This window comes from Adiantum capillus-veneris, chromosome 27 (genome assembly GCF_014529385.1).
Source record: "Adiantum capillus-veneris isolate H3 chromosome 27, ASM1452938v2, whole genome shotgun sequence".
Classification (NCBI taxonomy): domain Eukaryota; kingdom Viridiplantae; phylum Streptophyta; class Polypodiopsida; order Polypodiales; family Pteridaceae; genus Adiantum; species Adiantum capillus-veneris.
In genome coordinates, this window is record NC_140957.1 from 132,892,973 (window position 1) to 133,037,151 (window position 144,179).

Here is a 144,179-nt window from a genome sequence, read left to right on the forward strand (position 1 = left end):
GAGTGCAATGTGGTAGAGCCACTAGCTCAAATATAGCATACATAGTGGAATTTATAACCAAAAGACAAAAAATATCATCATTTGCAAGAAAGAATATGGGAGCTATGATGGAGAAAGGCTTTTCATCCTCTGAATTGCAATTGGGAGGCTCTGCAATTTATTAAGTTGGATGCTTGATTTATTTGGGGATGCTACTGCTCTGCTGCAAGAACAAGGCCTTAGTGCCAAGTATATAGCACCATTATGGAAGGGGGGACCCAAAAACTCCTCAAATGGACATGAGGGTGAAAGCTTTAGCGTTTGATGCTTTGGAGTGAGGCCTTGATGACGTGGGAGCGAACACTTCTAGAGCTGAAATTGCGGATTTGAAATCTTTTTAAGGTCCGGATGGACATGAGTCTTTGCGCATTGTGGGCGTCAGTTGGCGGTGAGCAAGTGTCAATTGCGTCGGGGCCGCGGCCTTGCAAGGTGTCCGGTGTGGTGGCGGACTAAGGTTGGTTGAAATGGGACCAAATGGACCTTTGCCTTTAATAGGGACACGATCCCACAACCAAACATCCTTTTTTTAGTAGCATTGAGGAGCCCTTTTGTTAGCTTCAAAAGCACACACATTTGAGGGAGCACGTGCACCCGCATACGCACATATTTCAACAAAGACAACGAGTAGAAATCATGGAGAAATCAAGCACAAAAAATGAAGATTAATCAAAACACTCTTATGCTTGGCATAAATGTAGCATGGGTACATCTGTTTGAGAGCTCTTGATGGAGGCTTTACATGCACATATGCTAGATAGGTAATTTTTCAAGCATCAAATGTAATCAAACAAATCCAATGAAGGAAAAAAATCACACACAACCTAATGCTCAATTTAATTATCGCTGATCATTGGCAAGTGTAGTGGCTGTATACACATGCCGAAAGACCAACGCTAGAGACAATTTGAATTGAGTAGCGATCGCCCTTTAAAGAGTTATGAATCAACTTAGTTGGGGGGGGGGGGGGGGGGGGGGGGGAGAGAGAGAGAGAGAGAGAGAGAGAGAGAGCATTATGTTCATCATAAGGATCTAACCAATGTAATTAGAACATACTAATTGTGTGTTAGCTCTGATACAACAAATAAGAGCTATGGTGGATAAACCATTGTGGCATTTATTATTGTGTAGAAACAATAGCAATAAAGAATAGGTAGACTAAATAAAATGTATACAGTAGAATGGAAACTTGCTTAATAGATTAGCAAAAACGAGAGAGAGAAACTACAAGCTTTGCATAGTGGCTTTATAGGCTCAAGATGAAAGGCAGAAATAAAAGTGAGAAGGATATGCAACCCATATGATAGACGACAAGTAGCATGTGGGCTACAACAAGTAGCATGTGCACATCATCAGTAGCATATGTTAAGAGTGTTCTATGTAGGAGGGTGTATCCATGTACAGAGGTGCATGCATGTATGCGATTGGTCACGTTGTAAGATAAAGACTTACCCAAAAATTTGTGTTGGGCAACAATACTCCCTTCAAGGTTCACTATTTCTTTCTCACACGAGGATACCATACTTTTGTTCAATCATCTCATTTTGCTTGCTGAGTGTTTGCAACATAGCGTACTCTCTCAAGCTCTCGCCACTAATTATGGCTACAAACATAGAGCAAAGCATGTGGGTAATGCACTCAAAATGGAAAAATGCCAATAGAATGCAATATTTCATGTCTACACAATGTGCACAAGCCATTGCATTGGATGACGTGTCCAATGGGTCTTTAAAAAAACCCTACCAAAAGCGACATCAAAAGAATCTAAATAGGCTCTTCTCGTGCTCTCCTGCAAAGGATTTTTTGATGCTCCCTACTAGAGGCTTTTCTAGCGCTTTCTTCTTGTAAGGGCTTTGTTTAACCCCAATTGACCAATAAGAGTACCTCTCCTACAATTCCTTGTCCACTAGAAAGCATAGATGATGCAATTGAAGGGACGTGCTCTTTCACGTCATCCACCTGCATGAGCATAGGTCATAACATTTAGGGAAGCCTCGACTTATTATCAATTTTTCAAAAATTTGCATTTGTTTGGAATATATTGCAGTGAACTGATTGAAATACCTCATGCTAGGCAAGTAGCTTACCAAGAACCTCTTGTGCTTTTCCAAGGACATTAATGTTCATCATGCTTCGAGTGTTCCACATCATTAAGGTAAACTGGGTGGCCCTTGTACTTCCTTTGTTCACCCAAGAAGGCTGGAGTGAAAATGCACGTAAAAAGGGAGTCGATTTTTGCAGCTAATGCTGCCATGAATAAGTTACAGCTCCATGTAGCCAAGTTGGTCATGTACCTACCTTATTTAAGATGGTCTCAAGGTGGTAACACATTGTCATTGCTTCAAGAACCATCTTGAGATATTGTTTCAACACCTATTCCCACTTTATTTTGGATCAAGAAACCCTAGATGCTTTTACCAATTCCCTACGCGAGCTCCACACCAAACTTTTACGCAAACTCCTTCATTCTCCTCTACCTCTATTTCAAATAACATAGTAATCTACAAAAGATTTCAGTTCTATATAGCAAAAGGTTTGATGTGACATACAACAGGGTCTTAAAGAGTCATAATTCATACGGTTGCACTCAAGCTAGAAGAGTTGAGCTGTTTTAAGTTTTGTTGATCATGTTAGAACATAAGACTGAAAATTTGATAACGTCAAGCTAGTGGAATGGTGTAGAGTCCCACTCCTACACAATGCACAAATGAGATGGATGTACAAAGCTCAGCCAACTTGTGAAGCAACACCATACGGTTTTATAGCTACAACTTCTTTCTGAATAACCCATAGAAAACTCCATTCCATAACATATTGTTCTTCATGTGTTCATGTGTATGCATATAGGATGGAGTCCCTCCAATCCATGACAGCTTTTTCCGTGTGTTTGTTTTCACATCGCAACAAAACGGACATTAAAAATGTACACATGTATGCACTTATCTCTAACCCCAACTTGGACACCTGCCACATCCAAGCAGTGGCTCGGTTGCAAGAGACTAAAAGAGAAGGTCCTATAACGTACTTGAAACTCTGTTGCACTCAACGATCTACAAAAATGATTGCTCAAAGCAAGGCCACAAACTCCCCAGCATCCTATAGCAACACTAAGCTGCTTTCACCTTCTTTGAAGGTGGCCGGCGAAACACAGCAATAAGATCATCAACACTCTGCACATCCACCCAGAAAAAAGGTACAATTGAGTCAGAAGGGAGGAGAAAAACAAAAAGAAAGTGTGTGAAGCTTGGTTAGCATTTTACCTTGGTTGTGACCACTAGCACGACAAAAAGAATGAACAAATATGCCAATACGGCCACCAGTACAACCAAATCCAGAGCAACACTAGCAACCTGCCACATTGTGTTAAGTAGCATGAAAACCACCACCAAAAAAAAATTCTGCACAAAAAATGAACGCATATCTCAATCAGCTAAGTCACAAGGTCTAGCTGTTGGGGTAAGCCCAACTTGTAAGCTATTAGTGGTGCCTAATTGTAAAGCTTGCATAAATTGGCTAGACCCAAGGTCCCTAATACTAGAGGTTTTGGGGTCTAGATGGATAGACCAATCTGTGGAAAACTTACAGTTAAGCGTGCATGTATTCTCAAGCGCGCATGTGCAAAAACAGTACTACGATGAGTGACCTCTCAATACCATATCACTAACTTCTCTGACAAAGGATCCTCACCACTTATCATTTAGAACAAACCTAGGACTTGCATCGGCCTCCACTTTCTGCTCAGTAAGATGTTGGGGAAAGAAAGGAACTTTTGAATGTGCATTCCACCTGGGACCCCTCTTGACTAAAAGAAGCCCCGCTTCAACCTTATAAAGCTCCTATAATCTCAGCAAGAAACCTAACCCACCTCCTGATCAGCAACTTGTACTACATCTGCAAATCTCTCTTCTTCGTTCAAAGTGAGAGACGTTGTTGATGTGTGCTTTATGAGTCAGAGGACTACATCCTACTAAAGTTCTCTCCTAACTGACAACCTGTACTACATCTGCAAACCCCTCCCAATCAGCAACCTGTACTTCATTCAAAGTGAGAAAGGTTGTTGATGTGTGCTTTATGAGTCAGGACTACAGCCTACTAAAGTTCTCTCCTAATCGGCAAACTGTACTACAACTGCAAACCCCTCCCAATCAGCAACCTGTACTTCTTCATTCAAAGTGAGAAAGGTTGTTGATGTGTGCTTTACAAGTCAGAGGACTACAGCCTACTAAAGTTCCTCTCCATAGAAACACCAAAAATCAGACCACGGACGCAAGACAGCTGGTGTTCACATTTAGAAGTAAACGGACTTTAGTGTGCACATTTCAAGAGATACCTGATAGATACTAAGCTCTGCCTTCGGAACATCATAAAACACAAAGGTGCTGTCCCAAATCTCATTTTGAACACTAACTTCACTGGCATGATCAGCTAATTCCTGTCAAATTACAAGCATAAAGAAATTGGTAATTCTAACAGATCCACTTGGTTCAAGACAAAGCACTACCAGTTCTAAAGCAACAACACTTGCTTAGTTGTTGTATATAATTTGAAGCATGATCTGAGTATCTATGTTATGCCAACCTGTGGAGGGCTGAGGTGGGGAGGGAACAGCTTATACCAAATTTGACACTTAAAAACACCTTTCCATCCTGGATAGATCTAGCCACATAGTTTGGGAGGTCACTTTAAATATCTTAATCTTCATGCTTTGTGGCATGCCTTTCAGGCTTTTTCCTGTCCCAAAGTCAAAATTGCCACATCACCCATAGACCTAGCCCAGATTCACATATCAAGGAAAGTGCAAGTCAAGCTGGTTAGACAAGTAGGGTTCGAGCAACGGGGAAAAGAGAGAGAGAGAGAGAGAGAGAGAGAGAGAGAGAGAGAGAGAGAGAGAGAGAGAGAGAGAGAGAGAGAGAGAGAGAGAGAAATGAAATGAAATGAAATGTTATATTAACGTCTTCAAAAGGCCATAGTGACCTATGAGACCAAAAAGGTACAAGGTGGTGGATCTGATACAAAGTCAGAGAAACAAAATAACAACAGTACAAAACAAAGATATCTACTATGGGATCCTAGGCTGGTCGATGTGAACTAAGCAAAAGCAAAAAAGGGGCGGCTTGTTGGGATAGCTGAATCACAGGAGATCTAGCATTGGTCGTTGGCGGATCTCATCAATCTCCTCCATGGTTAGTAGTCTGACCGGGCGTCGTGCATGCCTGGCCAGAGTGCTCCAAATCTTCTGGCGTAGCCTCCGTCAATGTTGTGTGGTCCTCCGCAGTCGTGGGCGCCTGGATTTCCTCAGTTCAGTCGCTCGGTCGATCAATGTGCCTCTGGTTTGAGACGAGGGGGATCTCTACTATGGGAGTGGCTCTTGCGACTGTCCCATGTCTGCTCTGAAGAAGTCTGTGATCTGTCTTTGAGACTGGCTAGCCTCGCCACTCATCAGGCGGGGCAGAGAGAGAGAGAGAGAGAGAGAGAGAGATGAAAAGTTATATTAACGTCTTCGAAAGGCCAAAATGACCTATGAGACCAAAAAGTTACAATTGGTGAATCTGATATCATGTCTGAGTATGGAAAGTACAAAGAACTAACACTAGAAACATTAAGAAATGAATCTGAAGCTGATTCGGAATTGAGATTTGGGGGGGGGGGGGGGGGGGGGGGGGGGGGGGGGGGGTTGGGTTCAAATGAAATCTCTCATAGGTCGCTGTCGAATCTCATCAACATCCTCCATGGTCAGTACTCTGGTTGGGCGTCTTGCATGTCGAGCTACAGGGCTGCAGAGGGAGAGCACAAGGGGGGCGGGGCAGCGGGGAACGCTAGGGTGCGGGGTAGCAAGGGAGAGGGGGGAGGGCACAAGGGGGTAGCAGGGGAGGGCGCAATTGGGGGGGGGGGGGGGGGGGGGGGGGGGGGGGGGGGGGGAACAGGGGAGGTGAGCGCGAGGGTGCAGGGCAGCAGGGGAGGGCGCAAGGGGGTAGCAAGGGAGAGCGCGAGGAGAGGGTTTTCTTTATTTCATTGCCAACCTGTCAAAGTTACAACAGTCGGAGAGCAGACACTCTCCCTCTGAGCCTTCCATAAAGTCGCAAAACTAAGGACTTATGGCTTATAAGCGTTGGTCCAAAAGGCCAAGAAGAGACTTAAAAAGAAAAAAAATTTATGTTTGTTAAGTGCTAATAGACCAAAAACATCTAATATCTTAAAGCAATGCCCAAAAGCACCTAAAAATCACCTATTTTTATAACTGTGACCCAAAAAGAAGCTCTGCACCGAAACGCCACATCAGCCTCCTAATCAGTACAACACCACATCATCAAATTATACGGTCCACATTTTACAGAGTGCTGCTTTGACTTTGGTGCAGCAATTGGCTCCAGTCGGTTCCGGCTCTACTCTTCTTCTTCCGGTTGCCTCAGGCAAGCCACATCAGCAAGTTGTCATATCATCAACAACTCTTCGGCAGGGAAGCTCATGATCACAAAGGACCTTTTAAACAAATTGGGACAGTTGCCGAAAATCAAGAGGCGTACATGGGAATATTGCAAGACACAACTGTTATAGTTCAGGCATCTCTCTAGATTCGTCCAGTCGGTCCCAATTTCTAGCAAGGACAAGTGTTAGGGAGTGAGGGCTGTTTTGTGGCTGTGCCCAGCCAGTGTGAGGTAGGTTTCTCATGTCAGGTTGTGTCCAACCATGTTTAGCCTTGGGTTTTGGCTTGGTTCCCAGGTCTTCTGTCATCCTGCAGGCTAGTCACAACAGAGCACATTCCTAGCGTTTGTTTTTCAGATCAGCCCCAGCGTTTTTGTTGAGCAACAGTTGCAGTGTGTGGAGACGATCTCCACAGTGCAGTTGTCATAAGCCTTGTGATCATGCAGTGGCAGGGTTTCTCATCCGAGATCCAAATCCAGATCCAGATCTAGATCTAGCCAAGAGGACTATGCCCTCAGAGCATGTTGGAGATGATACCGATGTGGAGACCGTGCCACTAGTCTAGTGTGCAAGAGTAGTTGGCGATGTCAGTAGCGATCGTAGTTGTGTGTACCTCACGCCTATCCATAGGGCATTTCAAATCTATGCCGGACCACCCTTGGTCACTTGTATGAGCAGTTTGTTATCAGCATGGACAGCCTTTCCCAGCTCTCTCTCTCTCTCTCTCTCTCTCTCTCTCTCTCTCTCTCTCTCTCTCTCTCTCTCTCTCTCGCGACATGACGGTGCGAGACTGATGGGACCACACTCAAAGTGGCTGCCTGGAACTATAATGGATCTATACGTCTTGATGTGGGTGCTTTTGAGGATAGCTTTACTGGAAGAGACATCATCTTTTACTCTAAGACACACCAAGCCCCTGGGCAATTCATGCCTCACATCAGTGGATACAGGTGGGAAACAGCTTATAAACAGGAGACACGCTCAGAGCACAGAGGACGGGGCTCGGGGGGGAGTGGCAGTGTTATTTAGAGAGGATCTGCAGCCATTGATACATCTAGCCCGTAGGGATAAGCAGGCTAGGTACATGTGGGTGAGATTGAAAGCAGAGACAGGCAGATATCTCTACATTGCTATTTGCTACTTTCCCCCGAGTACATCAGTCTATGCATCACCCAGAGGACAGTCCCCTTTTTCTATTTTGGATGATGACATATGGGAGTTCTCTAGAGATAGTGACATTATCATTCTAGGGGACTTCAATGCTAGGATTGCCCATCACCAGACAGTGTTTTATGATACTTCGGAGGAGATGCTGAGAGAGCTAGATGTGGTAGAGACGGGCCTGTCCAGACTATCACACGATGTGGAATATACTGAGTATGGGCGACACCTGATAGACATGGGCACCGCACATGGATTGGCCATCTTGAATGGCCTACAGAGATTTCCTGCTGTGGGAGGTTTTACATGCTTTCCACACAGACATGGAGCCAGCACAGTGGACTATGTCATGGCACAGCCGAATCTCATCTCTAGTGTCCAGGATCTCACAGTTGGGCCCAGACCGGTCGGGGTGGCAATGGATCATGCTCTTGTGTCGATGACCATCTCCTTCCAGTTCAGTGTAGCACACAAGCCACGGGTAGCAGCCCCTACTCGCTACACCTTCACACGGGAGACGGATTCTGTATACATAGACGGGATCTACAGACGCCTATGCACTGAGGACCCGAGGCAACCTCTGGAGGAGCTAACTACTATACTGACACGGACATTACATGATGCAGCAGCAGAGGCATACCCACACACCCAGCCTGAGCAGAGACGCCGATCAGGGAGCATGCCTCAGAACAGCTGGTACGATGAGGAGTGCCGCCATACTAGAGCTAGACTTCAGAGGGAGGTTCTTTTGGGGGACGTCACTCACAGACAGTCACAGATTGACTTCCGACGCCTGGTGCGGCGGAAGAAGAGGGCTTTTTTGGCTCAACTCGAGCAGGATCTATACCAGCTATTCTTGAGTCAGGACTCGCGTGAGGCGTGGCGGCTCTTTCATGAGCAGTCCCCCCCCCCCTGCTATTTCCTCCACAGAGACCTAGGGTCAGTACGCATCATCTTTATACACAGTACCTCGACAGCCGCCCCTTCCCAACCCCCCCGATCCATGCCCACACACATGTGCTTTTTTCACCGCTGAGATTGTGAAGAAAGCCATTGACAGGATGAGGACTGGGAGAGCATATGATCATGATGACTTAGTCGCTGAGCATTTCATGCATGCCAAAGACCTACTAGCAGTTATGTTTAATTGTGCCATGTGTGAGGGCCTACCGGCGGACACTTGGAGCCTATCTACGATTGTACCTATCTTCAAGTCAGGAGACCCCATGGAGCCTGGGAATTATCGCACTATCATGATTGGACACACACTGGCACGGTTGTATGCATCCATTCTTGAGCAACAGTAGAGTAGATGGGCAGAGAGGGAAGGAATGCGTGCAGCTGGGCAGGCAGGGTTCAGGAGAGGCTTCTCTACTCTTGACCATATCTCGACACTCAGGGCCATCATCGAGGAGGGCAGATCTCATGGGAGACGGATCTATTGTAGCTTTGTGGACTTCCGCAAAGCTTTTGACACAGTACCCAGAGCTAGATTGATGCGCAGATTACAGGAAATGGGAGTACCACAGAGCTCATTTGGGGGATCATGGCATTGTACAGATCAGTAGTAGGGCATGTACGCACCCCTGAGGGACTTTCTACACCGGTTCACTCCACTATTGGGGTGAAGCAGGGCTGCCCGCTCTCTCCTACTCTTTTCGGTATGTATGTGGATGAGGTTTCTGACTACATTAAGAGTGATGGTATAGAGGTGCACAGTTGGCAGGGACATGGATTCCACTTTTGTTATATGCTGATGATATAGTGTTGATCTCCGAATCTCCAGAGGGAATGCAATGTCAATTGGATGCTTTGCATAGGTTTGCCCACGAGAGTGGTTTGTCTGTCAACCTTGGTAAAACCAAGGTTATGGTGTTTAATACCACCCCACAGTGGATCAGGAGGTCAGCACCTACATTCACATACGGCCAGGAGACTGTGGAGTACATAGACGCTTACACTTACCTTGGAGTGGTTTTTAGCCGACTTGCATTCTCACTCAGAAGAGCAGCAGAGACCAGACTGACTAGAGCCCACGCAGCATTGGGATTGGAGAAGATGTGTTCGCAGGTTCAGTTTCAAGAACCCCGGATGAAGCTCTGGCTCTTTGACACTTTGGTGGCTTCAGGATTGCTCTATGGAGCTGAGATATGGGGACCTTCATTGGATCACCACGGGTGATGGGAGGCCGGGTCGCACAGATGGATGGGGGAACATGGAGAAACCTCTCGTCTCTATGATCTCGCGGCTCATTAGAGCCAAGGCATCAGTACCACTGGCCATTATCCGAGCAGAGCTAGCGGCCCCCCACTAGTGGTTGAGGCGCTCACCAGATCACATGGGAACTTCCTAGAGACAGATATGCTCGCATTGCACTTGAGTCCTCTCAACAGTTAGCCATGCAAGGAGATACAACATGCTGGTTTGGGGAGATGGCATTATGGTTTCAGGCGCATGGGTTCAGCATAGACAGACTGCCACCATTCCAGTACTCATTGGATGCACCATCTCTCACTCTTATGTAGTCAGAGATCACCAAGCTCATCCGCCAAGACTTGACCCAGCTAGACACCAGGAGGACATGGATACAGCCAGTACAGGAATTGGGCACGAAGATGGCTTTCTACAGAGACCATCTTCTCCAGCTTACGGAGGATGGTTCTGTGACGAGACCCAGATACATGGACACCCACTTGTCTCATGGGATACGATGTGCTATTGGCCAGTTACGCACATCTTCTCACCAGCTGCGGATTGAGACTGGGAGATACAACGGAGTACCAGCAGAGGCCAAGACATGCCCCTTGTGTGACATGGAGCCTGAGACAGAGTTGCATTATACATGCCGCTGCCCCGTCTACTACGAGATACGAGGCCGCTTCCATTGCTTGTTCAGAGAGGGTTTTGGACCACTCTCAAGAGTCATGGGACACGAGGATCAGAGATGCCTGGGTTTGTTCTTGCTCGAGCTGCGCAGACACAGAGATAGCCTGATGAGTGGCAAGGTTAGCCAGTCTCAAAGACTGATCACAGACTTCTTCAGAGCAGACATGGGACAGCCGCAAGAGCCACTCCCACAGCAGAGCTCCCCCTCGTCTCACACCAGAGGCACACTGATCGACCGAGCGACTCAACTGGGGAAATCCAGGCACCCACGACTGCGGAGGACTACATAGCATCGACGGAGGCTACGTCAGAAGATTCGGAGCACTCTGGCCAGGCATGCACGACGCCCGGTCAGACTACTAACCATGGAGGAGATTGATGAGATCCGCCAACGACCGATGCTAGATCTCTTGTGATTCAGCTATCCCAGCAAGCCGCCCATTTCTGCTTAGTTCACATCGACCAATCTAGGATCCCATATTATATATCTTTATTTTGTACTGTTGTTATTTTGTTACTCTGACTTTGTATCAGATCCACCACCTTGTAACTTTCTGGTCTCATAGGTCACTTCGGCCTTTTGAAGACGTTAATATAACATTTCATTTCATTTCATTTCTCTCTCTCTCAAATGTCTTGTCTCTTTCTACCTCAGTCATCTCTCTTCTCCACAGGTGTGCCTTGTTCATGTGTGTGGCATTGCAGGTGTTCTAGATCGGAGTCGAGGTGTCCACCCAATCACAAGCCAGTTCTTGTATTCATTGCATCTTCCGTTGCCACCTTTGACAAAAAGCTGTGCAGGGAGGGAGTTTCGGAGCATCATCCATACCATGAAATATGTTGTCTGACTTCCTTCTTTGGTGTTTCTTCATAAGAACTGCACCTCACATTATTTTTGACCTAGCTTGTATTTTGTCGTGAAAGGCTAGCATGGACGACCATGACTCAAAGTCCCTCCTCACTTGGTTGACCCATACATAGAGCATAGACAGCATTTTCTGTTCATACTCTTTGACTAACTGCCACTTTCCCACAATCTCCTCCTCTAACTCTCAACCCCCTTCATGACTATCACTCTCCTTTTCTCTGCACTACTCACCACCATCCCTCTCCTCTACCACAATCTTTCCCGCTATACACTCACAAAACCAGGAAATGGGCAGCATAAACGAGAGAAAGAGACCAATGACACGAGCACCCGAGCAGCACATCGCCGCAGAACACGTCTATAAGTGTACAAGTGGCTAACCCATAACCAAGGGCCATGCATGCTATGAATATAGAGCAGAGGATCTGAGGCCATAGTCACAGGGGAAAGGGGGACTCCAACCCAGGGTTGGGGATAGAGTTGACTGGGGGAAAAGGGGGGATGGATCATGACAAGATGGCCCCTCAAACAGTGGGGTTTCCAGGAGGATGTCCTTTTGTGATGGCAGACTGTCTGGGACGGACAGTGGTATTTTGAAAAAGTGACCATTTTGGACTGTTAGTGACCATTTTTGGGGCGCCCTTTATTGATGGTGAGAGCCACATTGCTTGAAGTTCCCTCTCCTACTGTCTATGCAAGCTCCCTCTCTAGTCTCTTTATGTGGCATATGTATAGTTTGAACAATTTTTTAAAAAAGTGTTCTTTTTTACCGTTTTTTGCACTGACCTCGTTTCCTATCCTGCTCCCCATTCCATATTACTATGTCCAACACAACTCCTAGGCGGCAGCTGCTCCCAAATTATCCGCATATGGTTTATAATGTACTGTTGAAGGCAACAAATGATTGGGAAGGTGGATTGAATTCTTTGAGCGAGTCTGTCCCAACAAAGACCTCATGATTGCTCTCAAACAGTATAGGCAATATGCTTACATTCTTCCATTCTTGGTAAATGCTTTTAGAATGGACGTCCCTTGATAGGTTGCTTTTCTCTTGGAAGGTTCACCTTCTCATTCCCTTTACTAGAATCAGTAAATTTTAGTCTTTTGTAAATTAAAGATCATGTTAATGCGAACCACATACTACTGACATTATGGACAGATAACCATGCAACCAAAGTAAGAATGTGATCTGTGCTCTCAACAAAGCACAAAATAGCTGTACCGCCTGATCTGGACTAAAAGGACTTTGAAACTGTACCACCTGAACTCTACCGTTGTACCACCTCATCTGTGACGACCTGATGAGTCGATAACTTTGAGCTGGTAAAAGGACTAGCAAACCAGCACGCTGACCAAAATGACAGTTGAAAAAACTTTTGAAACACACCAATTTGGAAAGCCGAACAAACCAAAGACGGCAGATTTAACAACCTTTTTCAGAGCTTCCATTAAAGGATCAGTTCTGCTGAGAAATGCTGCAACTCTGGGAGTTCGCGACAGTAAGTCTAACCAATGGCTAATGTAAGACTCACTGACTTCCAAACTACTTCCATGGGCAAACACCTCAACTGGACTCCCTTGATGACCATAGATGTAGCTCTGTACCCAGAAACACAAACTAAATCAAGTCATTAAATTTTCATGCTCCAAATTTAAAAAAACATCGGCTCAGGACTCACAGCAAGGCTTTCTGCTACAAGTTTAACAACTTGACTGATAGCTGAAGAGTCAACTTTTTCTCTGTCATTGTCAATCAAGAAACGTTACCACGTGAGCTTGACACCTCAAAAGTAGAATTACAAAAAATTAATTCAAAGAAATATCCAAGCCTGCCTCTTATCAGCTAAACCTCCTGCATGCTCTAATAAGTCTGGTGCATTCTCAATCTTAGAAAGTGTTGCTGCTGTTATCCTATGTCGAGAAAACTGCTCATGTTCCCATGCTACCTAGAAGTTGTTCAAAAATAATCATCATGCTCGGGGAGCTGTGAAGATTTGATACTTGATTTTACAACAAAGGAAAGTACATGGTTTAAAACAACTAGACAGCTTACCCTAGAATTTGATATGTTAATCTTCTTATGTTTAAGTGTCACTTCTAGCCCTAATTGATTGGCCACTCGCTCAAAGCCCTGAATAAGATGTCAACTCTTGGTAAGAACAAAAGATTACCAACATGTAGCAAACTTTATCCAGTAAAACATTCAATTCTCATAAACAGACATCGTGGATTTGTTTGATATAAGCACTATCTGGAGGTTTCGAGACATGTAGCCAAAGCTTGTTCGACTTTGATCCAATGCCGTTCAAGCAAATCGCGTAGTCTATGCTTTCGCGAAGTCGCTGATCAAAGCTCTTTAGCCACTGTGTTTTATTTAGGATCCCAAAAAAAAAGTGTTAAATGCCTGAGGTTTCAAGAGCATAAACGATTACATTGATTTTGACAGGGAACCATAAGACCTACCTTTGCTGTACCATTATAATTGAAGGGGCCTCCTGATGTTAGACCAAAGAGAAGATTGTACTTCCCTTGTGTCTTCGGATTAGCATACAACCGAGAAAATAGCCTTATAAGTTCTAGTAGTGCCACAGCACCACTCCCATTGCTATCACTCCCTTCTGACAATGCCTGCAATCAAGAAACAAAAATTTTAGACCATGAATCGAGCAGACAGAAAAACGTCTACTTAATAAGCTTACCGGTGCTACTCCAAAGGTATCATAAGAGGCCACAACTGCAATAGTGGGGAGTTGAGATATGTCACCATCCCCACGCAACCCAGGAAGCCAGGCCTTCAGAAAAAACAAGGAAGCTGTGGCTAGAAATACTTTAATGTGCTTCATAATATTTTTGGTGACAAAACTTCAATTTTAGAAATAAAAAAAGGGATTTCCAAGATAAATTGTAGTCATAATAGCTTTTTCATTCTAAATTTTACACCTGCAAATTTGTCAAACTGCTGGTCGTCAGCTTCTTGGGCTCCGCAACTGGAACCACGAGCTTATAGCTGCACAATGATGAGGTAACTATTGAGACATCTCACATAGAGGGCCACCAGCTTGATCAGACTAAACTTGAACGTACACGTGGAAAGATTGAGAAACTACCCTCCAGTGATTGCTGTAGCGTGCCTCCCTGCAGCATCATTCTCTTCCACCTCTTGTAAAAGAGACATCAATTTCTCATTCTCAAAGGCAAAATAGACAGGATACTGCAAAACAATTAAATTTGATATATTTAGAGAATGTGGCAAGAATGGCAAGAGAGGAGATTCCTTTCAAGAACACTCCATCCTAGCTTTCAGAGACGAAAGCAAAAAGTTGCTACAGCATAGTGCTTGATACAACAAGAAAATCTAGCAACTGCGCTTTTGTAAAGAAATTAATAACCATGAAAAGAAAAAGAAAGCAGATGAGTGTTGGCCAGACATTCAGTAACCCACTTATGAAGGCACAAACACCTGAGCACATGCCAAACTGATAATAATTACACATGCTGCCAGTTTCCAGCTCAATATAACAAAAAAACAGAGAGAGAGACATGTCAAATCTTCACATCTTCACCCAAGGAGCCAACTTCCTGGAAGACAGAAAATTTAAATTTCAGTTTCTTTTGCTCTTACAGGTAAGCTACTGTGTATAAGCGAGCGCTCAAGCTCTGAAATTTCTTCAAATACATCTGCATCTGCATCTTCGGAATCAGCTGCATCATCTGCACTACATTGAGTTGTGAACTTGGAAGGAAGCAGCAGCAAGAGACCACCTATAACTTGTTTGCTTCGTAGCAAATCTGTACAAAACCACCAACTTCAGACATCTGGATTCTCACCAAAGTATCAACTATGTGGACAAACTATCTTGCACCTTACCAGAAAAAACAAAGGACACACAGATGGGGGGGGGGAGAGAGAAATGAAATGAAATGTTATATTAACGTCTTCAAAAGGCCGTAATGACCTATGAGACCTGAAAGTTACAAAGTGGTGGATCTGATACAAAGTCAGAGTAACAAAATAACCTAACAACAGTACAAAACAAAGACATATACAATGGGGTCCTAAGTTGGTTGATGTGAGTCAAGCAAAAACTAAGCAGAAAAATGGGCGGCTTGTTGGGATAGCTGAATCACAAGAGATCTAGCATCGGTCGTTGGCGAATCTCATCAATTTCCTCCATGGCTAGTAGTCTGACCGAGCGTCGTGCATGCCTGGCCAGCGTGCTCCGAATTTTCTGTCGTAGCCTCCGTCAATGCTGTGTAGTTCCTCGCCGTCGCGGGCGCCTAGATTTCCCCAGTTCAATCGCTCGGTCAATCAGTGTGCCTCTCGTGTGAGACGAGGGGGAGCTCTGCTGTGGGGGTGGCTCTTGCGGCTGTCCCGTGTCTGCTCTCAAGAAGTCTGTGATCCGTCTTTGAGACTGGCTAGCCTCGCCATTCATCAGGCTATCTCTGTGTCTGCACAGCTCGAGCAAGAACAAACCCAGACATCTCTGATCTTCGTATCCCATGACACTTGAGAGTGGTCCAAAACCCTCTCTGAACAAGCAATGGAAGCGGCCTTGTATCTCGTAGTAGACGGGGCAACGGCATGTATAGTGTAGCTCTGTCTTCTCAGGTTCCATGTTACACAAGGGGCATGTCCTGTCCTCCGCTGGTACTCCGTTGTATCTCCCAGTCTCAATCCGCAACTGGTGAGAAGATGTGCGTAACTGGCCAATAGCACATCGTATCCCATGAGACAAGTGGGTATCCATGTATCTGGGTCTCGCCACAAAACCATCTTCCGTAAGCTGGAGGAGGTGGTCTCTGTAGAAAGCCATCTTCGTGCCCAATTCCTGTGTTGGTTGTATCCATGTCCTCCTGGTGTCTAGCTGGGTCAGGTCTTGGCGGATGAGCTTGGTGATCTCTGACTGTGTAAGACTGAGAGATGGTGCATCCAATGAGTAATGGAATGGTGGCAACCTGTCTAAGCTGAACCCATGATGTCATCTCCCCATACCAGCATGTTGTATCTCCTTGTATGGCTAACTGTCGAGAGGATTCAAGTGCTATGCGAGCATATCTGTCTCTAGGAAGTGCCCATGTGCGGTTTATGAAGGAGACTAATCTGGTGAGCGCCTCCAACACAAGTGGGGGGGCCGCTAGCTCTGCTCGGATAATGGCCCGTGGTACTGATGCCTTGGCTCTAATGAGCCTCGAGATCATAGAGACGAGAGGTTTCTCCATGTTCCCCCATCCGTCTAAGCGACCCGGCCTCCCGTGGTGATCAAGTGAAGGTCCCCATATCTCCGTTCCATAGAGCAATGCTGAAGCCACCAAGGTGTCAAAGAGCCAGAGCTTCGTCCGGGGCTCCTGAAACTGAACCCGCGAACACATCCTCTCCAATCTCCCCAGAGCTACGTGGGCTCTAGTAAGTCTGGTCTCTGCTGCTCTACTGAGTGAGAATGCAGGTCCGCTAAAAACCACTCCAAGGTAAGTGTAAGCGTCTGTGTACTCCACAGTCTCCTGGCCGTATGTGAATGTAGGTGCTGACCTCCTGATCCACTGTGGGGTGGTATTAAACACCATAACCTTGGTTTTACCCAGGTTGACAGACAAACCACTTTCGTGGGCAAATGTATGCAGAGCATCCAATTGACGTTGCATTCCCTCTGGGGATTCGGAGATCAACACTATGTCATCAACATATAACAGAAGTGGAATCCATGTCCCTGCCAACTGGGCACCTTTATCCCCATCGATGTCAATGTAGTCAGAAACCTCATCCACATACATACCGAAAAGAGTAGGGGAGAGCGGGCAGCCCTGCTTCACCCCAATACTGGAGTGCAACGGTGTAGAAAGTCCCTCCGGGATGCGTACATGCCCTACTACTGATCTGTACAATGCCATGATCCCCCAAATGAGTTTTGTGGGTACTCCCATTTCCTGTAGTTTGCACATCAGTCTAGCTCTGGGTACCGTGTCGAAAGCTTTGCGGAAGTCCACAAAGCTACAATAGATCCGTCTCCCATGAGATCTACCTTCTTCGATGATGGCCCTGAGTGTTAGGATATGGTCAAGAGTACAGAAGCCTCTCCTGAATCATGCCTGCCCAGTGTCCGTATTCCTTCCCTCTCTGCCCATCTACTCAGTTGTTGCTCAAGAATGCATGCATACAACCGTGCCAGTGTGTGCCCGATCATAATATTGCGATAATTCCAAGGCTCCATGGGGTCTCCTGATTTGAAGATAGGTACCATCGTAGATAGGCTCCAAGTGTCTGGTGGGCCCTCACACATGGCCCGGTTAAACATAACTGCTAGAAGCTCTGCTAGTAGGTCTTTGGCATGCATGAAATGCTCAGCGACTAGGCCATCATGATCATATGCTCTCCCGGTCTTCATCCTGTCGATAGCTTTCTTCACCATCTCAGCGGGGTGAAAAAGACACATGCGTGTGGGCATGGATCGGGGGGGTTGGGGAGGGGCGGCTGTCCAGGTACTGTGTACAAAGATGATGCGTACTGCCCCTAGGTCTCTGTGGAGGAAATAGCGGCGGGGGGGGGGGGGACTGCTCATGAAAGAGCCGCCACGCCTCACACGAGTCCTGACTCAAGAATAGCTGATATAGATCCTGCTCAAGTCCAGCCAAAAAAGCCCTCTTCTTCCGCCGCACCAGTCGTCGGAAGTCAATCTGTGACTGTCTGTGAGTGACGTCCCCCAAAAGCACCTCCCTCTGAAGTCTAGCTCTAGTCTGGCGGCACTCCTCATCGTACCAGCTTTCTGAGGCATGCTCCCTTATCAGCGTCTCTGCTCAGGCTGGGTGTGTGGGTATGCCTCTGCTGCTGCATCATGTAATGTCTGTGTCAGTATAGTAGTTAGCTCCTCCAGAGGTTGCCTCGGGTCCTCAGTGCATAGGCGTCTGTAGATCCCGTCTATGTATACAGAATCCGTCTCCCGTGTGAAGGTGTAGCGAGTAGGGGTTGCTACTCGTGGCCTGTGTGCTGCACTGAACTGGAAGGAGATGGTCATCGACACCAGAGCATGTTCCACTGCCACCCCGACCGGTCTCGGCTCAACCGTGAGGTCCTGGATACTAGAGATGAGATTCGGCTGTGCCATGACATAGTCCACTGTGCTGGCTCCATGTTTGCGTGGGAAGCATGTAAAACCTCCCGCATCAGGAAATCTCTGTAGGCCGTTCAAGATGGCCAATCCATGTGAAGTGCCCATGTCTATCAGGTGTCGCCCATACTCAGTATATTCCACATCGTGTGATCATCTGGAAAGGCCCGTCTCTCCAGCATCTAGCTCTCTTAGCATCTCCTCTGAAGTATCATAAAACACTGCCTGGTGATGGGCAGTCCTAGTATTGAAGTCCCCTAGGATGATAATGTCACCGTCCCTAGAGAACTCCCATATGTCATCATCCAAAATAGAGAAAGGGGACTGTCCTCTGGGTGATGCATAAACTGATGTACTCGGGGGAAAGTAGCAAATAGCTAGATAGAGGTATCTGTCTGTCTCTGCTGTCAGTCTCACCCACATGTACCTAGCCTGCTCGTCCCTGCGGGCTATATGTATCAGTGGCTGTAGATCCTCTCTAAATTAACACTGCCACTCCCCCCGAGCCCTGCCCTCTGTGCTCTGAGCGTGTCTCCTATCTGTAGGCTGTCTCCCACCTGTATCCATTGATGTGAGGCATGGATTGCCCAGGGGCGTGGTATGTCTTAGAGTAAAAGATGATGTCTCTTCCAGTAAAGCTATCCTCAAAGGCACCCAAATCAAGACGCATAGATCCATTGCAGTTCCAGGCAACTACTTTGAGTGTGGTCCCATAGGTCTCGCACCGTCATGTGGAGCGTCGCTCTAGTATTACCACGTTTTCGTCTCTGTGGAGGAAATAGGGGGGGGGGGGGGGGGGGGGGACTGCTCATGAAAGAGCCGCCACGCCTCACGCGAGTCCTGACTCAAGAATAGCTGGTATAGATCCTGCTCGAGTTGAGCCAAAAAAGCCCTCTTCTTCCGCCGCACCAGGCGTCGGAAGTCAATCTGTGACTGTCTGTGAGTGACGTCCCCCAAAAGCACCTCCTTCTGAAGTCTAGCTCTAGTATGGCGGCACTCCTCATCGTACCGGCTGTTCTGAGGCATGCTCCCTGATCGGCGTCTCTGCTCAGGCTGGGTGTGTGGGTATGCCTCTGCTGCTGCATCATGTAATGTCCGTGTCAGTATAGTAGTTAGCTCCTCCAGAGGTTGCCTCGGGTCCTCAGTGCATAGGCGTCTGTAGATCCCGTCTATGTATACAGAATCCGTCTCCCGTGTGAAGGTGTAGCGAGTAGGGGCTGCTACCCGTGGCTTGTGTGCTACACTGAACTGGAAGGAGATGGTCATCGACACAAGAGCATGATCCACTGCCACCCCGACCGGTCTGGGCCCAACTGTGAGATCCTGGACACTAGAGATGAGATTCGGCTGTGCCATGACATAGTCCACTGTGCTGGCTCCATGTCTGTGTGGAAAGCATGTAAAACCTCCCACAGCAGGAAATCTCTGTAGGCCATTCAAGATGGCCAATCCATGTGCGGTGCCCATGTCTATCAGGTGTCGCCCATACTCAGTATATTCCACATCGTGTGATAGTCTGGACAGGCCCGTCTCTACCACATCTAGCTCTCTCAGCATCTCCTCCGAAGTATCATAAAACACTGTCTGGTGATGGGCAATCCTAGCATTGAAGTCCCCTAGAATGATAATGTCACTATCTCTAGAGAACTCCCATATGTCATCATCCAAAATAGAAAAAGGGGACTGTCCTCTGGGTGATGCATAGACTGATGTACTCGGGGGAAAGTAGCAAATAGCAATGTAGAGATATCTGCCTGTCTCTGCTTTCAATCTCACCCACATGTACCTAGCCTGCTTATCCCTATGGGCTAGATGTATCAATGGCTGCAGATCCTCTCTAAATAACACTGCCACTCCCCCCCGAGCCCCATCCTCTGTGCTCTGAGCGTGTCTCCTGTTTGTAAGCTGTTTCCCACCTGTATCCACTGATGTGAGGCATGAATTGCCCAGGGGCTTGGTGTGTCTTAGAGTAAAAGATGATGTCTCTTCCAGTAAAGCTATCCTCAAAGGCACCCAAATCAAGACGCATAGATCCATTGCAGTTCCAGGCAACTACTTTGAGTGTGGTCCCATAGGTCTCGCACCGTCATGTGGAGCGTCGCTCTAGTATTACCACGTTTTCGTCTCGGTAAAAAGCGATCTTGCCTTTTTCCCTTGCCGCTCTAATCTCCGGCATTACTTCCTCCATATGAGCGATCTGCGAGAGGGTGAGACCATCCTCGAGAAAGATGCCAGTCTCTTTAAGAGTTGGTCTTTTCTTCAAGAATGACTTCTTTGCTTCCATGGAGGGAAAACGGAAGATGCGTGCTCTTTCTTTTGAGGTTTCTCCACTGCCTCCATTTTTCTTTATGCTGCCCAGTCTCCATGCCCTTGTGTGTGTCGGCTCATGAATCCCCATCAAGGCTGTGAGTTCTTTTACTTCTTCGTCCACATTGCCTTTGTCTTTAAGACCGCAAATTCTTACATGTAAAGCGCGCACCCTTCTCCTCTGCTCCTCCTCTAGTGTACAGTTAATGATGTTGTTGGGTGTGGACGTGGGCATTATCTCCTTGTCTTTTCCTTTCTTGGCCACCTTGATCCATTTCTCGGCTTCGTCCGCCTTCTGTTGGGTTTTGGTAAGAACATCCACCCAAGAAGTCGTCATTTCTTTGTGTTGTTCTTCTCCCTCTTTGATGGCCCGTACTTGTTCCTTGATCGTGTTGATTTCTTCGATTACTGAGGTTTGCAGTGCGCCCTCTTCCAGTGTGTTTCTTGATCGGGCTTCGGCGAGTTCTTTCTTGAGTGACGTGATCTCTTCCTCTTGGGTCGTCACTCGGTCTTCCAGCGTGCTTATCTTGCTCTCTTGGATCAGCACACGTCCTTCGAGCATGTTTATTGTGCCCAAGAGATTGCGGTTCATCTTGGTAATGGTCTCCGTCATTTCATCTTTGCATTTTTGAATGGCATCCTCTAGGGGGTCGGCTTTATCGTTCGTCTTCCTCATGCTTGATCGCCGTCCGCAAGGGTGTTAGATGTACGTGTGCACCCACCCTAGCAACAGGCGCGGCAGTTGGGCGTGTGGGGGAGTCGTCCGCAAGGGAGTCGCTAGATTCCTGTGTGCACCCACGCTAGCGGCGGTCTCGACGAGTGGTGGAGCGCGAGGCTGTACGGCCCGGGGGAGATAGCGGTAGTTACAAATTGGAGAGAGAGGGGGGGGCGGGGGGGGGGGGGGGGGGGGGGGGGGGGAAGTATGGTAGATAGAGTGGGGGGAAGATGGGCGACGAGGGGGGGGGGGGGGGGGGGGGGGGGGGGGGGATAATCTACGCGTAGGAGAGGGGGAGGAGACATGCTACGCGTAGAAAGTTGGGGGGGCTAGGGCAGCGTGCAACGGGCGCGGGAGGGGGGAGAGAGAGCGCGTGCACAGTAGGGTGCCACGGGGGTCCAGCGCGCAAGCAGGGTAGGGGGGGGGGGGGGGGGGGGGAGGGGGGGAGAGCAAAACAATATATGATACGAACAGGTCTGCACCAAAATTACAAAGCTGCGTATTGGTACTTGGTTTTGCAGGAAACTGGTGTGTCAACTCAGTCGTTCTGGTCCCATGGCATGCTATATGGACTCTGGAGGACAAACATGCTCTATAATTTGGTGGATCACCCATATGCTCCCAAACATTGCAAGACAGCTACTGCAGGGTGACGAGATATGTTTTGTAGTCTTGACTGTTTCCCTGTTTTGAGATTTTGAAACGTTTCATATCGGGGCAAGAAAAAGGTAAAACGTGTTTACATATAAGTATCGACATGCACACACACACACTCACATGCATTGTGTTGTGAGCTTAGTAATCTCATCGAGTATAGATGAGATGCATATACACACACACTCACATGCATTGTATTGTGAACTTAGTACTCTCATCGAGTATAGATGAGATTACTAAGTATCGATATGCATGTACATACACACACACGCATCGTATTGTGAACCTACTAATCTCATCGAACAATGTGGAAAGAGTGTCACAAATTGATGACGTGGCATGACCACCCGCGGACAATCCGGGCAGGTAACAATACGGCGCTAGCGTGGCACGCGGTACAGACAGGCTGACGTGGCATGCTTGTATGGATTCCCAAAAATCACGCTGACTGGCTGATGTGGCACAGTGTAAGGATTTCCGCTTTTTTCGCTGACATGCTGACATGGCCAGGCGTACGGATTATCGAATTTTACGCTGGCTGTTTTTGTTGGCAGATTTGAGAGCTAATTGAATTTGGAACCCTCTGCTTTTGAGTTTACTACTTTTGGGAATCTGCTTTTGGTATCCCTTGTAAGAATAAAGGAGCCCTAAGGGCCTCACTTCTCAGAGCATCAGAACGCAGAGTCTGAGAGTTGAGGACCCACAGAAGTTGTACTTTGTTCAAAGATTAATACAAAAAGAAATACCGAAAGGGACGCCAGTCATTGGGGCCAATCTCTCTTGGCACGGAATTACGCCCGGCTGTGTCGAATCAATTAAATTGTGAAGTGTGTTAAGTGAATCTCTCTTCTGTCGCCACAAAGTTTAAACTTGGGGTGCCCAAGTTTGTTTCAGTGGTATCACAGCACGGCCGATTTCTCTTCTACCGGGAAATCTGATCCTTCTTCTTGCAGCACCTATGGATTCCAAAAAGAAACAAAGGACTCCATCTACCACCTCTGAAGCTGGAGGCAGTACCGAAAATTCAAGCGAATTAGCGGAGAATGAGTAGGGGCCACCTCAGCCCTCACAGTATGAACTCATGGAGATGCAACGTCAACAACGGGTTGATGAGTGCGAAAAGCAGATGCTTCAGTTTGCCAAGGATCCTCAGTATGCCAAATTTTTGACCCAGCACCCGATTAATGAAGTGCATACTCATTGGCAGAATACCATTGAGACACAATTCAAATCGGAAATGAAGAAACCTCCTGCTCCGAGGATGTTCACTAAAGAAGAACTCAATGATGTTGTCAAGACCCGAATCAATCAGATTCTAGACACTAAGAAGACATCGAAGAAGCAATTGAAGAAGCGCAACAAGGGGACTGACTACCCCGGTTACTTGGGCCGTCAATCTTCTTTTGCAACTGCACAAAAACAGAAGAAGCATGCGCATTTCGAAGGACTACCCAGTTCTTCTTCCTTTTCTTCCGATAGTTCTTCTAGCTCTTCCTCTTCCGACTCGAGCGAGGAGGAATAAAAGGGCAAGAAGCGAAGCAAGAAACAAAGTTTTGGAAAGAACTGGAAAAAGGCAAAGAATATCAAATTCCGACCAATTCATGACAATTCTATGGAGGAGTCATCCTCTAACAGTTCGGACTCCGACGATCACATGTTTTATGCAAAGAAGAAACACTTTTACAGAGCCAATCAGTATGATTTCCTCGAAGACAAGAACAAAGAGACAAGATTTCCTCGAAGACAAGAACAAAGAGACAAACGAATTTAAAGAGGGTGGATAGTCAGTGAAATTTGAACCCTTTTCTGGATTCCAAGATGCTCCGAAGGCTTTGGCTTTCATTCAGCAGTTTGATAAAGCCTTCTCCGGAGGGCACTACCAGAGCACTCCAAGATTAGGAGGTGTCACAAACCGGAGCGCATAACAATTTAAAATATACTCGGATAAATAGAATTTATCACTTAATATTGAAGCCAGAGGATATAGAGAGAGATAGAGAGTGAGAAGATCGACACAGTACTGCGACCAGAAGATGGGCTGCTCCCCCCTCTTAAAGAGAATTCTTTATTAGGGAGAATCTTTTTACAAGCACAAGAACCGGAGAAAACCCCTCCCTTCTAAATCTCTGACTCGATGGTCGTTCCTTCCCGCAAGGGAAATCCGAGAGACGAGCTCTCAATCCTTTTTCCGTCTGTACTCGGAGTTGAGACTCCGCAAACAATTTCCGAATTCCGTTTTCGGAATTCCCAAGCGTAGGCCGAAGCCTTCTCGCTTCTCCTTCGCGATGAAGTACCTGCAAACACACACGCAAACACACGACAACAATTCGTATGGCGAATCCACAATAGGTACCTGTCGCTCTTGCGCGAGAAAAGCGACTTCCGTGCTTCGTAGTCTCGCGCGATCTCTCGCGTCTTCTGGCGGTAGAGTCTTCTCTTGATGGCGCTGGTAACTTGCTTTCAGTGAGGGCATGTGGTGCTTTTATAGCTCCTTGGCCACGGCATGAATAGCTGCTCGCGTAGAGATCGTGGCCGTTTTTTTTTTTTTCTTCTTTTTCTTTTATCTTTTTTTTTTTTTTGTTCTACCCGAAATAGGGAGAGAGAATTCGTTGGCTGGTTTTGTTGCTTTATTTTCTAAGTGGCTGCCCACTTATTAAGTGGACGGCCGGCATATTTTAAAATTGGTCTGAACCTGCCCAAAAACTCAATAAAACCTTATAAGTTTAAAACAATGCTTTTCACAACACTTCCCATGCGTCCCTGGATGCAACCACATGCATGAATGCAATGCAAACATAGATTCCTCGCGGGAAAGCATCTGCTCTTCCCGGAAAACTCGCTAAAATATTCCGCTTTTTAAGAAAAGCTTCTCAGAACCCATCTTTATTCTTGTGCTTGCGTCTTTACGCGTATTCCTCTTTTCCAGTTCGGATTTCCTCTCGACTATGGATATCCCCTTTTCAATGCACCCGTCACCCACCTTGTGACGCATCAGGAATACCCATCACCTAGTCCTTTCCTACCGAACTTAGCTACAATCCCCTTCACGATACTCTATGTCACCCATCCTATGACGCATCAGAGATGTCCGTTTCCGGATGGTCGGATACTTCTTCCCGATGCTCCCTGTCACCCATCCGATGTGACGCATCAGAAGTACCCGTTCTTGGTGGCCTTACAGATATTCCCGTTCACACTGCTCCCGTCATTACTTTGAATGACGCAGTAGGAATACTCTGTACTCGGATGTCTCCAGTGAGAAAAACCCTCTCACTTAAAATTCCAATAATTCATTTAGAATTAGTTTCTTGGTGTTCCAAGCGAGAAAACCCTCTCACTTATAAATCTAATAATTCATTTAGAATTATTTTTTAGTCAGATAAAGCCAATTTAGCAACATCCCTCTCACTTATAAACAGTTGTCCTCAACTGTAGAGGTCCAACTGAACTGCCGGGGAGAAACCGGAAAATTTCAAATCTTGCTCAATGGTGAGTTGAGCCAGTCCTTTCTCAAAAGAGAACTTAGAAATTAAATTATACAAAAATTCAATAATTCAATACTTACCTTACCATTTCATGTCCTTCCTCTAGTACCTCGAGGATATCCTTCACCATTCATTAAACTTACGAGCCATGTAAGAACTCGTCATTCGCGTCTTTCCGAGAATCTGTTAACTCAATTCCACCTTCTCAATCCCGAGAAGAATCATCCTCCTAAAAATAAATTTAGGTCTATGTCCTTGCACATAACCTTGCGCTATTAGTCCTGAGGATATTAAATCTCTTGTGTCCTCCCACATAGGGAATTCCTAAATCATAAGAGTATTAATCTTGATGTCTTCCTTCACAAACAAAGTGTGTGATCACCTTAAAGAAGGTTCTTGTTTCGGGCCGTCGCTCAACGTAGGCGGACGGTTCCAATCCGAAGATTCCTTGTGCACGGCGCACTTCCTTCCAATCTTTTCCTCCTTGCAAGCATCAATGACGCCTTGCAAAATCTCAGGCAGATAGGATTCTAGCCATAGCATTTTCTGTACGTACGTTCAAACCTAGTTCACAATAGAGTGAACCCTCTTTGATTCTCAGGGATGTTCTCCCATATGTAATTCTTACCATTTTGAAACGGTTGGCGAATTATATTCTTACGAACAGAATAGTTTGAATTTATTCCAGCAACGTGTAAATGCTACTTGAACTGCTCATGGAGAAACATATACCGCAACCAAAAGTTGCTACTGTAATGGTAAAAGCACATAGCGTACTCAATGATCAACGACCATTGGAAAACCTCTTCTCCGTAGAGAAGCTCAAATTCCTTCTACCAAACACATCTCAAATAGAGATTCTCGTGTCGGAATATTCTTGCGCGCAAAAAGGCGCTCAAGAGAGTATAACAAACTCTCGTCCAGTTCCTGGCATAGGTCTGCATCTTCGTGTGTTATCCATGTACTCAAAAGTGTACATAATTCTTAAGCTCTGTTAGAGTTTCGATGAACCTAGGAAATTTCCTTCCCTTCGTAAGATCCTTAGAGCGAAGACGCTCAACTTGACAATCCCTTGGCTCGATCTTAGAGCAAAACCCGCTCATCAAATAATTCTTGGATTCCTCAAGCACAGGCCGTAGTTGTCGCTTGTTCCTTCCCTCATAAAGAGAGTGTTCATTCACTTATGCAAAAAGCACTACCATATTTTCCCTTACCGGGTAGGGGTTGTGGGCTTAAAGAGTACCCAAGCTTCATGAAAGCTTTTCTTTGCTTGAAAGCTCAGAATGGTTCCTTCATAATTTCCTACCCACAATAGCAGGTAATTTGTTGGAGAACTACCGGATACCAGATCAATCATGGATCTTCCGGATGGTTAAGCAAAGTAGTTCATCGTATAAAACAATGTTCTGACTCAACCTTACTCTCATAAACACTCGAGAGTGATTGTCCTGGTTAGACACGTACATATCTCGTGCATAAAAGCAATACGCGGTTGATGAGTTCCTCAAAGATTTAACTTTGATCAAAGACCTACCCTCTCACTTAAAGTGTGAGGGTCAAAAACTCGGGAGTTAAATTGAATTCCCTTACTCCAAACTTTCTCCGGATAGCAATGTATCCTTCGAGGAGAGGTAACAAAAATTCGTTGTTTCTGTGTTCAATGGTTCTTGTCCCACTGCGGGGATTGTATTCTATGTACACTAAGGTGTACACTTTCAGCTTTTATTGCTGACTCTACCATCTGCTGCAAAGTATCTTGCAGATGGGTTTACAAAATTCGGGCAATAGTCCTTCGTTAAATTTGTTCATCTTTCCTTCCTCAGAGAGGATCAAGAATGGAGCTACCTTGGCAAGAGTGAACCACTACTTGCTTTGTCTCGCTCGTATTCCTATTGGGCAAACCGATCCCAATCTTCTTTGATGCCTTTCTCAAAGCGTAGAGGAAAAAAAATTTGTCGAAAAATTCAGCCTTGAATTGAATCCAAGTCTTGTTGTAAGTTCCTTGCAGAGCTTTGGTATACCACCAAGTACTTGCAATCCCCTTGAGGTGTTTAATCACATGCCTCATCTTCGACGCTTTTTCAGAAATTGCCGTTTGCAAAGGCAACTTCAAACTGTCAAATGAAAGCGGTAGCTTTTGGGACATCTTCCCATCCGTCAAAAGTATCAAGCTTGACCAGAGTGTTCTGAGGTCTAAAGACCTTCTTCATATCCTTCCCGAAATGACGGGATTTCTTGGCTATGGTTCTGGATTGACGTTCATGGATATTTTCTGGATTCTGAAAGATCTCGAGCATTCTGCTCCTTGGATTCTCTAGGTTCTTGAGCATCATGCTCTTGTCACCTTCGCAGAGAATCCCAAGTCTTGTGTCGACTTCTTGCAGAGAGGGAAAAAAAAAAATCCAACTCTGCGAGCTTTTCCTGCAGGACTTAGGTTTCCGCCTACTTACTTCTCTCTTGGCTTGTCAAGGCTTCTTCCCGTATCTTCTCAGAGTCGTCCTCCTTTACAGAGAAAGAGAGGAGACCATGCTCTGATACCACTGTCACAAACGGGAGCGCATAACAATTTAAAATATAATCGGATAAATAGAATTTATCACTTAATATTGAAGCCAGAGGATATAGAGAGAAATAGATAGAGAGAGAGATAGAGAGTGAGAAGATCGACACAGTACTGGGGACCAGAAGATGGGCCGGTCCCCCCCCTTAAAGAGAATTCTTTATTAGGGAGAATCTTTTTACAAGCACAAGAACCGGAGAAAACCCCTCCGTTCTAAATCTCTGACTCGATGGTCATTCCTTCCCGCAAGGGAAATCCGAGAGACGAGCTCTCAATCCTTTTACCATCTGTACTCGGAGTTGAGACTCCGCAGACAATTTCCGAATTCCGTTTCCAGAATTCCCAAGCGTAGGCCGAAGCCTTCTCACTTCTCCTTCGCGATGAAGTACCTGCAAACACACACGCAAACACACGACAACAATTCGTATGGCGAATCCACAATAGGTACTTGTCGCTCTTGCGCGAGAAAAGCGACTTCCGTGCTTCGTAGTCTCGCGCGATCTCTCGCGTCTTCTGGTGGCATAGTCTTCTCTTGCTAGCATTGGTAACTTTCTTTCAGTGAGGGCATGTGGTGCTTTTATAGCTCCTTGGCCACGGCATGAATAGCTGCTTGCATAGAGATCGTGGCCGTTTTTTTTCTCTTCTTTTTCTTTTTCTTTTTTTTTCGTTTCTTTCTTTTTTTTTTTTTTTTTGTTCTACCCGAAATAGGGAGAGAGAATTTGCTGGCTGGTTTTGTTGCTTTATTTTCTAAGTGGCTGCCCACTTATTAAGTGGACGGCCGGCATATTTTAAAATTGGTCTGAACCTGCCCAAAAACTCAATAAAACCTTATAAGTTTAAAACAATGCTTTTCACAACACTTCCCAGGCGTCCCTGGATGCAACCACATGCATGAATGCAATGCAAACATAGATTCCTCGCGGGAAAGCATCTGCTCTTCCCGGAAAACTCGCTAAAATATTCCGCTTTTTAAGAAAAGCTTCTCAGAACCCATCTTTATTCTTGTGCTTGCGTCTTTACGCGTATTCCTCTTTTCCAGTTCGGATTTCCTCTCGACTATGGACATCCCCTTTCCGATGCACCCGTCACCCACCTTGTGACGCATCAGGAATACCCATCACCTAGTCCTTTCCTACCGAACTTAGCTACAATCCCCTTCACGATGCTCTATGTCACCCATTCTATGACGCATTAGAGATGTCCGTTCCTGGATGGTCGGATACTTCTTCCCGATGTTCCCTGTCACCCATCCGATGTGACGCATCAGAAGTACCCGTTTTTTTTTCCGAGAAAAAGATCCTTCTATTAGTTAATGAAAACTGCCCATAGGGCTACATCCACCTCTGTAGGAGAGGGCTACAACAAGCATGATGGGGAGACTCTCCCAATGAAAAAACAGCATATATACAATGAGACTAAATCAAGAGATGGGAGGAGGGAAGAGCCACACAGGTGGACAGTAGTGCCATCTGAGCACCCCCTGGACAATGGTGTAGAAAGGCCAAGGGCGCCAGAGTCGAAGGAAAGCCTCGCGGCCCTCCTGCATGCGGTCGGAGTTGCCCTGTAGTCCCTCAGGCTGTCCTCTGAGAGTATGGATCAGCTCTAGCCAAAAGTCACGAACAGTCTCTGCTGGTGGCACAGGGCGAGCCTCAAAGATGCGGAAACAGCGAGCCCGCCAAATGAACCAGAGAACTAGGCCGCTGATGGGCTCCCAACACTCCTCTCTCTCACTGCACCACTCCTGTGGAGTAAGATCTGTAGCAGGCTGTAGTGTAGGTCGCCCCCCCTGCATCACTATCATCTTGCTGGTGGAAGATAGCTCAAACTGAAGTGCCGGGCCCGTGAGGGTGGACCAAGCCGCTGCCCCCCGAGTGTACTGTCGAGCCGTGGAGAGGGCAGGCATCAGCCGAAGAGCTCGTAGCCACACCTGCTGGGCCGAGGGATAGTCCCAAAGACAGTGACGCTGACTCTCCACCAACTGGTCACAGGCTACACATGCGGCCGAGAGACCATGTCACCAGCGTGTGACTACTATCTATCCTTTTTGTTGATTTCTTTCTTATTATCTATTTACTTTCACTTTTTGGAAACACCCCTCGGGAAATCTAACTGCCCTGCATTGCATAGCTAGTGTGGAACTGTCCAGAGGGAGTCCAGGCCTGAGGGCAAGAGAGCACTAAGGTTGGACAAGGACTATGGTTAGCCAAGTGGGGTCATTGACTAGCCAAAGTGGAATCCTTTGCTACAGAGGCTACATTTCAGTTTTGGATGTGGCCGCAGTGTACAAAGAGGGTCGGATGACCTAGAAAGATACAATGGCAGCATCTCCTAAAATTTAGGGAACTGCTATTTTGGGACCTGAAAATGTGTTGGCGTCATTACCTCCGGAATGACAAAGGGAACATTTTCTTACTCTGCCGTGAAGTCAACTGGGCAACCGGTTGGGATATTTTTAGGCGGCAACCCCGAAACGGGAAAATGCTTGTAAAAGTGCCAAGTGGCACCTTCTGGTGCACTTGCCTTATGCAACAAGAAGTGGCGCTGAATTTGAAGAGGGGAGAGCCTCATTTTCAGATTTTGTCACAGGTTAAGAGCTATGGAGTGCTTGCTTTCCCTCTTATGCACAGTGCGGTGCCAGGAGTGATGCCCTGCACGCTACGCACTGCCCTCTCTCTCCCCTTTGGCAGTATGTTATGCCCCTCTAGTGGGCTCTTCATTTGACCAATGTACAGTTGTGTGGGTTCATGCGCGATTGCCGAGGCAAGAGCCTCTTGCACAGGTACTGGATTAGCTAGCGGCTAATCCCCCCGCAGGTACAGGTGAATTCGGAGAGGTTTCACGCCAGAAATCTCGTCCGATTCAAAGGGCAAGTAGCCCTACAGGTGCGGGAGCTCGAGGACTTGCTAGGGATGCGACCGGCACGCGAAACGGAGCCCGAAACAGTGAATTACAGCCTGCTGTGTATTTTTGCAGGTTTAGGGTTTTGGCCCTAAACGGACCCTAATACCCCCAGGAGGTTCGGGGACGCAAGGGGACCGCTGTACAGGCGATCTGGCGCATTTTCAGGGCTGAAAACAGAGAATTCAGCGTGCTGCAGATTCTCGCCAGGTTTTGCAAAGTGCCCGTATGCGTCGGGAAAGTCAGTCAATGCGTGGGAATACTGACCGTGAAGGGTTCTAGTACAGTTATGCTGCCGAAATCGGGCTGGAACAGTGGAAATTCAGCCGAGTTTGTGCGGGGCAGCTTGTAGGAACCACAGCGTTTATTCCCTCTTTTGAACAATAAAGAAATACCGAAAGGGGCGCCTAAGTTAGGGGCCAATCTGGTGTCCGTCTAATCATACAGGTGCAATCTAGCAGCCTGTATCCCTCTCCCCTTTGATGTGTCTTGAAAGTACAGGTAAAATAGACGACTAATAATGGGTGAAAGCTAAATCAAGGTTTAAAGTAAAGTCTACCGCCCTTTTTGGATTGAACAGGCCGGTTTCATGGTTCCATCGACGGGATTAAATCACTTTTTCCCATAGAAGTGAGCCTTGGGCAGTTTTCGGCTTGAAGACACAGGGGATCATAGACCAGACACAGGGAATTGCAATTATGGCTGACAGACCAGATGATGTGACTGAAGAGGTTTCCTCTTCACAGGGTCAACAGACACATGAAGTGGGTGAGTCCTCAAGACCACCACAGACTGATGATGATATATTCAGGACCCAGTTGGTTACTGCTGTGGCTATGTTCACACAAGTAATGCAGAATCCGAGGTTTTTAGCCTTTCTGCAACCTCCTGTTCCGTCTCAGCAAGTTGGGTCACTGGATCATATTCAAAAGCCTGTTAAGGCTCGAGCACAGGTGATTCATACCGCACAGTCAATGGAAACACCTGTACACTTGACGGAGAACATGCAGTCTCCACAACGTATGCCTAAGGTGCAAGAACAGGTGGCTGAGATGCCAGTTTTTCAAGCTGTACCAATTCAGCCCGCCACCTTTCAGCAGCCTATAGCTGGTTCTAATGGGCAGGGAAGCAACTTACAGGCTATGCAACAGGTCTTCCCACCACCTTCAGTACACCCTGGCTATTTTGGAGGTGGATCCGTATTCCAAAGCATGGCTGGTCATGCACCTGGAAATCAGTTTTATACGCCAGGAACAGTGTTTGCGGGTGCTCAAACGATGATGCCTAACCCCATGTACAGTGTCATGGGTATGCAACCAGGGTTTCAAAGCACTCAGGGCCAATTTGGGATGCCACAAGCAAATTTTGGTATGGCTGGAATTACAAATCAGCAGCCAAATATGGCATTTCCAGGTCAAGTTAATAGCGGCCAAGGAACACAGATGAACCTTAATAGTGTTCCCATGTTTCAGTCACTTCCATATGACAATTTAACGCCGCTGGAGAGGCCAACTCCGTACAAAGAAGGTGGCAAAGGAGTGTCATTCACGACCTTTACAGGGTTTGATGACAGGAAGAAGGCTCTTTCATTCCTCCAGCAGTTTGACAAGGCCTATGCAGGGGGAAACTTTACAGAGGCTTCAAAGGTCCGCAAGGCAGCCACTTTCTTGACAGGGAATGCGGGACAATGGTGGACAACTTTATTGCTTCAAGGGCAAGCTCCGTCCACATGGATTTACTTCAAGCAGATTTTTGCAGCAGCATGGTTATCTGATGATTTCGAAGCAGATGTCATGACAGAATGGCACCAGCTAAATGCTGCCACTTGCAGAAATCTGGATGATTACAATCGGAAGTTTTGGAAAGCTCTACTTCCAGTAACTTCCTATAGGTTTGTGCCATTGACAGAACAGATTGAAAAATACTGTTGTGGCCTACCTAAAGGATTGAGAAAGTACTGTACGAAGACAAAAGTCACTACTTTGACGCAGCTCATCGAGGTAGCAAACACTGGCAATGGTTTGCTCAAGGGAGAAGATTGTGAATTTAACACTGGCGTCAAGGCAGGATCAGGCAAGAAAAATTCGGCCAAGAAGCACGTTCCCAATGAGGCTCCTAAAGGGACTCAGGAGTCGGCCAACACAGGGAAAGACAAAGCTACGGCTGAATCAGAAAAAGGACCAGCAAAGAAATGGAAAAGACGTTTTCCTCGCAAGTCAGAAGAGCAAAAGAAGGTCCTGAGGACAGAGAACAAATGCTTTATATGTGAGCAGCCTGGCCACATTGCTTACAACTGTCCTACAAAGAAAAGGCCAGCTGATTCTGAAGACAAGAAGGACAGGAAGGGAAAGAAGCCCATGGCTGGTCTAGTGCCAGATATGGTGGGCGACAAGCCAAATTCAGATGCAAGTGAGCTTTGCAGAGCATGGGGAAAGGTTAGGGATCAAACAGTGCTTATCTTCTTTGATCCAGGTGCCAAAGCCAACTTTATTTCCCCAGAATTGGCTTCAAAGTTGGGAATCAGACCTGAAGAGATGGGGTATACAGCAGAGGCAGGTTTGGCATGTCCTGGCCATACAGAGGCTGTGACACCCATCATTGGAAAGTTGCGTCTACATATCCAGTCCTATGTAGATGCTGAAGAATTTTACATCATGCCACTGGACGGATGTGATGTGTTGTTAGGTATTCCTTGGTTGTTTCGTGTACAGGGAATCATGGATGCCTACAACAAAAAGATTACTGTACAGAGCAGGGGAAAGACTCACATTCTGGATGTAAAGCTTAAAGGGGAGTCTATTCCTACTGTATCAGCTTCTGCTATTACTTCTGTAATGAAAAAGCCTCTTTCTGCGTACTTGGTTTTTGCACGTGAAGTGTCAGATTGTGATGAATCAAATTTATCTGTGCTAGATAAAGAAAGGTCAATGTTTTTACAACAGTATAGTGACTGTTTTTCCGATTCATTACCGTCTCAATTACCGCCAGAGAGACCCGAGGACCATGCGATAGATTTGGTGCCAGGCTGTAGCCCACCAAATAAGCCTCCGTACAGGGTTAGTGCGGCTCAGCAGAAAGAGATAATGGGCCAAGTACAGGAGCTGTTAGAAAAAGGGCTGATTCAGCCCAGTTCATCTCCATTTTGTTCTCCAGTATTGTTGGTGCAAAAAAAGGATGGCTCATGGCGTATGTGCATCGACTACCGTGCACTGAACAAGAATACCATCAAGAATAGGTTTCCTATACCTAGAATTGATGATATTATGGACAAATTAGAAGGAGCAGCTATGTTTAGCAGGATAGATCTAAAGAGTGGGTATCATCAGATCCGCATTAGATCAGAGGATGTGCACAAGACTGCTTTTAGAACGACGTTTGGCCTTTACGAATTTTTAGTGATGCCCTTTGGTCTCACAAATGCTCCTGCTACGTTCAATAGGATGATGGACAGAATTTTCCGTCCACACCAGCAGTTTGTTGGTACATTCTTTGATGACATGATAGTCTACTCAAAGAATGAAGAGGAGCATAGGCATCACTTGGCCATTGTGTTCAAAGAGCTACGCAGTCATAGGTTGCTCATCAATGCAAAGAAAAGTGAGTTTTTTCTGGAAGAGATTCACTTTCTGGGACACATTGTCTCAAAGGACGGTGTCAGAATGGATCCTGCAAAAGTTGAAGCGATCAAGTCATGGCCAAATTTGAAGACGGTGCATGATGTCCGAAGCTTTTTGGGACTATGCTCCTATTACAGAAGGTTTATCCGAAATTTCGCTGAGATTGCTTCACCTTTACATGCTCTTCAAAAGAAGGCAGTCACCTTCAGATGGACACAGAAAGAGATTTCAGCTTTTAATCTCTTAAAGGAAAAGATGACTTCAGATCCAGTCATTGTGTTGCCAGATCTTAGGAAGTCATTTGTGGTCCAGTGCGACGCCTGCGGTAGTAGCATTGGTGCTGTGCTAATGCAAGATGGCAGGGTAGTAGCCTATGAGAGTAGAATTTTGCAAGGGCCAGAGATGACCATGCAGGTCTATGAGAAAGAGTTACTGGCTGTGATTCATGCGCTCTTAAGTTGGAAACACTACCTGCTAGGTGCAGATTTCGTTGTCCAAACGGACCATCAGACCTTGCGATACTTCTTGACACAGACAAAGTTATCTGAAAAGCATATGCGATGGGCAAATATCTTGTCCATGTTCCATTTTCAGATTGTGCATGTGGAAGGCAAGAAGAACGTTGTGGCTGATGCCTTGTCTAGGAAGCCACAAATTTCAGCTGTGTCAATTCCTTATCATCATGAACTTGATGATATGAGAGAACAGTATGCAAATGATGAAGATTTTGCAAGGGTCTTCGAGCAACTAATGGATGGACAACGTCATGAACACTATCTTCTTGAAGACGGGTTCATGATGATGCATGGCAGATTGTGTGTCACAAAGCCATTGCGACGCAAAGTTATGGAAGAGAGTCATGTCCCACCGTATGCAGGGCATCGTGGTATCGATGCTACAGTTAAAGCGGTTGAGACATTCTTCTATTGGCCTACATTGAGAAGGGATGTGGATGCCTTTGTGCGAGAATGCCTAATATGCCAAAAGGTCAAGTTTGACAGGCAAAAGGCACCAGGGTTATTGCAACCACTACCTATTCCAGATAAACCATGGGAAAGTATTGCTATGGATTTTATCTTTGATCTTCCAAGAACGCAGACAGGAAATGATGGTATTTGGACCATTATTTGCAGATTCAGCAAACAGGCTCATTTTATTCCTGTCAGGAAGAAGATAAAGCCAGATCAGATGGCACGCTTGTTTATGAGCAATATTTTCAAGTATCATGGCATGCCACAGTCGATTGTCAGCGACCGTGATCCACGCATGACAAGTTTGTTCTGGAGAGGCTTGTTTGAGAATATGGGCACCACGCTCAAATTCTCTTCGTCATTTCATCCTCAAACAGATGGGCAGTCAGAAGAGGCAAATTCTACTGTCCTAGATCTGCTGAAGTGCTATGTGTCAGAGCATAAAGGAAAGTGGGAGCAGTATTTGCCATTGGTGGAGTATGCATACAATAATACAGTGCATTCATCAACTGGCAAGGCACCTTTTGAGATAGTTGAAGGTGGCAAGAAAGTTCCTCCCATACTGCATACAAAGGACAAGATATTTGAAGCAGATAAGTATGTTCAGGACATGGATGAAATGTACAAGAAGGTCAAAGTGGCCTTAGAAAGGACTCAGGCAAAGCAAAAGAAAGCAGCTGATCGTCACCGTCGTGAAGTGGTATATTCACTTGGTGATTGGGTGCTTCTACGGTTTGAAAAGGCAAGGTTAAAGAAGATGAAGGGCAAGGAAAGACTCTTTCCAAAGCTCAGCATGCGTTACTATGGGCCTTTTCAAGTATGCGACATAATCAGTGATGTTGCATATAGGCTGAAATTGCCTGACAGTTGGAAGATTCACAATGCGTTTCATGTGAGTCTTCTCAGACCCTATGTGGGTGATGTGCCAGAAGATATGCCAGCTGAAGATCAGCCGGAAGTCGAGGAACTTGACGAGATCTTGGTCCCTGAACAGATTTTGGCACACAAAGAAAGGAAAGTGAAAGGCAAGGTTGCTAGGCGTTACTTGGTAAAGTTCAGAAACTATCCACCAATGGATGCTAAGTGGATGGAAGAAGGTGAACTTGCAGAGTCACCAACTGTGTTATCACTTTACCTGGAAGCCTTCGATTTGCAACCTACCTTGACCCCTTGAGTTTCAAAGCTACATGGATTGTCAGTGTGACAATGGCTTTTGAAACAAATGATGTACATGGTATTTAAAGTGAGCTCAAATCAAATACCTGTTACATGAATGTTAGAGCTGTACAGATTGTCAGTTTGGCAATTGCTCTTATGGAATGTCCAAAAGTTTGGTTAGTGCTATAGAAGTGAGTATTTCTTGTCAGTCTGTCAAGGATACAGTGATTGCTTCTATTAAAGAGTACATGTGTAACTGCATTCTTAAACTGTCGGTTTGGGTATGCTCGAAAGTGTTACGGGATCCAACGTGTACTATAAGACAGTGGCAAAATGTGCAGCTACCATTTTGTCATTGGAAAGTTAGTGACTCAAAACAATGGCAGAGTGCGAAGCTACCACTATGTCATTGGGACAGGGTTCACACGCAGGCAATACATGAGTCGACGAGGTGTTGAATACACCAGGGTTGACAATGAGCATGTATGTGTCGTATATGTGTCGACAGGTGTTGAATACATCAGTGTTGACAGTAAGCATGGACGACATAGATGCAAACGAGGACGTTTGAGATTTCAAGAGGGGGGTATGTCACCAGCGTGTGACTACTATCTATCCTTTTTGTTGATTTCTTTCTTATTATCTATTTACTTTCACTTTTTGGAAACACCCCTCGGGAAATCTAACTGCCCTGCATTGCATAGCTAGTGTGGAACTGTCCAGAGGGAGTCCAGGCCTGAGGGCAAGAGAGCACTAAGGTTGGACAAGGACTATGGTTAGCCAAGTGGGGTCATTGACTAGCCAAAGTGGAATCCTTTGCTACAGAGGCTACATTTCAGTTTTGGATGTGGCCGCAGTGTACAAAGAGGGTCGGATGACCTAGAAAGATACAATGGCAGCATCTCCTAAAATTTAGGGAACTGCTATTTTGGGACCTGAAAATGTGTTGGCGTCATTACCTCCGGAATGACAAAGGGAACATTTTCTTACTCTGCCGTGAAGTCAACTGGGCAACCGGTTGGGATATTTTTAGGCGGCAACCCGAAACGGGAAAATGCTTGTAAAAGTGCCAAGTGGCACCTTCTGGTGCACTTGCCTTATGCAACAAGAAGTGGCGCTGAATTTGAAGAGGGGAGAGCCTCATTTTCAGATTTTGTCACAGGTTAAGAGCTATGGAGTGCTTGCTTTCCCTCTTATGCACAGTGCGGTGCCAGGAGTGATGCCCTGCACGCTACGCACTGCCCTCTCTCTCCCCTTTGGCAGTATGTTATGCCCCTCTAGTGGGCTCTTCATTTGACCAATGTACAGTTGTGTGGGTTCATGCGCGATTGCCGAGGCAAGAGCCTCTTGCACAGGTACTGGATTAGCTAGCGGCTAATCCCCCCGCAGGTACAGGTGAATTCGGAGAGGTTTCACGCCAGAAATCTCGTCCGATTCAAAGGGCAAGTAGCCCTACAGGTGCGGGAGCTCGAGGACTTGCTAGGGATGCGACCGGCACGCGAAACGGAGCCCGAAACAGTGAATTACAGCCTGCTGTGTATTTTTGCAGGTTTAGGGTTTTGGCCCTAAACGGACCCTAATACCCCCAGGAGGTTCGGGGACGCAAGGGGACCGCTGTACAGGCGATCTGGCGCATTTTCAGGGCTGAAAACAGAGAATTCAGCGTGCTGCAGATTCTCGCCAGGTTTTGCAAAGTGCTCGTATGCGTCGGGAAAGTCAGTCAATGCGTGGGAATACTGACCGTGAAGGGTTCTAGTACAGTTATGCTGCCGAAATCGGGCTGGAACAGTGGAAATTCAGCCGAGTTTGTGCGGGGCAGCTTGTAGGAACCACAGCGTTTATTCCCTCTTTTGAACAATAAAGAAATACCGAAAGGGGCGCCTAAGTTAGGGGCCAATCTGGTGTCCGTCTACTCATACAGGTGCAATCTAGCAGCCTGTATCCCTCTCCCCTTTGATGTGTCTTGAAAGTACAGGTAAAATAGACGACTAATAATTGGTGAAAGCTAAATCAAGGTTTAAAGTAAAGTCTACCGCCCTTTTTGGATTGAACAGGCCGGTTTCAGACCACTATGCACTAGCCAGCTCCCTAGTGATGTGGCTCTGTGTACAACCAGCCACTGGAACAAAGTGACGCGCCTCGGCTGTCTGGAGTCCCACAGCCTCTGCCAAAAAGCTGCCAAGAACTCGACTATGAGGCCCTCCTCCTGCCAATGACGTGCTGCAGTGGGGCGGGCCTCTCTCTATGCTGCAAGTACATGACGTCCAAGCCGAACAGTGTACTGAAAGAAGGGGACTCCTGGGCGGTCTGCAAAAGAGAAGGGGTCCCTCCATAGCCACTCACCAGGATCCCATAGCCACTCACCAGGATCCCACTGTACTCATGCCAGTGGACAGCACTCCCAAGCCCATAGCCTCCAGTGTCCTGTCTCAAGAGCTGTTGGGTCAGGGTCTATGACGCAAGTCCTCCCACAGATGCCCACAACTCGGATCCTCTCGAAACAGCACTCTGCTACCTGCGGGGCCTCTACTGCAACTCGCTGTAATCGTCCCCCACCCTATAAGAGAAGGGGTCCCTCCATAGCCACTCACCAGGATCCCACTGTACTCGTGCCAGTGGACAGCACTCCCAAGCCCATGGCCTCCAGTGTCCTATCTCAAGAGCTATTGGGTCAAGGTCTATGACGCAAGTCCTCCCACAGATGCCCACAACTCGGATCCTCTGGAAACAGCACTCTGCTACCTGTGGGGCCTCTACTGCAACTCGTTGTAATCGTCCCCCACCCTGAAGCTCGAAGAACAGGGCTGGGACAGTCTCTGAGCAAGCCTTGACTGAAATGAGAACCTCCAGTCGTGTGAAGGCTCCCATCCACCGGGGTGCTACTGGCTCGAGAGGCGTGAGCCACTCAGCTGGAACTGACTCTGAGATGTCCTGACACATGCTCTGCACCCCTCTCATGCCATGTAGCTGGACAGCCTGCACCTCCTCTGACAAACCTGTGAACTCTAGCCAGTCACCTAGAGAGCGCGCTGGACCTGCTGCCATAGGACCCCAAGAAACATGAGGCCGACTCCCAACCAAGTGGCCTTTCTGAGTGCTAACCATGGGGTTCCAGACGAGGGGCTGCCGTAGGCGCTCCTCCGTGCACGTCGGCTGTCTCTGCTCTAGGCCACGCCGTAAGAGCTCCCAAGATCGAAGCAAACTCGCAGCGAATCGGTCCTCCAGTCTCCTGCTCAAACCAACTCGGCGCAACTCTGTAAAGATCCATATGGTCGAAGGTTGCCAAGGGCCTCCTGACTGAGGCACCCTGGCACGAAGCCTCTGCAGCAAGAAATCCTTCCAGGGCTCCTCGCCTGGAAGAAGTCCTCTGACGACGAACTTCCCAAGAAGGGCTCTGCTCTGCTGTGCTGGATCAATGATCCCAAGCCCTCCCTGAGAACAAGGAAGTGTGATGACCGACCAAGCCACCTTGGCTCGGGCAATCTGAGTGTCGCGACCTGACCAAAGGAAGTTCTTGATCAGCCTCTCTACCTGGCTGATACAAGAACTCGAGAAGCTCCAGCAAGAAGTGATGTACCACATAGTCGCCAACAACACCTGGTTGGCAACTACTACTCTACCAGCCAGCGAAAGTCGTGCTGAGCTCCAATGTAACAGCTTTCTCCTGATGGACAGGAGAAGAGGAGCAATCTGCTGCTCGGGGGACAAGTCCAAACCAACCTGACAACCAACTGCAATCCCTAGAGGAATCCACCTGAAACCCTCTCCTGGCATCCAATCTGGCACAGGAGCACTGCCAACCGAGAAAGCCACTGTCTTTCTCCTGTTGATCAGTGCGCCCGATGCACAGCAGAAGGTCTCCAAAGCCTGCTCACATCTGTGTAAATTGGCCTCTTGGCCCTCTAAGTACAAGGCTGAGTCGTCGGCAAACTCAGCGTCCAGAAGCTCATCTCCCCGTATAGGGAGTGCTAAGCCCCTCAGACCAACCTGCTGTGACACCAAAAATCTGCTCATCGCCTCCGCATAGAACAGAAAGAGAAAGGGGGCAAGAGGACAACCCTATCTGACCGATCGTGTGAGCATGAAGAGCTCACCTCTACCTCCTGTCAAAAGCACCTGACTGTGAGCTTGCATGTACAAAGCTGACACCCCTCTGATCCAAGCATCTGAGAAGCCATCCTGCGTAGCGTGCCCTCTAGAAAGTCCCAGTCAACTCTGTCGTATGCCTTCTCAAAATCGAGAAGAAGAATCACAAGGTCCTCCCCACGGAGTCGTGCCAGGGCAGAAGCCTCCCAGAAAGTGAAGATGTTGTCAAGGATACTGCGTTCCTTGACAAAACCTGTTTGAGTCCCATGTATAAGGCTCTCCAAAAGTGGTTGAATCCTCAAACTCAGAGCCTTGGCAAGAATTTTGTAGGCTGAGTTGAGGATGGTGATGGGGCGCCACTGTCGAATCTCATCCAAGGAGCCACCCTCCTTTGGAATGAGGTAAATCAGGCCCTGACTCATGCTATCCGGCATCACTCCTGTGTGCAGAATGTACTGAAAGGCACTACAAAGATCTGGGCCAAGCAGGTCCCAGTACTCCAAGAAGAAGCTGGGAGTCAGCCCATCCTCACCTGGACAGCTACCACAGGGGAGGGCCCTAAGAGCCGAATGCAGCTCCTCAAGCTGAAGAGGTATCTCTAGCCTCTGGCGCATCTCCTCAGTCACAAGACAAGGCATCTGTGCCCAAACCTGCTCCCTGCATGCATCCTGTCTCTCTGACTGGGGCTCAGCCGACAGCGCGGTAAAAGTCAGTAGCAACTGCACGCATATCCTCGGACTCACAAACAACTGACCCATCGAGTCCCCTCAGCTGATTGACCTTGGCATGCGAGTGCCGAGGTCCCATTGTCTCAAAGAAAGCACCTGTCACTCTGTCACCCACCTGAGTCCACTGAGATGCCTATCGGTGAAAGGCAAACTCATGGCGCCTCTCCTCCATGCAAGCAAGCTCCTGTCGAGCCTGCTGTAACTGCTCCTCCAACCATGGACTATCTGGATGCTGCTCCTGCATCCTCTGTAGTGAAGCAATACCTCGTCTGAGACGTTGCTCCTCCTCTCTCGCTCCAACCCGTCGAGCCAAAGACTCGTGGAGAAAAAAGTGGCTAAGTTGAGCTAGGTCTAAGGCCACTCTGTCTGCAGGTAGAGCCTGGTTGTCCATGCCCTCTGTCCAGAGAGCCTCTACCCTCTCTCTGAGTGCTAAGTCCAAAAGACCCGCTCTGGGATGCGAAGCATCGTGCTCCCACTCCTCTGCCTGTCTACCACTGTGAGGATCACTGGTGCATGGTCCGAGAAGGATGTCCCTGCCAGGATGCCCACTGATCCCCCCAAGTCACTGAAGTGGTCACTAGTGTAGAAGCGATCTATCCACGATAGATTCACTCCTCCCACTCTGCGGTCCGATCTAGAGAAGGCAAGACTCTCTGGAGGCCTCACAAAGCCCAAATGCTGCCATGTATCCGAGACCCTCAAAGTCATACACAACCTCTCCCAAGCTGCTAACTCGACTCCATGCACAGTAGCATGGCTGCCTCCGATCCTGTCAGAAGGGTCCTCCAACATGTTAAAGTCCCCTCCTACACACCAATGGTCAACTTGTGGCAAAGACTCAACAATCTGTGACCAAAACTCTGCACGAGCACTCGCCACATTGGGCACATAGATGTTCAGGAAGCCCACAAGGCCACCCTGAACCTGCATAGTAATCCATTGAGCCCTGCCTGGCACAAGAATCCCTCTGCCCACAATGGCCTGCTGCAATGAGTCCGCAATAGTCATACATACCCCACCCTGGATGCCTCCAGATCCAAAAGCAGCTGACCAAAAGGTATCATAACGTCCACGAAAAATCTGACCACATCGCCGAATGCGGCTCTCAGACAAATGGTGCTCCTGAAGCATAAGAAGATCAATCTCTCCTCCCACAAGGCAACGTTGAAGCTCCTGACGCAATCGGCCCCGCTGTCGCTGAAACTGGGGCCCACCTAGTCCCTGCACGTTCCACGAGACGATCCTCATGGGGAGGGAGAGAGAACAAATACTGCCGCAGCAGCAAGACGGCCTATCTTCGAGGCTGGCTTGGATGGGGAGTAATCCGCATCCGAGCGTCCTCTAGATAGGCGAGACTGCAGTGAGTACCTCGCCCAAGCCCAAGCAGAGCGAGCCGTGCGTAAAGCAACCTCCTCTGTCCAGGAGTCCTCATGAATGTATACATAGCAAGGCAAACACTGCGTATCAGCAAAAAAGTACACCACAATGTGCCTACATCCTGCTGAGTCTGGGGGTGTCACCGCAAACTTGGCCAGTGGCCACAAAGTCTGCAGCAAATCTGTAACTCCAAGTTCTCCCATGTGGTGAGAGAACTCGAGAACCTGTGTATGCAACCATCCCACCACTGAGTCGAGGGACCGATCTGTCTCGGTCCTACCACAGAAGGGGAAGGAGAAACCAACTGCTGAGTCCAAGGCCTCTGTCCCCCTAGCGGCGAGGAACAAAGCGTGGACCCTGAAGCAGGCTGCCTCGTGGTCTGCTGCGGAATCGCCGAGAAAGCGAGTGAACCCGTAATCAAAGAAATCCCAGCGGCATCGGAGGTCAATGCTCGTCAGACCACGAGGGATAGCTGCAAGGGAAGATGTCTGAATCTGCAGAGGGGGCCGCAAGAAGGGCTAACCCTCTCTCGCTAGGCGACTCGTGGCAAAGGCGCTGCCAAGAGATCTCCTAGCAGCCAGTGAGGGACCAGTCTCCAGAGTCAACTGTGGTACTGAAGCAAGAGGAGGGGGAGAAGGAGCTGGGGGGGCGGAGGAGAAGAGAAACGGGGTGGGGCGACAGAGACAGGGGGGCGAGGTGGGGAGCGGGCGGGAGCAGAGGGCGGGGGAGGGGATGAGGAGGAGGAGGGGAAATCTGAAGGTGGGGCGGCTGGCGAGGGTGAAGCGGAGGTGGAGGCTGGCGTAGGGGGCTCCTCCTGCTCAAGAGGACCAAAGCGGTTCCCCATGGAAACCCACTGCTACTGAGTAGGCACCTGAGGGCCACTCTGACTGCCAGGCTGTCGCTGTGGCCCCTTGCGTCGACGGCCACGGGCTTGCTGCCACCCCTCCTCCGCTGGAGCCCCAGGCTCGGAGGGTGGCTTTGAATCTGTGTGCTGTGCCGCTGGCTGTGGCTGCGGCCCAGCCTTGGAAGGCTGGGGCTGAGGCTGAGGCTGAGGCTGAGGTGGAGGTCGCGGCCTCCTCCGTGGACAGGCCTTCGCTAGGTGGCCCATCTGTCTGCAAATGAAGCACTGGTTCGGGAGACCCGAGTACTCCACACTCTGTCTAAACCAACCCCCACTCATCCAAGGCAGAAGGATGACCTTCGGGAGCGTGTGGGTATCTCTGACCAAAACTCGAACTGAAGGGATGCCAGCCGCCTTGGCAGCTATTGATGCTGTCGTACGAGGTGTCTCCAGGACAGTCCCGATGGCGGAGCCAATCCTGGAGAGAAGTGGAAGGTACTCCCTCCGTAGACCCGGAAAGCAGACTGAGATGGGGATGTCTGCCTCCTCTACTAGCACATCCAAAGTCGGGTCAAAACCATGTCGCCACTGTCGAAAGTGGACGCGTGATGCTCGGATGGCCAGTGGACTCATAGCTATGACCTTGGAGGCCATCTCGGAAGTCTCGAACTCGATCTGGTAGTACCCCCGTCCGAGAATCTGGACATCCAAGATCTTGCCCACCTCTGCGAGAAGGCGGGCCTGGAGAAGGTCTCGCAGCTCTTCTCTGCTAGGACGGACGCCGAGAACCTTGCAGATGACAGAAGTCGCCTGCAAGCGCTCTACATCTGCGGCAAGGCTCGCTTGCTCTGTCGGCAAAAGAGCAAGTCGAATGGTGGGCTCAGCGGGGTCGGGCGAGGGGGCTTCAGGCGAGTCCCTCTGTGGCGGAGCCGGAGCCTCCATCTGTGTCTACTACTGAGTCGAAGAAGCGGACGGTGAAGAAAATCTGCAACCGAGTACGCCGAGCACTTGTCCGAAGAAAAAGTGTTGCAGAGCCAGGTGCAAAAGACCTTCGGGAGCGATCAGGACAGGGAGGGGGGGATGGGGGGACGGATAAAGTGGCAAGCTAAAGTTCAAGAGGCTGCGGGGGGGCCGGGGGGGGAGGGAGAAACGGCCAGGGAATGGGGGGCAGCGGACGGGCTTGGGGGCAGCTAGGGGCGAGGGCGGCGGGCAGCAGAGGGCAAGGGTGGCGGGCTGGGCTGGGCGAGGGAGGCAGCGCGAGGGCGAGGGGGCTGGAGGCAACGCGAGGGCGAGAGAGAGGGGGCGGAGGGGGGGGAGCGTGCAGCAGCAGCAAGCGATTCCAAATCTACGTCCAGAAGTACCCATTCTTGGTGGCCTTACAAATATTCCCGTTCACAGTGCTCCCGTCATTACTTTGAATGACGCACTAGGAATACTCTATACTCGGATGTCTCTAGTGAGAAAAACCCTCTCACTTAAAATTCCAATAATTCATTTAGAATTAGTTTCTTGGTGTTCCAAGCGAGAAAACCCTCTCACTTATAAATCCAATAATTCATTTAGAATTATTTTTCTGTCATATAAAGCCAATTTAGCAACAGGAGGGCAGCATCATTTTTGAAGGGAAATGCACGAACATGGTGATCCACTCTTCTTTTGAGGAGAGCAGCCCCGACCAAGTGGTTGAAGTTCAAATGGCTCCACGTGTCACCAGCCAGTGCCAATTCCGTTTTTCTTTATTTTCTCTTTCTTTGGGGAATTTCGTTTGTTTTACCTTTTGGAAACACCCCTCTGGAAATCTAACTGCCCTGCATTGCATAGACAATGTGGAACTGTTCAGAGAGAGTCCAGGCCTGAGGGCTAAAGAGCACTAAGGTTGGACAAGGGCTATGGTTAGCCAAAGTCGGGTCATTGGCCAGGCAAAGCGGAATCCTTGGCTACATAGGCTACATTTCAGTTCTGGGTGTGACTGCAGTGTACAAAGAGGGTCAGATGACCTAGAAGAATGTAATGGCAGAAACTCCTAAATTTTAGGGATTGCTATTTTTGGACGGCAAAATGTCTTCGCGTCGTTACGTGCAGTTTGACATGGGGATCATTTTGTTACTCTCTGGCCAAGTCAACAAAGGCTGCAGGTGAGATATTTTTAGACCCAAGGGTCTAAAGCGGGAAAATGCACAAATGAGTGACACTTGGCACTCTGAGGCCAGTTTACTACTTAAAGAGAAGGCAAAAACGTGATTTTCAGCTATGAGCTCGTTTTTGAGTGCTGTCACAGGTGGGAGAGCTTCAATGGAGTGCTGGCTTACCCTCTATGTATAGTGAGGTGCAGGATGTCATGACCTGCACACCTCTCACTGCTCTCTCTCTCCCCTATTCTTTATGGTTATGCCCCTCTGGTGGGCTCATCAGATTGACCAATGTACAGTTGTGTGGGTTCATGCGCGATTGCCGAGGCAAGAGCCTCTTGCACAGGTACTGGATTAGCTAGCGGCTATTCCCCCGCAGGTACAGGTGATTCGGAGAGGTTTCACGTGCGAAATCTCGTCCGATTCAAAGGGCAAGTAGCCCTATAGGTGCGAGAGCTCGAGGACTTGCTACAGATGCGACCGGCACGCGAAACGGAACCCGAAACAGTGAATTACAGCCTGCTGTGTATTTTTGCAGGTTTAGGGTTTGGGCCCTAAACGGACCCTAATACCCCCAGGAGTTTCGGGGACGCGAGGGGACCGCTGTACAAGTGATCTGGAGCATTTTCGGGGCAGAAAACAGAGAATTCAGCGTGGTGCAGATTCTCGCCAGGTTTTGCAAAGTGTCCGTATGCGTCGGGAAAGTCATCTAATGCGTGGGAATACTGACTGTGAAGGGTCCTAGTACAGTTATGCTGCCGAAATCGAGCCAGAACAGTTGAAATTCAGCCAAGGTGGTGCGGGGCAACTTGTAGGGAACCACAGCTTTTATTCCCTCTGTTGAAAAATAAAGAAATACAGAAAGGGGCGCCTATTTAGGGGCCAATCTAGTGTCTGACTCGCATACAGATGCAGTCTAGCATCTGTATTTATCCCATTCCCCTCTCTTGTGTCATTATAGCACAGGTAGAATAGACGACTAATAATGGGTGAAAGCTAAATCAAGGTTTGAAGTAAAGTCTACCTTCCTTTTTGAAGTTAACAGGCCGGTTACACCACGAGTACGAAGGAGATGTGAGAACCGCTTGGGACCATCTTCGGATGACCAAGAGTGACACTTTGGACGCATATTGTGAAAGGTTTTGGGATTCTTTTCTACCGACCTCTTCGTTTAAGAAGGTCATTTTCAAAGAACAGATTGAGCGGTTTTGTTGCGAACTTCCTAAAGAGATCCAAGATTACTGCCTTAAAGTCCGAGTCCATACAACAACTGATGGGACATGCTAAGCGGGGATTCTCGATACATTTAGGTTACGTGACCTACCCCACTGATGAAGTTTTGACACAGAGGACCGGACAGAACTCGACAAACGACAATAAAAAGAAGAACAACTACCAGAAAAAGAATGCACGGCTCCGATTGACTGCTAAACAGAGAACCGACTATCTCAAAGAGGGGAAGTGTTTTGGTTGTGGGGAACAAGGGCACTTCTCCTCGAAGTGCCCCAAAGAGGCATAACAAGGACAAATTGAAGAAAGCCCCGAGAGTTCTAGAGCAGCGGAAGAACGTGGCAGAAAAGGCAAGATGAAAGCAGGACTGGTACTGGATTGCATGGAGACCAACCCAAGTCAGATGGAAGAAAGTATGGAACTTTACCGCGCATGGGGCAAAGTAAAGGATCAAGAAGCCCTCAATTTCTTTGATGGGGGAGCCAAGGCCAACGTCATTTCACAGGAGTTGGCGGCTCGACTTGAGATTACGCTCGAAAGGATGGGGCCACTGGCGGAGGCAGTTCTAGCGACGTTTGAACGGAATGTAGCCATTACACCTTTCATTGGCAAACTTCGTTTGCATTGTTAGAGGTATTTAGAGCACGATGACTTTTACATCATGCCTTTGGAAGGGTGTGACGTCCTCCTAGGAATCCCTTGGTACCACAAGAACAACGCCGTGGTCGATTATCGGGCCAAGAAAGCCAATGAGAAGGACAAGAAAATTGTACTTGATGTAAAATTGAAAGGCGAGTCTCTCCCTATTGTATCGGCTTCGGCAATTTTGAAATTAATGAAATCAAGTCTTTTTGTTTACTCAATTTATTTGAAAGAATTGAATGATGAACAACGAACGAACATGTTTGCATTGGACAAAGAACGACAAGAATTTTTGCACACACATGCTGACTGTTTCTCAGAAGGCCTACCAAGCGAGTTACCTCCATCTCGTCCTGAGGACCACACTATTGATTTGATCCCTGGAAACGCACCACCGAACCGGCCACCTTACCATGTTAGCCGAGCCCAGAATGAAGAAATCATGAACCAAGTGAAAAACCTTCTTGAAAAGGGTCTCATCCAGCCTATTACTTCACCTTACTGTTCTCCGGTTTTACTAGTACTAGGGAAAGACGGATCTTGGAGAATGTGCATTGACTATAGAGCTCTCAATAAAAGGAACAGATTCCCACTTCCAAGGATCGATAATATTCTTGACAGACTTCAGGGATCCTCTTGTTTCACCAGGCTTGATATGAAAAGCAGATATCATCATATCAGAATCGCTCCAGGAGATGTCTACAAGACAGCCTTTCGAACAAGCTTTGGTTTATACGAATTTTTGGTGATGCCCTTTGGACTTACCAATGCTCCAGCAGCTTTCAACCAATGATGGATAGGATTTTCCGAGAGCATCGATCTTTTGTGGGCACTTTCTTTCATGACATTATAGTTTTCTCCAAGAATAAAGCAGAGCACCAACACCATCTGCTACAGGCTTTCAGGCATTGCACGATCATAGATTAATTATTAATGCCAAAAAGAGCGAGTTTTTCTTGCTAGAAATACAATTCTTAGGACACATCGTTTCAACAGCACAAGTACAGATGCATCTGGCTAAAATTGTGCGATTGGCCTGACTTAAAATATGTTCATGAAGTTCCAAGCTTTTTGGGCTTGTGCTCTTACTATCGGCGATTCATTCGGAAATTTGCAGAGATAGCTTCGCCTTTGCACTTATTGACTCAGAAAGGAGTCCCTTTCTCGTGGGGACCGACAGAGGTGACTGCTTTTCTGACACTCAACGAAAAATTGACTACAGGACTAATGTTGGCTTTGCCAGATTTGCAAAAGCCATTCGAAGTTTATTGCGACGCTTGTGGTCATAGTCTAGGAGCGGTCTTGATGCAAGAAGGCCATGTGATTGCTTATGAAAGCAGAATGTTTTCAAGGCCAGAATTGGTAGCCTAGATTTATGAGAAAGAGCTATTGGCAGTGATTTATGTTCTTACTCAATGGCGACATTATCTACTCGGAGCCGGTTTGATACCACCTTGAAGGGGGTGGAGCGTTATTTCTATTGGCCGAGACTCAAGAAAGATGTAGACGGCTTTGTTCCCATTTGTTTAGTATGCCAAAAGGTCAAGTTTGACGGGCATAAGGCACAGGGATTACTACAGCCTTTACCAATTCCCACCTGCCCCTGGGAAAGTATTGCAATGGATTTCATCTTTGATCTCCCGAAGACACAGAGTGGGCACCATGGCATTTGGATTGTCATTGATAGATTCAACAAGCAAGCTCACTTCATTCCAATCAAGAAAACAGTCAAGCTGGACCATTTAGAGAGACTATTCATTGCTCAGATATTTTGGTTACATGGCATGCTTGAGACCATAGTCTCCAACAAAGACCCCCGATTCACGAGTTTCTTTTGGAAGGCTATTTGGGAGAACATTGACACGCGGTTGTAGTTCTCGTCATCATTCCACCCATAGACAGATGGGCAATTTGAGATAGCAAACTCAGTGGTTTTGGATTTATTGAAGTCTTACATTTCTAATCAAAAGACTCAATTGGAAAAATACTAGCGCTTGGTGGAATTTGCCTACAATAACACTATTCACTCTTCGACGGGGAAGGCGCCATTTGAGGTAATCGAAGGTGCTAAGAAGGTCCCTCCCTTTCTAAGCACTAAAGACAAGATTTTTGAAGCCGATCAGTATACGAGAGATTTGGACACTGCTTTTGCCAAGATTCGAGAGGCTCTAGAGAAGTCTCAAGCACGGTACAAAAAGGCAACAGATCGACATCGACGCGACTTGAAGTTGAAGGAAGATACTCGTTCCAGAAGAGATTTTGGCACATGGAAAGAAAAGTGAAAAGTAAAGTGATTCGACGGTTCTTAGTGAAATTTAAGAACTATCTGGCATTGGATGCGAAGTGGATAGAGGAGGAGGACCTAGCAAATACTCCTTAGATTTTGGAACTTTACCTTGAGGCTTTCAGTTTAGCTGCGTCTACTCTGAAAAGATACTTGCGATCACCAAGATAGAATCTGGTGCAGACGAGACTACACAAGAGGGGAGTTGTAACTATATCATACTTTTGTAAATAATTAATTTATTAACCAAAAATATTTAATTAGTTGTGTGCTACAAAATATTTAATTTATTTACCAAAAATATTTAATTAGTTGTGTGCACACCAGAACAGAACAAATAGTTCTAGAGCCTTCGGTGCGCCTAAATGCGGACTAGAGCACCTCAGGGAGACCCTAGCAGAAAAATATCCTCAAGCCTTAGTGATTGGGAAATCTCGCCTTCATAAAGGAGTAGATAGTAGCCTCAGATTTTAGGCCCAAAAATGACGCGCGTCAGTGCGAGCACAAGAATGAGATGGGATCTTTAGAACAAGTGATCCTAAGGCCTGAATTATTTTTAATAAGGCCTTAGGACAAGTCACTTAAATTAAGTTTAACTATTTGCACCCGGGCTAAGTGGTCGGTCGGACAAGTGTGAACAGGTGATACAGGCGCAGTGCTGGTACAACATTGTGCCGGGGAGCATCTGATGTTTTAATAGTAGCAATAGATTTAATCTTAATGTGTTACAATGTGTGCACATGTTCTTTGATGAGCGCGCGGCGGTGTGTGCAAGTGAAAGAGCACGCGAGGAAGTGCAGTGTGTGCGCAGAGAGGGGAGGCGAAGGCCAGCAGGAGAGGAAGCGCTAGCAGAAGAGAGAGGGCTCACGTTTTTGGGGAAAACTCAATAAGTGAGTTTTTGGTTTTCCCACTTTTATTATAAGTGACCTTTAAAAAATATAAAAATGTACAAAAAGGGGTTATTTAGGCCTTTAACCCAACAACCTCCCACTTAAAGGCATAAATGGCGCCTTTAAGCTACGTGACTCCCACCATCTCTATGCATAGATGATGTTGTGCTTTGGGTAAGCACTTAGTGAGAGCATCGGCTGGATTTTGTGATGTATGGACCTTAACCAATGTAATAAGGCCATCCTCAAGCACTTCTCGTATGAAGTGATAGCCTTAGTGGCTGAAATATATTCAGCCTCTGTAGTAGACAATGCAACAATCTTTTGCAATCTAGAACACCATGAAACAGCACCTCCAAGAGTAAATACATAGCCACTTGTGGATTTCCGTGTATCCACATCACCAGCCATGTCAGAGTCACAAAATCCCTTCAACTCCATTGGTCCTTTACCATAGGAGAGGCATTTGTTTTTAATCCCTTTCAAGTACCTCATAATGGACTTCACTGCATCCCAATGCAACCTGCCTGGATTAGCCATAAACCGGCTCACAACTCCCACTGCATTGGCTATGTCAGGCCTAGTAGCAACCATAGCATACATAAGTGAACCGCTAGCTGAAGCATAAGGCACACTTTGCATGTCATTGGCTTCTTCCTTTGACTTGGGACAATCATCCTTGGAGATTTTAACATATGGCTGTAATGGCACACCAAGAGGCTTTGCTTCAGCCATGTTAAATCTGTCCAGCACCGTTTCAATGTACTTTTCTTGCAACAAATACAATAGGCACTTGTCTCTTTGCCGTGTAACACGCACTCCAAGTATATGTTCAGCTGCCCCAAGGTCTTTCATTGAAAACGCAAATTTCAGCTTCCCTTTAAGAGCATCTACAGTGCTTTTCTTTGCAGCTATCAACATATCGTCTACATAGAGCACAAGAATGATCGGGCTACCATCCTCATCACGTTTGGTATACAAACAATGGTCTGCATGGCTTCTTTTGTAACCATGTTTAAGCATGAAGCGATCAAACTTCTTGTACCACTGTCTACATGATTGTTTCAGCCCATACAAGCTTCTATTGAGCATACATATCAAATGTTCCTTCCCAAGGATGACAAAACCCTCGGGTTGCTTCATGTAAAGCTCTTCTTCCACATCACCATGCAGGAAAGTGGTATGTACATCCATTTGGTCCATTTCCAAATCAAGAGCAACCACAATGGCAAACAATACACGCAAAGTGTTCATCTTCACAACAGGAGAGAACACTTCCTGAAAGTCTATGCCCTTGGTTTGAACATATCCCTTTGCCACAAGCCTTGCCTTATACTTGGGTTTTGCATCAACAGTTTTGATTTTATACACCCATTTGTTAGGAATAGCCTTCCTTCCTTTGGGAAATTCAACCAAATCCCAAGTATGATTAGCATACAAAGCTTTAATCTCTTCTTGCATAACAAGCTCCCACTTGTCGCTGTGCTCACATGTCTTTGCCTCTTTATACGTAAGAGGCTCTCCCTCATCTGTCAACATAATGTAATGCAAAGAGGGGTCATATCGACTCACAGGCCGTCTTTGACGAGTAGACAGCCTCACCCAATGATCCACATTATCCGGCAATGGGTTTACATCAGGTGACACTACAAAATCATCAACAATGGGCTGCTGTACATCATTTTCAGCACCATTTTCAGCATTGTTTCTTGGCTGCAAATGCCCTTCAAGAGCCTCAATTTGCTGTCCAACATCATCTGGCTCAAACACCACTGGATCATCTACATTTTCAGCCATTTGTGGTGCATCCTGAGGGTCAAAAATAGGCCTAACAGGTGGCTGGTCATGCTGAAATTTCACCCTTTTATGGTCACGCTTTGAGGCACAATTGTTTTGAAGCAGCCTTGCCTCATTAAAAACAACATCCCGGCTGCGTACAACCCTTTTGAGCTGAGGTAACCAAATCCTATAACCCATTTCGCCTTCTTCACCATATCCCATGAAAAGGCCTTTAATGGACTTCGCATTTAGTTTACTCCTCAACTCAGGTCTAACATGCACAAAAAGCTTCGCAACCAAAAATGCGTAAGTGATCATATGAAGCAGGCTTGCCAGACCAAACCTCTTCAGGGATGTCACCTTTCAAAGACATGTGAGGGGATCGATTGCATATATGCACTGCAGTTTTCAAAGCTTCTCCCCAAAATCCATGAGAGAGATTAGCTGTGGACAACATGTATCTCACCCTCTCATAAAGTTTCCTATTGAATCTTTCAGCCACACCATTAGAAGAGGGACTGTATGGTACAATAAGCTCCCTCATAATGCCCAAATTTTCACAAAACTTGTTAAATTCAGCACTTGTGTACTCCCCCCCCATTGTCTATACGCAAGCGTTTTAGCTTTCTATCTGTTTGGGTGGTCACAAATGCATGAAATCTCTTAAACGCAGCAAAGGCTTCATCCTTAGACTTAAGCAAATAAACCCAAATTTTCCTAGAATGATCATCAACAAAGGAGACAAAATAACATGCACCACCCATAGACTTAGTAGACATGCTACATACGTCGGAATGTACAAGATCAAGCACACAAGATTTACGAGAGACACCAGAGTAATAAGAACGCTTTACTTGCTTGCCATATTGACATTCATTACAAAAGTCAAGCTTGTTCAAAGTACAAAGCTTAGAAAGACCCTTTTGCCCTCATATGGCCAAGCCTCTTGTGCCACAACTCCATGTGAGAGTTAATTTCAACCAATGCAATAAACTTGCCCAACACGGCCTATCCATGCATGCAGTAAAGTGTCCCTTTCTTTGTGCCCTTTACAATCAGCCTTGAGCCTTTAGTCATTTTCCATGACCCTCTCTCAAACAAGATGCTGTAACCATGCATATCCATCTGACCAACAGAAAGCAGACTCTTCTTGATTCCCGGCACATATCGAACATCATGCAAGACAAGCTCATTTGTGCCATCTATGGAGAGATGTACAATGCCAATACCCTCAATGGAACATGCATGATTGTTTCCAAGCTATACATGGCCACGCTTGCCCGCATCAAAAGTAGAGAAACACTCCTTGATAGGAGTCACATGAAATGAAGCACCGGAATCAACAATCCAAGTCTGTGACAATGCTTCATTGACAGTCAACAAAGCATCAATAAGATCACTCTTGGTGATCTGCATGTCCTGTGAATGAACATTTAGAGAGGCATCAAAGTCATAAGCATCATTATCTGACAAAGTGGCACACAAGATGTCCTCTACATCTGACAGCTCCTCAATCACGACACTAGAAGCCACATTGGCCTTCTCTTTGTCCTCTGAGCTATCCTGTGCATCTGCCTTGATTTCCTTCTTCTCTTTCTTTTTGTCTCCACCATTCTTTTTCCTTTCTAACTCAGCTTTATAGTACCTGCAATCGGGTTTCTTGTGACCTTTCCTGCCACATTGATAGCAAGTCACATCACCCTTGCCTTTGCTTGCATTTCCCCTTTCTTTACTCTTACTCTTACTCCTTTGTGCATAAGTATTCTTCTTTTCTGTCCTGCCTCTAACCATGTTGGCAGAGCTGCCTCCCTCTCCACTTGCTTTCCTCCTGATTTCTTCGTTCAAGATAGAACCCCTAACACCATCAAAGGTCAAATTGGGATTATTGGACAACGAAACCAGCAAAGTTTCCCATGGCTCAAGTAAGGTCATAAGCAAGAAGATAGCTTTCAGCTTATCATCAAAAGGGGGCAAGCCAGAATCCTGTAAGTGCGACAAAGTACCTGCGAATAATGACAAGTGCTCTGCCGCGCTCTTGGACTCATCTAGTTGCATGCCAACAAGTTTTCGCATCAAGTGCACCTGGTTGACAGGCGTTGTATTTTCATACATTCCCTTCAACTTCTCCCACACATCAAAAGCAATTGTGAGACCTTTCACATCAATGACGGTCTCATCAGTCATGGCCATTTTAATGTATGTAACGGCCTTCCTGTTCATGCTAACCCATCCTTCATCCGTCATATTCTATGGCTTCACCTGTTCAAGTGCCCCTTCGCAATCCTTAAGAAATAGGATTCCTTGAATCCTGTCTTTCCAAAGATCAAAACATGTACCATCGAACCAAGTTTTCGCATCACGTGCACTTGGTTGACAGGCGTTGTATTTTCATACATTCCCTTCAACTTCTCCCACACATCAAAAGCAGTCGTGAGACCTTTCACATCAATGACGGTCTCATCAGTCATGGCCATTTTAATGTATGTAACGGCCTTCCTATTCATGCTAACCCATGCTTCATCCGTCATATTCTATGGCTTCACCTGTTCAAGTGCCCCTTCGCAATCCTTAAGAAATAGGATTCCTTGAATCCTGTCTTTCCAAAGATCAAAACCTGTACCATCGAACCAAGTTTTCGCATCAAGTGCACTTGGTTGACAAGCGTTGTATTTTCATACATTCCCTTCAACTTCTCCCACACATCAAAAGCAGTAGTGAGACCTTTCACATCAATGACGGTCTCATCAGTCATGGCCATTTTAATGTATGTAACGGCCTTCCTGTTCATGCTAACCCATGCTTCATCCGTCATATTCTGTGGCTTCACCTGTTCAAGTGCCCCTTCACAATCCTTAAGAAATAGGATTCCTTGAATCCTGTCTTTCCAAAGATCAAAACCTGTGCCATCGAATCTCCTAATTTCGAAGAGGTTCTTCACATCCAAAGAAGATGAGGCCATAGTTGCACGAAATAAGAGGGATAATACACTGAATTTTTGGACAAAATGCGCAAAAATCGAAGTATAGCCTCACAGAGATGTGCACTACAGCTCCAAATGGTCACAGGAGCAATTTGGGGCAAAATAGGTCGATTTGGGCACAAAATTCAATTTCTGAAATTTATGCGCAGGAAATTTCAGCGAGCGAATTTGTTCTCGAAAACAAAAAATTTAGTTGTTTTAGCCTCATAAGACATAGATAAAGCTAATACACAGCCTTTAGAAGCATGTAAGCGCAAAAGCCCTAATTTGTAGCATCAAAATTGCATGAAATTGAGCCACAAATGGTCATACATCGTCAAAATTTGTCAAATGTGCGTAGATTGCATCAATTTGCACTTTCCCCAATGTAATCGCAGCATAAAAACATTTGCAAAAACCTGCGCAAATCTGAAATTTGCTTAAAACACCTGTTTCAGGGCTTGTTTTTCGACAATTTCAATGTTTTCGGGTAGCGGAGACTTAGCAAAAGTATTCCCACACCTTAATACATCATTTGCAAAACCTGTATTTTGCTGTCATAACCTATAATTTCCTGTTTTTGACCTAATTTCAGCCTGTTTTGGGTCAATTTGGGTTACCGGGAGCTCTCTAGTGTCCGGGGACGAGTCCTTTGGCGACGAAATTGTAAAATCTCGCGTGAAAGTTGACCTTCTTGGCTGAAATTCAGCGTTTGCAAGTTTGGGGCAAACCCTAATCGAGGCTCTAATACCAGTTGATGAGCGTGCGGCAGTGTATGCAAGTGAAAGAGCACGCGAGGAAGTGCAGTGTGTGTGCAGAGAGGGGAGGCGAAGGCCAACAAGAGAGGAAACGCTAGCAGAAGAGAGAGGGCTCACGTTTTTGGGGAAAACTCAATAAGTGAGTTTTGAGTTTTCCACTTTTATTATAAGTGACCTTTAAAAAATGTGTCCTGGACAAAGTATAAAAATGTACAAAAAGGGGTTATTTAGGCCTTTAATCCAACATTCTTTTTATTGAGGACCAAGTTTTTAAATGTGAAAGTTGAAGGTAGAGTTATTAATGAGAAAGTGTGCCAAGTGGCCCACTTTCCCATGCAAGACTCTCTCTCTCTCTCTCTCTCTCTCTCTCTCTCTCTCTCTCTCTCTCTCTCTCTCTCTCTAGCGCCCCTCTTCATGCTGGCTATATAAGAGCGCCTCCTCCCTCACTAGTTATGTGCTGAAAATTACAACAAGCATATGTGCGTGCATTTTGCTTGTTTTCTCTGGAGTTCGATACATGAATGATTGTGCATGAAGGGCAACACATAGCGGAAGATAGACTCTCCGTTGAGAGAGCTTCCGATAAGCTGGTTGGAAGATAAGACTCTCCTTGTGAGAGCTTCCAACAAGACTTGCAGAAGAGAGGAAGTCCTCTTAGCAAAAAGAGAGTGGAAACACTCTCTCAGTCAATAGTCAGATCAAAACAAAGAAGAATACAGGACGGGCGAAGCCCCGTTCCTATGCTTGTAAAGATTCTCCCCTAGTAATAAAGATATTCTCTTTATGGGGGGGACCAACCCATCTTCTGGTCCCAATGATGTGTCAAGCTTCTCTCTCTCTCTCACACCAAATTCTCTTGAGTATATGAATTGCAATTTAAAAGTTAGTTTACGCTTCCCTATTTTTGTGACAGTGGTATCAGAGAAAGGTCACCTCTCTCTTTCTTAAGGGATTGACGACTCTTGGCAGACAGCAGAAATGGAAGGACGTGAGATAGAGTTCACCCTCCTCCAACAGAGTTGCAAAAAGCTCTCCCCCATCCAGAAGTTCAAAAGATTCTCCATACCATTGAGAAATGGAAGGAGAAAGTGTTGATGGGGTCGGGAGATTTTCCATAGAACCCAAAAGCGCAAGAACCAAAGAAAGATCCTTTAGTTGGAACCTCCCGCGTGCACGAGAGACTAAATGAAACCAGCCCGTGGGGCGGTAGGCGTTGGCTTTCACCCAAAATTTTTTATTTTAGACTTTACGACACAAAGGAACTTCACGAATAAGCCTGTGACTAGAATTCAACACTTCAAGACAAACCACGGCCTGGCAGCTAGAGCGCGACCAAGCAAACAACGACACCCTGTTGGCCCCAAAGACTGGCGCCCCTTTCGGTGTTTATTTATTCTTCTTATACTTGAGAAGAACCTGTAAACTTCCACAAGATGTCCCACTTTTATCGGGCTGAAATTCCTCTACTTCAACCCGATTTCGGCAACATAACCAAAGTAGAAGTCTCCATGGACAAAATCCCAAGCAAACATTGACTTTCCACGCACTTTAGAGTGCTTTGCAAAACCTGGCAAGAAAATGCAGCTCGCTGAATTCTCTGTTTTTGCGCTCCAATCTGCGTGCCGATCACTTTTCGGGGTAGCCCTCGAGCTCTCGCACCTATAGGGTCACTTGCCCCTTGAATTAGACGAGATTCTATAACCGGCCTATACAACGTAGAGGGCGCTGCTATTTCAATTACCTGCTAACTTTACACAGAGCACTGAGAGGGGAAGAGAACACAATTGCGTCCAGCGACTAGAATGTCACTGCGCACACGAGACCCACACCCTGTAGGCCCCAGAGACCGGCGCCCCTTTCGGTATTTCTTTATTCAAATTAAGGTAGACGATTCGACCACTTAGCACAAGCTTTCACAAAGCTGTCCAAACCTTGCGAGGGCTGAAAACGCAGGTTTTTGACCGGATTTCGGCAACACAACGGCACAAAAACCCCTGTAGGTCAAAAGCACCTGTCTAGGACGGATTCCCTCGCTATCTGGAAGCTTTCTGGTGAGCTGTCACAGAAATTCAGCGGGCTGTAATTCTCTGTTTTTCACTGCCAGGTAGCCAAAAGCCTGTACACACATCCCAAGGCTCTCACGAGGCTTCCCCGGTGTTCCCTTGCAGTTTAGGTGCGAAACCCTAAACCTGCACAAAACACAACAGACTGTAATTCGCTGTTTCGGATCGTTTTTAGCGGAGCGAACACGCCTACGCGTGTCCCAAGGGCTCCCGCACACAATGGGACAGTTCCCCTGTGAATTGGACGAGTTTTCACGCGAGAAAACTCTCCAAACTCGCAATCTTTCGCGATGGAACTGTGCGTACCTGTGGGCAGTTTTCATTTGGCGAGCACAGGCTTCCATACTCATCGGAATTCAGTGCTAACTGGCCCGACCAGTCCCCGACTGACCGACCCAGACTCCCCATGTGAGAAACCTATTCAGTCGCAATCGTTTCGCACTAGCCATGCATGTCCACTTGCACCTTTTCAAGGGTCTCGGGTAAACAAGTAAAAATAAAAATAAATAAAAATATCTAGTACTTATTTATTGAAGGCAACAGGAAAAATACACCTCTTGGTGACACACCCCACCCTTGAAATACTGCAAGCCACCTCGCTTGCATGCCAATAATACATGCGGTATCTCTTGATATCACAGATATTCTATGATGGGAATCCAAGATATACATGCTTCCGGAAATGTAGCGTTGGACGATTAAACAATCCCACCAACCTGGCTACGACACATATATCAAGCATAGAAGTCTTCTAGTGTACTCTCAAGCACAAACTTCTCTAGCTAAATTTTGTATGGAAAGAGTAGATACAATTGCTTAACTACTCTCTTGAGCATCATGAACCATGCTCTTGCCTTGCTCCAGAAAAGGCTACATCAAGTCACTGTGGGTTCCATCTGAAAGGCTTCAAGATACAATTGCAATAGCTGAAGTGAATCAACCAATTCAGACTCTTCCATCCATTTGGCATCCAACGATAGATAGTTCTTGAACTTCACCAAATAGCATCTTGCAACCTTTCCTCTAACCTTTCTTTCTTTATGTGCCAATGTCTGTTCAGGAAACAAGGATTTCATCCAATTCTTCCACTTCGGGTTGTTCCTCATCAAGCATATTCTCTGGCACATCACCAACAAAAGGTCTTAGAAGGCTGACATGAAAAGCATTATGTATTTTCCAGCCTTCTCGTAGCTTCAACCTGTAAGCTACATCGCTGATCTTTTCTAAATCTGAAAAGGACCATAATATCACATACTGAGCTTAGGAAACAAACGTTCCTTGCCTTTCCTTTTCCTTAACCTGGCTTTTTCAAAGCGCAAACGCACCCAATCACCAAGTGAAAATACAAGTTCACGCCGGTGACGATCAACAGCTTTCTTTTGCTTAGCCTGAGTCTTCTCAAGAGCAATCTTTATCTTCCTGTATGTTATATCTTGCACATACTTGTCTGGCTCAAAAGTCTTGTCCTTAGTCTACAAAATGGGTGGGACTTTCTTTCCTCCTTCCACTATCTCAAATGGTGCCTTACCTGTTGACGTATGCACAGTGTTATTGTAAGCATATTCAACCAATGGAAGATGGTGTTCCCAAGTTGCCTTGTGCTCTGACACATAACATTTGAGCAGGTCCATGACAGTAGAATTTGCCTCTTCTGACTGTCCATCAGTTTGCGGATGAAACGAAGAAGAGAACTTTAGCATAGTGCCCATGTTCTCAAACAATGCCTTCCAGAAAAGACTCGTCATACGTGGATCCCTGTCACTGACAATTGACTAAGGCATCCCGTGATATTTAAAGATGTTGCTCATGAATATCTTGACCATGTGTTCTGGCTTTATCTTCTTCCTCACAGGAATGAAATGGGTCTGCTTACTGAACCTACAAATGATAGTCCAAATCCCATCATTGCCTGTTTGCGTCCTTGGAAGATCAAAGATAAAGTCCATTGCTATGCTTTCCCATGGCCTATCAGGGATCGGCAATGGCTGCAACAATCCCGGTTGCTTTTGCCTGTCAAATTTGAATTTTTGGCAAACTAAGCATGATCTTACAAATGTGTCAACATCTTGACGCAAAGCTAGCCAATAGAAGAATGTCCCAACCCCTTTCACTGTCGCATCAATTCCACGATGTCCAACATAAGGTGGAGCGTGACTTTCCATCAAAATCTTTGGTCGTAACTGTTTAGTAACGCATAACTTTCCATGCATCATGAGAAAGTCATTCTTAAGCATATAGTGCTCATGATGTTGCCCATCAACAAGCTGGTCATAAATCCTTGCAAAATCTGAACCTTCGGCATATTGTGTCTTCATTTCGTCTAGTTCACAATGGTACGGAATTGACACTGCTGAAATTTGGGGCTTTCGTGACAACGCATCAGCCACCACGTTCTTTTTCCCTTGCACATGCACAATTTGAAAATGGAACATTGACAAGATGTTTGCCCATCGCATGTGCTTCTCGGACAACTTCGCCTGTGTGAGAAAATATCGCAAGGTTTGATGATCTGTTTGGAGAACAAAATCAGCCCCTAGCAGATAGTGTTACCAACTAGTGAGAGCATGAATTACTGCCAACAATTCTTTCTCATAGACTTGCATGTTTCTTTCAGTCTTCAAAAGAATTCTGCTCTCATATGCGACTACTCGGCCATTCTGCATTAGACCTGCACCAAGCCACACGCATCACATTGAACCACAAAAGGTTTCGAAAGATCTGGCAGAATGAGTGCCGGATCTGAAGTCAGCTTCTCTTTTAAGTGTTTGAAAGCTAAAATTTCCTTGGCTGTCCACTTGAAAGTAACTCCTTTTCCTTGCAGTGCATGGAGTGGAGAAGCAACCTCAACAAAATTTCGGATGAACCTCCTGTAGTAGGAACATAAGCCTAGAAAGCTTCGAATGTCATGTACAGACTTCAAGTCTGGCCATGACCTAATTGCTTCCACTTTAGCGGGATCCATGCGTACCCCATCCTTTGAAACAATGTGCCCAAGGAGGTGAATTTCTTGCAAAAAGAATTCACTCTTCTTCGCATTAATGAGTAGCCTGTTCTTGCGTAGCTCATTGAAAACTACGGTCAAGTGATCTCTATGCTCCTCTTCAGACTTTTGAGTAGACAATCATGTCATCAAAGAAGGTACCCACGAAGTTTCTATGTGGTCTAAAAATTATGTCCATCATTCTATTAAACGTGGCAGGAGCATTTGTGAGACCAAATGGCATGACAAGAAACTCATAGAGACCAAATGTTGTCCTGAACGCAGTCTTATAGACATCTTCTGGCCTAATGCGTATCTGATGGTACCCACTCTTTAGGTCTATTCTTGTAAACAATGATGCTCCCTCAAGCCGATCAAGAATGTCATCTATCCTCGGTATGGGGAACCTGTTCTTGATGGTATTCTTACTCAAGGCACGATAGTCAATGCACATGCACCATAAACCATCCTTCTTCTGCACTAAGAGTACAGGTGAACAAAAAGGGGATGAACTGGATTGAATCAACCCCTTCTCTAAAAGCTCGTTGACCTAACTCATAATCTCTTTCTGCTGGGCTGCACTAACCCTGTATGGTGGTCTATTCGGTGGACTAGAACCTGGCACAAGATCTATAGTATGATCCTCAGGTCTCTCAGGAGGTAACTCCCTTGGCAAAGAGTCTGAAAAACAATCACTGAAACCACTCAAAAAAGTTTGACCTGTCTTTATCTAAGGTAGCCAAATTAGATACAACTTCAAGTACTTCTTTTGCAAAGATCAAGTACGCAAAAAGATGATTCCTTATTACATATGAAATAGCAGAAGCAGAAACAACTGGAATAGACTCGCCTTTAAGCTTTACATCAAGGACATGAGTCTTTCCTCTATGTACAAGGGTAATCTTTTTGTTGTAAGTATCCACCATAGCATGCAACCTGTAACACCATGGGATACCCAGTAACACATCACAGCCCTCAAGTGGCATAATATGAAATTCTTCCGCATCCACATAGCTCTGAATGTGCAGACGAAGCTTTCCCAAAATGGGAGTAACAGGCTCTAAATGACCTGGGCATGCCAAACCTGCTTCCCCTGCCATACCCATCTTCTCTGCACGAATGCCCAACTTTGATGCCAATTCTAGTGATATGAAATTTGCACGGGCTCCTGGATCAAAGAAAACCAGCACTGTCTGGTCTCTAACTTTGCCCCAAGCTCTGCACAGCTCCGTGGCATCTGTGTTTGGCTGGTCTCCAACCAAATCTGGAACAAGTCCTGCGCTTGCCTTTGGCTTCTTCCCTTTATGGTCTGACTTGTCATCCTTATCCTGTGACGTCTTCTGTGGGCATTCATTTGCAAAATGTCCTTCCTGTTCACAAATATAGCATTTCTTGGCTTCCCTAAGAGCTTTCCTTTCTTCAAAAGTTTTGCCAGAAAAATGCCTTTTTTGTCCTTGTCCTCGTCCCGAAGAAGATTTAGACTGCTTCTTGGACGTATCAGCTTCTTCAATGGAGGGCTTCTCTGTGGGAGGCTCAGAAGGCTTTGCTGCAACATTGCCCTTGGCTGGAAACTATTTGCCCTGGGACCCTTTCTTGTGGCTATTAAATCCATCGGAATCTCCCTTCGACATTGCTAGCCACTCTTGCATTCTCTATCAACTGAAACGTATTCATGACAGTAGTCTTTGTGCAATAATCCCTGATTTTCTTGGGCAATCCGCAACAGTACTTCTCAATCTGTTCTGACAATGGCAGAAACCTGTAAGAGGTGACTGGCAACAATGCGGCCCAAAACTGTTTATTGTACTCTTCCAGATTCGCACATTGTTTAGCATTCAACTCGTGCCATTCTGTCATCACATCCACTTCAAAAGTGTTTGTCAACCATGTAGGCGCAAAAAGCTGTTTGAATTGGACCCACGTTGTTGGGGCTTGACCTTGGTTCAACAATGCGGTCCACCATTGAAGCGCATTCCCTTTCAAGAAAGTGGCAGCCTTGCGTATCTTTGAAGATTCCGTGAAGTTTCCTCCAGCATAAACTGCATCAAACTGTTGTATGAAGGTCAAGGCCTTCAATTGGTCCTCAGTTCCTCTGAAAGTTTCAAACTTCACTCCCTGCCCACCTTCCTTGTAATCCTTCAGCTGACTCAAAGGAGCCACATTATCATAAACAGGTGCCTGTAACAGTGATGCTCCATGAGTGTTCATTCCAGCACTCGCATCAACTGTTTTCCTTGTCATATCTGCATTTTGTACGTACGGCTGCGAAAAACCAGCCATACCAAATTGTGTTCCAAGCACTCGAAACTAGCCATAGGCACCCTGAAAACCTGGTTGGACACCCATGTTCACGTACATAGGGTTACCCATGCCTGTTTGCATTGTCCCGAACACATTCCCTGGCATATAACCTATGGAAGGTCCAGCCATAGCTTGAAATATTGAGCCACCTCCAAAATAACCAGGATAAGTATTAGGTAATGGAAGGGTCTAACGCATAGCATGTTCATTGCTCCCTTGACCATTCACAAACGGTTCTTGTCCAGCTAAAGCAAGTTGCTTTGGATCATTAGACACCGCTAGTTGCTCAACCACATGGGCTTTCCCTCGAGCATCATGAGTCCTCTGCGCATTGGAAATCTCCTTTTCCTGCAAAGGCTCAGTCGAGCCCTTTGTAGGAGGCTAAAAACCCTGTGTCGGAGCCTGTAAGAACTCCTACATCCTTGGGTTGTTAGCTAACTGCTGAAACATGTCCATGCAGCAACGCACTAAGTTCTAAACAACCTGTCCTCTTCTTGAAGAGTTGAAGGAATTTTCTCTGTGCCATGTGAGGAAGATCCCTCTTCAGGTACTCGGTCTCTCTTCTCTGCCATATCGACAAGCTCTGTGTTGCTTTCACCCACAACAATCCACGCTGCACTTTTTGAAGAAAAAGTGACTATCCCGTCGATGGAACCATATAACCGGCCTATACAACGTAGAGGGCGGTACTATTTCAATTACCTGCTAACTTTACACAGAGCACTGAGAAGGGAAGAGAACACAGTTGCGTCCAGCGACTAGAATGTCACTGCGCACACCAGACCGACACCTTGTAGGCCCCAAAGACTGGCAACCCTTTCGGTATTTCTTTATTCAAATTAAGGTAGACGATCCGACCACTTAGCACAAGCTTTCACAAAGCTGTCCAAACCTGCCGCGGGCTGAAAATGCAGGTTTTCGACCGGATTTCAGCAGCACAACGGCACAAAAACCCCTGTAGGTCAAAACCACCTGTCTAGGACGGATTCCCTCGCTATTTGGAAGCTTTCTGGTGAGCTGCCACAGAAATTCAGCGGGCTGTAATTCTCTGTTTTTCACTGCCGGGTGCCCAAAAGCCTGTAGACGCATCCCAAGGCTCTCACGAGGCTTCCCCGGTGTTCCCTTGCAGTTTAGGTGCGAAACCCTAAACCTGCAGAAAAACACAGCAGGCTGTAATTCGCTGTTTCGGATCGTTTTTAGCGGAGCGAACACGCCTACGCATGTCCCAAGGGCTCCCGCACACAATGGGCCAGTTCCCCTGTGAATTGGACGAGTTTTCACACGCGTGTGAAAACTCTCCAAACTCGCAATCTTTCGCGATGGAACTGTGCATACATGTGGGGGATTAGAAATTAGCTAATCCGGTTCCTATTCAGAAGGCTTCTGCCTTGGCAAATGCGCATAAACCCCCAGAACTATACATGTTCATCTGAGTAGCCCATCTAGTGGGGCATTACCATATGTGCCAAAGGGAAGAGAGAGATGCACGAGAGCAAATCATCGCGCTACATGAGACAGAGGAGAAGGCAAGCTTTCCATTAAAGCTGTAGACCTGCACCCACTACTCACACACACACTGTAGGTCACTTGTGATCAAAAATCAGCCCCTCTCTCAAATTGGGCGCCTCCTCTTCCTGAGGTGTCCTGCAGATTAACCTCCTCCTGGCAAGTGTCCAGTTTGCCCCTTTCAGTTAATTCCCTAGTTCCCACTCACTTATAAAGTTGTGACTTTCCAAGTGGGCCAGATTTCATTTGGCGAGCACAGGCTTCCATACTCATCAGAATTCAGTGCTAACTGGCCCGAGCAGTCCCTGACTGACCGACCCAGACTCCCGATGTGAGAAACCTATTCGGCCGCAGTCGTTTCACACTGGCCATGCAATGTCCACTTGCACCTTTTCAAGGGTCCCGGGGAAACAAGTAAAAATAAAAATAAATAAAGATATCTAGTACTTATTTATTGAAGGCAACAAGAAAAATACACCTCCTGGTGACAGATTCCTCGCGGGAAATCTCATCAAAATGGCATGTACAAGCACCCAATGCTTTCCCGAGACTCCCCTGACAAATAAACAATCCGAATTTTTGCACCTAGCTCTCACCAAGCTGTCCAAACCTGTCCATGGCTGTAATTGCGGTTTTTGACCCAATTTCGCCAACATAACGACGCAAATATCTCTGTAGGTCAAAAGTACACGTCAAGGACACTTTCCCTTGCGGTATGGAAGCTTTCGAGTGAGCTGTAGGTCGATTTCAGCGTGCTGTAATTTACTGTTTTGCCACTGTTTGGTGCCTATTGCCCTGTACACGCATCACAAGGCCTTTCCGAGACTACCTGACAAGGTGCGAAACCCTAAACCTGCAGAAAAACACAGCAGGCTGTAATTCTCTGTTTCGGACCGTTTCGAGCGGAGCGAGCACGCCTACGCCTACGCGTGTCTCAGGTGTTGCCGCACGCAATGGGACAATTCCCCTATAAATCGGACGAGTTTTCACGCGAGAAAACTCTTCGTTTTCGCATTCCTTCGCGATGGGACTGTGCGTACTTTAAGGGGATTAGCAATTAGCTAATCCGGTTCCTGTACAGAAGGCTCTTGCCTTGGCAAACGTGCATAAAACCCCCAGAACTGTACATGGCCATCTGAGAAGCCCAACTAGTGGGGCATTACCATATGTGCAAAGGGGAGAGAGAGATGTGCGAGAGCGACTCACCGCGCTACATAGAGCAAGGGAGAAGGCAAGCTTTCCATTAAAGCTGTGATCACCTGCACCCACTACTTACACACACTGTAGCAACCTCTAATGGGCTGAAATCAGCCCCCTCTCTCAAATTGGGCGCCCCCTCTTCATGCAAATCTGGCAAAAGCATCAGGAGCCGCCAAGTGTCCAGTTTGCCACTTTTGAGTTAATTTCCTAGTACCCACCAACTTATAAGTGTCGCGAGGGGCCTAAATGACTTTGAACTGACCCTAGACACCCTTTAACTCCTCGGATTCCAGTGCCGATTAGCCCGACCAACTCGTGGTGACCTGCCCTTCCCGACTGCGGGTGAAAATCTCGGCCGTTGGCCGTTTCACACTGGCCACGCAATGTCCGACCATTTGCAACTTCAAAAAGGTCTCAAAAATTAAACAAAAATCATCGGAAAGAAACCAACAACTCAAGTTAGCATTTGCCACGTCCTCATGACACAAAAGAAGCCTCCAGAACGTCATGTGCAGTTTAATCCAAAGGTTCAAGAGCAAGATCCTCCTGATTCTCCTCAGTTTTCTTGCATGCAGGATCTCGATGACATAGTCTCTCCAGAGGACATGTTCCTTAACGATCTGCTGCAACAAGAAGTGCAGTCGAAGGATAGAGCTCCAGACTACAAGGAGTCAAAAGGCAGAAAGAAGGAGGAGCATCATAAGAAGAAACACCACAAGCAGAAATCATTCAAGTCAGTTGTTGACAAAGATGTGAAATTCGAGACCTACAAGAGGGTAGGACAACGACAAAGCTTTAGCTTTCATCCGCCAGTTTGACGTTGCATTTGCTGAGGGGAACTTTATAGAAAGGTCCAAGTTTCGCCATGTCAGTATGTACCGGAAAGGCACAGCCAGCAGATGGTGGCTGACCCTCCTTGAAAAACTCAAGCCTCGGGATTGAACTACCTTCAAGAAGGAGTTCTATGCTCAATTCCTCCCTCCAAATCATGAGGAAGAAGTGAAGAAAGAATGGGATCGACTTTCTCAGCTAGGAAACGAAACTGTTCCACAATATGTGGACAAGTTTTGGGACATTCTTTTGAAAGTTACCCCATTCAAGAAGATTGAAGATTCTAAGAAGATGAGGAAATTTGAAGCCGTATTGCATAAAGGTTGTATCCGTACGTACGGACGGATTCTATCCCTACAATACGTCCGTATAGTACGGATCTGTATGTACAGATACAATCCGTATTGGTGTTTTTTTCTTTTAATCCTGCCTTATTTCAGCCGATTGGGTCTATTTTTGAAAAACGCCTTCTACTGCTGAGTCTTGAGAGCGACTGGTTAGAAATTAGCAAGTACAGTGCACTGTGCAATCGACCAATGTGTGCTCCTCTCTTGCAGGTGCCAAGTAAAATACCCTCGCAAACCCAACTCAGTGTAGGACACGCACACCCACGTGATCAAAATAGTTACTACGCCAGGTCAGCAAGGGTCGGGTACTCGTCAGTGGCAATGCAAGTACTGTGGGGAAAGCACGACAAGTACTATCACTCGTGTTCTCAAGCATCTTACAGGGATAGGTACTACAAATGATTGCGATGGTTGTGAGAAGATCCCACCTCAAATCAGGGAAAACCTAATTCGAGAGCATTTCTCTGCAGCATTGAGTGCACCTTCGAGGGGGTCTTCGATTTCAAAGGATGCCTTGCAAGATGCATTACTTGGGGACCTTGGTGACATTCCAGGAGATGGAGGGATGGGTTCTAGCTCTCCGACTACTGTGCCCTCCAGTGCCGACACTAGTAGGAAAGAGCTCGTGTAGCAGGTCATGATGAGGAGAGTGGGGATGACCGGTCTACAGCTCCCACCAATGCACCCAGGCAGACCACGATGCCTTCGCGCGTAAACTCTTAGTCTTGGGTGAAAGAGAGACAAAAGATAGCAGAGATGGAGATTGCTCGCACTCTTGTAAAGTGCAATATTGCGTTCAATGTGCTTCGAACAGATCAATGGAAGAGGATGGTTAAGAGCCATTTCTCAAGTTGGCCCCACGGAGTCGTGGATTGGCTTGGATTACAACAAGATGCCTACAGTATGCTAGATAAGCAGAAAGTAGTCATTGACAGAGCAGTCACCCCAGTAAAAGCTAGGTGGCAAACTTTTGGGTGTTCTATCATTTCTGATGGATGGAGTGATGTACGTAGACGCCACATCATCAACATTCTAGTCTCATCTTGCCTTGGTACGTTGTAACAAACTTGGACACCCCAAGTCAAGATTCTACCGCAACACAGCAAAGATTCACTTCAAAAACAGTTCACAATTCACACTTGAGTCGACACGGCCTAACGTAGTTTCGTGTCTAGAAATATTTGGCCCCAAAGACTGGCGCCCCTTTCGATATTTCTTTTTGTATTAATCTGTGTTCAAAGTACAAGAGAGTGGGTAGATGCTCACTCTCAGGCTCTGCCTCCAGATGCTCTGAGAAGTGAGGCCTTGCCCACTTATTTATTGGTACAAGGGATGTCCAAAAGCAACGCCCCAAAAGCAGTAAGTGAAAAGATTCTAAAAATAAAGCAATTATCCCAAAAGCTACCAGTGATTTTCAGCCAACGCAGAAGCAGGGAATTTCCGTACGCAGTGCCACGTCAGCACCTCCGCAAAAAGCGGGATTTCGTACAGCCAGTTAGTGGGTTTTATGGAGCGTCCGTACGGGCCTGTCACGTGTTACTATCCGGCCCGTCTACCACGTGTCACTTGTCCGGGGTTTGTTATCATGTCACCTCACCCATTTGTGACATACCCCCCTCTTGAAAGCAATGTAATCGCCCTCAATTACGCCTGCAAAACAGACAGAGGCCATAAACTAGTACCGACGCACTAGGAACAACACATCTAGCACATGTACCAATCGACAGTCACATCACTTGACATCAGAGGACATCACATGACAAATCACATTCGAAATCATTCCAAATCTCAGACCATGATTAATTGGCAACGTATTTACCAATCGCATCTAGATCCAATCGGGACCTCACAGACGCCCGATTAACTAATCCTTATTGCAATCATGTCTATAGAGATCTATGAGACCGAAATGCTACAGCCATTTCATCTTTCAGTTCCTGCACTCAAACAAGTCAAGTACAAATCAATCAGTATCATTTTCATTATCACGAATTCTAGTTCATAAAGTCATACAACAGAATACTGTCAGCTCAGCAGTATCCCTGAAACCCAAAGGGACATCAGTGACTCTATATCAAAAATCGAGGCAATATGTTGACAAAGGAGCAGAGTGACTTCCCTCTAATGCAAACCCGTTGCATTAGATTCGCCCATGTTGAAATCGCAGTTCTATCAGAGTAGACTATGCTAAACCGAATGCTTCAAGGTAAAGTTCCACAATCGGAGGAGTATTTGCCAGGTCCTCCTCCATCCACTTCGCATCCAATGCAAGATAGTTCTTGAATTTAACCAAGAACCGCCTAATCACTTTACCTTTAATCTTTCTATCTTTATGTGTCAGTATCTGTTCTGGAACGAGTATCTCCTCGCTTTCCTCCACTTCGGGTTGCTCATCTGGCTCCCCATCATCGGGCACATCGCCTTTAAAAGGCTTCAAGAGACTCACATGAAAAGCATTGTGAATTCTCCAAGTATCGGGCAACTTCAGTCTAAAGGAGACATCATTTATCTTTTCTTTTATCTGGAAAGGTCCATAGTATCTCATGCTAAGCTTTGGAAAAAGCCGCTCCTTTCTCTTTTTCCTCTCAGGCGTGCCTTCTCAAAACGTAAGAGCACCCAATCGTCTCCCTTTAATTTAAAATCGCGACGGTGTCAATCTGCTGCCTTCTTGTGTCTTTCCTGAGATTTCTCTAAAGCGTCCCGCACATTGGCAAAGCAATGTCCAAGTCCCTCGTGTATTGGTCGGCTTCAAAAATCTTATCTTTCGTGCTTAGGAAGGGTGGAACCTTCGTAGCACCTTCAATAATCTCAAATGGTGCCTTCCCCGTCAAAGAGTGGATCATGTTATTGCAGGCAAATTCCACCAAGGGCAAAAACTTTTCCCATTGAGTCTTTTGATCAGAAATGTAAGACTTCAATAAATCCAGTACAACTGAATTTGCAATCTCAGATTGCCCATCTGTCTACGGGTGGAAAGATGACAAAAACTACAACCGTGTGCCAATGTTAGCCTTCCAAAACAAACTCGTGAATCGGGGATCTCTATCATAGACTATTGTCTCAAGCATGCCATGTAATCTGAATATCTAAGCAATGAACAGTCTTGCTAAGTGATCTGGCTTGACTGTTTTCTTCATTGGAATGAAATGAGCTTGCTTGCTAAATCTGACAATAACAGTCCAGATATCATTGTGTCCACTCTGTGTCTTCAGGAGATCAAAAATGAAATCCATAGCAATACTTTCCCAAGGGCGGGTGGGAATGGGTAAAGGCTGTAACAATCCCTGTGCTTTATGCCTGTCAACTTGACCTTCTGGCATACCAAGCAACTACGTACAAATCGTCCACGTCCTTCTTGAGTCTCGGCCAAAAGAAGTATCGATCCACACCTTTCAAGTTGGTATCAATGCCGCAGTGACCCGTAAATGGTGGACAGTGGCATTCGGTTAGAACCTTTACCCTCAACGGCTGTGTAACACACAACATCGTTTTCTTCATCAAGTAGCCATCCCGAATGGAATATCCCGCTACTACCTCCCCATTCTGTATTCGCCTGAATACATCTGAAAAATCTGGATCTGTGGCGTACTGATGGACCATGTCCTCGAAGCTTCTATGATGAATCGCGGAAATCGCCAAGACCAACGGTTTCCGGGACAAAGCATCTGCCACCAAGTTCTTATGTCCCTGCACATGGACAATCTGGAAGTGAAACTGTGAGAAGATGTTAGCCCATCGCATCTGCTTTTCCGATAGTTGCTTCTGTGACAAGAAGTAGCGTAAACTCTGATAATCAATGAAGACCGTAAAATCGACTCCGAGTAGATAATGTCGCCACTGAGTAATTTTCACGTGCACATCTGACACTACGTGTACGTGGACAAGCTACTTCATGACATGGATTGAGTTCAATTAGCTTAGAAAGTGTTCTGGCACTTTTGTGAGTCTGTCCGCAGACCGTGCATGTCCAGGCACTTAGATTAGATGCATATCCTCTGGTTGCACACAGCAACTTACTATTTTTAAGTGACTTTTGTTTGAAACTAGGTAGGGCAAACTTTGCAATTGAATATATAAGAAACCATAGCACTAGCACTTTTGAGCAGAAGAGGCAGCAGGAACAAAAGTTCAACAGGCACCTTCTCAGCAAGAACCTCAAGAAAAAGGGCGTCCCCTGTGACTATGCCGCAAGAACCTCAGGAACCTCAAGACTCGAGAACCTCAAGAACCTCAAGACCCTTAAGAATCCAAGAACCAAGACCCTCAAGAACACAAGAACCACAAGAACCCAAGTTCCTCGTGAACTTAAGAACCCAAGACTTCAGTGGATGGTCATCACATGAAGCTAAATGGATACTTCGCATGGAGGTGGTGGGCATGAGGGTGGTGAAGAAGAATTTTCCCCACCAGGAGGTTTTTCCGACCCTCTCCCTTCCCCATCTACGACAAGGATTGCACAAACTCTTATGGAGCTTTTCGACAAGATGATGATGGACAGGAAGTTAGAACGCGAAGCAAGAAAGGCAAAATTGGCTCGTGAACGCGAAGAAAGAAAAGCACAGCGGGATCGCGAGCACAAAGAAAGAATGGCAGTCATAGAGCGTGTGCGTGAGCAAGCGCGCTTGGCGGCCGAAGAAAGAATGGCAACCCTAGAGTGTGAGCACGAGCAAGCGCAATAGCCGAATTGGATCGCGAGCGCGAAGAAAGACGGTTAGAGCATGAAGCGCAGAGAGCCCAACACATGCAAGAGTTGTTCCTACTATTTTCTAATGGGCAAGCGCAGATTAAAGAGATTCAGGAGAAGGAGACTCTCTCAGTCTTGTCTTCTCCAAAGCACGACACACATGATTTGCATGATAATGATAAGCATGATGATTTGCATGGTCAAGATGTGATTATTCACACGAGCATGATGATTTGCACGATCAAGATGTGATTATTCACGAGCATGATGATTTGCACGAAGAAATTGTGATTGTTCACAAGGATGATGGTTTAGTTGATACTTCGTCTAGTGAAGCTAACCTCATTGTAGATTAAATCAATCACAAAGAACCGATCTTGGCTCACGAGTCGAGGTCCACAGAACCCCCACAAGAAGATTCGATCAATCACGAAGAACCGATCTTGGCTCTCGAGTCGAGGTCCAAAGAACCCCCACAGGAAGTATTATGTGTTCGAATGATTAGTCAGCATGCATTGTTCAAGTGTTTCATTCGTGATGCTTTCCTGTATTTTAGTCATCGTCCTTATGTGATCCCTTTTCACAGGCATGCCATATTGCACGATGGGCACGATTCACTCATGAATGAGCACGGATGTATGCGGATTACTCATGAAAAGATGAAATGTTTGCACCCAAGGAATTCACATTCCATGTCTCTTCCTTGGCATGACACAGTATCAGAAAGAGCACAAGAAGGATTGAGCATCAAGCATAGGCATTTCGATTGTGTTTTGCCACAATTGATTAATTTAGATCAGAAAGTCAAGATTCGACGCCATTGTTTGTGTGTGTTTAATGAACGGTTTGGTACTCCGTCTCTATGTTCATCTCTATTGCATGAACAGTTTTTTCGAAGGAATAGTTTTTTTCCAGCAACTTTACATGGAATGGGTATGTTCATGTTTTTGTGTTGGAAGTGGTTTCAAGAATTTTCAGCCTCGGAGATTCTTGAAGGAGGTAGATGCATGACTATAGACAAAGTTGAAGCATTGAAGGAGCCACAGATAACTGTCGCTTTCGGCGCGGCCCAAAGAAGCAAGCATTGCCAACCTTTATGAAGTTCAAGTATCGCATGACCCACGCATCAGAGTGGGCCGACGAAGAGTCCTTCAAACGCTGTTGGCGATCTCCCTCAATTCCATACAGTTCGGTATCAGTACCTCACTTTGAAAAGGAGGGGATGCCACGTGCACATCTAACCCTATGTGTACGTGGACAAGCTACTTCATGACATGGGTTCAATTCAATTAGCTTAGGAAGCGTTCTGGCACTTTTGTGAGTCTATTTGCAGACCGTGCACGTCCAGGTACTTAGATTAGATACATATCCTCTGGTTGCACACAGCATGACTATCAGATTTCAGTCAGAACCCATCAGGAGCTTTTTACAATGCATAGACCTATTTTCCCTATTTTAGCCAATTTTCACTTATTATTTTTTAAGTGACTTTTGTTGGGAACTAGGTAGGGCAAACTTTGCAAGTGAATATATAAGAAACCCTAGCGCTAGCACTTCTGAGCAGAAGAGGCAGTAAGAACAAAAGTTCAACAGGCACCTTCTCAGCAAGACCTCCATCTAAAGCAAACCTAGCGTTTTTGTCATCAGCAAGCCTAGCGTTTTTCATCAACAACAAGCCCTGACGTTTTAAATTGCAGATCAGCCCCGGCGACAGCAGACCACAGCAGAACACCTAGCGTTTTGACATCAGATCACAGATCAGCCCTAGCGTTTTTGGATCAGCAAGACTCCTAGCGTTTTGCAGATTCATTGCGACAAGACCCAGATTAGCATCAACGTTTTCAGTTTTCACCATCAAGACACCACAGTAGAAGTCCCGAACCTCGGAAATCTCACCTTCCCGCAGCAAATCCTCGCCGCACAGTCAGACAGCGAGCGTTTGTAGTTTCAGCCCGGAAAACGCAGATTTCAGCATCTGCGTTTTCAACGCATCGTCGTCACCTCGTCGTCATCGACATCGTCACCGACATAGAGTCGGAATTCAGCAGATAAAGATTTGCAGATTTCAGCCATTAGCGTTTTCAGATTTCAGCCCGTCTCGTCGTCGTCAACATCGTCGGTAAGTCCATTGCATTGTAGAGATTTGTGCAATCAATAGTAGACCACTCTCGCCATAGAGAGTGGGGCCTTTGGAGGAGGGTTTTGACAACATTCTGGTGTCATATTCTTCTCTCTTTATCTCTCAGTCTCAGTACCTTCATTCACAGTGTTTATCGACTTTGTTTGTAATCACTTGCACTCTCTCACTATAGGAACGAAAGGCTCTCTCTTCCATAGTAAAAAGAACCTTGAGCACAGTTCAGAGCACTCATCTTGAGCAAAGTTCAACATTCACATCCGCTGCACCTTACAGTAAGACCATGGATAACCGCCAAAAGCTCTTTCTCATACATCTGTGTTGTCGATTCCTGCCTTGAAAACAATCGGCTCTCATAGGCAATGACATGGCCTTCTTGCATTAAGACTGCACCCAGACTACGACCACAAGCATCAGAATATACTTCGAATGACTTTTGCAAATCCGGCAAAGTCAAAACTAGTCCTGTAGTCAATTTCTCTTTCAAAGACTGAAAGGCAATCACCTCTGTGGATCCCCATGAGAAAGGGACTCCTTTCTGTGTCGAGATATGCAATGGCGAAGCAACCTCTGCAAACTTTCTAATGAACCGCTGGCAGTAAGAACATAAACCCAACAAGCTTCTAACTTCATGGACGTTCTTCAAATCGGGCCAATCACATATAGTCTCAATCTTGGCCGAGTCCATCAACACTCCTGCTGCTGAGATGATGTGTCCCAAAAAGTGTACCTCTGATAAGAAAAATGTCACATGACACAACCAACCCTATGTGTCCGTGGACAAGCTACAGCATGACCAGGGTTCAGTTCACTCAAGTCTAGAATAGGAAGTGATTTGGCACTTTTGTGAGTCTGTTCACAGACCATGCATATCCAGACACTTAGATTAGATGCATATCCTCCAGTTGAACACAGCATGATCATCAGCATTCTCATCAGCTTTTGTTGGAAACTAGGTAGGGCAATTTTGCTAAGATAATATATAAGCAAACCAAAGCTAGCACTTTTTGGCAGAAGAGGCAGCAGGAGCACCTTGCTCAACAGGCAACTTCTCAGCAAGACCAGAACAGTATGGCCTAGCGTTTTTGCAAGAGCATCAAGCTAGCGTTTTTTGCAAGACAGATCAGCCTTGGCGTTTTTACATTGCAGAGCAGCTTCAGCATTAGCAGACACACCAGATCCACTTAACGACAGCAAATCAGCCCTAGCGTTAGTAGATTTCCCCCAACAACAGATTCTCAGTCCTAGCGTTTTTGCATCAACATCACACTTCAGCGTTTTGTAGATTCACCACAACGGAACATCAAGAAACATCAGCGTTTTCAGTTTTCAGCAGTCAAATACCGCAGTAGAGTCCCCGAACCTCACAGATCTCACCTTCCCGCAGCAGATCCTCGCCACACAGTCAGATCCTGCGAAGTTTGCAATTTCAGCCCGGAAAACACAGATTTCAGCATCTACGTTTTCAGCGCGTCGTCATCAACATAGAGTCAGAATTCAACAGATAGAAGATTTGCAAATTTCAGCCGTTAGCGTTTTTAGATTTCAGCCCGTCTCGTCGTCATCGACATCATCGGCAAGTCCCAGCATTGTAGAGATTTGTGCAATGAATAGTAGACCGCTCTCGCCATAGAGAGTGGGGCCTTCGGAAGAGGGTTTGACAACATTCTGGTGTTGTATTCTTCTCTCTCTCTCTCTCTCTCTCTCTCTCTCTCTCTCTCTCTCTCTCTCTCTCTCTTAGACTCATGCACCTTCATTCACAATGTCCATTCACTTTGTTTGTGTCCATTGCACTCTCTCCCTAAAGGCACGGAAGGCTCTCCCTTCTGTAAGTAAAAGGAACCTTGAGCACAATTCGGGGCACTCATCTTGAGCAACATTCATTCCGCTGCACCTTACATTGGTATCAGAGCTTTGGCAGTGTTCTATATCACTCAAGAAAAGATCCACAAGAACCACAGAATTTCTTTTGCTTGTTGAGGTCGCACGAACCCAAGTTCACTTGGGCGTGTCGATTCCTAATCGTGTTTTTGAAGAGTGACAAGAAACCCAAGAAAGAGTGACAGGCTTGTCCAACCTCCCCTTGTGCCTCTTTTCACTCATTGAGAGCGGACCGTGCACTTAGCGGCCGGCCTGTAACCGGCCTGTTAACTTCAAAAAGGGCGGTAGACTTTACTTCAAACCTTGATTTAGCTTTCACCCATTATGAATCGTCTATTCTACCTGTGCTATAATGACACAAGAGAGGGGAATGGGATACAGATGCTAGAATGCATCTGTATGCGAGTCAGACACTAGATTGGCCCCTAAATAGACGCCCCTTTCGGTATTTCTTTATTCTTTTACAGTTAAGAGGAAGCACAAAGAGTGCTTATAGCACTAAACTTGTATCCCGCAGTTCTTAACCTGTATCCCGCAGTTTCTATCCTGTTTGGAGGAATTTGGGCAACATAACGACGCAGAACCCTGCCAAAAAAAGTCTGCAAGTAGGGAATCCTAAGGAGACCACTGTCCTTGTCCCGATTCCACCTTTAATTGACCAAAACAGAGCATAACCAGCCTCTGTAATTTCTGGTTATTGACTGGTTTTTCTTTGTTTTCAGCTCCCTGTAGCCCCTGCACTGTTCCCTGCGCCTTGGACTAGTTGCCCCTTGAATCTGGAAGGATTTAGGGCATCGAAACAGCCCCAAACCTGCAAAAATCAGAGTTCCGAGAATCCTAATCTGTGTCTAGCAATACAACACCTGTTTTGGCTAAATTTTGACAGCACAACGGCTCCAAAATTGACCCCAAACAATTCCCAACACTGGAACTTGATTCAACTGACAAAAACCCTCTGATACCAACTCAAAAAGAGCAATTACAGCTCGCTGGAATTTCTGGTTTTTCACTTGTTTTGAGCCCCAACACTTCCCAGAAGTGTTCTCTGACAATTGGGCATTGTTCCCAATGCATCTGGCATCCATACGGCTGCAAAACAGTAAATTTCAGACCACTGTATTTTCTGGTTAGGACGTGTTTTTGACCTAATTTCAGATGTCAACTGTCCCTGCACTGTTCCCAATGCCTTGGACTACGTGCCCCTTGATTCTGGCATGATTCTGAGCACAAAACAGCCCAAAATCAGCAATAAAACAGTGCTGATTTTTGTGTGTTTACTTGAGAGGTTATCACCCTCTCGTTTCCCTGCTTTGGAGTAGCAGTTAGCTACTCCTGTTCCTGTTCAGGGAGGCTCTTGCCTCAGCAATAGAGCATCAAACCACAAGACTGTACATGGTCAATCTGATGAGCCCACTAGAGGGGCATAACCATAAAGAATAGGGGAGAGAGAGAGCAGTGAGAGGTGTGCAAGTCATGACATCCTGCACCTCACTGTACATAGAGGGTAAGCCAGCACTCCATTGAAGCTCTCCCACCTGTGACGGCACTCAAAAACGAGCTCACAGCTGAAAATCACGTTTTTGCCTTCTCTTTAAGTAGTAAACTGGCCTCAGAGTGCCCAGTGTCACTCATTTGTGCATTTTCCCGCTTTAGACCCTCGGGTCTAAAAATATCTCACCTGCAGCCTCTGTTGACTTGGCCACAGAGTAACAAAATGATCCCCGTGTCAAACTGCACGTAATGACGCGAAGACATTTTGCCGTCCAAAAATAGCAGTCCCTATAATTTAGGAGTTTCTGGCATTACATTCTTCTAGGTCATCTGACCCTCTTTGTACACTGCAGCCACACCCAGAACTGAAATGTAGCCTATGTAGCAAAGGATTCCGCTTTGGCTGGCCAATGACCCCACTTTGGCTAACCATAGTCCTTGTCCAACCTTAGTGCTCTTTAGCCCTCAGGCCTAGACTCTCTCTGAACAGTTCCACACTGGCTATGCAATGCAGGGCAGTTAGATTTCCAGAGGGTTGTTTCCAAAAGATAAAACAAACGAAATTCCCCAAAGAAAGAGAAAATAAACAAAAATGGAATTGCCACTGGCTGGTGACACGGCCAATCGACGTGAGGTGGGAAAAAGCAACCTTGGTGTGAGCGCAAGGCCGCCAAGGGGTGCACGCGCGGAAAAGAGCAGAACTCGGGTGAAGAGAAGATCCTTCTCTAACACAAATTGCAAGCGAAAGAAGAACCTCAAGGACCTCAAGACCCACAAGAACCTAAGAACCAAGATCCCCAAGAACCCAAGTTGCTCGTGAACTTAAGAATCCAAGACCACAAGAACCCAAGACTTCAGTGGATGGTCATCACTCGAAGCGGAATGGATACTTCGCTTGGAGGTGATGAGCATGAGAGAGGCAAAGAAGAATTTTCCCCACCAGGAGGTTTTTCCGACCCTCCCCTTCCCCATCTACAACAAGGATTGCACTAACTCCTATGGAGAAGTTCAAGCAGTTGTTTATGGAAAGAAAGTTAGAACGCGAAGAAAGAAAAGCAGAAAGAGAAGCAGAAAGAAAGGCCTACGAAGAAAAGAGGGCAGCCATAGATCGTGAATACGAAGAACAAATGGCAGCCATAGAGCGTGAGCACGAGCCAGAGAACAAAGAAAAAGAAGCAGCGTTTGCTCGCGAGAACAAAGAAAGACAAGCAGCATTTGTTCTGAAACAAGAGGATCCCTGTAATCTATCAAGAATATCATCGATTGTCGGAATCGGAAATCTGTTCTTGATGGTGATTTTGTTGAGAGCTCTATAATCAATGCACATCCTCCAAGATCCGTCTTTCTTTAAAACCAACAACACCGGAGAGCAATAAGGTGAAGTACTTGGCTGGATAAGACCCTTTTCCAAGAGGTCTTTCACTTGGTTCATAATCTCTTCATTCTGGGCTCGGCTCACACGATAAGGTGGCCGGTTCGGTGGTGTGCTTCCAGGTATCAGATCAATAGTATGATCCTCAGGACGAGCTGGTGGCAACTTGAAAGCGCGAAGCGGAAGGTACCAGTAGGTCTGCGTCGCGATGTAGTGCAGGATTGGGGCAAGAAGCAGAAGGCGGAGTGCAACAGAGAGGAAGCGCTAGGGATCGAAGCAGGAGGAGAGAGAGAGAGAGCTCGTACGTTATTGGGAAAACTCACTAATATTGAGTTGTGGGTTTTCCACTTTTTTTTTTCTTTCAACACACCAGAGGGCCCACAGGGGGAGGTGCTTATCCCTTCCAAATATTAGCCATGTTACATGGTCGGGCAAGGGCCGCGTACCATCGGGCAAGAGCCACGCGTAGGCATCACCATGGCCACCTAATTGATGCACCACATGCTGGGAACGACGGAGAGAACTCGTAGCAACCAGCTAGGAACCTCCTCCTCGGATGACCCACCCCAGGAGGAGGATGCACTCGAGTGTCCAAGGGCTAGAGCCCTAGCAACGTGAACACCGGGTGAGCACAAGGTGTCCCTCTAGAGTGTGACCCAACAGGGGATTTTTCACTTTTATTATAAGTGACCTTTTAAAAATGTGTCCAGGTTCATATGAACCTGGACAAAGTTAAAAAATGTACATAAAGTATACATAAGGGGTAATTCAGGGCCCTTAACCCAACAACCACCCACTTAAAAGACATAAATGACGCCTTTAAGTTAACCAACTCCCACCAGCTGTATGCAATGCTGATGTTGAGCCTTAGCAAGACTCTTGGTGAGAAGTTAGAACATCTGCAGGGTTATCCTGTGTATGGATCTTAGTCAATGTGAAACCGGCCTGTTTAATCCAAAAAGGGAGGTAGACCTTAGACTTAAACTTATTTGCTTTCACCCATTTAATTTGTCGCCCACTTTACCTGTACTTTCAAGACACAACAAAGGGGAAAGGGATACAGGTTGCTAGATTGCACCTGTATGAGAAGACCGACACCAGATTGGCCCCTAACTTAGGCGCCCCTTTCGGTATTTCTTTATTCTTTAACAGAGGGAATAAAAGCTATGGTTCCCTACAAGCTGCCCCGCACGATCTTGGCTGAATTTCAACTGTTCTGGCCTGATTTCGGCAACATAACTGTACTAGGACCCTTCACAGTCAGTATTCCCACGCATTGGATGACTTTCCCGACGCATACAGACACTTTACAAAACCTGGTGAGAATCTGCAGCACGTTGATTTCTCTGTTTTCTGCCCCAAAAATGCACCAGATCACCTGTACAGCGGTCCCCTCACGTCCCCGAACCTCTTGGGGGTATTAGAGTCCGTTTAGGACCAAAACCCTAAACCTGCAGAAATACGCAGCAGGCTGTAATTCACTGTTTCGGGCTCCGTGTTGCGTGCCGGTCGCATCCGTAGCAAGTCCTCGAGCTCCCGCACCTGTAGGACTACTTGCCCTTTGAATCGGACAAGATTTCGCACGTGAAACCTCTCCGAATCACCTGTACCTCTGCGGGGGATTAGCCGCTAGCTAATCCAGTACCTGTGCAAGAGGCTCTTGCCTTGGCAATTGCGCATGAACCCACACAACTGTACATTGGTCAATTGAAAAGCCCACTAGAGGGGCATAACATACTGCCATAGGGGAGAGAGAGGACAGTGCGTAGAGTGCAAGGTATCACTCCTGGCACCGCACTGTACATAAGAGGGAAAGGAAGCACTCCATAGCTCTCAACCTATGACAAAACTGAAAAATGAGCCTTTTTCCCTCTAAATTCAACGCCACCTTCTCTTGCATGAGGAAAGCGCACAGAAATGTGCCACTTGGCACATTTGCAGGCTATTTCCCGTTTTGGGGTTGCCGCCTAAAAATGTCCCGACCAGTTGCCCAGTTGACTTCACAGTAGAGTAATAAAATGTTCCCCTTGTCATTCCGGAAACAATGACGCGAACACATTTTCAGGTCCCAAAATACCAATTCCCTAAATTTTAGGAGATGTTGCCATTGTATCTTTCTAGGTCATCTGACCCCCTTTGTACACTGCAGCCACACCCAGAACTGAAATGTAGCCTCTGTAGCAAAGGATTCCACTTTGGCTAGTCAATGACCCCACTTTGGCTAACCATAGTCCTTGTCCAACCTTAGTGCTCTCTTGCCCTCGGGCCTGGACTCCCCTGAACAATTCCACACTAGCTATGCAATGCAGGGCAGTTAGATTTCCCGAGGGGTGTTTCCAAAAAGTGAAAATGAATAAATAATAAGAAAGAAATCAACAAAAAGGATAGATAGTAGTCACACGCTGGTGACATACCCCCCTCTTGAAATCTCAAACATCCTCGTTTGCATCTGTCGTACATGCTCACAGTCGACATTGGTGCATTCAACACCTGTCGACACATGTACGACACATACATGCTCATCGTCATCCCTGGTGTATTCAACACCTCATCGACACATGTATTGCCTGCGTGTGAACCCTGTCCCAATGACATAATGGTAGCTTCGCACTCTGCCATTGCTTTGAGTCCTCAACTTTCCAATGACAAAATGGTAGGTACGCATTTTGCCACTGTCTTTTAGTACACGTTGGATCCAGTAACACTTTCGAGCATACCCAAACCGGCAGTTTAAGAATGCACTTACACATGTACCCTTTAATAGAAGCAATTACTATATCCTTGACAAACTGACAAGAAATACTCACTTCTATAGCACTAAGCACACTTTTGGATATTCCGTAAGAGCAATTGCCAAACTGACAATCTGTACAGCTCTAACATTCATGTAACATGTACTTGATTTGAGCTCACTTTAAATACCATGTACATCATTTCTTTCAGAAGCCATTGTCACACTGACAATCCATGTAGCTTTGAAACTCAAGGGGTCAAGGTAGGTTGCAAATCGAAGGCTTCAAGGTAAAGTGATAACACAGTTGGTGACTCTGCAAGTTCACCTTCTTCCATCCACTTAGCATCCATTGGTGGATAGTTTCTGAACTTCACCAAGTAACGCCTAGCAACCTTCCGTTTCACTTTTCTTTCTTTATGTGCCAAAATCTGTTCCGGGACCAAGATCTCGTCAAGTTCCTCGACTTCCGGCTGATCTTCAGCTGGCATATCCTCTGGCACATCACCCACATAGGGTCTGAGAAGACTCACATGAAACGCATTGTGAATCTTCCAACTCTCAGGCAATTTCAACCTATATGCAGCATCATTGATTATGTCGCATACTTGAAAAGGCCCATAGTAACGCATGTTGAGCTTTGGAAACAGTCTTTCCTTGCCCTTTATCTTCTTTAACCTTGCCTTTTCAAATCGTAGAAGCACCCAATCACCAAGTGAAAATACCACTTCACGACGGTGACGATCAGCTGCTTTCTTTTGCTTTGCCTGAGTATTTTCGAAGGCCACTTTGACCTTCTTGTACATTTCATCCATGTCCTGAACATACTTATCTGCTTCAAATATCTTGTCCTTTGTATGGAGTATGGGAGGAACTTTCTTGCCACCTTCAACTATCTCAAAAGGTGCCTTGCCAATTGATGAATGCACTGTATTATTGTATGCATACTCCACCAATGGCAAATACTGCTCCCACTTTCCTTTATGCTCTGACACGTAGCACTTCAGCAGATCTAGGACAGTAGAATTTGCCTCTTTTGATTGCCCATATGTTTGAGGATGAAATGAAGAAGAGAATTTGAGCGTTGTGTCCATATTCTCAAACAAGCCTCTCCAGAACAAACTTGTCATGCGTGGATCACGGTCGCTAAGAATCGACTGTGGCATGCCATGATACTTGAAAATATTGCTCATAAACAAGCGTGCCATCTGATCTGGCTTTATCTTCTTCCTGACAGGAATAAAATGAGCCTGCATGCTAAATCTGCAAATGATGGTCCAAATACCATCGTTTCCTGTCTGCGTTCTCGGAAGATCAAAGATAAAATCCATAGCAATACTTTCCCATGGTTTATTTGGAATAGGTAGTGGTTGCAATAACCCTGGTGCCTTTTGCCTGTCAAACTGGACCTTCTCGCATATTAGACATTCTCGCACAAAGGCATCCACATCTCTTCTCAATGTAGGCCAGTAGAAGAATGTCTCAACCGCTTTAACTGTAGCATCGATACCACGATGCCCTGCATACGGTGGGACATGACTCTCTTCCATAACTTTGCGTCGCAATGGTTTTGTGACACACAATCTAACATGCATCATCATGAATCCATCTTTGAGAAGATAGTGTTCATGACGTTGTCCATCCATTACCTGCTCGAAGACCCTTGCAAAATCTTCATCATTTGCATACTGTTCCCTCATATCATCAAGTTCATGATGATAAGGAATCGACACAGCTGAAATTTGTGGCTTCTTTGACAAGGCATCAGCCACAACGTTCTTCTTGCCTTCCACATGCACAATCTGAAAATGGAACATGGACAAGATATTTGCCCATCGCATATGCTTCTCAGATAACTTTGCCTGTGTCAAGAAGTATCGCAAGGTCTAATGGTCCGTTTGGACAACGAAATCTGCACCTAGCAGGTAGTGTTTCCAACTTAGGAGCGCATGAATCACGGCCTGCAGTTCTTTTTCATAGACTCGCATAGTCTTTTCTGGCCCTTGCAAGATTCTACTCTCATAGGCTACTACCCTACCATCTTGCATTAGCACTGCACCAATGCTACTACCGCAGGCATCGCACTGGACCACAAATGACTTCCTAAGATCTGGCAACACAATGACTGGATCTGAAGTCATCTTTAAGAGATTAAAAGCTGAAATCTCTTTCTGTGTCCATCTAAAGGTGATTGCCTTCTTTTGAAGAGCATGTAAAGGTGAAGCAATCTCAGCGAAATTTCGGATAAACCTTCTGTAATAGGAGCATAGTCCCAAGAAGCTTTGGACATCGTGCACCGTCTTCAAATCTGGCCATGACTTGATCGCTTCAACTTTAGCAGGATCCATTCTGACACCATCCTTTGAGACAATGTGTCCGAGAAAATGAATCTCTTCCAGAAAAAATTCACTTTTCTTTGCATTGATGAGCAACCTATGGCTGCGTAGCTCTTTGAACACAATGGCCAAGTGATGCCCATGCTCCTCTTCATTCTTTGAGTAGACTATCATGTCATCAAAGAATGTACCAACAAACTGCTGGTGTGGACGAAAAATTCTGTCCATCATCCTATTGAACGTAGCAGGAGCATTTGTGAGACCAAAGGGCATCACTAAAAATTCGTAAAGGCCAAACATTGTTCTAAAAGCAATCTTGTGCACATCCTCTGATCTAATGCGGATCTGATGGTACCCACTCTTTAGATCTATCCTGCTAAACATAGCTGCTGCTTCTAATTTGTCCACAATATCATCAATTCTAGGTATAGGGAACCTATTCTTGATGGTATTCTTGTTCAGTGCACGGTAGTCGATGCACATATACCATGAGCCATCCTTTTTCTGCACCATCAACACTGAAGAATAGAATGGAGATGAACTGGGCTGAATCAGCCCCTTTTCTAACAGCTCCTGTACTTGGCTCATTATCTCTTTCTGCTGAGCCGCACTAACCCTGTACGGAGGCTTATTTGGTGGGCTACTGCTTGGCACCAAATCTATCGCATGGTCCTCGGGTCTCTCTGGCGGTAATTGAGACGGTAATGAATTGGAAAAACAATCACTATACTGTTGTAAAAACATTGACCTTTCTTTATCTAACACAGATAAATTTGATTCATCACAATTTGACACTTCACGTGCAAAAACCAAGTACGCAGAAAGATGCTTTTTCATTACAGAAGTAATACCAGAAGCTGATACAGTGGGAATAGACTCCCCTTTAAGCTTTACATCCAGAATGTGAGTCTTTCCCCTGCTCTATACAGTGATCTTTTTGTTGTAGGCATCTATGATTCCCTATACACGAAACAACCAAGGAATACCTAGCAACACATCACATCCGTCCAGTGGCATGATGTAAAATTCTTCAGCATCTACATAGGACTGGATATGTAGGCGCAACTTTCCCATGATGGGTGTCACAACCTCTGTATGGCCAGGACATGCCAAACCTGTCTCTGCTGTATACCCCATCTCTTTAGGTCTGATTCCCAACTTTGAAGCCAATTCTGGGGAAATGAAGTTGGCTTTGGCACCTGGATCAAAGAAGATAAGGACTGTTTGATCCCTGACCTTTCCCCATGCTCTGCAAAGCTCACTTGCGTCTGAATTTGGCTTGTCGCCCACCATATCTGGCACTAGACCAGCCATGGGCCTCTTTCCTTTCCTGCCCTCCTTGTCTTCAGAATCAGCTGGCCTTTTCTTTTGAGGACAATTGTAAGCAATGTGGCCAGGCTGCTCACAGATAAAGCATTTGTTCTCTGAACTCAAGACCTTCTTTTGCTCTTCCGACTTGCGAAGAAAACATCTTTTCCATTTCTTTGCTGGTCCTTTTTCTGATTCAGCCATAGCTTTGCCTTTCCCTACGTTGGCTGGCTCCTGAGTCCCTTTAGGAACCTCATTGGGAACCTCATTGGGAACGTACTTCTTCGCTGAATTTTTCTTGGTTGATCCTTCCTTGACGCCAGTATTAAATTCACAATCTTCTCCCTTGAGATAACCATTGCCAATGTTTGCTACCTCGATGAGCTGCGTCAAAGTAGTGACTTCGGTCTTCGTGTAGTACTTTCTCAATCCTTTGGGTAGGCCACAATAGTATTTTTCAATCTGTTCTGTCAATGGCACAAACCTATAGGAAGTTACTAGAAGCAGAGCTTTCCAAAACTTCCGATTGTAGTCATCCAGATTCTTGCAAGTGGCAGCATTAAGCTGGTGCCATTCTGTCATGACATCTGCTTCAAAGTCATCAGATAACCAGGCTCCTGCAAAAATCTGCTTAAAGTAAATCCATGTGGACGGAGCTTGCCCTTGAAGCAATAAAGTTGTCCACCATTGTCCCGCATTCCCTGTCAAGAAAGTGGCTGCCTTGCGGACCTTTGAAGCCTCTATAAAGTTTCCCCCTGCATAGGCCTTGTTAAACTGTTGGAGGAATGAGAGAGCCTTCTTCCTATCATCAAACCCTGTAAAGGTCGTGAATGCCACACCTTTGCCACCTTCTTTGTACGGAGTTGGCTTCTCCAGCGGCGTTAAGTTGTCATATGGAAGTGACTGAAACATGGGAACACTGTTAGGGTTCATCTGTGTTCCTTGATCGATATTAAGTTGACCTGGAAATGCCATATTTGGCTGTTGATTTGTAATTCCAGCCATACCAAAATTTGTTTGTGGCATCCCAAATTGGCCCCGAGTACTTTGAAACCCTGGTAGCATGTCCGTGACACCATACATGGGGTTAGGCATCATTGTTTGAGCACCCCCGAACATTATTCTTGGCGTGTAAAACTGATTTCCAGGTGCATGACCAGCCATGCTCTAGAATACCGATCCACCTCTAAAATAGCCAGGGTGTACTGAAGGTGGTGGGAAGACTTGTTGCATAGCCTGTAGGTTGCTTCCCTGCCCATTAGAACCAACTATAGGCTGCTGAAAAGTGGCTGGCTGAACTGGTACAGCTTGAAAGACTGGCATCTCAACCACCTGTTCTTGCACCTTAGGCACACGTTGTGGAGACTGCATATTCTCCGTAAAGTGTACAGGTGTTTCCATTGACTCTGCAGTATGAATCACCTGTGCTTGAGCCTTAACAGGCTTTTGAATATGATCCAGTGACCCAACTTGCTGAGATGGAAGAGGAGGTTGCAGAAAGGCTAAGACCCTCGGGTTCTGCATTACTTGTGTGAACATAGCCACAGGAGTAGCCAACTAGGTCCTGAATATATCATCATCCGACTGTGGTGGTCTTGAAGACTCACCCACTTCATGTGTCTGTTGACCCTGCGAAGAGGAAACCTCTTCAGTCACATCATCTGTTCTGTCAGCCATAATTGCAATTTCCTGTGTCTGGTCTATGATCCCCTGTGTCTTCAAGCCCAAACTGACCAAGGCTCACTTCTATGGGAAAAAGTGATTTAATCCCCGGGATGAAACCATGAAACCGGCCTGTTTAATCCAAAAAGGGCGGTAGACCTTAGACTTAAACTTATTTGCTTTCACCCATTTAATTTGTCGCCCACTTTACCTGTACTTTCAAGACACAACAAAGGGGAAAGGGATACAGGTTGCTAGATTGCACCTATATGAGAAGACCGACACCAGATTGGCCCCTAACTTAGGCGCCCCTTTCGGTATTTCTTTATTCTTTAAGAGGGAATAAAAGCTGTGGTTCCCTCCAAGCTGCCCCGCACGATCTTGGCTGAATTTCAACTGTTCTGGCCTGATTTCGGCAACATAACTGTACTAGGACCCTTCACAATCAGTATTCCCGCGCATTGGATGACTTTCCCGATGCATACGGACACTTTACAAAACCTGGCGAGCATCTGCAGCACGCTGATTTCTCTGTTTTCTGCCCCGAAAATGCACCAGATCACCTGTACAACCGTCCCCTCGCGTCCTCGAACCTCCTGGGGGTATTAGGGTCCGTTTAGGGCCAAAACCCTACACCTGCAAAAATACACAGCAGGCTGTAATTCACTGTTTCGGGCTCCGTTTTGCATGCCGGTCGCATCCGTAGCAAGTCCTCGAGCTCCCGCACCTGTAGGACTACTTGCCCTTTGAATCGGACGAGATTTCGCACGTGAAACCTCTCCGAATCACCTGTACCTGCGGGGGATTAGCCGCTAGCTAATCCAGTACCTGTGCAAGAGGCTCTTTTTTTGGCAATTGCGCATGAACCCACACAACTGTACATTGGTCAATTGAAAAGCCCACTGGAGGGGCATAACATACTGCCATAGGGGGGAGAGAGGGCAGTGCGTAGCGTGCAGGGCATCACTCCTGGCACCGCACTGTACATAAGAGGGAAAGGAAGCACTCCATAGCTCTCAACCTGTGACAAAACTGAAAAATGAGCCTTTTTCCCTCTGAATTCAGCGCCACCTTCTCTTGCATGAGGAAAGCGCACAGAAATGTGCCACTTGGCACATTTGCAGGCTATTTCCCGTTTCGCGGTTGCCGCCTAAAAATGTCCCGACCGGTTGCCCAGTTGACTTCACAGTAGAGTAATAAAATATTCCCCTTGTCATTGCGGAGATAATGACGCTAACACATTTTCAGGTCCCAAAATAGCAGTTTCCTAAATTTTAGGAGATGCTGCCATTGTATCTTTCTAGTTCATCTGACCCAATTTGTACACTGCAGCCACACCCAGAACTGAAATGTGGCCTCTGTAGCAAAGGATTCCACTTTGGCTAGTCAATGACCCCACTTTGGCTAACCATAGTCCTTGTCCAACCTTAGTGCTCTCTTGCCCTCGGGCCTGGACTCCCCCTAAACAATTCCACACTAGCTATGCAATGCAAGGCAATTAGATTTCCCGAGGAGTGTTTCCAAAAAGTGAAAATGAATAAATAATAAGAAAGAAATCAACAAAAAGGATAGATAGTAGTCACACGTTGGTGACACAATGTCACGTGACACATCCAACCCTATGTCTCCGTGGACAAGCTACAGCATGAACAGGGTTCGGTTCAGTTCAGTCAAGTCAGTCTAGAATAGGAAGTGATCTGGCACTTTTGTGAGTTTGTTCACAGACCGTGCATGTCCAGACACTTAGATTAGATGCATATCCTCAGGTTGCACACAGCATGATCATCAAATTTCCATCAGGAGCATTTTTACAGTACATAGACCTATTTTATAAGCAAACCTAGCGCTAGCACTTTCTTGCAGAAGAGGCAGCAGGAGCACCTTGCTCAACGAGCAACTTCTCAGCAAGATCAGAACAGCGTGGCCTAGCGTTTTTGCAACAGCATCCAGCTAGCGTTTTTTGCAAGACAGATCAGCCTTCGCGTTTTTGCATTGCAGAGCAGCTTTAGCATTAGCAACCACAGCAGATCCACTTGACGACAGCAGATCAGCCCTAGCATTAGTGGATTTCCTCCGGTAGCAGATTTTCAGCCCTAACGTTTTTGCATCAACATCACACTTCAGCGTTTTGCAGATTCACCGCGACGGAACATCAACAAACATCAGCGTTTTCAGTTTTCAGCCTTTGGACAAAGCAGAAGAAGTCCCAAGCCTCGCAGATCTCACCTCCCCGCAGCAAATCCTCGCCGCACGGTCAGATCCATCGAAGTTTGCAGTTTTCAGCCCGGAAAACGCAGATTTCAGCATCTGCGTTTTCAGCGCGTCGTCGTCGTACCGTCGTCATCGACATCGTCACCGACATAGAGTCAGAATTCAGCATATAAAGATTTGCAGATTTCAGCCCTCAGCATTTTCAGATTTCAGCCCGCCTCATCTTCGTCCTCATCGTCGTCGACATCGTCGGCAAGTCCAAGCATTGTAAAGATTTGTGCAACCATAAGTAGACCGCTCTCGCCATAGAGAGTGGGGCCTTCGGAGGAGGTTTGTTGACAACTTTTTGGTGTCGTATTCTTCTCTCTTTATCTCTCAGTCTCATGCACCTTCATTCACAGTGTCCATTCCCTTTGTTTGTATCCATTGCACTCTCTCATTAAAGAGCGGAAGGCTCACCCCTCCATAAGTAAAAGGAACCTTGAGCACAGTTCGGAGCACTCATCTTGAGCAAAGTTCAACATTCACTTCCGCTGCACCTTACATTGGTATCAGAGCTTTGGCAGTGTTCTGTATCACTCAAGGACAGAACCACAAGAACCACAGAAATTTTTTTTGCTTGTTGCGGTCGCACTGTCACGTGACACATCCAACCCAATATGTCCGTGGACAAGCTACAGCATGATCAGGGTTCCGTCAGTCCAGTCAGTCTAGATTAGAAGTGATCTGGCACATTTTGTGAGTCTATTCATAGACCGTGCATGCCCAGTCACTTGGTATAGATGCATATCCTCTGGCTGCACACAGCATGATCATCAGTATTCCCATTAAAATCCATTAGAATCAGTTAGGGGATTTTTCCAGTGCATTTAGTCTATTTTTCCTATTTTTGACATTTTTCACTTATTAATTTGAGTGACTTTCCAACAAAAGTAGGTAGGGCAATTTGGGTAAGAAAATATATAAGCAAACCAAAGTTAGCACTAAATGGCAGAAGAGGCAACAGGAGCCAAGCTCAGCAAGCAACTTCTCACAAGAACCTTGGTGGACTTTCCCCTCCAAGCAGCAGATTCCCTCACCTATCGTTTTTGCACAGCATCCCCAACCTGGCGTTTTTGCATCAGATCTGCATCACCAACAGTACCCAGTACCTAGCGTTTTTGCAAGGACCACAACAGCTAGCTTTTTTTATCATCAGGTTCATTGGCTTTTTTAGATTCCAAGCAGATAAAGACCTTCAAGTATAGCCCTAAGGAAGTAACAGATTCAGCATGAAAGACTCTCAGTTTTCAGCCTTGAAGATCCTCAGTTTTCAGCCGTAAACCTGCAGATTTTCAGCGACAAAAACCCACAGAAACAGCCCCCAAATCAGTGTTTTTGGACTAGTCGCAGATTTCAGCCCATAGCGTTTTTGGACAACAGATACAAGATTGCAGATTTCAGCCCTTAGGTCGGTGTCATCATCCCCGTCGTCATTGCCGACAAAGCCTAGACTTGCATCAATCACATGCATTCAGTTTGTATCAGTTTGTGCAAACATAAGTAGAACACTCTCGCCAACGAGAGTGGGGCCTTCAGAGGAGGATTTTACGTCTCGGGTGTCGTATCTCTCTTCTCTCTCTATCTCTCAGTCTCATACACTTGCACGCACAGTGTCCACTCACTTTGTTTGTGATCATAGCATTCTCTCATTAAGAACGGAAGGCTCTACCTTCCATAAGAACAAAAGGAACCTTAGCACAGTTCGGAGCACTCATCTTGAGCAAAGCGCAAACATTCATTCCGCTATACCTAACATTGGTATCAGAGCTTTGGTAGTGTTTTGTATCACTCAAGGAAAGAACCACAAGAATCAGAAGATTTTTTTTTTTGCTTGTTGCGATCGCACAAACCCAAATTCGCTTGGGAGTGTCGATTCCTAATCGTGTTTTTGAAAAGTGACAGGAAACCCAAGAAAGAAGGGCTTGTCCAGCCTCCCCTTGTGTCTCTTTTCATTCATTGAGAGCAGACCGTGCACTTAGCGGCCGGCCAATCGACGTAAGGTGGGAAAAAGCAACCTTGGTGTGAGCGCAAGGCCGCCAAGAGGTGCGCCCGCAGAAAGGAGTAGAACTCGGGTGAAGAGAAGATCCTTCTCCAACACGGTTTGCAAGCAAAAGAAAACCTCAAGAACCAAGACCCCCCAAGAACCCAAGTTCCTCGTGAACTTAAGAACCCAAGACCCTCAAGAACCCAAGTTCCTCGTGAACTTAAGAACCCAAGACCACAAGAACCCACGACTTCAGTGGATGATCATCACTCGAAGCGGAATGGCTACTTCGCTTGGAGGTGATGAGCATGAGAGAGGCGAAGAAGCATTTTCCCCACCAGGAGGTTTTCTTGACCCTTCCCCATCTACGACAAGGATTGCACTAACTCCTATGAAGAGGTTGCCGCAGTTGTTTATGGACAAGAAGTTCGACTACAAAGAAAGGGCAGCCATAGATCGTGACTACGAAGAAAGAAGGGCAGCCATAGATCGTGAATTCGATGCAAGAATGAAAGCCATAGAGCGTCAGTATGACTTGGAAGGAAAAGAAAGTGAAGCCAAATTTGATCGAGAGAACAAAGCAAGACAAGAAAAATTTGATCGCGAGAACAAAGCCCTCAAAGAAAAGAGAGACCAACACATGAAAGAGTTCTTGCGACTTTTTTCTCAAGTGCAGGCACCGATGCAAGAGATTCAGGAAAAGGAGACTCTCTCAGTCTCTTCTTCTCCAAAGCATGATACACAAGATTTGCATGATTGTGTGAAGCATGCTGATGATTTGATTGACAATGACTTGCATGATGATTTGAATGACAATGATAAGCATGATGATTTGGATGCAAACGATTTGCATAATGATTTAGATGACAATGACAAGCATGATGATTTACATAATCAAGATGTGATTTCTCACAAGCATGATGAGTTGCATGAAGATGATGTGATTGTTCACAAGGATGATGTGTTAGTGGATGCTTTTTCTAGCGAAGCTAACCTCGTTACAGATTCGATCAATCACGAAGAATCGATCTTGGCTTTCGAGTCAAGGTCCAAAGAACCCCCACAGGACAATTCGATCATTCAGGAATAACCGATCTTGGCTCTCGAGCCTGTGAGTTCGCATGATTGATACCCACGCATTGCTCGAGTGTTTCATTCGTGATCGTTTCCTGTATTTTAGTCAACGTCTTTATGTGATCCCTTTTCCTAGGCATGACATATTGTACGTTGAGCACGTTTCACTCATGAATGAGCACGAATGTATGCGGATTGTTCATGAAAAGCATAAAAGTATGCATTCAAGGAAGTCACATTTTATGTCTCTTCCTTGGCGTGACACAGTTGTAGAAAGAGCACATGAAAGTATGAGCACCAAGCATGGGCAATTCCGTTGTGAATTACCACAATTGATTGCTCTAGATTATAAGAGAAAGATTCGATCTCATTGTTTGCGTGTATGTGGTGAACGGTTTGGCATTCCGTCTATTGGTTCATTTACATTGCATGCACAGTCTTTAGAGAAGACGAGATTTTTTCCACTCACTTTACATGGAATAGGTATGTTCATGGTTTTGTGTTGGAAATGGTTTCAGGAATTTTCAGCCATGGAGATTCTTGAAGAAGAAAGAAGCATGACTCTCGACGAAGTTGAAGCATCGAAGGAGCCACAGAAGACTTTGTGTCGCTTTCGCCACGACCCAAAGAAGCAAGCGTTGCAGACCTTTATGAACTTCAAGTACCGCACGACCCACACATCAGAGTGGGCCGGCGAAGAGTCCCTTCCAAGATTCCGGATGCTATTGGCGATCTCCCTCGACGCCATACAGTTCGGTACCAGTACCTCACTTTGAAAAGGAGGGGATGTCACGTGACACATCCAACCCTACGTGTCCGTGGACAAGCTATAACATAATCAGGGTTCAATCAGTCTAGTCAATCTAGATTAGAAGTGATCTAGCACTTTTTGTGCGTCTATTCGTAGACAGTGCATGCTCAGTCACTTGGTATAGATGCATATCCTCTGGTTGCACACAGCATGATCATTAGTATTCCCATCAAAATCCATTAGAATCAGTTAGGGGATTTTTCCAATGCATTTAGCCTAATTTTCCTATTTTGACATTTTTCACTTATTAATTTAAGTGACTTTCCAACAAAAGTAGGTAGGGCAATTTGGGTAAGAAAATATATAAGCAAACCAAAGTTAGCACTAAATGGCAGAAGAGGCAACAGGAGCCAAGCTCAGCAAGTAACTTCTCACAAGAACCTTGGTAGACTTTTCCCTCCAAGCAACAGATTCCCTCACCTAGAGTTTTTGCACAGCATCCCCAGCCTGGCGTTTTTGCATCAGATATGCATTGCCAACAGTACCCAGCACCCAGCGTTTTTGCAAGGACCACAATTGCTAGCGTTTTTTTTCATCAGATTCATTGGCGTTTTTAGATTCCAAGCAGATAAAGACCTTCAAGTATAGCCCTAAGGAAGTAACAGATTCAGCAGGAAAGACTCTCAGTTTTCAGCCTTGAAGATCCTCAGTTTTCAGCCCTAAACCTGAAGATTTTCAGTGACAAAAACCCACAGAAACAGCCCCCAAATCAGCGTTTTTGGACTAGTCGCAGATTTCAGCCCATAGCGTTTTAGGACAACAAATACAAGATTGCAGATTTCAGCCCTTAGGTCGGTGTCATCATCCCCGTCGTCATCGCCGACAAAGCCTAGACTTGCATCAGTCACATGCATTCCATAAGAACAAAAGGAACCTTGAGCACAGTTCGGAGCACTCATCTTGAGCAAAGCGCAAACATTCATTCCACTGCACCTAACACGCACGTAACCCAAGTCCTCTTGGACGTGTCGATTCCTAATCGTGTTTTTGAAGAGTGACAAGAAACCCAAGAAAGCGTACTGGCCTGCCATGTCATCATTTCTGCAAGGGGGCCCTTGCCAGAGGGGGTGTGTGTGTGTACTGGGCAGCCACGTCATCGAGTTGTGACATACCCCCCTCTTGAAAGCATTGTAATCGCCCTTACGCCTGCAAAACAGACAAAACCCACAAACTGTCTTAGCAGACACTGATTGTTAGTACCGACGCACTAGGAACACACATCTAGCACATGTATCAATCGACAGTCACATCACACAACATCACAGGACATCACTTGACATCACAAGAGATCACATGACAGCCTGTAGTCATTTCGTCTATCAGTTCCTGCACTTCAACAAGTCAAGAACAAATCAGGCTTGTCTAGCCTCCCCTTGTGCCTCTTTTCACTCATTGAGAGCAGACCGTGCACTTAGCGGCCGGCCAATCGACGTGAGGTGGGAAAAAGCAACCTTGGTGTGAGCGCAAGGCCGCCAAGGGGTGCACCCGCGGAAAAGAGCAGAACTCGAATGAAGAGAAGATCCTTCTCTAACATAGATTGCAAGCGAAAGAAGAACCTCAAGAACCCAAGAACCTCAAGACTCCCAAGAACCCAAGTTCCTCATGAACTTAAGAACCCAAGACCACTAGAATCCACAAGAACCCACGACTTCAGTGGATGGTCATCACTCGAAGCGGAATGGATACTTCGCTTAGAGGTGATGAGCATGAGAGAGGCGAAGAAGAATTTTCCCCACCAGGAAGTTTTTCCGACCCTCCCCCTTCCCCATCTACGCCAAGGATTGCACTGACTCCAATGAAGGAGTTGCCGTAGTTGTTTATGGACAGGAAGTTAGAACACGAAGAAAGAAGGGCAACCATAGATCGTGAATACGACGCAAGAATGGAAGCCATAGAGCATGAGCACGAGCGCGAGAACAAAGAAAGACAAGCAAGATTTGATCGCGAGGACAGAGCAAGAATGCAAGAGATGTTGCGACTCTTTTCTCAAGTGCAGACGCACTTTGCACAGAATCAGGAAAAGGAGACTCTCTCATTCTCTACTTCTCCAAAGCAAGACACATGATTTGCATGATTATGATAAGCATGATGAATTGCATGATAATGATGAGCATGATGATTTGCATGATCAAGATGTGATTTCTCACAAGCATGATGATTTGCAGGAAGATGATGTGATTGTTCACACGGATGATGTGTTAGTTGATACTTTCTCTAGTGAAGCTAACCTCATTGCAGATTCAATCAATCACGAAGAACCGATCTTGGCTCTCGAGCCTAGGTCCAAAGAACCCCCTCAGGAAGAACCGATTTTGGATCTCAAGCCTAGGTCCAAAGAACCCTCACAGGAAGTACTATGTGTTCGCATGATTAGTTAGCACGCATTGTACGAGTGTTTCATTCGTGATCGTTTCCTGTATTTTAGTCAGCATCTTTATGTGATCCCTTTTCCTAGGCATGACATTGTTGAGCACGTTTCACTCATGGATCAGCACGGATGTATGAGGATTTCTCAAGGAAAGATGAAATGTTTGCAGCCACGGAAGTCACATTCCATGTCTCTTCCTTGGCATGACACAGTATCAGAAAGAGCACAAGAAAGATTGAGCATCAAGCATGGGCATGTCCATTGTGATTTGCCACAATTGATTGATTTAGATCAGAAACACAAGATTCGATCTCACTGTTTGCGTGTGTGTGGTGAACGGGTTGGCACTCGTCTATTTGTTCATCTACATTGCATACACAGTCTTTCGAGAAGACGATATTTTTTCCAGTCACTTTACATGGAATAGGTATGTTCATGTTTTTGTGTTGGAAGTGGTTTCAGAAATTTTCAGCCATAGAGATTCTTGAAGAAGGAAGAAGCATGACTCTAGACAAAGTTGAAGCATTGAAGGAGCCTCAGAAGACTCTCTGTCGCTTTCGGCGCGGCCCAAAGAAGCAAGCGTTGCAGACAATTAGGAAGTTCAAGTATCGCACGACCCACGCATCAGAGTGGGCCAACGAAGAGTCCTTTCCAGGATTCCGGATGTTATTGGCGATCTCCCTCGACGCCATACAATTCGGTACCAGTACCTCACTTTGAAAAGGAGGGGATGTCACGTGACACATCCAACCCTATGTGTCTGTGGACAAGCTACAGCATGACCAGGGTTCAGTTCAATCAAGTCAGTCTAGAATAGGAAGTAATCTGGCACTTTCGTGAGTTTGTTCGCAGACCGTGCATGTCCAAACACTTAGATTAGATGCATATCCTCTGGTTGCACACAGCATGATCATCAGATTTCCATCAAGAGCATTTTTACAGTGCATAAACCTATTGTCCTCATTTTAGCCAATTTTCACTTATTATTATTAAGTGACTTTTGTTAGAAAGTAGGTAGGGCAATTTTGCTAAGTTTGTATATAAGCAAACCTAGCGCTAGCACTTTCTGGCAAAAGAGGCAACAGGTGCACCTTGCTCAACAGGCAACTTCTCAACAGGACCAGAACAGCATGGCCTAGCGTTTTTGCATCAGCATCAAGCTAGCATTTTTTGCAAGACAGATCAGCCTTGGCGTTTTTGCATTGCAGAGCAGCTTCGGCATTAGCAGACAAAGCAGATCCACTTGACGACAGCAAATCAGCCCTAGCATTAGTGGATTTCCTCCAACAACAGATTTTCAGCCCTACAGTTTTGCATCAGCATCACACTTCAGCATTTTGCAGATTCACCGCGACAGAACATCAAGAAACATCAGCGTTTTCAGTTTTCAGCCTTTAGACACAGCAGAAGAAGTCCCAAACCTCGCAGACTTCACCTCCCCGCAACAGATCCTCGCCGCACGGTCAGATCCATCGAAGTTTGGAGTTTCAGCCCGGAAAACGCAGATTTCAGCATATGTGTTTTCAGTGCGTCGTCGTCGTACCGTCGTCATTGACATCGTCACCGACATAGAGTCAAAATTTCGCAGATAAAGATTTGCAGATTTCAGCCCTTAGCATTTTCAGATTTCAGCCCGTCTCGTCGTCGTCGACATCGTCGGCAAGTCCAAGCATTGTAGAGATTTGTGCAATCATAAGTAGACCGCTCTCGCCATAGAGAGTGGGGCCTTCGGAGGAGGGTTTTTGACAACTTCCTGGTGTCGTATTCTTCTCTCTGTCTCTCAGACTTATGCACCTTCATTCACAGTGTCCATTCACTTTGTTTGTATCCATTGCACTCTCTCATTAAAGAACGGAAGGCTCTCCCCTCCATAAGTAAAAGGAACCTTGAGCACAGTTCGAAGCACTCATCTTGAGCTCAAGTTCAACATTCACTTCCGTTGCACCTTACAATCAAGGTGACTAGACCATCCTCCAATACCTGACGTATGAAGTGGTACCGCACATCTATGTGTTTGGTACGCACATGAAACATGGCACTCTGGCTATCACAACCCAGCACGGTTGTATGAGCAGTGTTCCTCTCATGGCAATGGTAGTCCCAAGCCATAGCAATCACACAAGACCTCCAAGGTTATCAGCTCGAGAAGAGACACGTACTGAGAGTTGTCGAGAAATTACTAGGGTTTCCATGGAAAGCATTTCAAGATACCCCACTCTGCTAGCACTTGCACTCCAAAGGAAGATGTCAGAAACCATATAACTTCAGGCAAAAAATTTCTTAAAAACTTGCCAAGTCCTTGGAGTGTGCGGCTTGGTAGCTATAGACTTCCACCACTGCATGACACTGCATCTGAGAAAAACAGCAGCTCGAAACAAATCTTGGATCCTTCTCTTGCAAGTGATCTTTATGGCGTATGCCCTGTAAGACATGAGCGCTGCAGACAGGAGCGCACTCGATGCGCAATGAAGTGAGGGTGGGAGTGGCTAATAAGTTCGGGGTCGGGACCCGAAGATACTTCAAATAAGATCCCGATAGACTTTGGAAGCGTCGGTTTGCTCTGATTGCTCTTTTGTAGGACGGGTATGCTTTCAGAAAAGCTCATGCTTGAAGCTCTAATACCATTGTCACAAGACGGGCACCACGTGCCAACGGAAAAGAACAGATTGAACAAATTTTTAGCACTTCAATAACACTTGTAAGAATAAATAAGCCTCAGGGGCTCACTTCTCTGGGGATGTGGACGCAGAGACAGAGAGTGAGCACCCGCGGCCTCTTGCACTTAGCACACAGATTAATATAAAAAGAAATATCGAAAGGAGCGCCAGTCTTTGGGGCCAATACCTCTTGGCACGGACCTACACCGAGCCGTGTCATCTTTTCTTTACTGTTTTAAAGTGAATCTCTGCTGTGTTGTGGTAAAATCTTGACTTGGGGTGTCCAAGTTTGTTACAAAGAGCGCAAGTATCAGCATTGTACTGAGTTGAAGCAATATAAAGAAATACCCACCATTTGGGGCCAGTGCTCTCTTGGTGTGGAATTCCGCCACTCCCTGTCTCATGTGTCGTGCATCTCTTTCAAGTCAGTTGTTATTAAAGTGCTTAAAGTTGTTCAGTCTGTTCTTTTCCGTTCGCACGTGGTGCCCGTTCTCGTGACAACAATCCTATGGTGTAGGAACTTCTTCTCCAATTCCACTCTCATCACCTTCACACGAAGTATCCATTCCGCTTCTGGTAATGACCATGCGCTGAGTACTTGGGTACTTGGGGTACTTTGGGTACTTGGTATTGCTTGCAATCTGCGTTTAAGAAGGCTTTTCTCTTACCCAAGCTCAACTCCTTCATGCAGGTGCCCCTTAGCGGCCTTGCGCTCACACCAAGGTTGCTTTTCCCTCCTCACATCGATTGGCTTGCCGCAATGTACAAGGTCTGCTCTTAATGAGAGGAAAGAAAAACGAGGGGAGTCTTGACAACATAGTTACCCGAAACGGGGAACGGGGAACGACAACATGCATGAAATGCCATTCCCTGTTTTGGATACTCACGTATGAAGCACGAAACAAGAATGGCACACATGCACATAGGGTTAGATGTGCACATGACAAAGGCCGTACTCTTCTCCTGAAGTCCCGGAAGAAGCACTAGAACCTCCGTTAGTTTCTTCACTCAGGCATGTGCTGAGTGCCTGGGTACTTGAGGTACTTTGGGTACTTGGGGTCCTTGGTACTTGGTATTGCTTGCAATTTGCATTTAAGAAGGCTTTTCTCTTACCCAAGCTCAACTCCTTCCTGCGGGTGCCCCTTGGCGGCCTTGCACTCACACCAAGGTTGCTTTTTCCCACCTCACATTGATTGGCCTACCGCAATGTGCAAGGTCTACTCTTAATGAGTGGAAAAGAGAAACGAGGGGAGTCTCGACAACATAGCTACCCGAAACGGGGAACGGGGAACGACAACATGCATGAAATGCCATTCCCTGTTTTGGATACTCACGTATGAAACACGGAACGAGAATGGCCCACATGCACATAGGGTTAGATGTGCACATGACAAGGCCGTACTCTTCTCTTGAAGTCTCGGAAGAAGTTCAACTCCCACTAGAAAGTCCGTTAGTTTCTTCACTCAGGCAGGTAGGGATAATTGTTTCCCCACTGCCAGATTCACTATCAGAATCCATGTGTGCTGCAAAAAAAGGGATCAAATCCTTCGTAGAAGAAGAATTGTATGAGCTCTAATACCACTGCAATAGACTTGGACACTCCAAGCCAAAGACCTATAGCAATACATGTAAGAGTAATTGGAAACAATTGAACAAAACTAAAAATAGAGAGAGAGAGAGAGAGAGATGACACAACACAACGGAGTTTCGCACCGAGATGCACTGGCCCCAAAGACTAGCGCCCCTTCTCGGTATTTCTTTATTATTATGCTTTCAGAAAATACAAGGTCCAAGGGTCCCCTCTCTTTAGCAATGCTCCCAACAAAACAGCTCAAAGAAGAGACCCTCGCACCCTTTTAAAGGACTTGTCAAAAGAAGTTACATGACAAGCGGGGAGTTCAAAAGCATCTGATACCCAAAAGCTAGCGTCGAACGGGCTGTCTGCAAATCGCGAAAATCTGTATTGTGCCACATCATCCCGTAAATCACGGAAGTCCGTACACTGCCACGTCATCATTGCTCTATGCAAATTTAGGGTCCTTTTTTTATTTTTGATGCGTTTTAGGTCCCCTTGGCTGGGGTCCATAAGTCAGTACAACTTATGGGTTAGGTTTTTAAACCTAACCCCTTTTTAGGCCACTCAGCTGAGGTTTGTAATTTGGTAAAACTTCAACTGTCTCTTTCGCTAGGGTTGTAGGCCCCCTCTTGTCCGGCCTCTGTCCTTTAGGCATGCCACAAAATCACTTTGTGACAAAGGGTCACATGAAAAGAGATTTTTCTAAGGGATCACCTAAGAAAGAACCCACATCTTCTGTTGGTGTCCTACGTTAGTCAAGTAGTGTGTCCCAAGTTTTTGATAATCGTCCTGATAAGTCTCTCGTTAAGATGGTCATGTGAATGGTCAGCGTTTTGTGATCTTGTTTGATCCTAGCCCAAATCTAACTTCTTCGGGCAATTCCTCTAAACCTGCCCATGTTCCCCACACTTATGGTTGCATGTCCCTCCTTGAGTCTCTCACCAGTTCCAGAAGTACATCATTCTATGCCTTTTGCTTCTGTTTCGATTTCCTGGATGACTGTCCAATCAAGACCAGTGAGCCCCATCTTAAACTGAGGAGATTGAAGTCTACCTTACTTTTGCATTAAAGATTTAACAAGCATCAAAGCGCTTGTGCTAAACAACACTTGCCCGATGAGGAATCAATAATCAACTATTGACTCGTGCATTTTCCATAAGTCAAATCACCCATGTACACAGAGCCCAACGCTAAAATGCAGTAGATGCCAGTGTGTGTAATTCTGTGTATCGAGCAAATGGCCGTGTGTGTGTGTGTGTGTGTGTGTGTGTGTGTGTGTGTGTGTGTGTGTGTGTGTGAGAGAGAGAGAGAGAGAGAGAGAGTCGAGACACGGAGGGAGAAAGAGACTCACCCGTAAGAATGGAGAAGCTAGCTCTGGCAATAGGAACGATGATAACAGAGCGGGAGAGATCCGAGGAGTGATTGACATTTGAATAGAGCAGGAGAGAAGAGGCGTGGTGGTTGAGGGCGGCACGGCGAGAGCCAAAAGGTACGCCTTGCAAGTCGTACTGTATCATGCGGTACACATCCACCACCGCAGCCGCATCGCACATCTCGACACATACTGCCACCATACAAAGGAGACCCAGCAGCGCATGCCCCCACTCCATGCCTAGCACCCGCTGCATCGCCAGAGCTCCAAGTTTCCCTGCTGCACGAATGTAAGTGAACCTCAAAAAGTCTTCGTTTTTCTCAGAGTAGTCAGTGCTCACTCTCTCTCTGTCTCCACGAGTCCCACTCGAAGGCCTCAAGAGTCGAGACTATCTAACACGGGCAAGGGGGATGGGATCAAGGGTGAGAATCATATAGCACATGCATCTGCAAAGGAGGATCGTCAATTTTGACGAAATACGAAAAAAATAATTTCGTGTGAAAAAAGTAATCTCGGGTCAAAAAAAATAGTCTCAAGTAAAAATAGTAATCTCGGGAGGGATGACGGCCCAATATTTCTTTATGTATTTCATAAGAAAAAGGGAAGTGTGTGCAATCATTTGTGATGAATTTTGTAGATTCTCATTAAATATCATATCTTAAAAGTACAAAATCTTTTAAAGTTATATAATTTGAGCGACTTTCATGAAAAAGTAATCTCGGGTACTCGAGATTACCTTTTTCCAAAAAGCTAAAAATTGGCGTGTGTGTAGTTCTAAGTTCTTTGACCCAAACAAAAGGCGTACCTTTTGCACTTTATCTTTTTCATTACATTATACACACACAATAGTCTTGTGACATGGATTGGATATTTGAAGATGACGAGAGTGATGGCATTGAAGATTATCTTGAAGCTAGCACAAGTGAAGAAGATCTTGATCAAGAAGAAGAAGAGCAAGCAACAGTTGCTCCAAATCCTCTACAATTTTTATCTTCAACATATTACTCTTTTGATAGAAAAGCATATGATTTGATGGTCAGAGCTTTACGTGAACACATCCCCATAACATTGGAAGCTATAAAGATGCATGATAGAAGGGGAATGTTGGATCTAAAAAAATGGCGAAGACTTCAAGAGGCTCTTTGCTTGGTTCAAGAAGAAGGTGATTTGCATTATCTACGTCAAAAAGTGGAACCTAAGCTAAGGATTGCATGCATTGAGGGCTGGGAAAGCATTGTAAAAGATTCTCATTGCAATGCCAACTTGGAAGCTCATAAAGGCATCACGACCACATTACAGGTGCTTCAAGCACATTGGTGTATTGATTCTCATCGCCATGGCATACCACTTGCTTACATAAAAGTTTTTGTTGATTCTTGTGGTTGCATTGTTCGAAAGCATCAATTACATGAAACATCTACTCGACAAAACAATTTTGATCTCAACAAGCCAGCAATGACCATAACAAACATGCATAAGGATAATGTGTCTTGCAATAGAACACAAGGTAAGACTAGTTAAGGTGAGATCCTCAAAAAAGCACACCCCTGACAAGGTCAAAGTTGATTATGTGTGTCATCAAGGGGGTGTTTGTAGACGAAGTGGAAAGATAAAAAGATTGCGAACATCAAAGAAGTGTGGTTGTCCATTCAAGGTACAGCTAGAGTTCACACAAGGTAGCCATTATGTCCTCATTTTAGTTAACCCAATTCATGAGGGACATATTCCAAGGTTAAGAAGTGATCTATATCATTTACAAGTTCATCCATGTGTTGTGAAATGTTGCATTGATGACTTGTTTGATGTTGGAAGTTCTTGTCACATTGCTCAAATGTCAATGTCCAAAGAAAAACATCAAATGCAAAGGGCTTCCACACTTGATCGCGTGATCTATCGATTCTTTATGATTCCAAAAGAGGTCCGGATGTTATCATATCAAGCTCGCATGCAAGGTGCTTTTCAAAACCACGTTCTTCTACTCATCCAACCATATGCAAGTTGACAAGTTATGACTTCTCTCAAGTTTTATTGTAGATAGAGTTAATAACAATGATTGGACCACAATGTATAGCGAAGCTTTATCTCTACAAAAACAGCAAAAGGTGATGTGTTCAGCTATGTGAGGTCTCTAAGTATATTGTGTGACTCTCATAATGTTTTATCTTATAGGTGCTATATGTTCAACCCTATAATCCATCAACAATTGATGCAAAAGATAGGCCTTTCATTCTCATTATACAGGATGAGTGGATGTTACCATATACATGTGGTAGTGATGTGTGTGAACACACTAGGACCGCCGGGGCATTTTTTCCCTCTTTAGGAGTTTTTTTCCCCCATGCATTGTATATACGCCCATCACTCTAGGGCTAACTATCTTTCCATTGCACACTAAGTAACACACTCTCTATTGTGTGCCTTGAGCTTCCTTCGTCTTCTCCAAGCTGTGTGTGTTTCTCTGCAACCCTAATTCCAACAATTGGTATCAGAGCAGGTCACGTCCTCCCGGGCTTAGTCGCCCGCTGCTCCAGCACACGCCTGCTCACTTTCTCCGATTTCAGTGAGCTTTGGCGAGCGTTCGCAGGTCGACAAATATTTAGGGCGCGCTCGAAGAGCTCGGTCTGCTCAGAATTGTGATTTGGGCTCATTTCGGCCTCCGTTTCCACTACAGGCAGCACTGCACAGGCTATTTCGTCATTTTGTGCAGATTTCTGTCAGTGCCGTTTTCTGCATAACAGGTGCCTTATAATCTTCTACGGTTTGTGCTATATAGCACAAGTTGTTCCCGCTCCATTTCTCCTATTTTCGGGCAGTTTTCACATCAGGTGCACCATTTACCATGGCTGACAACAACAACACAGATGTGTTCAAGATGTTTGCTGCTGAGGATAGGTTGGATGGGGACAACTACCCTATGTGGGCTTATATGATGCAACATGTTCTTGTGTCAAAAGGTGTCTGGAACATTGTGCAGGGCATTGATGTACGTCCCGGTTCTGAAGATGTAGGCGATGTTGAGGATGTTGCAGGTCTTGCTGCAAGGATTGCAGCTGTTAGAGTTGTTTTGCCTATGGCAGAACAAGCTCGTTGGGATGTTAAGGATGCGCAGGCTCATGCATTGATTGCGTTGTCTGTGAAGCGTTGTATTATTTAGAGTTAGGTACCGGGCTTGTCGGACCAATAGGAAAAGGGTAAGAGTGATCACCGATGAAAGGCGCACTCTAACTGGGACATTCAAGGGATTAGTTGGCTAAGCATGGGCGCCCAAGTGTGAATGGGGTGAGCTCATATAAAAGCCAACTAAACCTAATTTTTACTCATTCTCTCATTTGTGCAATAGAAGAGTGCTCTTGCTCCATCTCCATCTTCTTCTTCTTCTTCACCTCCTTGTGTGTGTGTGTGTGTGAGAGAGAGAGAGAGAGGGAGAGTGTGTGTGCGATCGAGCATTACGAAGGCACGACGGCGGCGAAGCGGTTGAGCGCGGCACGATTGCAGCTTCTTCTTCATCGTGGCGAGGAATCCACCACGAAGGCGAGCGTAGAGCGGTGAGTGACACACCCTTTGCTTCCTTGAGCTTGCTAGTTTAGGCTTGTTGTGTGCTTGGAGCCGTTTGTGGCTCGCACACGATGTATTGGCAAGTCCCTTGCTTCGACAGTGCGGCAAGGAGCGCACATTTTTGGCGCCGCTGCCGGGGATATGCCCTACACTAAGCTCGGTTAGCACTTTACGCTTCCTTGTGGTGCAACTTCTATCATAGGAAAGGCAGGGAAGGAGTGTGTGGAGATTTCTGTTTTTTGCGTTTTCTACATTTTCTGTCAAGTTTCAATTTCTGCTATTGTCTGTGCTTTTTCAATTTTCTGCATTTCTTGCGTTTTTTCAATTTCTGCAATTTCTGCATTTTCAAGTTCGGCGTTTTCAATTTCTGCAATTTTCTGCATTTCTGCGTTTTTTCAATTTTCTGCGTTTTCAATTTCTGCAATTTTCTGCATTTCTGCGTTTTTCAATTTTCTGCGTTTTCAATTTCTGTATTTTCTGCATTAAAAAAAAAGGTTTTTTTTGAAAAAAAAAATCTGAAAAAAAAAATTATTTAAAAAAAAATTCGGAAAAAAAAAAAACGCGAGCGAGCGGGCGGCTAAATTTTTCGAAAATAAAAAACGTGACTCTTAAAACGGACGGGTTGGTTTGTATAAAAGGTAGATCGGGATCAGGATCATTTTCCCAAGCCCAAGCCCAAGCCGAGGCCCAGGCCCAAGCCTCAGTCCTCAATCTTATGATATACACTAGACTCACTTTTATATATATACCCTACTCCCTCAAGAGAGAATGAGAGCATGTGGGACAAGACCTCCACTCTCCTCCTTTCTCTTCCCACTTGCACCCTTAGACTTTCTAATTTGGGCCTAGTTCCCTACTGGAAATTGACAGTTTGAGGGATTCCGAGGGCATAGAGTGACCAAACGGAGGGCTGTAAAGCACGGCGCGTCCCTCCTAGCGATACGCTCGTTTCGAGCTATCACACAGCCCATTCCACGACACGCTCTAAAAAATCTAGCAAAAAAACAAACAAAAAACACGCTAAAAACTAGTCACAAGGCCTCCTAGAGCAGCTTTTTGACACCTTAGGGTATCAAAAGCACATGCACTTACGCTCTGGGCGGGTGCTAGAACACGAGCATATTGAGGGTGCCTCTGTTCATACGGACACCCATTACCCATCCACGATAAGCTCTAGACCCTCAGCGGGGACACAAGGTAGCACCACCCAAGACCCTAAAATAGCCGCTAGTGATTCCTCCTCCGACTCAGAAATCATGGAAGCATACCCTACCCAAAACACTGAGAGAGAAGGCCATGCACCTCCCGAAGCTCCACAACCTAGTACTAGTATGTTTAGCCGTTTCATGGAAACATTAGGTAGAGCTACTCGCTCGGAACCTGATGCAAATGAAGCACACGAAGGGGGTGGGGAAGTGGACTCTCCTTTCACATCGCACGTTGACCCCACACCCCCAAAGAGTGTCCATGTGGATATCCTACCAACTTCTTACCAAGAAGGCCCTGTTGAGCTGCCTCCTTCAGAAGTTCCCTCTAGAGTACCGTTGGTGACAAGTAAAACCACGGGGAGCAACATTGCTTCTACCTCACAAGAAACCATTAACACGTTGACTCTAGAAGGATTGTTCATTAATGATCATTGGACATACGACCTCCACACTGAGGTGTTGACGGATCTACACTCTGGCCACGCCTACCATGTAGGATGGATAGAGATTGTACAATCCACCTCTAGTGCCACGAGCATCGAAGATCAACAAAAAATGATCTGTAATGTTATCCATGGCATTATTCAATCAGAAAGGCAAAACCGAGGGGTAAATATACTCTCAACTGGCCCCATGAGATTTCTGGATACGAGCAAGGCTCAACAGCCTACTCTATCACAAATGGAGACTCCTCTAATGAGTCCCATGGACCCATCTTACGTCATTTCACCTGGGGTCTCTATGCAATCTGAGCCTCCGAGCGAAAACTTTAGCTTCCCTAACTTGGCTCAACCCTCTATCAAGGAAAACACAGTGCTCACTCCAAGGATAAGCCTGACAGAGAATGTACTGATGACATCTACGGTTAGTGCAGTGCCACTACCTAGTGTCGTAGTACCTAATATGGGGCCTCGACCATATGTGCCTCTAGCCCCTTATGCACACATGGCCCCCACGCCTCCAATAGTACCACTTGCTTATGCTCCTCCAGTGCCGCTCCCTAGCCCTTATCCGAGTGGACCTATGCCCGGTTATGTTCCATATCCTGCATCATCCACACATATGCCAAGACCGGCACCCATCCCTCTCCCACATATGATTCCAAGAGTACCTCCACCGGCCCTGCCTCCTCACATAGGTGACTTGGCAGCATTTGCTCAAACCATAGGTCGATCTATCGCGGAAAATATGCGTCACGCATCTAATAGAGAGCCTAGAAGTAAGGCAGTACAAATTGCCAAACTCACGCAAAAATTCAATGGGGATGAAGATGCTAGAAAACACATTGAAGTGTTTGAACAAGTATGTGATTCCTTAGGGGAACGCAACGAACTACATAAGTGCAATGCCTTAAGCTTGACATTAAGTGGGAAGGCTGGAGATTGGTATAGGACCCTAAGGGTGGACGAGAAAACAATCTACCCTACCCTTCGAAGGTTGTTTCTAAAGGAGTACATACGAGAAGGTGTGCTTTGGGGTGTAGCATCTCAGCTACAGAAGGCCGAACGTAAGGAAGGAGAGTCAGTAAGGGACTTCATTAGTCGTCTAAAGCACTTAAACTCTCGTTGCCCTGTAAATGAGCGCTTCAACAATAACCAACTGCTTGATCGATTCATTCGAGGGTTGAGGAATGAAGGAATCTATAATGGACTAGTGATTAGAGGTATCACAACCTGGGAAGATGTCACTGCCAATGCAATCCAACTAGAGGACAACTTGATGATAGCAGGCATGAGGGTGTCTATTGACACGAGATCCACTAGCTCACAAGCCATTGAGTATGAACCCATGACTGCAAAGCCCATTGCCAATGAGCCAAAGGTATTTGAGACATTCTTGACAGACCTCACCAAGGCAATCCAAGAGTCTCTTAAGGATAATCGACCCCCTCAAAATAGTCACATGTATCCAAGAAGGGAGCAACAATGGTGTTCCATTTGCTTAGGTCCACATAGCACTAGTGAGTGCCCTACGTTTAGAGTAAAATTTAATGGAACTTGCAACGCATGTGGTAGGTATGGTCACCAAGCTAAGGATTGTTTAATGATCAAACGTATGATGGCAAATAGACCACCTGTAGCCTGGACGGATGCGCCTCGAGCTCCTGTATTGATGCCTACTCCACCTGTTGAGCAACTACCGCAACACATGGTCCCTAGACCTCAAAATGTTGTACAAGCTACAGCGCTACCACCTCCTGTGCTAGGACCGCAGCCCCCGCATCCAAGAGTCGCCCCTATGAACCAAGTGGGTTGCAAGCCATCAAATGCTTATCCAGATAGCTGTGAGGAGGAAATAGACACTAGTATTGCCTACGGACTTGATACATTGGAAGAGTGTCCTATATACTACATGGAAGATTGTTGGGGACAAGTCAAGCCGGTTTATCAAGCTGCTGCTCTCGCATCCAGAGGTCAAAATATCAACACCCAGGCTAGGAGGCCACCTCTTCAATGCTACGAGTGTGGTGGACCACATCGAGCAGCGGAGTGCCCTATTAGGCTGCAAAAGAATGCTGCACAGATGCAAATGAATCAAGGGAGCACGTCTGCAATGCCAATACTCACATGTAATCGTTGTGGCATAGATCACTTGATTGCCCAATGCCCCTATAACCCAAATGCGCCTAAAATCACACCCCTGAATTTGGTCGAAATTGCTAGTGTGACATCGCCAATACCACCCGTCGCACCCGCTTATGTGATTACACGGTCCATGCTTCAAGGGCCAGGCCATATCCTCGAAGAGAGAGATACCGCGTCAGTTATCCAAGCAAAGAAGAAGAAGACACGAAGGAAGAAGTCGCAGAATACGGAAAATTCAAAGCCAAGTTCCAAAACAAACATAGGAACAGGAGATGACCCCGTGTATATGAATGACCTCGAGGATGATTCAAATTCAGTCGAGACAATGGAGACTAGAACCAATACCACAAAGAGAAAGACCGACAAAGAAAACCGTAACATGGAACCAAATGAAAACCGAATGAGAGAAAACCATAAAGAGCCTCTGAAAACACCACAAGTGTTTCCAAATCCAATCCAAGACCCCCAAGATAAACCACAGGGGCAAAAAGGGAAAAATCATAAAACGAAGATTGGGACGTACCCAAACCCAGTAGACGAGATTGAGCAGGTGAAACATCTAAGAGGTTTAGTGGAGGAGACTCAAAGGAAACTAGAACCAGAACCCATGCAGGTCAAAATTCATGACACAGTGTTTCCCACGCAAGTTCATCCACCCCACATGAACCATAGACCGTTAGCCATATCTAGTATCATCCAAGAAGGGAGTGAGGACGGGACATCAGAAAGTGAGCATACACCCTTCTTGTTGGAAAGGATGTTTAACGAAGGAATACCTGATCCCATTGAGGAATATGAGATTCCATCCTCACCAGTTCCTAGTCAAGGACCTACACCCTGCAAAACGCCAATGAATGTTGCCAAACTAATGGACTTCATGTCTTCTGAGGTTCGAACCACGATCATAGCAAAGCTGTATGGAGATCCTGAGTTATTCCTTGCACTTCGAGCATTCCTTAACGGAGAGCTACGAACGGGATTACCGCAGTTTGCGCAACCAAATAGGCCTGACTCGATTATGATTGATGAGGAAAATCATGTGCAATCACTTGACTTAGATGGACACGAGTCTGTGATCGAGGTACCCATTAACGAATTAGGGCAGTATTTTGAAGGCGACGAGTCTAATGCGACCCTACCCATCACTACCAAGGGATTAACTATAAAGGGAATTCTTGATGGTGGTGCGGGAGTTAGCATCGTTACAAAAGATTGTTGGGAATCCATGGGAAAACCCCACCTCAGTGTTACTAACATTGTGGTAAAGATGGCAAATGGTACCATAGCCAAACCTATGGGGATGCTCAAGGATCTTAAGATCAAAGTTCTAGGACACAAGGTACGACATACGTTCATTGTAATGGATTTCTCTAAACACCTTATGTCATATGAAATGATTTTAGGACGACCATTCATGAGGGAAGCACAAATGGTTCATGATTGGTCTAAAAATCATGTCTATTTGCAATTCCAAGACTCTGTCCTTAGAGTGGATTTGGTGACTGGTAAGGTACACCCCTTAGGGAGTAAAACCATTATTGATCATCGCTCTGACACCACAGTTCACTCGGCCCCATTACAATATTGTTACACTTGTAAGAAGGATACAGAGATTGGCCAAGATTCTCCTTATATGGATGTGTTACCGGGTATGACGGAATCAGACAACGTAGACTGGGTACACCTAGCATCAACCATAGACACTTGGGGAAACAGGGGGACGACCTGGGTAACACCTGAGGGGGATGAAATGCCTATACCCTTAAATATGCTACAAGCAATGCATATCGCTTCCGACAAGACTCATCCTAATGTAACGAAGAAAACATACAAGTGGGTCCCTAAAGCTTCTTTAGCGACCATATCTAGTGCTAAAAAACAGAAGCCTTGTAAGAAACGTACCACTCGCTCCAAGAAAAGTAAGAAAATGTTGCGATGGATCCCTAAACGACTATTGGAAGCCCAAGGCTACTATCAAGGAAATGATCAAATCTGGGTGCCAAAACGTAGATTGTGCTCTTACCTATCACCTGACCCAAATGAGCCCAATCCCGTAGCTCCAAAACGAATCAATGATCGTGGAAAGAAAAAAATCATAGAATGCTACACACCCGCTCCCGAGCTAGTTTGGGTACCAAAGAAAGAACGATTTGTTCCACCTAGCTCAGGAAGGGGGGAGTCCCATGAAGCTTCTAGCTCCTCATGTAATACATCCATAGAGGTAAAAGCTTCTACACAGCCTCCATCTATAGTAGTGGACCTCCATGAAGCTACAAAAGAACCCACACCTCCCAGTGTTCAAGAATCACCTGATGAACCACTTCAAGTTCGATCCTGGGAGAGTACCTTACCACCCTTGTAACTTGACGAGGCACCTAGGGTAATAGACAACTACTGGCAAAAATCCTCACCTATTACCAACTGGAACAATTGGTTTCAAAGGGTGACAAGCTCATTTCAAACGGTATGATCTACCCAAGGAAGGGGGGAGTGTTTGCTGACTGTCATCATTCATTTGTTTCCCTCTCAACCTTTCTCCCTGACCTCTTAATCTCCGATCTTAGGGAATGTACATATAAAGCTTTATACTCACAAAAAAAAAAAAAAAAAGAGCAAGAGCAATTAGCAAACGAGTATGCCCATTAAAGTCAAAACATTGACTCAGACCTACACATGTCACATCTGGTACAATGAAACAGAAACCTATGCCATGAAACACCTTTGATCCTCATCACTTGAGTGATGGAGGGTAAGGTAATATTAGTACGATAGGAGTGTTTCTGTTTTAGAGTTGAGAGATTAGCGAAGTTATCTTTTCCCACTAATGTGCCTCCTGGAGGTATTCCTTTTGTTTCATAGTGTGTATAGGAGCGTGTTGCTATTGATAGGATTTGGACCTTCATGGAACCTTTCTCTCGTTCACACTTCAAATCAAGCGCGACCATCAACACAAACAGGTGTTTTATGTCCATTAGCATTGCCCTTATCTTTTTGCATCCATGTTTGTCTGCTTTGATTGTGATTGGTAGCATAATATTCAGCGCATTGGCTTAGTATCAAACATTTAATTCAATGTAATGTTTTGTCATAATCACTTGTCTAGGTTTAAAAATCAAGCAGCCCGACTAAGCTAGTTTGACCAAGCTAGGTATTAGAAATCTTCTCTTAATACCATGGGGAATGCCTTCCTAATAAGCAATGGTTACTTAGGTTCTTAATCCGATTTAGGCAGCATTGTATGAAATGTACTAGGGCTTTCTAGTGGGCTTAACCCTATCGACCTTTAGCTTAAGTATTATAAAGGGAGTTTACTAATGTGATGAGCCTGGGGAGGGTAACAGTGTTATATGACCCCCCAAAGTTACAAAATTTAAATGTTGAAAATGAAAAAGCAAAAAATCAAAGTGCCACAATGTAAAATTTTAAGCTGGAAGAGAAATCTCAGCTTGAATTGGTACTTCACTCACGTGTATTGCCTATGGTACTAGAGCCCTAGAGGTTCCCAGTGTGGGCGCTTTTCCTTGAAAAGCAAAAAACCCAAGGCATACAAAATAAGCACACACATCATAATTGAATCACTGTGAAAAGACTTTGGGGGGTCAAAGAAAAAGTAATCAGTCAGGCGATGATTTCATGAGAAATTCCTTTTATGGTAGCTTAACTACAAGGTTTTCTAGATATAGCCTCTAGTCAGCCCTCGAACATGAATACTTGGCTCTCGCGATTAAACAACTTAATTGACCACAGATAATTAAGAAGCTTACCCATGGTATTAATATTCGATCTCTAGTGCCTTTCGACCGTCAAATTAGCGACCCCAGACTTGTTTAATTTTCTACCTTTACATCTGTTTATGCATTTGATTACATTGCAATTTAATGTTCATTGCTAACAAATTGTTTGAAATTCTTTGACCAATCAATTTTTCTACCTAAAACTGCATATGCTTTTTAAGAGAATGCCATTACTGTGCCAATGTTGTTTGATTTTGCAGTGACTGAAGAAGGCTAAGGACATTCATATCAAATGCTCTTCCACCTCGACGAACCAGCTTCAACTCAATAGCTTCCAAGGATGGAATCTACATCAGGAAGGGGGGCATGTTAACCCTCACGGCACACGGACACCCTATGATCTATAAACGTTGTATTATTTAGAGTCAGGTACCGGGCTTGTCGGACCAATAGGAAAAGGGTAAGAGTGATCACCGATGAGAGGCGCACTCTAACTGGGACATTCAAGGGATTAGTTGGCTAAGCATGGGCGCCCAAGTGTGAATGGGGTGAGCTCATATAAAAGCCAACTAAACCTAATTTTTACTCATTCTCTCATTTGTGCAATAGAAGAGTGCTCTTGCTCCATCTCCATCTTCTTCTTCTTCTTCACCTCCTTGTGTGTGTGTGTGTGAGAGAGAGAGAGAGGGAGAGTGTGTGTGCGATCGAGCATTACGAAGGCACGACGGCAGCGAAGCGGTTGAGCGCGGCACGACTGCAGCTTCTTCTTCATCGCGACGAGGAATCCACCACGAAGGCGAGCGTAGAGCGGTGAGTGACACACCCTTTGCTTCCTTGAGCTTGCTAGTTTAGGCTTGTTGTGTGCTTGGAGCCGTTTGTGGCTCGCACACGGTGTATTGGCAAGTCCCTTGCTTCGACAGTGCGGCAAGGAGCGCACAACACCATTATTCCTCACATTCGTTCAACAAAATCTGCAAAACAGGCTTGGGATATTCTAGCAGGTCTTTATGCAAGCCGCAATGAGGCTAAAATTGCTTTGCTGCGTAAAGAGCTAGAGTCGAAGATTATGCATGGGGAAGATGATATGGACACTTTCCTTGCTAGTGTCAAGGATATCAATGAGCAACTCATTTCTGTAGGTGAAGTCATTTCGGACAGTTCCCTTGTGCAGACTGTTCTTGATGCCTTACCAGATTCCTACCAGACTTTTGCTAGTACTTGGAGACTGATGACCCAAGGAAATCCTGAAGTTGTCAAGTTTGATGCATTATGCACATTGCTGTTGCAAGAGTCACTTTCTAGAAAAAACAGGACTAGGCAGCGTGCAGTTGAACAGGCTTTTATTGCTTCTCAAAGAAAGGGTGGTAACAGTAATGCAGCCACTTCTTATGGTTCTGCTGTGAGTGGCAAAAATTCTGTTCCTAATGCTTCTGGTGGCAGCACTTCGTCTGGCAATTCTGGTGATAAGGGCAAAAAGAAGATGCGTTGCCATTATTGTAAAGCCAATGATCACTTGATCAAGTCGTGTCCTAAGTTGAAGGCCAAAGAGGCTAAGAAGAAAGAGGGTGGTTCCACTGCAAATGCTGGTTCCACTACAAATGCAACCATTGTTGAGTCTTCTGTGAAAGGAGATTGTGATGCTGATGTTGATGCAGAATGGGCTTTTAGCACAGAGTGCACTTACAATCCTGATGTCCATGATGCATGCTTGTCAGTTGCTGCAGATTCACATGTGTGGTATTTCGACAGTGGTGCTACAAAGCACATTACCTCACATCGTGAATTGTTTACCTCTCTCGAGTCTGTCCCTCATGGGAATTCAGTCACTTGTGCCAACAACGCCTCTTATCCAGTTCAGGGAGTTGGAAAGATTGTGCTCACTGCTGCTAACAGCAGTTCCTTCACACTTGTTGATGCACTTTATGTACCTGGGATCAAGAAGAATCTCTTGTCTGTATCCGCACTTGCTAGACTTGGACTTGTAGTCAAACTTATGGATGACAGATGTACAGTTCATGATCTCAGTTTTGGTGATAAAATTGTTGCATCTGGGCTTTTGTGCCATGGGCTGTATAAGCTCACTTTGTATGACAAGTGTGGACAAAATTTTGCAAATGCTGTTGCAGATTCAAGGGCTATTTCAGATGCAAAACTTTGGCATGCACGTTTTGGTCATCTCAATTTTGCCAGTTTGCTGCGTTTGCAGAAATCTGATATGGTTGCTTCTTTGCCGCCTCTTGAAGCACCTGTCAAACATGTTTGTGAAGGCTGTATTCTGGGTAAAATGCAGCATTCTAAGTTTCCAAAGGATGGTTCAGTTAGGGCCACATGCAGGTTGCAGCTTGTGCATAGTGATGTTTGTGGGCCCATGCAAACTCCGTCCTTAGGCAATTACCTGTACTTCGTGACTTTCATTGATGATTACTCCAGGCATGCATGGGTATTTCCGCTTAAAGCGAAGTCCGAAGTTTTTATGTGCTTCAAACAATTTTTGGCTATGGCTGAAAATGTCTCAAAATGTACTATGGGCACCCTCCGTTCCGATCGAGGGGGGGAGTATATGTCTCATGAATTTAATGCATTTCTGGCTAGTCGTGGGATAAAACACCAATGCACAGTGCCTTATACACCTCAGCAAAATGGTGTTGCTGAGAGGAAAAACAGGTCACTAACGGAAATGGCACGATGTATGGTCAAAAGTCAAGCTTTGCCGCATTCGTTTTGGCTTGAGCCAATCATGTGTGCCACTTATGTACTTAACAGGTGTCCTACGAAAGCTTTGCAGTCTATTACTCCATATGAAGCATGGCATGATAGAAAACCTTCTATTGAGCACATGCGTGTTTTTGGCTGTTTGGCATATGCTTTGGTGCCACAAGTGCAGCGCAGAAAATTGGATGATAAGGCTGTCAAATGTATTTTTGTTGGTTATAGTGCTGAAAGCAAAGGTTAGAGGTTGTATCATCCGCAAACAAAACGTATTCTGGTTTCACGAGACGTAGTGTTTGTGGAAGACTCTGTTCAGCCCTTGCTGTCATGTACTAGAGACAGTAATGTAAGCTCACAGGACATTTATGACACTTTGTTGCCTCTTTTCAGTGGTGGAAATACGAATGTAAGTTCCAATGAGGCAAATGTACAGCCTATGGGGGTTTCTAAAAATGTTTTAGAACAACCTATTACTGATGCAGATGTACATGATGTACTTGATGAGGAAAGGGCTGAAAATGAGCAGGCTAGAGGTATGCCAAAATGGCTGGTGCACACTTTGCGTGACAGTAAATTGGATGCACCTTTATCTAGTCGTACTCGTTCAGGCTCTCGCCATGCATCTTATGCATCAGATTGTTATGCTTTGGCTGTGTCTAGTTTACATGATGTTGAGGAGCCTCTGTCTTTTGATGAAGCACAGAATTCACAAAATTGGATTGCTACCATGAAATCAGAATATGATGCACTTATAGAGAATGACACATGGACTTTATGTGATTTGCCTCTTGGCAAAAAGGCAATTGGTACGAAGTGGGTTTACAAGTTGAAACGCAAGCCGGATGGTGAGATCGATCGCCATAAGGCTCGACTTGTTGCAAAGGGTTATGCACAACAAAAAGGCATAGATTGTCGTATGACTACTGTGCGTTTTCTATGTGCATTGGCAGCTCATTTTGGTTGGGATGTACATCAATCAGACATTGTTACTGCTTTCTTGAATGGTGACATATTTGAGGAAGTTTATGTAACGCAGCCTCGCGGTTTTGTCATAAAAGGACAAGAGAACAAAGTGTGCAAATGTAACAAGGCTTTGTATGGGTTGAAGCAATCTCCTCGTGCTTGGTATGAGAAAGCTGGCACTCATTTGGTTAAACGAGGCTTTCGTAACAGTCCAACAGAAAGCACATCGTATGTAAAGCGTGAGGATGATGTATTTCTCATTGTGGTTCTTTATGTTGATGATTGCTGATCACTGGACCAAATGAGAGACATATTGCTGAATTTAAGGCTGATTTGAATGCTACTTTCAAGATGAAAGATTTGGGGCTGTTGCATCATTACTTGGGTATACAGTTTAAGCAGTGTGATGGTGGTATTGCCTTGTGTCAGAAAAGTTACATAGAGACATTGCTATGTAAGTTTGGACTTGAGGATTGCAAACCTATTGCCACTCCCATGGAAACAGGTTTGAAGTTGAGTCTACATGATGCTGGCAGTCCTGCTGATGTCACTCTTTACCAAACTGCTGTTGGCTGCCTCATTTATGTATGCAACACGAGGCCAGATATTCAGTTTGCAGTCTCGCAGGTCAGCAGATTTATGCATAGCCCAGGGTCTAAGCATTGGCAGGCTGTCAAGAGGATTTTCCGCTACCTTAGTGGCACTTTACATCTTGGCTTGTTTTATCCCAAGGGGGGATCATTGCCGCCAGACTTACATGCTTTTTCGGACTCAGATTGGGCTGGTTGTTTTGACACGCGAGTGTCCACAAGTGGTTTTTGTTTCATGCTTGGCAGTTCATGTATATCATGGTTGAGCAAGAAGCAACCTACTGTGGCCACTTCCAGTTGTGAGGCTGAGTACAGGGCAGTCTTCACAGCTACAGGTGAGTGTGTATGGCTCAGACGCCTTATGGCTGACTTGGGTGTTGGACAGGACACTGCCAACACTATCTACACTGACAGTCAGAGCGCATTGGCAGTTGCGAGGAACCCAATTTTTCATGCTCGCACAAAGCACATTGAGGTGCATTACCACTATGTCAGGGAGAGGCTCTCAGCAGGAGAGATCAGCTTGGCTTATGTGCCAACAGAGGACAACCTTGCAGATCTTTTCACAAAGGCATTGTCTCATGAGAAGCTTGAAGCTTTCCGCAAAGCTTTGGGCTTACTCCCCTTTGTGGACTGATCCTGTCCTCAGGGCATGGCACTTCCCTTTACTCATGTGCCAGCTCTCGTTCACCGCATCACTCCAGGGGGGATTTGTTACCATATACATGTGGTAGTGATGTGTGTGAACACACTAGGACCGCCGGGGCATTTTTTCCCTCTTTAGGAGTTTTTTTCCCCCGTGCATTGTATATACGCCCATCACTCTAGGGCTAACTATCTTTCCATTGCACACTAAGTAACACACTCTCTATTGTGTGCCTTGAGCTTCCTTCGTCTTCTCCAAGCTGTGTGTGTTTCTCTGCAACCCTAATTCCAACTATCTTTCCATTGCACACTAAGTAACACACTCTCTATTGTGTGCCTTGAGCTTCCTTCGTCTTCTCCAAGCTGTGTGTGTTTCTCTGCAACCCTAATTCCAACAGTGGATGCTTGAGATAGCCATGCGTTTTTCTCAAAACAATGCGTGGGCTATTGATAGTACTTTCAAAACAAATGCTTTTGTTCTACCGTTGTTTGCTACGAAATCAGCTTGGCGTGGGAATTCCAATATGGTTCATGCTATGTACTTCCGATGTGGGTGCTCAACTTGAAGTAATTGCCAAGGAGCTAACCATTTGGTTGGTTTTCGCTAGAATGGGTCCTATTTGTCCTAGTGCTTTAATTATTGATAAATCACAACAAGAATTGGAGGGTATATTAAAGGTAGTTGATGAAGATCCATGTTGTTGGGTGTTTGATGTGAATGAGACCCGTCATCAAATTAGTTGTCATGTCTTGCTATGCTGGTTCCACACCAAGGAAGCATGGGTCGAAAAGCTTCTCCCTCAGGTATATTCTCATATATGTCATTGCATATTATGTATCGACGTTTCATCTCTTCTTACTTGCTAATTTAGGTTCCAAAGGAGATGCGAAGTGATGTTTACATGGAGATGTCAAATCTAATGCATAGCCCCACTGAAGGAGATTTTGTGGGAAGATACCAACTCTTCCTACAAAAATATGAAGGCCACCAAAATATAGTCTGTTATGTCAAAAACGAGTGGTGTGGAGAGCAATGTATGTGGAGGAAACAATGGCCAAAGTTTGGAAGATTATTCAACCATGGTAATGTGGACACAACAAATTTGGTAGAGAGATTATGGCAATATGTCAAGAACACCCTTTTGGAAGCACGAATTAACCGTTCAATTGTAGAGTTGTTACATGCCCTTTTGGGAGACTCCAAAACTGGAAATCGTATGGGTGGAACCTTGATACGGTTATTCCAACAAAAACAAGAAATAGGTATGCTTAAAACTTGTCTGTTGATTACTGTTTGTGAGGATGAATGTGGCTTATGTTATACGTCATTGTGGTAGCTGATGCTGGAAGATTTGGGATTCAAGGATCATCAAAATCCCACACAACACGACTAACAGAGGGTGAGAAAATCTTGCAGCGATATACAAACGACCCTACAACTCTCAAGATTGTAAATGAGATATTGATGCAATTTGAAATTCACAGTACGAATACTCCAACACGATGGTACTATGTTAGCTTGCAAAGTAACTACTATGATTGTCCAGATTGGAGTATAGAATGCAAACACTTATATGGTGTACGACTGATAGTTATGCGTCATCTACCCCACTTAAATGCTATCCTTCCCATAGTAGACAATGCCCATGAAATGAAGGAAACCAACAATGAAGGCAGTCACAATTGTGAGTCGGTACAAGAGGAGGTGGTGTTCATGCTTGCTGGAGATATCCGCACACTTCTTTCATCCATTCAAGAGGGCTGGTCCAAGAAGAGTGGAAAGGAAAAATAACTAATCAGACACCAAGTGCAACTAGCTAGGGACACCCTTCGGTCTTTGGCATCTCCATCTCAAGTTGACATGCCAATGAGTGGTCATGTGCGCCAAATTCAAGAAAATGTAACAAAGACTCGGCTTGGTCATGGTCAACCTAAAAGGCTTCTTGAACTTGAAAACAATGCAGAAGTTAGAGATCCATCCAACACTCAACCTTAGAAGCCGTCTTGCCAAACAAGTGTTCTTAGAAGAAAGAATCAACGGGTCCGCCTTGACAAAAGACCTCGTGTTTGGTGTCCGCATTGTTGCACAAAAACCCTTATTGTTGACCCTGCAATAACGATTTCTTGTCAAACATGTCATGCTTTACTGCCCTTATCAAAATGGATATGCTCCAATGGGATGGAGTCTACTCTTATTGGACAAAGTGCTCAAGTTTGTAATGACTCCAATAGTTTTTACTGTAGAATTAAGTCATGTGAATATCCTTTGTCACATGATGAAGAGCGTATATTTACGTTGAGTGTGCAAGATGCAAGTGAGGATATTAAAACACTTGCATCTACTACTAGGATTGTTCTTGTATATAGAAACTCAAATCCAATGGAATTGAATTTCTTTTGATAATATCATTGAAATGTAGCTCTCGTAATGGCTTGTTTTCCACATTTTTTGTACCCGATATTTCCTTTGTCATCACCCGAGATAACTTTGTCAGGTATTTTGCGGTGCAATCTGTTAAAAAGTAATCTTGGGTACCCAAGATTACTTTGCCAGGTATTTTGTGCCACAATCTGTAGAAAAGTAATCTCGGTTACCCGAGATTACTTTGTTAGGTATTTTGTGCCACAATCTGTAGAAAAGTAATCTCGGGTACTCGAGATTAGTTTGCCAGGTATTTTGTGTCACAATATTAAAGAGTAATCTCGGGTACCCGAGATTACTTCGCCAGGTATTTTGTGCCACAATCTGTAGAAAAGTAGTCTCGCGTACCCGAGAGTGCTGCAATTTGCCTTGAAAGGTAATCTCGGGTACCCGATATTACTTTGCCAGGTATTGTATACTACAATTTGTTGAAAAGTAATCTAGCGTACCCGAATTTACTTCGCCATGTACTTCATGGTGTATTTTTCAAAAAAAGTACTCGAAATTATCTTGCTAGGTACATCATAATGTTACACACAAAATACCTTGTAAACCATCTAAGTTATTACCAAGAGAAACTTCAATAAATTGACATAACATATCAAGAGATACTTCAATGAATTTTTACAGTAGATAAGCGGAGATGAAAACAGACATTTGTCATGAGTACAAAAGTGGAGATCAATTTAGAGCATTGTGTCAAGTACAAAAGCGAACATCATTGTAGACCATCGTCATAAGTACAAAAGTAGAGGTCAATGTGGACCATTGTCATAGGTACAATGGATATCAAAGTAGATCATTCTCCTAAGTACAAATGTGCTAATTCTATTTAGGAGGAGATGAGACGGCATGGACTGTATCCATCCTTGAAGTTCCTCTTTGAGCTTCTCTACGTCTTCATGTTTGAACCACTTTTTTGAGAGCTGCAAAAAAAAGCCTAGATATGAGACATAATTTTTTGTCCAAGTACCAGAGATGCAAGCAATGGACATAAACTTGAAACATACCCAATTTCTTGGTCTTTTGTGCTCTAAGCTCCCATGATCAGATACCTCATAACTGCCATGACGTAAAATCCACAATCATATCCGTTTGGTTGTTGTGGTATCTATTATGAAACAAACAGATTTAGATACAATCCACTCGTATGAGAAACCACACCAAACATTGAAATAAACAAATGTATGATACCTCGACAGTGTCGATGTAACAATTGGTACGGATATTTTTCAGCTCCTCTTTTATCGTTTCATTAGAACAATATATCGGCATAGTGTGCAAGGACTCTTTACATAAGTAATATAGTGTACGATGATCGTCTACTTTACTTATGCGACGACGATCGTGAAAGTTCAAATATGATATGACATACCTCTCTACACGAGTAAAGTAATCATGGATTGAGTGCATGGATAGCGAATAGAAACATAAAATAGCACTTTGCCCAAATGTTAATCCCGGCAAGCGATGTATATGACCATTGAAAAACACAATCAATGTACAATGTGACCTGCAAAAACAATAGATTATAGGAGACATGCACACAAATTGGTAATCTAATGGAAAGTACATTATGCCTACCGATCAACAATGGGTAAAAAGGTAAATATTGAGTAGCCAAGTCCACCTTTCCAAAAAAGTTTACTGTCGTTAAACGACTTTGTATTGAGAGCACGCATGAGTACCATAAGCTACAACAAAGAACACTTGTTCAACGATCTCATTGGAGGATGTAAAGTCTATCCACCTAATCCAAAAGTTAGCTCGCATGCTTAGTACACACCAACAAGTTATACTTGGCAAGTAATTTGTATATACGACAAACAACTGACAAGGAAAAGCAAGTCATGGCTCTTGTGCTTGCCTCAACATTCTCAAACTCATCCATGATTTTAACGTCACAATCCACCGAGTAGCCGTATCGAGTAGAAACCAAATGGAACGTTGTTCCCCTATTAATACTATGCACATACAAATTACAAACAAGAAATATTCCTGAAGTAGAATATCTAGTCGCAAATATGTGACTTTGAAATAATGAAAAAAAACATACTTGTCCAAGAATGATGTTGCGGCCTTTGGTGGAGGACTTTTACAGTCAAAATCACCCTTTGAAATAGTAACGTGTACACTTTGACTTGCAAAGCTATCATTGGGTAAGTTGATCTCCATCGGTGTGGTCCTTGTCCTTTTAGAAAAAGGCAGCTTCTGTGAAGTACAACAATTAGTTTCATAAACAATGGCAACATATAATCTACCTTTATAATAATATGTTATAGAATTGCCTTTTACCTTTTGATGACTATTAAACTGAGAAAAAGAGAAAGAAACTCTTTTATTTAATGCTTTGCATGGAGTCATTGGTGAATTTGAATCCATAGCTCTAGTTGATGTCTATACCCAAAGTATACAATACAAATTAACCTACACACAAACTCTTTTAATGCTTAAAGTGACTCTTGAGTTAACTTTCAAGAATGCACAATCATCTTACATGAGTTGTGTGAATATTGTTGTCCTTGCCAAGCGCATCATCTTTTTCGAGCTCGTCATCATCATCGTCATCCTCAGCTAGCTCCTTCTCTTTATCTGAATGTTTTCTTCTCTGCAATAAGAATAGCAAATCACTAAATGGACCAATAGCGATACATATAAACAATGAAAATAATCTCCAATTCACGTCCCAATTTTTGTAACATGATTTTATATGTTTTTTGATGAGGGCTCTTCGACTCATTTTTCCCACTCTTCCATCTTTCTTTCTATGTATGAACTCTCCCATTGCTCATATGGAATGCCAGTTTTCTTTCTACTTTATTGAATTTCCCATATGGATGGAGCTTTGGACTTTAGATCACGCAGATGTTTTTTTCTAGCATTGGCTATCTTCAATTCGAGATTATTGAACCGATTTTTACATTGGCGTTGCGATCACAAGGGGCTTGGCTTATATTCCTCTGCATTCTTTGGTCAACCACCTGGATGTTTTGAAATAGTAATGAATACTTGATGCGTCTCCAAATGACGCATCATGTCTACTCTTCTGTCAAAACCCCTATTTCTTTGTGAACAATCCTCCGATGCATGACAATATCGCAATAGAGCGTTGTCACGCTCACGTGTGACTTCTATGTAGAAATCATTATCTTGTTCACAAAAAGACAATAAAATAAAATGCTCTTAAGGCCCACTGTATGCGGCTAGTTACACTAGGATAGTTTGTATGTAACCAATGTCATACTGTGTTCCAAATTGGTTGTCTTTGCAAGCCCAATCATGATATCTTAACACATTCACACCGACTGGAATGCATACAATATTTCTGTTTCATGTTCGTGTGTGTGTGTACACTGAACATGAGAACACAAAGAACAATTCATGTTCGTGCGTGTGTGTGTGTGTGTACACTGCACATGAGAACACAAAGGACAATTCTTTCTTGCATTCAAGATTCATATGTAGATCTTGTTGTGTCCATCATGAAAGCAAATGCTATGAGCAATAGCTTGGCGATTATTCTCATCGCCAAGTCGTAAGGACATGCCATGCCATAGGGAAATAGCTATATGAGCTCATGGCCTAACAAAAACTGCATGTATGACGAAGGCTGATATAAATTCAATGTGAGCTCATCGCCTAACAGAAACTGCATGTGTGCGGGACTGCAAGCCATGACCCTGTATTTGTTGTGTGTGTGTGTGTGTGTGTGTGTGTGTGTGTGAGAGAGAGAGAGAGAGAGAGAGAGAGAGAGAGAGAGAGAGAGAGAGAGAGAGAGAGAGAGAGAGAGAGACTCCACCTGAGCGCCCTCCATCCTTCATGTCCGAACGTCCCGCACACCAGCCCTCGGCTTGCCCGCGTTCGACAATTTTGAAATGCTTCCTGCCTCGCTTCTTGCCTCACGCGACCACCGTGTTCGACAATTTCGAATACCATCCTACCTCGCTTCCTGCCTCGCATGATCAGGGACGCCCACTTTCCCTCAAGTAAAAAAAAACTTTCGTAATCCGTTGCCCATTACATCAACGACCCTCATTAATGCCCGTTTTTTATGTGTTGATCCCATCTACCTTGCCCGTGTAAGTTAGCCACGAGGGAGGGACAACCTTGTCTATAAAGGCAATGGGGATCCAGGCCGTATAATCAATCCACCATCCAAAAAAATTAGCCTTGCCGTCATCGCGTCACGATTCGAACCCCCTATCTCCCACACAGGACTTGTGCTCCCTATCCAGCCCGCCTATCACGACACAATGAAACGACGATGACACGAGTACTATACAACCTCCCCCCCCCCCCCTGTCGCGTTGATCCAACTGCCCAAAGCCCCCCACCCCGCCAAAAAAGCGCCCCGTCATAGATCCCATCACTTATACCCCATGTCACTTATAGGGAAGGGAGGGTCAGGCCATGACACCTCTTAAAAATCGACCTCGTGTGTCAGCGAAGATCACAACCATTGATCTCGAATATGATTTTTATGTGAAGCGACTGGCAAAGGTGAACTCAGTGTGAGCTTGCATGTGAACTAATTGTGAACTTGGTGTAAACTTGAAATGACCTATGATCGTGGGCATGCCGAAACTACTTAATATAATGACACCTTTTTCCTTCCGCGACAAAGCCCATGCGCCAACATAGTGGCAAGACATTTTCTCCATGACAAAGAGGTCATGAGGTCAGTCCCTGCCCAATCCATATTTTTCCTCCAAATGGATCGGATGTTTCATGATCAACAACGATCTAGGATCGTAAATCCCCTCCAAAAAAGGAGGTGTCAATTAGTGTCGTGTCCCTTGGCCGACAGGCCATGCTGTGGGCTACAAAATGGTCCTGTTTCATGGCACATCCTCCCCTTAGATGAGACAATACCGACTCTTTTAATGCAGACTTTCTCTTTATCAGAGTTAGTAGTACTAGAGTTTGATAAATTGGGATTTATTCTTACTGTCCTTAAGGATCTTCTTCCCTTCTTGTTGCAAACTTCTGATGATGTCCACAAGGTTTGGGATAAGCTCCTCTCATCAAAGACAATGCTTCCTGTCTTGCTAGCTGGGTTGATGTTTCCGCAGCCTCTTGTGTGTCTCTCGGCTATGTCGTGGCGGCTGGTTCTTCTTGCCCTTGAGGCTGTGACTGTTCTTTTTCCGTGGAGGTAGAGGGTTGTGGCTCGACGATCTCTTTGCTGTGCTGTGGTAGAGGGTACCGGCTCAGACTTTGTTGTGTCCTCTTGTGCAATACTTGTTTCCTTTTCTGGCTCGGTTTCTTCTATGGTTGCTGCTCTTGTGTAGTGGTTGCCTGTTGTTCAGGCTCCTATGTAGCTTTGGATGCTTTCTCTTGTTCAGGCTCAGCTTCTTTCTCTTTTTGTTTCTCTTGTGTAGTAGTAGCCTCGTGCAGATTCTTCTGCTTCTTTAGTTGACTCCTTTGTGGTGTCTTTACCTGTAGGTGATGGTGGTGGGCTCGACATAGGGTTATCCTGCTGTTTCGTAGGAGGTGAAGTGGGTCGGGGAGACTCGTGACCTTGATCATGTTGTGCCTCTTCCCTTGCCGTTTCCTCGGCTTGTCTCTGGTCCTCCACCTCTTTTGCTTTCCTTGCCTCTTCTTGGGCTTCTTTCAACTTCAGGGCTTCTGCTTCTCGATACATTTTTTCCAAAGATTCTGTTGGATCTTCAGCTTCTTTTCTGGTGTGATGCTTTGTCCTTGGGCCCTTAAGTCCACTGGGCACCCATTTTTCCGGATCCTTTCCTTGTGCTTGTCGACTGCGTTGGTAAGCATGCTTTTCTCTTTCAAAGCGGGCTTGGATTTGCACGGGCTCTTCTTGGTGTGTGGCCACGACTTTTCTCTTCATCTCCTCTCTTTGTGCTCTCTTCTCCTCATTATCTGAGCTCTCATTGCTGTTCCTCTCTGGCGAGCTTTCAACAAACTCTTCATCAGATTTGTAAGATCTCTTGGCTGATCTTGTAGCTCGAGGAGATGGTTGTGCTGACAGTATCCATGTGTTTTGGTCTAGGGCAGGCGGTAGGTTGTCGGCCATACCGATGGCATGGTACGCAATCCTTGTCAATACTTCTGGTGCACCCAAGTAAGTGATATTTCCTTCTTTCTCTGTGCCCTTCAGAGTGGTCAAGACATACTATGTGTGGTCCACTGGTTGCCTGGTTGTTGACTTGAGGACTTGTGTGAAAGTGGTGGCAACCGTATGATTTGGTGTGGTATACCTTGGTGGCCTTTTAGCCAAGAAGTGAAAATGCTGGTGGTATAACCTGGCCGGCTTTTCCACTTGCTTGTGAATTAGATCTGCAAAGGTGGCTGTGGCGGTTTCTTTGGTGAAAGTACCTGCTGTTTTCCTGTCCCTTGCCCTCATTGTCATTCCTTTTGTGGGCAGTCTGAGTGCTTCTGCCACTATTTCTTTGGTTATTACCACTTCGACTTTATTTCCTTGTGAGTCAAAAATTTGGGTAGTTCCATCTTCTTTAATCGTGGATAAAAGCTCGTAATATTTTTGGAAATCCACTCCGCACGGATCCTATGCATAAAAGTCTCTGAGTCCTAGTCTGCGGTTCGCTTTCTTGGTCTCAGGCTTTGCGGCGACATCATACACTTCTTTCGGTAGGAGTTGCAACTCTACCTGATGTCCCTCTTCACTCTTGAACCTGCCGGTGCACTATGGTGTGATGCTCTTCTAGCTGTTCTTTTGAAAGATATGCTGCCTTGGCGGCTTTGACTGAATCTGGATCCAATTGGTATGCGGGCAGCTCTTGCAACTTTTCTTTCTGGTTGAGCTTCTTCTTGGCCCTCTCTGCTGCTTGCATGGCTCCCCTCATGTCTCATGTGAGACGGCACTGAAAACGGGCAACTGTAGACTTCGGAAAAGATGCGCGAAAGAGGTTGAAAGCTCTCTCTGCAAAGGCCGCAAGTGGAAATGAGGTGGTTTTAGCCTACCTTGGATATCTATACCCGGACTTCCCGAACCAATTTTCCTTAGTTTCCCTCGTTAGTCCTAATAGGCCACAAAATTTGTTAGACTCAAAAATTTCCTTGATCGGATTCCTGTAGCTCATTCTGCAAGAATTTTACAAAAGTAGGTCCGGCCGCCTAAACTTAGGCTTCTCGCTTCCATCTTCTGATTTCATTGAAAATTTTTGTGCTTGTCAGCCTTGTCTTTCTGATGACCACCATGTCTTCCATTTTTCCATATGAGCTTCCTTGCTATTTATTGTTAAATTTTTGACCTGTTTATTGAAAAAATCAAGAAAATAACAAAATGCTCTAAAAAAGTAAAGTAAAAATCTGATAATTAAGAAAATCCATTGAAAGACACAACTTTATTGTTTTTTGTTGGATTTTTAAGTCATGATGAAAAATATCCAAAAAGGACTATTTTTTGATGATTTTTTGATAATATATACACTATTTACACTCATCGAGAAGATATCATCAATCAATTTTACCTTGATGATGAATTATAAGGGCATTATTAGGTAATTTTGCAAAAAATCACACGTTAACATCGAATGTTTTCCTCCCTCTTCAAACATTGCCCTTAAATACTCAGTACTTAGTGCCCTTCCACCCCTCCTAGATGGCATACTCCGGGACGACTGTGTGCATGGGTTGAACAATGGTGTCTATGCATAGCCATGGTTGGCTCTACCATGCTTTGAAGATCATTGCAATTCAAACCATTATGTGGTGCAAGACCTGGGTCTTGAGTAATTAACTCAAGGGTTCCTGATGTCGAGGTTTGTTGCTGATGTCTTCCAAAGAGAAAATCTTGTAGCTTGTGTGCTCTCTGTTTGATTGTACCATCAGGATGCTTCAGCACGCTCATTGATTGAGCTATTGGTAGCACTTTTGACTGTTGTCAAGCTTTTTCTTGCCATTGGTAGCTTGGTTTGCTTGGTGCTGTATGGTGTGGTGGAGTCTTTTGAGACTTAACTCGCCATTGCTTGATTGGTTTTACGGTTTGTGGAGAAGATAAGTGCTCCTTTTTCTTCCAAATCCATCTCAAGTTAGGTTCCTTGCTCGGAGATGCCCGTCTCTGTGTTCTTACCCTTGGAACCTTCTTTTGTTTCGTTGGTGAACTTTTAGGCACCCAGATTTGAATCGGCTGACCCTTAAGCTGTGCTTTTGGTACCCAAATTTGCATGACTCCTTGCATGCTACTTCTAGCATTTGCTTGTCGAGGAGATGGAGAAGATTGATTACTTCGTGGTTTGGTCTGCTGATTGCTTCCTTTCCATTCCTCCTTCCTCGATGCAATTGGAACAATGAGTTGCCCGCCTTTAAGTGATAGCTTGAGCTGATTTGTATCCAAATCTGGTACTGCTTTGTATGTACACATCTAGGGAATTCCAAGAATCATCGTCTCATTCATGTGTTCATCTGGTAAACATACAAACTAATCAGGACATGAACATTCATGTACTATCACGTTCAAGTTGACTACTCCCAATGTGGGGGTTCGGTTCTTGTTGCATCCTTGATTGTCTCTATTCCTGCTGTCAATGCTTGACTTGTTGCCTTTTTGTACGTGGCATAATTGACTCCATTTACTCTAACCCCTGTGTCGACCAAAGCATTGGTGCTATGATTGTTGAGCTGTACTTTGATGCGCAGGTCCATTCCATCTAACCAGTCATCATCTATTAAAACTGAATCTTTAGGTAATTCCCATTGTCGGTCATCTATTTCCAGAGTGTTGATGGGAATCGGTATCTGTTGATTCTTGAGAGCAGCTTTCCATTTGAGTACCTGAAGCTGAGCTTCCTCTTGGGCTTCATCAATAACCTGCTATCTTTTAATCTTCCGGTGCTTGGCTGCATGCATCCTTTCTAGCAATTCATTGGCTAGGGGTAAATTTTATTTCTTTAAACGATATCCACTAATCCAATTAGCCATTGGTTCACCATTTAGGGTGGACAATTTTACTGCTCCACTTGGAGATACATCTTCAATGATAAACGGTCCGTTTCCCTTTTTCTTAAACTTGGGAATGTGTTGCTTAAGGGAATAGACTAAAACTAAGTCCCCTTTCTTGAAGATTTTGGTGATTAAGTGGGAATCAAAAAATTGTTTTTGTTTCTGCTTTTGTGCATAGATGTGAGCTACAGCAATTAGCCTTTGCTCATTTAGATTTTCCAAATCTTCAAGTCTTTCTGACATCCAGTCCACTCAAGATTCTGTGCTACCCTTAATGTCGGCAATAGAAATTCTATTCGCAGTATGGCATCAAGACCATAAACAAGGTTAAAGGGTGTAGCATTTAAAGCTGTTTTGAATGCAACTCGATAAGCCCATAGAGTAGCATGGAGATTCATTTCCCAGTCTGTCCTTCCTGAACTAACCACTTTAGTAAGCACCAAGCTAAGAATTTTGTTCGTATGCTCTCCTTGTCCATTTGCTTGTGGGTGATAGGGAGCTAATTTGTTATGGATGACCATAAACTCATTAAGCAAATACTCGATTGAAGGGGATCGGGCTGCACCACAGACGGAGAGTGAGAGAGAGAAGGAGACACACGACACACAGATATGGGTGGAGAGACTCAAAGAGTGAGCAACCCCCTATACACTTATGCTATGTATAAGGTATACAAGTCAGTGGGCGCCCAGACTCTGGGCGGCCGGGCAAGGCACATGCGCGTATACCCCAACAATCTCCCACTTAAAGGCGATTGTGCCTTTAAACAAGGGAACCTAGTCTAAAGACTACAAAAGGTGAGAGAAAACCGCTCTCAACCGATGCCCAATGGCTGGCTGTGATCGTGTGCATCCGGCTGTCCTGCTCCCGTGTAAGTCCATACACCACCAGACATACCGCACACGTACTGCAAGTATGTGCGCAATACCTGCATATCTCCCTCGTGCACTATGCCATCATCAGTCAACAAACGACTGAAAACCCCAACTGAAAATGCTCCCACTACAACTGCGATATCCGGTCTCAAGATCAACATCTCATACACTAGACCACCGAATGCCGATGCAATGCTAGCGGACCCTGCTAGCTCTACGGAGCATGCATCAACATATATATCCCTGGCAATAGGCATCTCTGACTGACAAGGCGTGTCAGCCACATGCATCTTCTGACTGTCCGCAAAAGACGCATCAACCTATCGTGCAACCTCAGAGCACACCAGCTGCTCTAGGTGTCTGTTGGAAGACATATCCTGCACAACTATATCCCCATGCTGACTGTTGAGCATAGAAAGGAATGACTGCATAATCGCTGACATCTCAGCCTCCTCTGCAATCATCCACTGCAAACATGACCACTCAATCTGCTGTGACTCACTAGAGCTCTCATGCTCTAACTCCGTATGCATAGACTCTTGCACAACGTCCTCCTGTCGTGACTCACTAGAGCAAGACCGCTCTACCTGTCTATCCTGCATAGAAGTATCTCGCACAACTGACTCTCTGCTTTGCTCAGTCACTAGCAAAGCATGCATGTCTGACTCTGTCACCTCTCTGTGTGACTGCTCAAGTCGTGCCCCAACTGTGTGTACAACAAGCTCACTACTCTGCACACCATGCAAAGCACCCTGCAACCCATTAGCAAAAGAGACTGTCCGGGTCTCTCGCTGTCTGCATGGCTGTAACAAGATTGAGACTCGACCATCTCGCACCAGTACTACGTGCAATGGGTACCATGTGCCAACTCTAGCACCTCTCGCAATCACTAGAGTACCCAAATGCAACACAAAAGATCACTCAAGCAGCGATACTCGACATCCACTATCCTGTAACTGTCTGACTGAGATCAAATCCCGTCTCAGATTTGGCACATAATGCACATGACGCAGGGTAAATCTCATACCACTGGGCAAGGACAAACATATGTCTCCTGCACCTTCAATGTCATACACAACACCATCAACCATGTGCACACAACCAAGTCTCCCACTAGAAAACGTGTTAAACCACTCAAGATGCGACGTGACATGGAAAGTAGCATCTGAATCTAGTAACCAATGTGAAGACAATGTGCAATCCGATATGCAATCCGCAGACATAAGATCTGAAGACAAGCTAGATGTAAATGTGACATCGCCGTCACAAGCATACTCAGTAACCACCGTACTGATCTCACTAGCATCTGTCGTGCCCGAATCTGCATCACGCATCTGTCGCCTCCGTTGTCTCAAACGCCTGAAACATCGACGCCTAATGTGCCCTCTATGTCCACAATGCCAACATGTCAAGTCTCTATGCCGTCGAGACTTGCATGTGGGATCAATCTCTCCCATGGACATAGAAGTGGGACTAGACTCCCCTGTAGACATGGATGTCGCGTACATAGCATGTAAACTCTGCCATAAAGCATGAGTTGTAGTCTCCCTCGAGACCTGCCAGTCAACAGACTCAACCAGATGCAAATGAATCGTAGACATTGCTAACTCATCAAGATCCTTCCAATCATCATCACGCATAGACTTGGGCTTCGCCGATAAACCACACAAGGGTTTATCCTGCCCCAAATCCGCCAATGCAACAAGCATATGCTCCTTCCAAGCAACAAAATCTGCACCATCAAATTGTGTCAGACCATAATGCTGGAAGTCAAATGAAAAATCAGCCATAATGCTCACAAAAGAGTAACCAACAATGAGTAGCAAATGTCAACCAAATCAGCCCTAAACTGGCTCGAATTGCATCAACAAAAGTCTGCAAATATGGCTATAAATCAGCCCCAAAACACAGCTCTTAAACAGCTGCATAAACAAGTCACAAATGTGTCCCAAATCAGCCTACAACTGAGCCATACATGGACACCTGCAAAGAGGAAACAATGGTTGAAAATTCAGCGTCCAAATAAGCCCTCAAACCTGCTTGTAAACTTGTAAACCTGTAGCTGAAACCTGCTGAAAAACCTCAAGCCATTAGTGCTCGAATCCGGCTACCTAGCTCGTAGCCACACAAGCATACATCACAATAGTCACTCCTGTGAGTGTGCCAAGATAACTGTACGCCTGTCAAACCGTGAGCTAATCACCAAGCCCACACTATGCGGTATCGATGCATACACACGCACAAATCTCCCACCTGCAGAGAACACCGCACGCAAATGCTGAGTGCAACCCACAATCTCTACCTAGATCGCATAAATGATGCGCATAAAAATCCTGGGAAAATTTTGCCAGAGTGTCGTCAGTAAAATGGCCACAAAACCAGTAACCAAACTGACTGCACGCTCAAAACCATGAGCAACCAAAGCGCATCAAACCGCACTCCAAATGCATGCACCAATCTCCACATTTTGCATACATCATTGCAAACACCTACAAATCTAGTACACAAATATCTGCTCTACCTGTGACTGCCAAAAAACATGCTCGAGGCATACATTGCCGAGCTCAAAATGCAATCACATTAGTCTCCCCAGAGCATCAAACCACATAAGGCATACATTGTATCCTCCCACTTGTGAGGAAACTTGCAGCAAATATCACCCTCACATTTGAGAGCAAACCATGTGTGGAATTCTCGACACACAATAAACAACTGCTGCAACAGAAAATTTAGCGTTCAGAATTTTAAAATTTTGATATGACGAGCGCGTCTAGAGCGTGCCAAAACCCCAAGGTAGACTCGTGGATCACATGTATCCGAGGCCGGGTGTGAAAGCTATGCCAAAAACCTCCGTTTCGACCCAAAAACGCAGCATAAATTGCCAAAAGAGGGCTGAAAAATGCAACTCCTCAACCGTAGCTCGAATGAGGTTTTTGATGGCACGAATGGCTTCGAAAAGGGGGTAAAACGTCAGGACACCTGATAGAAACGCTCTCGGAAAGCTGAATTTGCCGATGCCGAAGTCGAAACCCTGTTTGCACTCTTGAAAGTGCGCGCGCGCGAACGCGAAAACGGGAATGAAACTGGCTCTCCGCTATCGTCGTGACTGTGCACACACGCGCTCCCTCCGCACCTACGCTCTGATACCAATTGAAGGGGATCGGAGAGCACCACAGACGGAGAGTGAGAGAGAGAAGGAGACACACGACACACAGATATGGGTGGCGAGACTCAAAGAGTGAGCAGCCCCCTATACACTTATGCTATGTATAAGGTATACAAATCAGTGGGCGCCCAGAATCTGGGCGGCCGGGCAAGGCACAGGCGCCTATACCCCAACATCGATTACCTCATTGAGAAAATGAGTTTCCCGAAACTGACAATTTCTATTGGTAGTCCATATCTCGTGAATACGTACTCATATAAGAATGTAGCGGTGGTTCTGGCATCATTCTTTTGAGTTGCTTTAGCCTCGGCCCACTTGGTCAAATAGTCTGTAGCTGCAATGATATATTGAGCTTGGGTTCTATAAGCTGGTCGTTGTATTGGCCCAACAAAATCGATACCCCATTTTGCGAAAGCTCTAGTCCCCATCATTGGTCTTAAGGGCATTCTATTTACACGTGTTGCCATTTTTGCTCGTTGACAAGCATCACACCTTCGAACATATTCTTTATCATCTGCAAGAAGTGTTGGCCACCATACGCTTGCCATCAAGATTTCTCTTGCGGTGGTCTCACTAGAAAAGTGACCTCCAATTAATCCAGCATGTGCTTGTTCTATAATCGGAATATACTCGTCTTTATTTTCATAAAGACGCAAACGTTGATCCTTACCTCTTCGATACAATTGGTTCCCAATAAGAGCATAGTCTCTTACTTCAGTTTCAATTGCTCTTTGACGGCGTTTACTCATATTCTCAGAAAATGTTTAACATTGATAAGTAAGTAAACAAATAGTTACTCCACTTAGGAACAAGCGACATTTGAAACAATGTTACATGAGGTATGGGCGTTTGTTTTTGACATTGAGGAGAATCCTTTACAAAAGATCGAACATCACTCCTCATAGTCGGCAAAGTGAAGTCCTACTATGGTAACATGTGCTTGACTCAGGTACTGTTGTTTTTCTTCAGGATTAATGCATAAAAGCAATATTTCGTCTCGATTTCTTTTGTATAGCCTACCAACTAGTAATTGATACATAGCCAATTGCTCAATTAATCTGATCGTAATAGGAAGTGGTATTTGTGAATCCACTTGAGCTATTGTCATCAATGACACAATGTTTTCCGACCATCAAGGTATCATCTCCATGGAGAACAAATAGGCATTTGGTAGATCATTATCTACTCCTTTAGGTGATTCTCATGAAACAATCCTTGACAAATGATCTGCTCGTTGATGTGTAGTGCCCTTTTTCACAACCATAGTGAAATGAAATTCTAGAAGAATGATGAACCATCTCACTATTCTTCCTGTGCTGCATGGCTTGTTGACCAAATACAACAAAGCTTGGTGGGCTACAAATAACACAAACTTGTTGGCTAATAGGTAATATCTATACTTTTTAACGACATAGATCATTCCTAATCCTTCCCTTTCGGTGGTGGTGTAATTATTTTCCGCCATGTTCAACTGTCGGCTAGCATAAGAAATAGGAAAGTCAATTTTCTTGTCTCCTACTTAAGCTAGTATACAATAGATAGCAAAATTGAAAGCATCTACATGTACGTGGAATATCTTATTCCAATATGGTGCTTTCAATATTGGAGCTGAGGTGAGAGCTTGCTTAAGCTTCATGAAGGATTCTTCACATGCCTCGATCCACTCGAAGTGTGTAATCAAGCTATACATAAGTTTTGCAATTATAGCGTACATGTAGATGAACCATCTGTAATATCCACAATGCCCCATGAAGGCTTGTACCCCCTTGACTGTTGTTGGTCTAGGCAAATCAACAATGACATGAATTTTTTCAATATCAGTAGCTATGCCATTTTTAGACACTATATGTCCAAGAATTTTTTCTTGTCTACCCATGAATGTGCACTTTTCAGGATTTCAGCAAATCTTTATAAAGTCTACATTTTTCGAATACCTTTTTGAGGTGTTCAAAATGATCAGCCCGGATTGATGAATGTACGCATAGATCATCCTATATAATTCTAAGAATTTCCTAAGATATTCTTTAAAAGCATGGCTCATCAACCTTTGAAATGTGGCTGGAGTATTAGTTAACCTAAACGGCATAACCCGATAGGCAAATATACCCCATTATGTTGCAAAAGCAGTTTTATGCTGATCTTTTGGGTCAATCAAAGTTGATTGTAACCCAGAAAACCATCTAAGAAGCTCTAAGCCTCTTTTCTTGCAAATCGTTCTAAAACATGCTCAGTGATTGGAAGAGGAAAGTTGTCTCTAATGGTAACTGCATTCACTTTTTTGAGATTAACACACACTCGTAATTTTCCAATCTTCTTGGGTACTACCACAATTGGAGACACCCAATCTGTGTGTTCAATGTCGTAAATGAATTCGGATTCCTTTAGTTTTTCAATCTCTTCTTTTATCTTCCTGGTAAATGTTTCATTATACGTGTATGGCCTTTGTCTACTTGGTTTCACATCATCTCTCATGGGTATGGTATGCTGATAGATTTGTGGATCAACACCCTTGAGATCCTTGTAAGACTAAGCGAAGATATCTCGGTATTATTTTAGCAAGCTTAGCAAAAGATCTTCTTCTTCTTCTGTTAGGTCATTCGCAATGTAAGCAGGTCTAGGATCTTCTCCTGGTTAAGCTAGGTCTATTTTTTTAGCGTTTTCAGGCCCTTTGTAGGACTCGCCCTGTTTACGTAGTTCCTTAACAGGTTGTTCGACTATGATTTTTTGATCTTGGATACTATACTTTTTGTAATGGGATGGAACACTCAATACATCCTTACCATCCTCTTCCGTGGTTTCCATTTCGGTCGTATATATCTCCTTTATAGCTTTTTTCAACTCTTGATACTTCTTTTTCTGCTCGACTCGGGTCATGAGTGGTTTCTTATCCTGTGGGTTTGCTTGAGTATCCTTCCTTGATTTTCCCGATGTCTTAGACATTTCTGAATTTTTGTTTCAAGGATATCTGCCAGTGATTTTGTTCTTAATACAATCATTTGCATCTATCTGCATCAGGAATTGTGTTCTACTGGAGATTGATGGCATAGGTTGTGTTTTCACGTTTTTGGTGTCTCTTTTTCGTCTGTACCATTTTTGTCTTCTTGATTTCTGGTTCGGAAAGTCAAAAAACTTTTCCTCCCATCCTTTCAAGAGTAGCTTAGCTGTGAATTGACTATCACCTTTTCAAGCAGCCATAATGGTCTCTCAAAGTGTCCGTCAGCCAATTGCAATTTCATTCGAGTTTGTCTAATGGCTGGTTGTCCCCAGGATTCCCATACTGCTTTAGTGGCTATGGCTATGCTTGCTCCACTATCCAGTATTGCCATGGTTTTTATGTCATTGTATTTCACTAGAAGGGTGGTGTTTCCTTCTTCCCCTTCGTAATACTCTCCGACTTTGTTCATGGGAATAGATCGAATCTCTTTGTTGTCCATTTCGTTTTTTAACTTTCCCAAATTTTTTGAGATTAACCCCGTTATCCTCACCTTCTCTAGGATTTTCTGTAGATCATTCCATAAATATGGTCTAAGTTTTAACAGTTATCGCAAGGTAAGAGTGCATTGGATGGGTGTAGACATGATTGAATGAATGTTGTCTATTTCTAGGGTCTGTTCAGCTCTTTTTACTTGGGTGGTCTTACACACTATGGATTCATCTTCGTTATCTCCCAAGTAAGAGGGTAATGTTTTCAAGGTCAATGGTTTCGACATTCTTGAAGCTTCAGATCCGCAATCCCCGCACAAGGATTGTACATCCATGTTCATATTAGTGGGTAGGTTATCCAACCAGACTTTCTCTATAGAAGCTAACTTTAGAGTTAGGCTCCCATCATTGATCTCTCTAACTTTTTCCCATAAGTGTCCTGGCCAGTCTTCCTGTACAAATGGAATTCCGTCTAAGACATCTTCGCTATCCGGCACTATAAGTTCTAGTTCTTTTGTTTCAAGGTGGGGTTCTGTCACCACATCAGATTTTTTTTTAGTGTCTCTTACCACAAGCTCCTCAGGTTTTGCAATACTTTCAAGCGTGGGTTTTTGTTTTTCTAGCATTTCTTGTGTGATTCTTACCAAAATTTGATAAGCTTCCAGCTTAGCTGCTTCCATGTCTGGAGAAGGATAGTTTTTCCATTTGTTTTTCATGTTTTGGCTTGCTTTAAGTCCTACTTGGAAGGCTTCCAAGGCGGCATTAATAGGCTAAAAAATTTTATCAACCAGAATGGACCCTCTAGATTTCACGGTTGTTTCCTTGATTTCACTTCCAGTTTCTTTCACCTTTTTCTAGAATAACTTTTTTGCTTTTTCCTCGATTTCAACCCGTTGTTTTTGTTTTCTCATCTCATATCTTTTGCTTCTACTTCTTTTGATACTTTGAGAGGAAACTTTTGTATTTTCTGAATCATCAGAGGAGTTGTGTTTCTTTTTCTTGGCCTGGGCTCTAGTGATTACCTTGATTGGAACAATCAGCTCATTCTCTGATGAGCTACTAGGTATCACTTGGATTACGTTTACTATTGTTTTACCCTTGTTTAAAGGATTTTTAGGACAATCTTCTGGAAAGTGTCCTCCCTTTTTGCAACATTGTATACACTAGGCTTCAACTGGTTTGAGGTTTTTGTCAGGATCTTGACATTCATTTTTCCAAGGATCATCTGCACCACAGTTGTGACAATTTCCCGTTCTTGGCTTAATCATGGGTCTTACCATGGGAGGTCTGACACCTTGATTAGCTACATAATACATTGGTGTGAGCTCTAGTGGAGCATAAGTCACAATTTCTTCCATTGGTGGTGGATGTGAATTATACCAATATCCCTCTACCATTATTGTAGATGGACTTGGCTCAGAATAGGGTGTAACAGGCACTAATGCTTGTTCATCTATGACTCCTTGAGAGTGCATGTACTTTACAGGCATTGTATTATGTCCTTGGTACGAAGGTTGTTGTCCCTACACAGGTTGAGGTCTTTCCATACCCTTTGGTTTTCTTTGAGCTTGGGCCATATTAGGCTGATATCTGTACATGGGTTGTCCTTGTGGCCTCATGGGCACGTACTGAACATACCCATCATACTTTGGTCTGAAGTAGCACTCGTGGGTCTCATGGTTGGTCCATTTACCCTCAATTGCACACCATTTTTGTGGCCTAATTGGTTGTCCATGTTTAAGTACAGCTTGTCTTGGTCCCTTCATTGGTGCTTTTTGCATGTTGTTCATCATGTCATTCATCCTTTTGAGCATATCCTCTATGGCTGAAAGTGGTGCTGTAGCAGCCATTTTCACTTGTGCTAGTTTAGTGGATGCTGTTTTCTCACTTTGGTTATCCTTAGGGACATCTTCTTCATTAAAAATATCACAATTGTCTCCTAAGTCAATAGCATCTGACACACACTCTTCTAGGGTTGTATGCTTTTTACTATAGACTATAGCATGAAGTTCTTTGTTTAGCAGTCCCTCTACAAAGATACAAGTTGTTCTTCTGCAGGCATCTCTAGCCCTGGGTATCTGTCAATGTATTGTTTCATTCAACTTGCACAATCCCTAACAGACTCACCATGTTTTTGTTTAAAGCTGTAGATTTGAGCTACCATATTATGTTTGATCCCCGTTTTGGAACAAGCAGCTACAAATTCTTGAGCTAATGTGTTCAAGTCCATGATTGACCTTGGTGGAATGTTTTGTAACCATGTCAATGCTTTCCCTTCTAATGTCATTCCAAACCCCTCGAATTGAGTATGGAATCAAATATACGTTCTGATCTTAGCACTTGCTTAAAGCTTGCTAAGTGGTCATATGGATCCCCTGATCCATTGTATTTTCTAACCCATTTCTGAAAATCAGATGGTCTGACGCGTCTGTTTGGTTCAACTTGGTCTCCTGGCAGTTGATCTTGTTCTAAGTCCTTCAAACCAGTCTGTTGAAAATAGTGACTCATGTAGCCCTTGACTGGCCTTCGTGTCAGCCGGTTTTCTACGTGATGAGGTGGTTTCTGGTTTCTTAATATTACTCTCAGATGATCTCTCACGGTGCTCATCTCTTGGAATTGTTTCTGGTCCTTGTCCCAATATCCAATCCCTTATGAAATACCCTTGGTATTTGGTTTGTTCTACCTCTTCAGGAGTCATCATAACAAAGTTGTTATTATAACAATCCCTAAACAGGTAGGTTGGTAGGTCTGCTGATCCCTTATCTTTGATCTTGAAGATATAGACAATCTTCATGGCCGTTAGTTGTCCTGATTTGGCATGCGAAGTCCACAAAAGATCTTTTATGTTTCTATCTTCCCAACAATAGACTCCGATCCTAGGATTATCCGTTCTAAGCCGTTTCAAAGGCTTCAAATCTACTTGATCATATCCCTCGAATTCTAAAGTTGGTGGTCCTTCTTTTGCTGACATATCTGGAATTATGGTGTTTCCTTCTAACCCCCATTTGTCTACCACATTAGGGTTTTCGACCTGTACATACTGAGTTCCGTTTCTGTCCATGTACATTTTTCCTTGTTTGTTTGTCCTAATCTCTTCTTTGAACTCAATACCATGGTCATCAATGCGAATATCATACTCCTTGTTAGGGTCCAAGTAAACCTGGGCTCCATGGCGGTTAGTCTTGTAAAAAGAGAGTATATGCTTATAGCGCATTCTCGTTCCGGTTTTTGAGTGAGTTGAGTAAGAAGACATTTCAGATACTAAATCTGAAAAAGTGTCTGAGACTTCTTCAAGGATTGTGTGCAAGGAATTGCCTTGATTCACGCTTTCTTCGTTAGATACTCTACTGGAGATTTCTCCGAGTATGCCTTGATTTCCTAGTACACGACAAGATCTAAGGTTCATAAAGACTTACGAAGCCCTGGATAGAGTACTTACCTTTGGATTGACCTGTCGTCAATTTTCACTTGATTCAATTGCAACTCTCTGTCAAGCCACCGATTCCTCGTCTGCAACCTGATTCCTGTACAAATTTGATCAAGTTAGTTATTCTCCTATAAAGACAGTAGAGTTTTTGCTAACTCTCGTGATTGGTCTATGTGTATCACTTCAAATCGAGCTATGGGAGTAAAAAATTGACTTTTAGATTCGACTTTAGCAAAAAACCAAAGTTTTAATTTGCAACCTGGAAACTGAGTGAACATGCACCGATTTGAATCCGATTGAACCCAAAATTCCCCAGTGGCTTTGTATTATGCTGGTCTAACACTGTATAAGTTCAAAAGTCAAAACTGATATCCCTGGGTAGCAGTAGTAAATAATCACGATTAGTTACTTTTGTTAGTTTTTTATACCTTTTGGATTGGTTTGGAAAGTATACAACTTGTTAAAGTCCTTGGACAAGTTTCAACAAGTTTGGACAAAATCTGATCAAGTTTATTAATTGTTTTGTGTCCGCAGACTCTGATTTCAAGAATTTGGCTTAAGTCTCACTTTTGTGATCCAAATTTCACCAAAATTGATTTGTGAGGTCTACTTGATATGCTTGACCTTGGGGTATACTCACATTTGCAAAATTATCAAGTTTTGAAGCAGTGTAAATAATCACGATTATTTACTCCATCTATATTTTTGTAAATTTTTATCCCAACTTTGACACAGATCTGTTAAGCACCTCAAGTTAAGGTCACTAGCCAAGTTTCATCAAATTTGGATAATTTTTGGTCACAAGGTCATCAATTTTCTGTCCGTAGAGTAACTTCGCAAATTTGGTCTCAATTTTGAATCCAGTGATCCAAATCTTACTTAATTTAGTTTGTGGGCTTATTACAACATGATAAAACTAGTGGTGTGCTGATTTGGTCAAAAAAGTTGAAAAATGGGATAGATGTAAATAATCGTGATTATTTACAATTGGTGATTTTTGAATCTTTTTGGTCAACTGAGCATGTACATATGTTTATCACATCAATATAAGCCTATGAATCAAATTTCATCAAGTTTGGGCAAATTTTTTCCCAATTAACACTTAAGATTCAAACAGTCAGTACAAACTTTAGTTTTTACCCAGTTTTTTGCTAGTTTGGTGATCCAATTCCTTTGGGCCTTTACAAATGTTGTTTGTACACATGCAATGAGTCAATGGTATGAACCTTGGTCAAATCTGAGCTAACAAATCTGAGCTAAAAGTTAATAATGGCGATTTTTAACTTTAGGCTTGAATGAACTCTTTTTTGCAATTTTTTCAAAGACAGTCTTTACATGAGCTATTTTAAGCCTATGAATCAAGTCAAAACTTAATTTGGCCTAAAATGTCAAGAAAAAGTAAATAATCTGAGTTTTGGCCAACTCTTGAAATTTTTACCTCGAAGTGTCCTTGAGCTTACCAACTGGTTCATAAGCTTACTCTCCAGTCGGATTGAGTGGTTTTGAATCTTTTCGTGCTATTTCTGGCCGTAGACCTGAAATTTTGCAACTTCCAATAACAACTCACACTTGATTCTTTGAGAGATAGCAATGTTCTGAAATCCACCTTGGATCTTACTTACCCTACTCCTATATTCTAGTGCAGTGGGGTTGTGGAAAGTGTCCACAAACACTCGTTTTCTTATCTTTTATGGTTTTCTGAGCATTCATCTTAAGACTTGTTTCGTCTACCAATCATCTTCAAAATCCTAATCTATTTCTACAATCCTACAATCCTAAAGGCACTCAGCAAGTACAATAACTTCCAAGCTACCTCTATACAGCAAAAGACGACAATCTTAAGCTATGCGGTTTTAAAGAAAGTTTTGAACTCTAGGCGATCCTAGAGGAAGTTAAAGGATAACTTCACAAGACGGTCGTGTTTTTTCATAGTTTAGGTCTGTTTGATCCCTGCAACGACGCCAAATATGCTCGGGGCAGTCACTTATCAAAAGACCCCTATATCACGTGCGTTCAAGAGATAATTAATAATACCCCGATATACATACTATACTTACACAGTGAGCCTATTTAAAAAACCCCCACCCCCCTCTGTATGTATACATTTTTATACATTTTGGTCTTTTAATAATCCTCTCCGGTTAACTCATGTGATATCATACACATTCTAAAAAGTGATCGCCCCGGGCAAATGTGGGACGCATGTCTAACCTCATCATCCTATCTTATTGCAGTATTAGCGAGAACCACGATTAAATTGTCAATCCATGGGATGAAGCTGACTCGACTAGCGCATAGAGGCTACAAGAGGTTGTCAATCTCTCGGAAAACAACTAACAACTCGTATCTAACTCAAGCTACACTCAAGTGACTGAAATCACCAAAAGCCAATCGCTCATCGACGAACAATCACATCCGTTACAACATCAAATGACATCCAAATGTAACAAAACTTCTAGGACATGTTTATAAGACCTAAGCACACATGCTTATGGTCTCAAACCCCACTTTAGGTCAAGTTCCAAAATCGCAATTGTTAACAGCAGTGGATTTTTGACCTAGTCGTTTTCGACCCAGAATGCATCTAAATGCTTAGCAATGATGCCCCAATACCTCGCCTATGCTTAGTTTTTGATTTGAAAGTGTAAATTCCTAGTTATGATGAAATTAGGCCGCGGATTGGCGACGCCAAAAGCTACAAATTACTGTGAACTGCTTACGTCAATGCGTAGAGCTCTTACCTGCAGTTGCAATGCAACAAATGCGGCTACAATGTGACGACCGGGGAGGGAGTAGGAAGCATGGGAAGGAGAGGAATGAGCGCCGTTAGCTCCCGATGTGTATTTTATTATCCAAAAACTTTAGAATACTTACAAAAATTGGCTTTTATACCTTAACCAAGGATTTTGGTGGTCAAAACTAATGATCTGGGAGTTCTACCAGAGATGGGTAATGACAGGCTGATACAATCTGGAATCTTGTAGCCGCGGCTCATTAATTACAGAGTTTATCCAAGAAAATAGGAGTTACAATATTCTCGATTTATCAAAATAATAAGTGTTTTACAATGAGAACTCCAAAAAATGGTATCCGTGTTAACTTGCTGCTAACATCCAAGAACAAAGGGTCATTATTTTTTTAATCTACAATACATGGAGAGGAAGTCATTACCTTCAAGTTCTCCTCCAACATATGGCTAGCAATTCAAGGGAAAAGAGCTACCACACTTTCAATGAATTTCAATCAACCACCAATAAACAAGACATGTTTTTGCAACATCCCTTGACTAGCAAACTCAACCTATATTTTCTCAATAATGCGATAATTTGCACAATCCCACATGCCATCAAGGTGCATGCAAAGGTGAGAAGAAAGAACTTTATCTAACATTGATTGAATGTAGCTTACAACTTCCTTGCCACAACCTTTTTCACAACAAATATTGCAATCAAAGTGCTCGATGAGATGATATTCTAGATCAAGAAGGCGACTAAGAACTTTTCTTACTTTCAGAATGACACCACATATATATGTCACCAAGCACTTGTAAACAAAAAAAGTTACTACAAAACCACATAATAGAAATTCATCATAGATTCTATGACCCGTGTCAATGTTTTTCATGATGGCACAAGCCTTCAAGATGCAATCATACGTGATTGCATCAAAAGCCTTCACTTCACTTTACATTCATTGAAAATAACACAAGGCTTATTTGTCATAGTCATGTTAGGCATATTGCTTTTCGTCCCATACGTCTGATATGTATGTTGCAATGTTAGGGTAGTTATTTACCTATATTTTGTGTCACAAGTTGATCAAAGAAGTTTGCACAAAGTTCAAATGCAAGATGGGAAAATCTAGGAGTTAGTAGATATCACAAGTAATGAAAATTTTGAGCTATGATCTTCAAAAGATAATGAGACATGAATTACGTGCTCACATGCTTGTGCTAAAAAAAACCATATGCAAATATGGTGGGGAGATGGCACCATCCTCACCTAGCTATTATATACCATAGGGAATGTTCCCTTCCCTGTATACTTTTTTTCTCCTCCAGTGTTAAAGGGTTACGATATGCTCGTTTTCCAATGTCATAGAGTCATGTTTGCTTCTCCTCATGTATAGGAGGGTCACTTTTTTTTTGTGTGGATTTGCAGTGCATTGGGAGGAACTTTTTACCTTCAAGATTTCAGAAAATCGTCATGATAATCCTACTACAAAATGGTATGTCCTATGAGCACTCATAAATGTGGCCATGTGTAGTCCTGACATCAACTTTTTGCATAGCTTTAGCTTCTACCCATTTAGTGAGATAATCAGTGGATACAATGATATATTGGACATGTGTTTTGTGAGCGGGGGGTGAAATCGATCCCGCAAAGTCTATTCCCCACTTAGCAAAAAGCTCTAGCTCTCATCATTGGCCGTAAGGGCATCTCATCCTGTTTTATTGGCACTTTGGTACGTTGAGAAGAGTCACATCAT

At 45.0% G+C, this 144,179-nt stretch overlaps 2 protein-coding genes across 4 annotated transcripts; one reads left to right on the forward strand and one right to left on the reverse strand.

The window, feature by feature from the left end:
- Positions 1-2,623: 2,623 nt before the first annotated feature.
- Positions 2,624-101,886, reverse strand: LOC147422784 (M28 Zn-peptidase nicastrin). Of its 3 annotated transcripts, XM_086503601.1 has the most exons (14): positions 101,450-101,883; positions 14,997-15,163; positions 14,482-14,585; positions 14,315-14,381; positions 14,074-14,166; positions 13,838-14,002; positions 13,597-13,737; positions 13,428-13,505; positions 13,208-13,320; positions 13,054-13,114; positions 12,806-12,973; positions 4,367-4,468; positions 3,297-3,386; positions 2,624-3,206 (listed from the first exon to the last, which is right to left on the reverse strand). In XM_086503601.1, the coding sequence occupies exons 1-14, from the start codon at positions 101,724-101,726 to the stop codon at positions 3,144-3,146; spliced, it is 1,689 nt and encodes a 562-aa protein (XP_086359727.1). In that variant the 5' UTR covers positions 101,727-101,883; the 3' UTR covers positions 2,624-3,143. The 3 variants fall into 3 exon arrangements, 2 of the variants coding, with proteins under 2 accessions (XP_086359727.1, XP_086359728.1); XR_015186844.1 differs by lacking the exons at positions 2,624-3,206; positions 3,297-3,386; positions 4,367-4,468 and adding exons at positions 7,168-12,258; positions 12,366-12,722 and having other exon boundaries at positions 101,450-101,886; XM_086503602.1 differs by lacking the exons at positions 2,624-3,206; positions 3,297-3,386; positions 4,367-4,468 and adding an exon at positions 7,168-12,722 and having other exon boundaries at positions 101,450-101,886.
- A 685-nt stretch (positions 101,887-102,571) lies between these two features.
- On the forward strand, positions 102,572-119,860 carry LOC147422785 (uncharacterized). Its single transcript, XM_086503091.1, has 4 exons — positions 102,572-102,977; positions 103,505-103,572; positions 103,640-103,700; positions 119,622-119,860. The coding sequence occupies exons 1-4, from the start codon at positions 102,572-102,574 to the stop codon at positions 119,858-119,860; spliced, it is 774 nt and encodes a 257-aa protein (XP_086359217.1).
- The last annotated feature ends 24,319 nt before the right edge of the window (positions 119,861-144,179 follow it).

Bases quoted from the DNA above. Each gene is read 5' to 3' on its own strand.
- LOC147422784 (XM_086503601.1), bottom strand. From the start codon at position 101,726: ATGCAGCGGGTGCTAGGCATGGAGTGGGGGCATGCGCTGCTGGGTCTC. The intron at 14,586-14,996 runs GTAAGAGCAAAA...ATTGTTTTGCAG, and splicing joins TTATACACAGTAGCTTACCT to TATCCTGTCTATTTTGCCTT. The intron at 13,738-13,837 runs GTAGGTCTTATG...AATAAAACACAG, and splicing joins ATTATAATGGTACAGCAAAG to TGGCTAAAGAGCTTTGATCA.
- LOC147422785 (XM_086503091.1), top strand. From the start codon at position 102,572: ATGTTGGATCTAAAAAAATGGCGAAGACTTCAAGAGGCTCTTTGCTTG. The intron at 103,573-103,639 runs GTGATGTGTTCA...TTTATCTTATAG, and splicing joins CTCTACAAAAACAGCAAAAG to GTGCTATATGTTCAACCCTA. The intron at 103,701-119,621 runs TCATTATACAGG...CCTTATCAAAAT, and splicing joins AAAAGATAGGCCTTTCATTC to GGATATGCTCCAATGGGATG.